The sequence below is a fragment of the Eschrichtius robustus genome, chromosome 4 (assembly GCF_028021215.1).
Source record: "Eschrichtius robustus isolate mEscRob2 chromosome 4, mEscRob2.pri, whole genome shotgun sequence".
Lineage (NCBI taxonomy): Eukaryota > Metazoa > Chordata > Mammalia > Artiodactyla > Eschrichtiidae > Eschrichtius > Eschrichtius robustus.
The window spans coordinates 78077761-78221939 of record NC_090827.1 but is presented as its reverse complement, the minus strand read 5'-3'; the positions used below and the strand labels follow the sequence as shown (position 1 = coordinate 78221939).

General features: G+C 44.0%; 2 protein-coding genes across 11 annotated transcripts; both read left to right on the top strand.

The window, feature by feature from the left end:
• The first annotated feature begins 3457 nt into the window (after positions 1 to 3457).
• Positions 3458 to 5071, top strand: GSX2 (GS homeobox 2). Its single transcript, XM_068542211.1, has 2 exons — positions 3458 to 4031; positions 4731 to 5071. Exons 1-2 carry the CDS (start codon positions 3458 to 3460, stop codon positions 5069 to 5071), a joined length of 915 nt encoding a protein of 304 aa, XP_068398312.1.
• An 84149-nt stretch (positions 5072 to 89220) lies between these two features.
• On the top strand, positions 89221 to 135871 carry PDGFRA (platelet derived growth factor receptor alpha). 10 transcript variants are annotated; one of them, XM_068542935.1, is made up of 26 exons: positions 92154 to 92247; positions 92830 to 93127; positions 94069 to 94234; positions 95170 to 95374; positions 98969 to 99029; positions 100481 to 100798; positions 104488 to 104748; positions 105756 to 105886; positions 108181 to 108352; positions 108446 to 108635; positions 112128 to 112243; positions 113176 to 113302; positions 114370 to 114563; positions 115346 to 115440; positions 115660 to 115792; positions 117489 to 117593; positions 117979 to 118089; positions 118334 to 118487; positions 119359 to 119525; positions 121769 to 121884; positions 122246 to 122368; positions 123296 to 123407; positions 124666 to 124765; positions 124881 to 124986; positions 126230 to 126471; positions 132835 to 135871. In XM_068542935.1, exons 4-26 carry the CDS (start codon positions 95297 to 95299, stop codon positions 132980 to 132982), a joined length of 3360 nt encoding a protein of 1119 aa, XP_068399036.1. In that variant the 5' UTR covers positions 92154 to 92247; positions 92830 to 93127; positions 94069 to 94234; positions 95170 to 95296; the 3' UTR covers positions 132983 to 135871. The 10 variants fall into 10 exon arrangements, with proteins under 10 accessions (XP_068399033.1, XP_068399039.1, XP_068399035.1 ...); XM_068542931.1 differs by lacking the exon at positions 94069 to 94234; XM_068542932.1 differs by lacking the exons at positions 92154 to 92247; positions 92830 to 93127; positions 94069 to 94234 and adding an exon at positions 89221 to 89385.
• The last annotated feature ends 8308 nt before the right edge of the window (positions 135872 to 144179 follow it).

Here is a 144179-nt window from a genome sequence, read left to right as displayed (position 1 = left end):
CCACGCCCTTTATTTCCCTGTTTTTGCCTGTGAAAAGAAACAGGAAGAGAGAGAAGGAAGAGGAAAATGTGGGGTTCAGATCCAGTGTGATCCCAGATGGGGGAAAGTACTGGGAGACTTTCTGAAAGGTATATCCAAGAATTCGAATCTCAAGGTTGGGCCGCGAGGAATCTGCTCATCCAGACTCAGGCTGGAGAGTCCAGAGGCAAGAAGGGGGTGCCTCTGAACTGCTTTGATTTTTTTTTCCTCCGTTGAGGGTAAGGGTGGGGTGTCCTGACTGGGCAGGGCTGGGGGATGGTGGGGACAATTTCTGTTACCTTCGCATTTGTGACATCATAAAAGACAAAGCAAAGCCATCCTCTGTCATCCCCAGCAAAAGGGGGAAAAAATCAAAGGATTCCCCCCCCCTTTAAAAGAACTAATTTTCTCCTTGAATTATGAAAGTAATGGCTTAGGTAACAGCCTGTACTCTGTACCCAACTGCTTAATACCGAATAAATCCTTCCACGTGGCTCCCTGAGTCGTGGCAATTAGAGCTCATTATAGGCTCATAAGAGCTCTCATTTCAGGGATTACTTAATGGACGATGAAATTTTATCGGACAGAATCACTGAGAAATAAAATTGGGTGTTAGTGGGGGCACCATGGGGGCACGCCGATGGTGTGCCCAGGGTCCCTTTCTGCTCCGAATGGGTTGGAGGTGCTGCAGTCCCGGTGGAGGGTAGGTCTGGGCAGGGCCAGCCGCAAAGCTGTCCACAGGGTCAATGGGCAGGGGAACGATGGCAAGGCACACGGGGTTGGGGAGCTTCTGAAGACGGGGCTGGAGTGGAGGAAAGGGGGCGGTGGCGGGGGGGGGGGAGAGACTGAGAGATCCAAAGAGAACTAAAGAGAAGAGTCTGAGAAAAGAGACTCCAATGTGGAACGTGACCCCAAAATACTTGCTCTTGGTGGGCTCAAGCAGTTAACCGAGTATCCTAATAGACAAACTTCTTGGTCATGGTCTGCTTTCAGCCTCAGTCTGGCCCCAAGCCGCTACTCCCCTCGCAGCCCTAAGCAACCCTATGGGCCTCTCACTTTTCTCAAAATTCACCAGCCCACCAACCGGAGGTTTCTGTAGGCAGACATAAATCGAGTTAGATGCTCAAGCATCATAATTAGGATTCTCTAAAATAAAATGATCCTCACATAAGCACAACTCCCAGCACATTAGCATAGAAGTTCTTCCCAAGAGCAGAACTAGAACCACTGCAGATCAAAGTGAATAAATACATATTAATATATATTATATAAAATTTTAAGTGAAATGTATATATACACTTGCAAAGTCAACAGGGAAATCATGTCACCTGTTTGGACAAGTTAGGCCTATACAAACATCCTGCCATTAAGCACCTCCCAATGGTTGAGCTCCCAGTTTTCTTTCTGAGGCTGGAATGATTTGGGAACTGCCCGGATTCTCCCATTGTGAGCGAGGGTGGGCTGTGCCAGGCAGGCTGGGCTGAGGCTGAGCGCCTGCGATGGCTGCAGCAGCAAACCTTGTGGTACAAAAGTAGTTACAGCTGAGCTGCCCTGAGTTAAGCCCTGAGACTCCTTAATTGTTGTCACAAGATGTTGGATTAGCACATTTCTGGAATAGCTGTCTGTTTACACTCCGGAGACCCACCGTCCACTAACCGCTTTCTAATTGAATTCTAATCACATTCAAATAGCTCAATAACCAGCCTCAGCTGCAATTCATAAAACTTTAATTGCCATCCATAAATCCTGGGCTCCCCAGAGCAGGGCGTCCCTACAACCCAATTACACTTCTCTAGCAGGCAAGAGAGACGGTCCCAGAGATGGAAAGGAGAGAGGACAGAGAGACAGCCATGTCACCAGCGGAGAAGCTGATGCTCCCCTAGGATCTGGGCCCTTGGTTCTCACAGGTGGAGGGAGTCCCGTCCCCAAGTTTCTTAGCACCGCTGTGATCTCAGGCCTGAAGTTAGCTGTCTGGGGGAAAGAATTGGACTTGTAGCTGTTGCTCACCCTCCCTGCTCCAGCCAGATTTTCCACAAGGGGAAAGAAGAGAAAGCTGTCGCTTCTGCAGCCTTGCTTCCCCGGTAAGATCAATAGCCCTTAGGTGGGCAGCCGCCCTCGCTCACCAGCCACTGGTGCACCCAGTCTTCCACCGCCGCTCAGAGAGGTTTCCTTTACCAAGCCACTTCTCCCATCCTGAGGCAGGATTCACTGAGTGACTCAATTCCCTTCAACCTTTATGGGCTTTAAAAGGCGTGCACAGGGGAGAGAGCTTCCTGGTTAGCCTCCTAGCTGCCTGAGATCTGTAAAATGCAAAGGGGCAGGAGATAGCAGGACCCAGAACGAAGGCTTCCCTCAACCCCTGCTCAGTCTCCAGAAGGGCCGGGATTTGGTCCTCTCCCCAAAGTCCTTGGGATGGAGTTTGTAGGATTGGTCTGGAAATGCAGCAGTGGGACCACTCGGAGAAAGACAAAAGCGTACCTTCAATGTCTCTCTTTGCCAAGAGGGGGGTGGTTTCAGGTTAGAAAGAGGCACAAGGAAGGGTCGTTGATCTGAGTGGCCCCAGAAGGCCCCAAGTGCAAAGGCATTTTAGAACTTCCCAAGCATCAGAATGAAAAGCTCCACTTCTTAGCTGGGAGGCCTCTCTGTTATGCCCCCCGGATCCCTCACTAGCCAACCACCTGAATGACCTTGGCCAGTTTCAAAAGCTAGGGGACTCTGTGTGTGTGTGTGTGTGTCCGTCCGTGTCCCAAGCTGCGCTCCGGGACTGGGTCCCTGCCAGTCCACCGCCACACAATCCTGTTCTAAACCGCAGGCTTCACACTATGCCGTGCCTTATCCACGGCGGCTGGCACAGAAGAGCAAGGAGCACTAGGCATTCCTACATGGAAAGGCCTCAAAGTCCCCACCTGGTGAGATCTGTGGCCGGAAGCGAGGAAGAGTTGGGCTGGGGCCCAGGCTAGGGAGAGGGGTGGGATGCAGGATGCAGCTCTGTGATTTCTCGGGAAAGCGTGGAGAAAGAAGGGGAGGAGGCCGGCCTCCCCGCGAAATTAACAAAACCTACACTTTGCAAAGTCTCCCCCATCCCCCTCCTCCGAATTCTTCCCCGCCGCGCACCCGCCCCTCCTCGCCGCTTCTGTTGTGACTCGGGCAGCCTATCCCGAGGGTGGGGAGCTGCCGAGGAGCCTGAGCCGAGCGGTACTCCGCAGCATCACGTGTCGGGGTGGGGGCTATAAAATCCCGGAGCCTGGGCGTCGGGCGGGGGACGTGAGGACCAGCCCTCTCCAGGGACCCCTTTGTTCGCAGCCCAGACGCCGACACCTCCGCGTCCCCAAGGGCTTGACCGCCTGCATCCGCGCCGCGCCCGGGGCAGAGCTCAGGACAAGAGAGGGGAGGGGGCGCCACGGCCGGCCGGGCCCTCCAGCCACCCACCCCTCGCGACATGTCGCGCTCCTTCTATGTCGACTCGCTCATCATCAAGGACTCCTCACGGCCCGCGCCCTCGCTTCCTGAGCCGCACCCCGGGCCAGATTTCTTCATCCCGCTGGGCATGCCATCCCCGTTGGTGATGTCCGTGTCCGGGACGGGCTGCCCGTCCCGCAAGAGCGGCGCGTTCTGCGTTTGCCCGCTCTGCGTTACTTCGCACCTGCACTCCCCTCGGGGGCCCGCGAGCTCCAGCGGCGGGAGCGCAGGGACCGGGAGTGCCGGGGCCGGGGGTGGCGGGGCGGCGGCAGCCGCCGGGGCGTTGCCCCTGCTCAAGAGTCAGTTTTCTTCGGGTCCTGGGGACGCACAATTTTGCCCGCGTGTGAGCCACGCGCACCATCACCACCACCCTCCGCAGCACCACCATCACCACCACCAGCCCCAGCAGCCCGGCTCGGCTGCAGCGGCGGCGGCTGCGGCTGCAGCGGCGGCGGCCGCGGCGGCCTTGGGGCACCCGCAGCACCACGCACCTGTCTGCACCGCCACCACCTACAACGTGGCGGACCCGCGGAGATTCCACTGCCTCACCATGGGTAGGGCCGGGTTTCTGGGCACCTGCGCGCGGTGCCTTGCCGGCTCCCGGGAGCAAACTTTCCGCCTTCAGTGGATGAAGTGGGAGCCTGGGGGAGGGGTAAGGAGGGAGGAGGGGCTTTTCAGTATAACTGTGGAGTCGTCCCCAGAAGTTCCACGAAGGTGGGAGTTAGCCTTCTCAGCCTCTCCAAGCAGCCTGATGCGCTTCACTCCCGGTATCTGGTGCCCGAGTCTTGCATAACATCGGGGCCTTTGGGACTTCGAAGTTGAAGGCTGAGAAATCGGAGGTTAACTGACTGAGGTCCGGGGTGGGTGTATTTGTACCTAAGTGTGGCATTCCGGCGTCGAGGCTGGCTAAAAGGGTTTCGTTGCTTTGGGCTAAGCCTGCCTGCCTTTCCACTAGGCTTGAAGGGAGACGACCGGACAATGTAACCCCTCCCCCGCCCCCCACTTTAATCCTCTGACTTTACGTCCCGAACATCAAAGGCCTTCACTTGCTTTGGGCGTCCCTGTCCTTCCCAGTTAAGTAACGATGTGTCTTGAAATGAGAAAGAGTGAGAGATGGATACAGGTATTTGGTTGAGCTTCACGGGTGAGTCCTTGCGAGGCATCCTTTCCAAGGGATGGCATGTGGGGTGGGAGCGCCTCCCCACACCCACCCCCGAGAATTACCTCTCTGCCCTCTCTTGGCCCGTCTGCAGGGGGTTCGGACGCCAGCCAGGTACCCAATGGCAAGAGGATGAGGACGGCGTTCACTAGCACGCAGCTCCTGGAGCTGGAGCGGGAATTCTCTTCCAATATGTACTTGTCTCGACTCCGGAGGATCGAGATCGCCACGTACCTGAACCTATCAGAGAAGCAGGTGAAAATCTGGTTTCAGAACCGCAGGGTGAAGCACAAGAAGGAAGGGAAGGGCACGCAGAGGAACAGTCACACGGGCTGCAAGTGCGTCGGCAGCCAGGCGCACTACGCGCGCTCAGAGGACGAGGACTCCTTGTCGCCGGTCTCGGCCAACGATGACAAGGAGATTTCCCCATTATGAGGGAGGGCTGCCCCACCTCTCCCTACACGCTCCCGTAATCCCCCCACCACAACGCGACGCGGCAGGCACCCAGGGGCCAAAATCCTTGGCCTTTCGGTGGTTCCACCTGGAGAAGGTGGAGACGAGTATTCCCAGGGGCTTACCTGCCGGGCCTGACACTTCTCCTGTCTCCTACTTGACCTATTTGTTTGGGACTCCACTCGCAGTTATAGATCATTTTTTTTTAAATGTAAATAATCTAGATTCAACTCAGTCTCATCATATAACAAAGAAAAAACAGGGTTGGTTTAAGTTTAAAACTGTATGTGGGTTTTTGAAAGCACATGTCATTTCCCTTTCCCTGTCTTTCAGAACCTGATAAGAACACGGGGTTTCTTGATTCTTTTTGTTTTGTTTTGTTTTTAATGAAAGTATTAAATTGCAAATAACTTAGAAAATTAAACCCTGTAGGTCTTGCTTTCTGAAAATTTGCCTGGGGTGAGTTTAAAATCCAAGTCACTGGAAGTCTCCTTGTGAATAGTTTTATATAAAATTTATATTTATATTTATTTAAATAAATGAAACAAAATCAAGGTTTTAAATTTGTGATGTTTGCTTTCTCCATCTTCCTCTGTCTCTCTCTCCCCCTTATGGACAGGGAATAAAAGTGTCTGAGAATTTAGAGCGAAGTAATGACTATAACTTGGTAATGTGGGTCTCTTGGTTGAGGGAGTTTGTGGCTCTATAGGATTTCTGTGTCACCGAAACTTCTGCCAAGAAGACACCTTCCATCATGATGTTGCCTACCAGGTAGTACTTCCCATTCTTAAAATAGTTCAATTCCTCACAATTGACAGGATACGTCACTCCATTTAGAGTGACACTGACAATTAATGACAGGCAAACCTTTAAATTTATTTAGCAGGAGAGGGTGAAAATCCCTTACCTAGTATTTATTTTCTGTATCAGTCCCTCCTCCCTTTCTTTCCTTCTTCATCTCTCTCAGTACTAAAACCTGAATTATGTAAAGGAATCTGAATAGTAGGAATTGTTTTAGGAAGGGCAACAATCCATCAAACAGGTTTGAAGCAAACACATGCAAAGTTACAAATGATGCTACAAGTGACTAGAAACAATACCGTATTTGCTGAGTTTGTCTAGCTAAGAAATTAGCTGGTTTCCACCACTGCTGAGAAAACAGAAGTTCAGGAATAGGGAATTATTTTGTCCAAAGACTTACATTCTCACTTTTCCAAAATAGCTCAGAGGTGCCTTCGGACTTTTGGGTTTTTTCTCTGGTCTCCCTAACTTTAACCTAAATTAGTTCCTTTTTAGTCCCTCTCTTCCCATCACCTTGCAGAGTTCATTCGCGCCATCCTGGCCCTGGAGAAGACTTACTTTGGCTTTGCCCTCAGCAAGGCAACCTGGCTCTCTCTTCAGCACAGCCAGGTTCTGTCCTTTAAGGGAGAGAGTGAAGCTGGAAACGTGGTAACTAGGAGATGTCATTCCCTGCAAGCTGAGTCCCACAAACACCTGCTGGGGTTATTTTTGATTATTTTCTCTAAAGATGCCACCTAAAAAGTCCAAGCCATAGGAACTGTTTACAACACACATACTCACGCTTCTTTAGGTCTGATTTACTTTAGGTCTGTAGGAACTGAAACCTCACCAGGTGGGGTTGGGCTCTAGTATGGGTTTCCCCGCCCAGACACTCCCTCTCTCTCTCTCTCACACACAGACACACACACACACACACACACGCCTGAGGCCCGTCATCATCTCTCATTCTGGTGCTGGCCAGGGCAGGCAGGGGAGAGGAGAGGCTGGACGGTGCGTACTGAAGAGGGAGCTGCCGCCGCTTTGTGCAGTGACCTGGGCCCGATCCTGCGCAGTGGTCACAGGCATCTGACTCGCCCCCGCCCACCGCGAAGGGGAAGGGGCGCTGACCCACTGGCTTTTCCAAAGATTCCGTCTCCCTCCTTCCCAATAAACAGGCGTCTCTGGGCACCGGTACAGGGGTGGGAGGAAGGGAGTTTCGTAGCGCAAAGAACTGGCGGCTAAGGAAGAATTCCTTCACAGGAAATAACAAGAAGGCCAAAGAGCCCCGGCCGCACCTCCTGCCCAAAGCAAAGCCTCATCTGAGAGGCGGACAGGCAACCCCGTCCCCTACCCCATCCACTCCCAGCCCGGCCACTCCGTCGTCCCGCGCTCGGGCCTGGCCCTCCCCAAGTCCCTGCCCAGTCGGGACCAGAGCATCTGCACTTCTCCTCACTACCCGCGCCCAGGCCCCGCGCCCAGACTGCTGAGCCACCCGCTTGCCACACCGATGCTGCACTTCGCCCAGCTCCACGGCCCGGCAACCGAGACGCGGGGCCAGCCCTCCGTGCCTGGTTTGGGGTTGGCTGCTCGGTACCTTTCCCTCCTGTCTTCAGCGAAATTCCTTAGGGAAGAGAAAAGAAACAGTAGATCCTGCACTGAGGCAAAAAGATTCAGGCAAAGACGCTGGACATTCTCCAAAGAAACGTTCTCCAGTGCATCTTCTTGTCACTTTCAGAGTGAACCATGAGGTCTCCTTGTCTCCTATTTTACACGTCCCCAACGCCCACCTCCCCCCCCCAAAAAAATTCAGTTGATGTTTTTGAAGATTGGGAATAAGGTTTTGGGAATCTGTCTGATTTTAAAGGCCTACAGTTTCATCTTAGGTTAAGAACACCTAAGCCAACACTCAGATGTACAAATACTCTGTTAAACAATCTTGATATCAAACACTCTAAGAGAAGTGTCCCCAGATTTATTAAAAGAGGAATGTTTAAGATGTGTGGAGTCACCCTTGACTATTTCTATCTGGGAAGCACTAGATGCTAGTTTTTCAATATGCCCCACTTGAAACACAGAACTCTGTTCCTCCAAAACATGGCCTCTTAGGGGCCTATAACCACATGATGGAAAGAGAGAAAGAGAATAAAAATGAGAATTAAAAATCAGGACCTTGCCGCATTAGGAGAAAAGAAGTGAGCATCAGGGACCATTAGCGTGGATGAATCCACCTCTTTAAACAGGAAAAGAGCTGGGGGTTGGGGAGGATGGACGGCAGGAAGAATAACCTCCTGCCGTTGTGTCCTGACCCAGTCCAGAATTCCCAGCAAAGAGGAGGAGCAGAGACCTTTCCCCTTCACCCTCCCACTCAGTGGCCAACTCAAGCCCAAGGCCAAGGGTCTAACCATGATGGCGGCACACAGCAAGGCTTCTTGATTGCAAACCATGCCCAGGGCAGAAGGGACCCAGCAGCCCATCCCTGGGGTGTTCATGGCCCCAGGTGATAGAGACACTGGTGATGGTAGATCCCACCTCCTCTCCTAATTCTGAACTGGCCATCATAGTTTACTGCCCCCTCCCAACCCCCCACAATATCCCCCCCCCCAAGGATATCCATAGGTATTTTAGGAGAGACAAAAAGTTGGGGCTGTGAAGTCTTTGACTTTCTGGCTTCCTCCTCCCTCCCCTCACCCCCACTCCTCACCAGTGCTGCCCAGTTATATCTAATCAGGATTAGAAATGCAGTTTGCTTGGCTCACCCTGACTGTGGTCAGAGAATTGCCAGAAAGGTGATTGTTCTAACTCAAAGTGGTCACAGAGGGCAACAGGGTCTGTGTGTGTATGTGCATGTACACACGTGTGTGTGTGTGTGAGTGGACTCTTGGTGGTGTTAATGTATGTGGGAAGAAAAGAGTTATTTTCACTAGAATTTTTTTTCTTTGTTTTTGCTTCGCACTTCTATCTTTCGTGCAGTTTCCACTCATTTTTCATGGCACTGCTTGGGAGATTTCTTTGAGGGAGGCAGGAAGAGGCTCAGAGTTGGGCTAGGGGAAGGAGCAAAAAGCTAAACCTCACGGAAGACTGTAGTGAGCTCTGGGTAAGATCTCAGGTCCAGGCTTAAGGGTGTAAGAGAGAGGGAGAATGACACTTCCAATAGAACCTATTTGCTAGAGGAAATTGGGTTTAAAGGAGCAATCACTGCTTTAAAAGGAGCTCCTCCCATCCTCTCCGAACACAGCCTAAAGCTGTCCTAGACAAGAATGCAGCTCAGTACATCAAAGCAATTGTTCCTATTTTCATTATTCACAGGGAATCTTTGAATGTACCTGTTAAGGTGACAGACCTCTTAAAAGGGAACATTTTTTCCCATGCAATTAAATGGTGCATTTACTAGGCTTCTATTAACATAATTTAATATAAATCTATTTTATAAATCTTTAGGCTCACATTACTGAAAACTGAGCATCTCTGAAAAAAAGAATACCTATGTCTCTTCCCTAAATTAGATGGAATAGAATCCAAAAACTTGCTATTCTAAGCCAGCTGGAAATATTAAAAGTAGAGGAATTTTTTGTATTGTCTTTTGTTAATGGTGGAGGTATGAAGAAAAGAGTCAGCTTGTCTCACAGAAGATGAGAAATTCCACAGGAAGGCAGGGCTTCTCACCCAAGGGCCTGGCACTTGGAGTGGTTAACACAGGCTAGAACTGGAACAGGAACTTAAAGAGATCTCTTAGGAACAGAGATGAATCAGAGCTCAGATGAAAAAACACCAACCAACCCTGACTCATATTTGGAAGCAAGTTTCTCCTGTTTGGGGAGAGAAAAATCCAAAGCCTGTGAGCTCTCACAGTCCCATAAGCTATTCTACATGGAGGTAGATATCCTTGTCTGTTCCCATAGCTGGACTCCTTGTTCTCAAGTGCACCCTCCAAAAGCTTGGGCATCCCATTGTCTCTGAAAAGGTGTTCTGTCTTCCCTTATATTGATGTCACTGCCTACCCTTCTGCACTAGGCATTGCATTTCTTCAAGCAGAGCCCTATGTTTTCCTGAACCCTTGTCCTACCTTTGTTGAGTCTTCCAAATCCTAAACCCAGGAAGGCCCCAGGGGCTCCTCTGAGTGAATCCTGACAGATCGGAAGTGTGTGCTGTGTGCTTAGGAAAGTAACTAGTTTCAGATTAATGAAGCAGTGACAATTTCAATCTGCTTAAAGGCGGAGGTTGGCACTGCCCAGGCCTGAGCGTGGGGAGCTCGCCAGGCTGGGCTTTATATTGTCCGCTTTTCTGAAGAGCAGACAAAGATGGATAGAGAGACATTGAAAAGCAGGGGGCGTATTTCAAACAGCCCCATAAAGAGGGCTGTCACTTTAAGACAAGAACCATAGTGCTTTGATGACTTTGTATTAGCTGCCCCATTTCAAATAAGGAACTCAAGTCTCTAGTGAGAGGGAGGAAAAAGAAGACTGGGAGAGGGAGAGGGAGAAGGAGGGGGGTGGAGGGAGGGAGAGAGAGAGAGAGAGAGAAACAGAGAATGTAGTGATATTTAGCCTGTGTGAGCACTGCAGCGGGACTAATTCTTAGGCAACTATTTGGTTTCTGAAGTTCAGGGAGAAACAACCCACAGCAGGTGCAGAGAAAAAAGGCAGGTGGGAGCTGCTCCTTATGGGAAAGAGCTCCCTGCCCCATGGGCAGCAGCCGGCTCCGAGGAGTTAAAGCCAGCTTGGCCTCAGTTGGCTGGGAAGGGCTGGAGAGGGATGCACAGCTCTACCGGCCCCAGACCGCTGAGGATTATAATGGAAATTTTTGAGAGCTTGAAAGAGAAATAATAGGAAGGAGGGGGGCGGCAGGCTTTTGGAGTCCACCTTCACAAAGCCTAATTTAAATTGTTTGGGGTCAAGCAGCAGCAAGCCACCTCCCCCCTTTCCTCCTTAATTAATTAATGACCACGATTAATTATTAGGGTCTTGCATCTCAAGACTTCAAAACACCTTCCCCCGGGGGCTGATGAGTTGCTTGAGCCAGGCACGTGGTTCTAACTTGAGAGAAGAAAGTTGAAAGTTGGCAGTGTAGTCTGTGTCTCTGTTATCTGCTTCCCTCTAGGTCTCTGCCTCTGCTTCTTTTCTGTCTCTCCTACTCTTCCTGCCTTGGTGTGTCTCTGTCTCTGTGTCTCTCATCTTTCCCCTCTTTGTTCTCCAGGCTGATCTCCCCATCCTCCTCCAATCTCCCTTGGCCCTGGCTCAACCCTCCCAACTCCAGGACCCCAGCTGTCCCGGGAGAGGGGAGGATGCCCGTGAGGCCCTTACCCAGGGCACCGGCAGCTCCGAATCTCACCGCGTCCTCAGTGGCGGGAAGTGAGTGCGCAGCAGTGTTCACCGGCTGGATCAGAAGTTACTGACAGTTTAGATTTTTTTTTCCTGCCAAAGAAATCTTTTTTGTTTTTTTTTTTTAAGGGACCGTAGGACCGGGAGCGGGAGAGCGCTTCGGCTTTGAAGGCCGGCGGAAGGGCTCCCCCGACGGTGGCGCTGGAGGGAGAAGCGTGTAGTCAGTTTCATTAGGCACTATTTGAACCTTGCAACGTGTGGTAATTTCTGGGGCAAGCTGAAGAGGGGGGATTATGTAGGAGGGACACAAGGAAATTAGCGAACGGTTAATTTAACTCGTTTTCTGCTAGACTTTTCGATACATTCCTAATTGACTGAGGGGCAGGTGAAGCTCCCGCCCCATGCAGGCTCATTCACGGTGGGAATAAATGGTTCTTTTTCAACTCACACTGCTCACAATATATCATCAGGGAAAAGACATGCAATGAATATGTTGATTTTTTTTATTATTATTAATGGAATTACACCCTGCCACGCAGGTGTGAGGGTAAAAACCTATACTGCAATGAGATAAGATTAACAATGAAATTAGAATTTTATTAGCTTTATATGTCACATAGACCTGGATCCAAACTGTCAAAACAAGCAACAAGAAAAGATATTCTGAAGGCAGCCCTGCCAATCAAGCAGGAGAAATGGAACAGCGTCGATCCAAACCACGATCAGCTCCAGTTCCTTCAGTACCTCCCTTGGGCCTTCTGCCGGAGGCAAGAGGGGGAGGCCCTCGCTTGGGTGACCGCCTGGGTTCCTGACCCGCAGGTAGTAGCTGAAAACACCACTTGAGCTCGGAGGCCCGGCCTAGAGCAGGCCCCAGCCGAGGGTAGAGGGGCCGTGATGACCCGAGGCTGCCGAGAGGTCAGCCGGAGGGGGCGGGCCACCGCGGCCTGCGGGCCGCAGGCTTCGCATCCTCTAAATCAGCTGCAGGCGCTGGCCGCGACCCGAGGGAATGGAGAAGAGTCGGAATGCGGGACTGGAGGTGGAGTGGGGCGTCCCTTGGAAACCGCACTGAGTTTTGTTACCCGGGGGCCACTGCTACCTGGGCCTCGCAGGCGCAGAGGTGCCCTATGCAAATGGTTCACTATTAGGCGAGAAAGAAATACTTCAAATGGCCCTTTGTAACCTTCTATAGAAAATCGAGGTACTCTGCATGACAAAGCACAATTAAGCTTTCTATTCAGGAGTTCTGCAGCTGGTAGCCCATTGGGAAAGTGGGAGGAAACGAGAATATATTAATAGTGTGGCAAAAGTTTTTTGTGTGCGTGTCCTTTTCTGGGTCGAGGCTGGGGAGGGGCGGTGGGTGGACCCAGAGGGGAAGGAAGCTCCGCCTTGGATCCTTGCCACCTGTACAACCTCGTCTCTGCCCACGTGGAGAGCCCTGCTTGTCTGGCAGCCCGGACATTCTGAATGGTCTCGGCGACCCCCGCGCGCAGACCAGGGCTGGGCAGACCCTGCGGGCACCAGCGCCTGGACGGGACGGGACGCCTGCCCCAGCCTAGCCTCCTCGTCCCCGGAAAGCTGGGCTGAGACACGGCGCCCGGCTGTTCTTGGTCCCCCGCGCAGGAGGGAGGCTCCCAGACCCGGTGCCTCGCCCAGACGCCAGGGCGGGTGATGCACCCGGGAGCACAGCAGGGGGATGTTGCACTGGGAAAGAGACATGGGAAGAGCAGAGCCGGATTTTCCGTTCAGCTCTAATTTTCTCCCATAGTTGAGGTTCGCTTCCTAATCGTTCACTTTTACAGACCTCGAGGAGAATTTCTTGCTTCTTAGTAAAGAAGGGCTCTTAACCAACTGTGCTGGTTATTCTCCATTTGCCGATCTAGATCCATCTCCACCTTCTTCTGGCCTGGTGGTTGCCGGAAGACACTGGCCACTGTGGATTGTACTACATCTTCTATTAACTGCATCACCTGCAGTCTCTTGCCTCTGGCTTCCATTTGGGTTTAGTGAATGAGTGGCACTGCAAATAACCGAACAACCTGATGAGAGAATCTGAGGTACATTGATTGTTTCTGGGGATGTTGCATTGTCCCAGTTCTGGCGGTTGCTGCTACTTTCCAGAAATTCCCTTTCTCTCTGAGAGCCTCTTTTCCAAGGCTCCAGCTCTCCGTCAGCCTCCTCCGGCACCTTCATGGAAAAAGGTGAAAATGCCTTCTGGCTTCTACTAGTCCCATCAAATTCTTGTTAGTTCTCTCAGCCCGGCACACATCTCTGCAAGTAGTCATTTTGTTGAAAACTTTCTTTAAAAATCCCCGCTCAGATCGGTTGCCGAGTGGCTGACCAGCCATGTTATGCTTGAGTCAGTCTCTTCTATAACAGTCAGGTCAATTGTCTCCTCACTTTTGCTGGGACGTCTCCCACGAGAGAAGTTGTCCCAGCCCATTCCATTTTCAACAGCTTTGACCACTAGGAATACTTACTTGTGTTGTATCTTCCTTCGTAATTTCCATCCGTGAGTTCTACCTAGTTCTTTCCTCATGGACTTCTAGGTGTCTGCCTTCTTCCCTATTCTCAACTGTGATGTCCTTGATGACAGCAACTGCATCTTTCATCTTTGCACCCTCAGCATTCATCACAATGCCTAGTACATAGTCGATGCCCAGTAAACAGTAGCTAGATCAATGCATCATTCTGCTTCCAAGACTCCACCAGTTGCCTCAAACATGGAGGCGAGAAACAACTATATTTCATTGTAGCTGTATATACATGTATGTAATAAACATATATGATATATATATACATAGGCTAAATATCCTATGTATAGAATAAATATCCTATATAGAGGATAATTATAGATAGGATATAGAGAAGGTTCTGGAATCAGTCTGCATGCTCTACCATTTACTAGCAGTGTGACCTTGAACAACTCACTTAACCTCTCTAACTTCTATTTTCCTCATTTGTAAAATGGGGATAATTAATAGTACTTCCCTCATAGGGTGATGAGGACTAAATAAGGAAACACACATGAAGATATACAGATATTTAGTTAACTTAGATAAGGTCTAACTGAAAAAGTAACTTTTAAATAAAGACCTGAAGAGAATATGAAGAACTGACCCTGTGGCTTGCTGGGGCAAGAGAATTCTAGCAGTAAAGAATTCCAAGCAAAGGCCAAGGTGGGAAGATGCCTGAAATAGTTGGGAAACAATGAAGAGGCAGAGTGACTAGAGTAGAGTGAGTGAGTGTGTGTGAGGGGGGAAGAGTGATGATGGGGTAGGGCTTGTAGGTCAGAGTAAGGGCTTTGGCTTTTATTTTTAGTTAACTGGGAAGCTCTTGTGGGATTTTGAGCAGAGAAGTGATATGCTGTAACTTATGACTAATCTGGATGAATTTGGCTGCTATGTTGAGAGAAGCCAGGAAGATAAGATACTATTAAATACAGCCAGGTAAGAGATGACGCTGGCCTGGACCAGGATGGAAGTAATGGGAGTGGGGAGAAGTGTTGAATTCTTGGGTTTGATTTGGTAGAGTTGCCAGGATTTGCTAACAAACTGAAACTGAGGAGTAAGAGAAAGAAAAGGGTCAAGGATGACACCAAGGTCTTTACCCCAAGCATTGAAAAGAAAAATGTTGCCATTAAGAAGACTATAGGGGACTTCCCTGGTGGCACAGTGGTTAAGAATCCACCTGCCAACGCAGGGGACACGGGTTCGAGCCCTGGTCCGGGAAGATCCCACATGCCGCAGAGCAACTAAGCCTGCGTGCCACAACTACTGAGCCCGTGAGCCACAACTACTGAGCCCACGTGCCACAACTACTGAAGCCTGTGCACTTAGAGCCCGTCCTCCGCAGCAAGAGAAGGCACCGCAATGAGAAGCCCGCGCACCGCAACGAAGAGTAGCCCCTGCTCGCCTCAGCTAGAGAAAGCCCGCGTGCAGCAACAAAGACCCAATGCAGCCAAAAATAAATAATAAATAAATAAATAAATTTATTTAAAAATAAAAGAAGACTGTAGGAGGAGCAATTTTAGTATATATTAAGTTTGAGATGACAATTACACATCAAAGTGAGGATATCATGAAGGCAATTGAAAAAATAATTCTGAAGCTCTGAAGTGAGAGCAAGCCTCGAGAAGTAAATAAAGGAGTCATGAATGTAACGATGGTATTAAAATCATGTGACCAGGTGAGCGCATAAGGGAGTGGTACATAGTAAAAGGGGAAGGAACCCAAGGACTTAGTACTGGAGAACTCTAAAATTTAAAAGCATTGAAAACAAGTCTTGGAGATGAGAAAGAATGAACGTAGAGGAAAACAATGAGGTGAGTAGTATGACTGACCCAGCATATGGCCTGGAGAGAATTTCCTGAACTCAGGAAGGGTAACCCAAGCAAAGGCCAGCAGTCTCCCTGAGTTGAGGAGACAGAATTGAGAAGTAGAGGAAACCAAGGTGCCTAGAATTCACAGGACACAGTACTTATTCAATAGCAAACTGCTCAGAAAGAAAGCTCTAGAAATCTACAGAGGTTTCCCCTCTAGTTTTCAGCTGAGTATTTATCAGTACTTACACATGAAGAACCTGCCTCGGGCTAGAGAAAGAACACCACAAAGAAGCAGGCTGAAAAATTTATGACCTCACACATGCCTGGTAAGACTCTGTGTCCTCTCTGGCCAGAAAGAAAAGACCTCCTAACATACACGGGGCTTTTCATTCAAATAGACTACTCAGAAAGGTATTGCCTCAGTAGTAGAGCAAAATTAGCTCTAAAGACTACTCAGGTCCCACCTAACAAAGCTTAAAAGCAAGCTTCAAAAGGATCAAACTGTTTCCAAGTAACCTAACTGCATCCAAAACAGCTCAAAAATATTTAAAGGAATTAAAAAAAAAGAAACCCTAGCATCCTAGAAGGTATAATTCATAATAATAAATTATGAGGTATGCAATCAAAACACACCAGGCATGAAAAGAAGCAGCAAAATATGACAATGGGAAGAAAAATCAATCAATATAAAGACACAGAAATGACACATATGGTAGAATTCTGACAAAGACTTTCAAACAATTATTATATTTTTAAATCCCTTCCATTTATTCATGAAGGCAGAGGAAAGTATGAACATAATAAGGAGAGATCTGCAAGTTATTTTTAAAAAAAAGATCTGAATCAATTAAGAAATACAGTGTGCGAGATGAAAAACACCAGATGTGATTAACGACAGTTAGACACTGCAAATAAAAGATTAGTGACCTTACATGATGCAGAGCAACTAAGCCCGTGAGCCACAACTACTGAGCCTGTGCTCTAGAGCCTGCGAGCCACAACTACTGAGCCCGCGTGCCACAACTACTGAAGCCCCGCGCCTAGAGCCCATGCTCCGCAACAAGAGAAGCCACCACAATGAGAAGCCCGTGCACCACAACGAAGAGTAGCCCCCGCTCGACACAACTAGAGAAAGCCCACGCACAGCAACGAAGACCCAACACAGCCAAAGATAAAAATTAAAAAAATTAAAAAAGCGTTTGCATGCCACAACTAAGACCCAGCGCAACCCAGTAAACAAATAAATAAATATTAAAAAAAGATTAGTGACCTTAAAGACATAGCCATAGAAACTATCCAAAACAAAATATAGTGAGATAAGAGACTGAAAAGAATAGAGCATCGGCGAGCTGTAACACAACACTGAGTGACCTATACACACATGTTCCTGGAGTTCCAGAAGGAGAAGAAAGACAGATGAAGGGACAGAGCAATCACTGCCAATTTTTTTTCAAATTTGATGTAAACTATAAACCTACATATCCAAGGAGTTCAACAAACTCCAAACAGCAGAAACATGTGCCCCAAGGCACATCATAATTATAATGATAAGAAGAAAATCTTAAAAACATCTAGAGAAAAGAGATACTATGTGCAAAGGAACAAAGATGAGGATGATAGTAGATTTGTCATCAGAAAGAATGCAAGCCAGGGACTTCCCTGGCGATCCACTGGTTAAGACTCCCTGCTTCCACTGCAGGGGGCACGGGTTCGCATGCCACAAGGCCAAAAAAAAAAAAAAAAAAAGCAAGCCAGAAGACAGTGACTTCTGTCTTTAAACTACTGAAAGAATAAAACAGTCAATCAGAATTCTAAACTCAGCAAAAATAATAATTTTTTTCTTTGGTTGCCTATGCTTTTGGCACTATATGCAAAAAATCATTGCCAAATCCAATGTTATGGAGCTTTCCTCCTATGTTTTTTTCTAAGAGTTTTACAGTTTAAGCTCCTATGTTTGGGTCTTTAATCCATTTTGAGTTTATTTTAAAAATAATTTTTAATTGAAAAAACACATCTCATAAAATGTACTATCTTAACTATTTTTAAGTATGCAGTTCAGTAGTGTAAAATATATTTGCATTATTGTGAAACAGATCTCCAGAATTTTTTGTCTTGCAGAACTTGGTAACCACCAATCTACTTTCTATTTCAGTGAATTTGACTACTTTAGATAACTCATGTGAGTGGAATCATATAGTATTTGTTGTTTTGTGTCTGGCTTATTTCACGGGGCATAATGATTTTAAGGTTCATCCATGTTGTAGCATGTGACCGCATTTCCTTTTTTTAAAGGTTGCATAGTATTTCATTGTGCTTATATACCACATTTTGTTTCATCCATTGATGGACACTTGGGTTGCTTCCACATCTTTGCTATTGTGAATAGTATTGCTATGAATGTGGGTGTAAAAATATCTCTTCGAGATCCTGCTTTCAATTATTTTGGATTATACTCAGGAGTGGGATTGCTGGATCATATGGTAGTTCTATTTTTAATTTTTTGAGGAACCACTGTACTGTTTTCTACAATGGTTGTACCATTTTACAGTCCCACCAACAATGCACAAGGTCCAACTTCTCCACATCCCTGCCAACACTTGTTAGTTTCTGTGGCTTTTTTTTTTTTTTTGGTAGTAGCTATCATAATAGTGTAAAGTAATATCTCAGTGTGGTTTTGATTTGCATTTCTCTGGTGATTAGTAATGTTGAACATCTTTTCATATTCTTTTTGGCCATTTGTATATCTTCTTTGGAGAAGTATCTACTCAAGTCCTTTGACCATTTATTTTCTAATTGGGCTATTTGATTTTTTTGTTGTTTAGTTGTAGGAGTTCTTTATATATTCTGGATATTAACCCCTTATCAGGTATGATTTGTAAATATTTTCTCCCATTCCTTAGGTTGCCTTTCACTCTGTTGATTCTGTCCTTTGATGCTCAAGTTTTAAAATTTGATTTGTCCCACCTGTATTTTTTTCTTTTGTTGCTTGTGCTTTTGGTGTCATATCCAAGAAATCATTGCCAAATTCAATGTCATGAAGATTTTTCCTCTATGGTTTCCTCTAGGTGTTTTATATTTTTAGGTCATACATTTAGGTCTTTAATCCATTTAGAGTTAATGTTTGTTTATGGTGTAAGGTAAGGGTCCAACTTTGTTCTTTTGCATATGAATATCCAGTTTTCTGAACTGGGTATCCTGTTGAAGAGACTATCCTTTCCCCATTGAATACTCCTGGCACCCTTGTTGAAAATCATTTGAAGTTTGTTTCTGGGTCATCGATTTTATTCCAGTGGTCTATATATCTCTCTGTATGCCACTACCACTCTTCTGATTACCGTAGCTTTGTAGTTGTTTTGCAATCAGGAAGTGTGAGACCTCCAACTTTATTTTTCACTTTCAATATTGTTTTCGCTATCTGGGTCTCTTGAGATTTATATGAATTTTAGGATAAATTTTCTGTTTCTGTAAGAACTGTCATTGGGATTTTGATAGGGGTCACACTGAATCTGTAGGTTGTTTTGATTAGTATAGACATCTTAACAATACTAAGTCTTCCAATCCAGGAACGTGGGATGTTACTACATTTATTTGTATTGTTAATTTTTTTCAGCAACATTTTGTAGTTTTCAGTACACAAGCTTTTTGGGAGGCTGTGTTAAACAGCAAAATCACCAATTCTGCTTGAATTTCCTGGAGGTTCAGTGGTTAGGACTCCACGCTTTCACTGTGGAGTCCCTGATGGGGGACTCAGTCCCTGGTGGGGAAACTAAGATCCCACAAGCCACATGTTACAGCCAAAAAAAAAAAAAAAAAAAAAGTTTTAAATAAATAAATAGATAAGGATTATGTTAGTAAATGTGAAAGTGCAGCTCAGAGTCCAAAAACGTATCTTTAAAGAAATCATATTTTTTTAAATGCCTGGAAATACAGTCACCCAAATATTGAGATAATGCTTACTGAGATGGAGTTTTAGAAATGTGAATTAATATGTGTAAAACTGCTTCCTAAAACAGTAAAGAACTACAAAAATAATCACAAAGAATAAGAATAATCACAAAATAATTTCGGCTCTTATGACCTGTTTGGAACGATTAGTCTAGAAGACACCAGAAGAAAAATTGTTCTTTTTTTAACCAAAGTATAGTTGATATACAATGTTGTGTTAACTTCTGCTGTAAAGCAAAGTGACTGTTACACATACATATACATTCTTTTTTATATTCTTTTCCATTATGGTTTATCACAGATATTGAATATAGTTCCCTGTGCTGTACAGTAGGACTTTGATGTTTATCCATTCTATATATAATAGTTTGCATCTGCTAATCCCCAAATCCCAGTCCATCCCTCCCCCACCCCCTTGACAACCACAAGTCTGTTCTCTGTGTCTGTGAGTCTGTTTCTGTTTCATAGATAAGTTCAATTGTGTCATATTTTAGATTCCACATGTAAGTGATATCATATGGTATTTGTCTTTCTCTTTCTGACTTACTTCACTTAGTGTGATAATCTCTAGGTCCATCCATGTTGCTGCAAATGGCATTATTTCATTCTTTTTTATGGCTGAGTAGTATTCCATTGTATATGTGTACCACATCTTCTTTATGCATTCATCTGTTGATGGACATTTAGGTTGTTTTCATGTCTTGGCTACTGTGAATAGTGCTGCTATGAACATAGGGGTGCACGTATCTTTTTGAATTATAGTTTTGTCCAGATGTATGCCCAGGAGTGGGATTGCTGGATCATATGGCAACTTCATTTTTAGTTTTTAGAGCAACCTCCATACTGTTTTCCACAGTGGCTGCACCAACTTACATTCCCACAAATACTGTAGGAGGGTTCCCTTTTCTCTACACCCTCTCCAGCACTTGTTATTTGTGGACTCTTTAATGATGGCCATTCTGACCAGTGTGAGGTGGTACCTCATTGTAGTTTTTGATTTGCATTTCTCTAATAATTAGTGATTTTGAGCATCTTTTCATGTGCCTGGTGGCCATCAGTATGTCTTCTTTGGAGAAATGTCTGTTTAGGTCTTCTGCCCATTTTCTGATTGGGTTGTTTGTTTTTTGAGTGTTAAGTTGTATGAGCTGTTTGTATATTTTGGAAATTAAGCCCTTGTCAGTCTCATCATTTGCAAATAGAAAAAATGTTATTTGATTAGGTTTTGAGTAGCATAAGAACTAGTTCACATTCAGAATGCATTCTTGGTCAGTGTCAGGATTACTTTTATAACTATTTTTGAGTTTAAGCTTCCTCCTCCAGGGCATATGGAGACATTCAAGACATGGATATATACAAAATGCTTGAATGTTTTTGTTTTTTAAAAACACTTTCCTCCATGTTTTAAGCTTCATAGCACCAAACAATTTCTTTTTAATTGTTTTGATTTCCTAGGCTTTCTTTATGAAGTTGAAGTTGGTAAAGCTCTTTCTCAATAGCCCAAAGCACACTGGATCAGGTCTGAACTTAGAAATAGCCATGTCTTAGCCAAAATTCCTTTCTAAACTTCTATACCTAATAAAAAATTTTTAGTATGCTAGAAACAGAAAGAAATAGTTTAAAATTAATAAACATTTGTCAGAAACTAATGGCAAATATCTTACTAATTTGTGAAACTGTCATACTATCCCCATTAAAATAGGGAACAAGAAAATCTGCCCACTCTAATCATTTTACTTAATGATCTTTTTGTTGGTTCTAGCAAGCTGTAAGGAAAGAAAGTGAATCAAGAGCTATCAATGTGGGACTTCCCTGGTGGTGCAGTGGTTAAGAATCTGCCTCCCAATGCAGGGAACACGGGATCGAGCCCTGGTCAGAGAAGATCCCACATGCCCGAGCAACTAAGCCCACGCGCCACAACTACTGAGCCTGCACTCTAGAGCCCGCGAACCACAACTGCTGAGCCCACGTGCCACAAGTTCTGGCCTGCCTGCTGCAACTACTGAAACCCGCGCACCTAGAGCCAGTGCTCCGCAACAAGAGAAGCCACTGCAATGAGAAGCCCACGCACCACAACGAAGAGTAACCCCCGCTTGCTGCAACTAGAGAAAGCCTGCGCGCAGCAACGAAAACCCAACATAGCCAAAAAAAAAAAAAAAAGAAAAAAGAAAATAGCTAATTGCATATTATAATTTATATTAGAATATAAATATACAACATAATACAATTATATTATTGATTTATATTTTATTAATTATATAATACAGTATAATTATATGTAATAATGATATATTTATTATATATGTGTGTATGTATATACACACACACACACATACACATAAAGAGCTAAATTGTTACTCAGAAACACAGGAAAGGTTTCTAAACTTTTGAACTTACGAAGTTCAGCAGCCCAATAGCGTTTCTCGAAAAAACCTATTCAATGCGCAGAGAGTGTGTACTTTCAGTCTACTGAGAAATTCACAAACCTGTAGGAAATTGTACACATGAAACCTAAATCACAGGAAGTACACAGTCACAATGTATAAAATGTGTAGCTTAAAAGATTATACATTTTATTTTAATTGTTCTTTGGGAAATAGTTCACTCTCAATAATGTATGAATTTTTGTTTTAATGTCAGCTTCTGAGGAAGGGAGTGTAAGAGGACAGTTTTTAAAGTGTATTATATAACCCCTAGAAATTTTTGATCAGAGGGCTTAAAAACAGAACATATTTATAGAACTGAAATGCAGAATTTAAAAAAATAAAAGTGGTTTATGTGGGCCTAAGTGGATTTTGAATTTACAGTCTATTTTGTTCTTTAATAGACCCTGAATTTAAAAATGAAGAAACAGAATAATATCTTTTTTCTTTGTATTGCTTTTGAAGCGATCAATGAAATTGCATCTTCCTCAGACCTCTCCTGAAGCTATATATACAATTTTATAGGCTATATTTGAAAATAAGCCTCACTTTCAATATTACCAAGAACTCCAAAGCTTTCCCCCTTCTTCGAGATGGAGCTGGTGCATGAAAAGAGCGCTGAACTAGAAAGATAAGGGCTTACCTGGGTTTTAGCTCTGACTCCTTTTTTCTATGAGCTGTGTGCCAATTGTTTAACCTCTCTGATCTGTAAAGAAATCTCTGTTTTCTTTATCTGTAAAGTTGAGAGTGGTGGAGATTAAATGAGATAACATATGTACAGTGTTTGCAAGCTATAAAACACTGCAAACATTGAATTATGAGGCAGTTTTTCCAAATCCCAATAGCTGTGAGAAGAATGAAAATAGAAGACAAAATTTTTACATTATCTGTTTTATGCAATGAACAGGAAGATGGCCAGGATGGTGAAGGATGTCGAGCCCTTAGTCTTCAGAGGTGTGGTTGAAGGAACTAAGGCTATATATCTGAAAAGCCAAATACTCAGGGTGTAGGGAAGAAGCATTAGTATTTATAGCCTGCCTCGTGGAAGTCCTGCTGTAGTATTTGCCTTTCAACAGCATCATATTTTTTTAATATTTGTTTCATCCAGACATGAGTTATTACCTCCCCTCCCCCATTTTCCTCTCATCATAACATTCCCTTAATCTAAAAATCAGAAAAGGCAAATGAGCTTCAGATGAGCTCTTCGCTGACTTCCCTGTGCTTATAGAATCCTTTCAATCCAGAAGAGGGGTAGGTAGCACTTGGACGTAGTCTCGAAACAAAAGTCAACACGCATATCGTGGGGGAAATCTGAAGAAAATGGAAATGCAACAGGAGGACAACAGACAGAAGTTTAACCTTTGAGGCACATGTGGACCGGAAGGTATTGAGTGGCAGGTCTGGATGTCCAGAAGACGAGGCCTCACCACAAGAGATACGGGAAGCTGATGTCTACTTAGAAAATTGCTCAGGAATGCACAAATTAAGATTGATGTTTGGAGCTCCAATTTCCATAATTCCTATTGTTTCTCTTTTCTCATAATAACCATTCTATCTTTCTGCCTCTTTTATTCAATCAAGTAAGACACAGAGAGTTTAATGAGTTTTGATTTTTCCCAGTCAGGAAGACCTGTCAATATTTCACAGGTAAGCAGAAAGAGGCAGTAAAAGAACTCTATTAACATGTTTTAGTCACTTCTGAAGATCCAAAGACAGGTTCTATTTTGCAAAGCTTTATTCTCTTTTTATGAATTCCTCTCTCTGCTGATTTGTTTTTTGTGATTACTCAGAGATCAAGCAGCTCATACAATGTATGTGAGTCAGATTTATTGAGACAGCAGGGTAGCCTGTTGGCTTGTCTTCATAGCTGCCAAGCTGCAATTAAATTGTCAAAAATTTTCAGCTGGCTACCTATTTAGAGGATAAACAAGTGGTTGCTGGTATCAAACTATTTGTGAATACAGGATTTTTGCACATTTCTTTGGCTAAAACGGCATCATTAAAAAAAGGAAACCTACAAAATAGTTGAGGTTTTATCAGAGACATGAAGATTTAATTTGAGTTGTGATTTTTTGGCATAATAAAGAGTGAAGCAAAGTTTCTGAGAGACTTGAGCTATTTCATTGTGTTAATCAACAGCTATGTATATGATTATAGTAACATCACCATCTCCATGGCCGTGGCTTACACTAAACGGAAAATACTACATTTACTTTGTATAATTAGGAGTTTGCTGTTCTGAGTGCTCCTTTTTAAAAAGAAATTATTTTTTTCAGCTTTATTAAAGTATAATTGACAAAACTGTGTATACTTAAAGTGTGCAACATGATGATTTTCTCCCTCTTTCATCTATTTATACTCACAAATGTACCAGGGAAAGGCTTTGCTCTGAATTCAGTGGGGTAGATGTGAACAACTGGGTGAGTGAATTGTTACCTTATCTACATGTTCTAAATTGAGTAACTATGGTTCCTAGTCCTCACAGCCAAGTGGTGAGAAAGCCATTCTCAGTTATGTTTTGGGGAATTTCCCCCTCTTCTTTGGGTCTTCTAAAAATCCAGGTTGGAGGAGTGGTCTTTTCCCTGTCTAGCAAATGGGGAGAGGCCAAGGCTTTAGCTGAAAGTGTTGGGCTTCACAGCTACAGCTGTTTTCTGCTCCATGATTCTGCTACCCAGACCAGTTCCTCCTGTCTGTTGGCCACAAATGCTTTGGGCAGGCTCAGAGACACCATTCCTGTGGGCCTCTCCACTGACCACTGCCTCAGCCACAGTGACCCTCACTGCTGTTCCCAAGGCTGGGATGGTCAAGGAACACCTTACTGAGATGTAGTCATTAAAGTATGTCCTGGGACTTCCCTGGTGCCACAGTGGTTAAGAATCCGCCTGCCAGTGCAGGGGACACGGGTTCGAGCCCTGGTCTGGGAAGATCCCACATGCCATGGAGCAACTAAGCCCGTGCGCCACAACTACTGAGCTGCACTCTAGAGCCTGCGATCCACAACTACTGAGCCTGCGAGCCACAACTACTGAAGCCCTCGCGCCTAGAGCCCATGCTCCGCAGCAAGAGAAGCCACCGCAATGAGAAGCCTGTGCACCGCAACGAAGAGTAGCCCCCGCTCACCACAACTAGAGAAATCCCGTGTGCAGCAACGAAGACCCAACGCAGCCATAAATTAATTAATTAATTAATTAAAGGTTTAAAAAAAAAAAAAAAAAGAATATGTCCTGAAGGAGGTCTGATAGAAGAGCATTCCAGGCAGGGGGTAGAGCCAGAGGCCATGAGGCAGGAGCTTGCCTGGTGTGTTTAAGGAGCAGCAAGGAGGCCAGAGTGGGCACAGCGAGAAGTGCTGGGGTGGCGGGAGTAGTAAAGGTGAGATCAGAGCAGTGTAGGGCCCTGGAGGCCACTGTAAGGACTTCAGTGTTTATTCTGAGTAAGATGGGGAACCACTGAAGTGTTCTGAGGATCAGCCCGGCCGTGTGGAGAACAGCTTGCTTGGCTTCCTAATGTCCACTTCCAATCTTGCCTCCACACACCTATTTGGGGACTGTACCACTTGTATTGTGCACAAAGGACTGTTTCCGTTGGATGCTGCTTCAGTTATATTCCTTGTAACTATGCCTCAAATGATGTGTCACTTGGAAAGTGAATGAAGATGGCACTACTGATTCACCTACCGGTCAGTCAAATAAACATATAGTTATAAACTCTGGAAAGTTTCTATCAAGAAAAACCTAATGACTGAGAGCCCAGAATTGCCAGCAACCATCAGGCTACCGGGAGCTGGGAGGGGCAACAAATGATTCTTCCCTCTAGACTTTAGAGGGAGCAAGATCCTGCCAGCACCTTTCAGATTTCTGGCCTCCAGAAGCGTGATTCTCTCTGTGTCTCTCTCACGCACATACACACACAGACACACACACAAAGTGTGATGCTTTGACAGTATACGATGGGAAAAGAGGCCTTGGGTTAATACTGTGTGGGGGTACCTTTGAACAAGATCTGAAAGATGCGAGGAGTTAAATAGTGTGAATGGGGACAGGAGAGTAGGTTTTGCAGATAGAACAGTATATACAAAGGCTCTAGAAAGGGAGAAGCAAGGTGTATTCCATTAAATGAAGGAAGGTCAGTGTGGGGAGCACCAGGGTGAGGAGAGTGACAGGAGCTGAGTAAGAAGAAGTACACCATGTAAGCAATTTTGGTTTCAAGATTTGGACTTAACTCTCTGAACACTATCTTAGTCTATTCAGGCTGCTATAACAAAAATACCACAGATGAGCTTATAAACAACCAAAATTTATTTCTCACAGTTCTGGAGGCTGGAAATCTGAGATCAGGGTTTTGGCATACTCATGTGAGGGTCCTCTTCTGGGTTGCAGACTTCTTGTATCCTCACAGGGCGGAAGGGGCCAGGGACTCTCTGGGGCCTCTTTCATAAGAGTATTAATTCCATTTATGAGAGTTTTGCTCTCATGACCTAACCACTTCCCAAAGATCCTACCTCCTAATTATCATCACCTTGGGAGTTAAGATTTCAACATATGAATTTTGGGGTTGGGGGGCACAAACATTCAGACAATAACAGTCACTAAATCTGTGAGCATGTTTCCTGATCAACTGACATAAACAAAGAGATTACTGATCAAACCATATTAGGGGGTATCTCATGGTTGGCTCATCAGCCAATAGATTTTGGGTTTTTTCTTATCCTGGCGGTACCTAGACTTTCCTTTGGGGAACTCACTCTTCCTCATTGGAGTAGTCAGTGCTTTGGGTAGTATGGACCCTACTTCTAGTTCTAAGGGTAGGCTTCGCTTGTCATAAGTCAATCAATGTTTTTTTGGAAACTTCAAGGAGGTCCCTGGTAAGTGTCATCTCTTCTCTGCCTTGGTTTTGAACTTGAAAAACAAAGCAAAGAGTAAATATGAAGGTCCCAAATAGCACTTTTATTGTCATAGAGGCATATGTTTCATGTCTGCTAACCAAGTGGACTTACTAATACTCAATCCCAAATGATGCAGCTCAGGCCATGATGGACTTTGACAGGTCCAGCAACATAGAATAACAAAAGAGAACTTCTGATTTTTGAGGGGAAGTCTACTCCCAAAAGGAAGGCAGAGCTGAGTAGAGTGTTCTCAGTCTTTATAAAATTACCATATCAGATGAGTGGATCCGTCTTCCCAGGAGCAGAGAGAGGCTGGAGTAACATTAATTGAAGCAACATCAGGAGTGGAAAAGAAGCATTCTCCATAACAAGCACCATTTCATCCCTCTTGCAACAGTGATTGTTTTAGGGAAGGATAGTAACCCAGGCTTAAGCCAATCAACCCACAGAAGTTCCATAGCTTCCAATGGCAGTTTTTACAGAAATAGGACAAACAATATTAAAATTTGTATGGAACTACAGAAGACCCTGAATAGCCAAAGCAATATTGAGAAAGAACAAAGCTGGAGGCATCACTGATTTCAAGCTATATTACAAAGCCATAGTAATCAAAACAATATGGTATTGGCATAAAAACAGACAGACAGATCAATGGAGCAGAACAGAGTGTCTAGAAATAAGCCATGCATATATGGTTAATTACTTTACGAAAAAGGAGCCAAGAATATACACTGGGGAAAGGACAGTCTCTTCAACAAATGGTGTTGGGAAAACTGGACAGCCACATGCAAAAGAATGAAACTGGACCACTATCTTAAACTATACACAAAAGTTAACTCAAAATGGGTTAAAGGCTTGCATGTCAGACCTGAAACTATAACACTCTTAGAAAAAACACAGTGGATAAGCTCCTTGACATTAGTCTTTGCACTGATTTTTTGGATTTGATACCAAAGCAAAAGCAACAAAAGCAAAAATAAACAAGTAGTACCACATCAAGCTAAAAAGCTCTGCACAGCAAAGGAAACAATCAACAAAATGCAAAGATAACCTACCAAATGTGAGAAAATATTTGCAAATCATATAACTGATAAGAGGTTAATATCCAAAATATATAAAGAACTCATACAACACAATAGCATAAAACTAAACAATCCACTTTAAAAATGGGCAGAGGATCTGAATAGATGTTTTTTCCAAAGAAGACAAACAGATGACCAACAGGTACATTGTAAAAGGTACACTGAAATTATACCTTTTAATTGGACCAACAGGTACATTAAAAAGGTGCTCAAATCACCAGTCATCAGGGAAATGCAAATCAGAATCACAATAAGATATCACCTCACACCTTTAGAATGGCTATTATCAAAAAGAGAAGAAATAACAAGCATTGGACAGGATGTGGAGAAAAGGAGAACTTCGTGTACTGTTGGTGGGAATGGAAATTGGTGCAGCCACTATGGAAAATAATATGGCGATCCCTCAAAAAATTAAAAATGGAACTACCATATGATCTAGCAATTCCCCTCCTGGGTATTTCTCTGAAAAAAAACTGAGAACACTAACTTGAAAAGATATTTGCACTCCCATGTACATTGCTGCATTATTTACAAGAGCCAAGGTATGGAAGGAAACAAGCTAACTGTCCATGGATGGATGTGTGGATACAAGTTGATAGACATACACACACACACACACACACACATGCACACACACACACACAGGAATATTCTTCAGCCATGAAGAAGAAGGAAATCCAACCAGTTGGGACCACATGGATGGACCTTGAGGGCATTATGCTAACTGAAATAAGTCAGACAGAGAAAGAAAAATACCTATGATCTCACTTACAAGTAGAATCTAAAATAAACAAACAACCAAGACACAACAATAACAATTGAGCTCCAAGATAAAAGAACACATTGGTGGTTGCTAGAGGTGAGGAATGGGGCGGTGAGCAAAATGGGTAAAGGGGGTCAAAATGTATAAACTTCCAGTTATAAAATAAATATAAACTTGGGAATGTAATGTACAGCATGGTGACTATAGTTAATAATATTGTATTGCATATTTGAAAGTTGCTAAGACAGTAAATCTTTAAAAAGTTCTCATCACAACAAATTTTGTAACTATATATGGTGACAGGTGTTGACTTATGGTTACTATTTTGCAATATATACAAATATCAAATCATTCTGCTGTATACCTGTAACTAATATAATGTTAAATGTCAAATATACCTCTATTTTTAAAAAAAAGAAGAAAGAAATTATTTAGCCTCATAGATTGGTCAGGATTGCACCAATCAGAGGAACGTGCAAGGGTCTGCTACTGAAGAGGGGCCTTTAGAGAGAAGACCTCTGTAATCACTTTGCTTCCATGAGGGATGTAAGCCTGAGAATGAACGTGGAAGAGACCAGAGCTGTGAAAATCAGAGAAATACAAAGTTAGAACCCTGATCAAAATTAGTCTGAAATGTTCCCTGGGCTTCTTCAGTTACATAAGTCAATAAATTATCTTTTATCATTTAAGTCAGTTTGAATTAGATTTTCTGTTGCTACAATACAACCCAAATAAATTATCCTATTCAATACACATATATCTCATGTCTTTTTTCAAAGACTCAAATCTCATCACCTCTAAGAAGTTTTCTATAATTGACCCTCTTGTTGACACTTGTTTTCTGACAGTTCAGCATTACCTAGTGTATACTATAATTTTTGCACTTACTTATAACATTATTAGTGTTTTCATCATATATTCTTTTATTCTTTTTTTCTTTCAATCTATTTGCATCCTTATATTTAAAGTGTGTTTCTTATAAACAGCATATAGTTGGGTCTTTTCTTTGTTAAAATCTAGTCTGACAATTTCTACTGCAGTGTTAGGCCATTTATATTGAATTAGCAACTGGTATGATTAGTTCAATCGTTGCTATTTTTTTAAAAAAATCTCATCTGTGGAGTTCCCTGGTGGCCTAGTGCAGGGGTCCCCAAGCCCCGGGCTGAGGACCGGTACTGGTCCACGGCCTGTTAAGAACCGGGCCGCGCAGTAGGAGGTGAGCGGCGGGCGAGTGAGCGAAGCTTCATCTGCTGCTCCCCATCCGCTCGCATTACCACCTGAACCATCCCTCCCCATCCCCCCAGTCCGTGGAAAAACTGTCTTCCACGAAACCGGTCCCTCGTGCCAAAAATGTTGGGGACTATCAGCCTAGTGGTTAGGATTTGGCACTTTCACTGCCATGGCCTGGGTTCAGACCCTGGTCAAGGAACTGAGATCCACGCAGCATGGCCAAAAAAACCAAAAACCAAAAACCAACACCCCCCCCAAATAAACCCAAAAAAAACAACCCTCCTTGTTCTTTGTTCTTCTTTTCCTACCTTTTAAAAAATAATTATTTCATTTTATTTCCCCTATTGGTTTTCTAGTAATACCTCTTGGCATTTTTTTTTTAGTGGTTACTAAAGTTTGTAATACTCATCCTTAACTTATCCTTATTACATTATTTCATAAGCAATGTAAGAAAGTTACTATAGTATAGTTCCACTTCTTACCCTTTTGCCATTGTGCTATTGTTTTTATGTATTTTTCTCACCTATTATAACATGTTTCATTATATTTGCTTTTAACAGTCAATAGTCTTCTAAAGAAAAAAATTTTAAATATATTTTATATTTGTTCACATCTGTGCCCTTTCTGATGGCCTTCATTGTTTCCTACAGATCCAGGCTTCTATCTGGAGTCATTTCCCTTCAGCATGAAAAACTTTCTTTAGTGTTTCTCCATAATGCAGGTTTTCAAGGGACAAATTCTGTTTCTGTTTTTATTTTGCTCTCAGTTTAAAAGGATTTTTCACTGGGTACAGAATTCTAGCTTGACAGGTTTTTGGGTTTGTTGTTGTTGTTTTCCAGATGTCATTCTATTGTTTTCTGGCTTCCATTTTTTTCTGATCAGAAGTCAACCAACATTCATAGTTTTGTCTTCATAAACATCGTTGTTCCTTTTGCCCAATCTGGCTGCTTTTAATATGTATCTAGGTATAATTTTCTTTTTATTTATCTAGCTTAGTGTTTACTAAGATTCTTGGATATACAGGTTGATTTATTTCACCAATTTTGGAAAATTCTTGGCCACTATCTCTTCAAATATTTCTTTTGCCCCAGTCTCTCCTCAATTCTTAGATTCCAGCTACATATATGCTGGATTACTAAATATTGTCCCATAGGTTTCTGACTCTTTGTTCTGTTTTTCTTTTTCCCTCAATATTTTATTCTTTATTCAGTTTGTATAATTTCTAATGACCTATCTTGGGGTTCACTAATTCCTTTCTCCTGTGATATATGTCTGTCATTAAGCTCATCCAATGAATTCTGCATTTTAGATACTGTATTTTTTCTTTTTAGAGTTTTCATTTTTCTGCTGAAATTCTCCATCTATTTGCTCATTTTGTCTATCTTTTATCTAAACACTCTAACATATTTTTAATAGTTATTTTAAAATTCCTGTCTGCTAATTCTAACACCTGGGTTATCTGTGGGTCTGCTTTTAATATTTTTCTCTTGATTATGAGTCATATTTTCTTACTTTTTCACATACCTTGTCACTTTTTAGACACTTTGTGTGTATTTGTTTACAACTAATATTTGCCCCCAGAAAAGGCAATCCCCTTTCCTCTATCAGGAAGCTAGGTTAAGAGGCTGATTTCTTCAGTCTAATCAAAGTTTGGGGTTGCCTCTTTAGTTAGTTTCAGTTCAACTCACCTCTGATATTAAATACCTTTTTTAAAATTGAGGTATACTGACATACAACATATCAGCTTCAGGCATACAACATAATGATTTGATATTTGCATATACTGCAAAATGATCACTACAATAAGTCTAGTTAACATCTGTCACCATACATAGTTACAGGTTTTTTTTTCTCTTGTGGTATTAAATATCTTGAGCATGATCAGTCCTTCCCGGCAGCAGGGCTTTGAAATCTAAGCACCATGAAACTATGAGATCTCTATGCTTTCCAGTCCAGTCATCAGTTTCTTGTGCCACAGGAGTCAAGCCAGTAATTTAAACATATGAAGTTATCCAGATGGGGACTACTGTGGTCTGGAGGGCAGGGCGAGCCATAAATCAAGTCTATCCTGTTGATACCATGCAAAAATTTGAGTCTAAGTTGTCAGATCCTCTCCTTGTTCTCCTTCTTCTTCCTCCTCCTCTTCTTCTTCTTCTTCTCCTTCTTCTTTTTCTTCTTCTTCTTTTCTCCTTCTCCTTTTCCTAAAAGAATCCTGAAATTCAGATCCTTCTATAAAATTTCCCAATATTTCATTTTAGCAAATAATTTGAAATTCTTTTAAAGTGTAGTACAGCCCTAACAAGATATGTTAGGTTAATTCAGCCCATGGGCCACCAGTTCTCAGTCTCCAATGAGGTCCAACTTCCCCATATTAGATAAAAAAGCTAAGGTCCAAAGCACTTAACCTTAGATCAGCAAAGACGACTTTCTGAAGTAAAAATTAAAAATTTTTTTTTAATTCTTAGAAGTTAAAATCTTAAAAATTTGGTTGCCGGTTTATTATGAGGCCTTTTCATCAGAGATTTTGCAGATATAAAATATAAAAACTATTCATCCAATCACATGGGGCACAGTGGATTAGCTTTGCAGGGGAGTTATTTTAAGTGTAGATTTTCCAGTGTGAAGACAGTATTTTAATAATAGTTCCAGATAGTTAAGTAGAGACAAATAAAAAAAACTCAAATATACCGGTTTTTATCCCACAGCCATATATCCATTTTGTCTTGTATTCCCTGAGAAACATAACTATTTTGCCCCTACAACTGACATCTGTGGGCATGGGATCTGCCAGAGAATAAGATTATTAGTATATATTCCTAGAAAAAATTTGTTGTATTTCAAATGGACTTAAGAAAAATCTCTTCAGGACTTCCCCTGGTGGAGCAGTGGTTAAGAATCCGCCTGCCAATGCAGGGGACATGGGTTCGGTCCCTGGTCCGGGAAGATCCCACATGTCCCAACAAAGAGTGGCCCCCGCTCGCCACAACTAGAGAGAGCCCGCACTCAGCAAGGAAGACCCGATGCAGCCAAAAATAAATAAATTAAATTTAAAAAAGACTTTGATATGAAAAGATTTTTTTTTAAATTTAATTTATTTATTTTTGGCTGCATCGGGTCTTCCTTGCTGAGCAACGGGTTGCTGCGAGCGGGGGCCACTCTTCGTTGCGGTGCGCAGGCTTCTCATTGCGGTGGCTTCTCTTGTTGCAGAGCACGGGCTCTAGGTGCGCGAGCTTCAGTAGTTGTGGAGCGTGGGCTGAGCTGCTCCGCGGCATGTGGGATCTTCCCGGACCAGGGCTTGAACCTGTGTCCCCTGCATTGGCAGGCAGATTCACAAGGGAAGTCCTCAAAGTCTTATTTGCTATTTAGAGACGTATTTGTTCAGCTGCCTACCTGGATGGGATGGCAAAGAAAGGACAATCAGTATCTCTCCCTGCAAACCGTTTTAAAATTCCTGTTTCTCTAGACGAACTTTCTCTAAGTGAACATGATTATGCATGCTGGGGGGCTGTAATTTGTAAGTCTAATATTCCCTACGTGTATTCCTTATATTTCTCTACACACACGTATGTACACTCATCCCTTCCTTACATCCCACATGCGCAGAACCACAATTATGTTACTGACCGAAATGAATGTATTTTATGATGTATTTATTTCTCTCGCCAAGCTCTGAGAGAAAAACTAGAAGCCAGTGGCCACTAAGAACTCATTTCTTGCCAAGCAGCTACTGGCATTTGTTCAAAACATATTCATAGAATTGCCACGATATCAACTTGGAAAGTAGATTAAAATCAGTACCATCTTTTTCATACCCCAGCAACTTTACATTTCAATGCCTCCACTGAACTCTTCAGGAATAATCCACAGGACTCAGATTTTTCAAATTTAACTTGCAGGCTAGAAGTTCGAATGTTAGGGGTGTCAAACTATTGGAAAGTTTGACTAAACCCCTTTTCCTTCAGGCATTCCCTAAGATTCTGTCCTTTTCTTGTTCTTCACTCTTCCTCAGAGCTCTCACTTCTCCCATGGGATCAGTCATCCCTTTTACAAGGACAATTTGCAGATCTAACGTCTCTTTTTGTGTGTGGTAAAATATACACAACATAAATTTACCATGTTAACCATTGTTTCAGTGTTTCATTAAGTGGTATTACACACATCCAAACTGTTGCGCAACCATCACCGCCATTCATCTCCAGAACTTTTTTGTCTTCCCAAATTAAAACTCTTTACCCATTAAATAGTCATTCTTTATTCTCCCCCCCCACCAGCCCCTGGCAACTACCATTCTACTTTCCACCTCTATGACTTTGATTGCTCTAGGAACCTCATGTATATGGAATCATACGGTATTTGTCCTTTTGTGACTAGCTTATTTCACTTAGCATAATGTCTCCAAGGTTCACTCATGTTGTAATATGTATCAGACTTTTATTCCTTTTTAAGGCTGAATAATATATACATATATATATGTTTGGCTGCTCCACGCGGCATACAAGATCTTAGCTCCCCGACCAGGGATCGAACCCGTGTCCCCTGCAGTAGTCCTAACTCCCCTGCACGGAGTCCTAACCACTGGACCAGGGAATTCCCAACTTTTCATCCATTTTTAGCATTACTACCTAAACTTAGGCCCTTAATATTTCTAATTATATAGTAATATCTTTAATTAAATAATCAATTAGCAAACTCCATTAAATATGCTATAGTGTTTTCCTGCCCCAATGTCTTAACTCTGCCATTGTCTATGCTTGGGGAACCCTTCTTTCCTCTGCATCTCTCACCATCTGCTCTAGACACCTTCTGTGCAACCCCAGCACACACTAACTTCTCCCTTTCCTGGATCCTCTTAGCAATTATTAGAAAGCTCTCTTTTAGTCCTTAGCAAATAACTGTTTTGGAACTATTTGTCCATCTTGGAGATTGTACATCTTGGAGGGCAAGGACTACATTGTTACTTATCCATTCTATAGTGACCGAGTATCTATTATATTTTCGGCTCTGGGCAAGGGTTACAAACTAGCATGCAGCATGTTCCCTGCTTTCAAGATGCTCACATTTTAGTGGAGATGTAACACAAAAGCACATCATTATAATTCAACATGAAAAAGGCTTTAGAAAAACCATGGGCAGGAAAGGAATGGCTAACTTTACCTAGAGGAACTAAAGAAGGCTTATATTTCTTGACATTTCCACAACGACAAATGACCCGCTAAAACTCACAGAAGTTCCTCATAGGTGATAGATAATTCATGATTTTCACAACTGATTTTTGTGTCTCTCTAGACTCCATTAGCCTTTTCATACATTTGCCTACAGGGTCTAGATGTGTATGTTTTAAACTACTAACTGTTAGGGAAAACAGTCTGGGCCTAAGGAATTGGAATGGTAACTCTCACTCACAATTCCACTTTATGATGGATACAAATAACTGCCCCCCCATTGAAAACAGTGCTCCAGGGGGCAGGGAAGTATCAGAATACAGGGTCTTCCTCTCAGAAGCCTGGATGGTTGACGGGAGAGGGGTGATTTGGAGAGTAACACAGGTGGCAGCACTCAGTTCTCAAGAGAAGGCAGGGTAAAAATTTGAAAGATTGTCTTTTTTTTTTTTTTTTTTTTTTCCTTCAGGAATTCCAAGAACATTTTCTGGAGACAAAGACGTAATAATAGCAGATAACCTTATCCACTTGCTGACTGTTTTTTTGTTTGTTTGTTTGTTTTTTCCTTAGCATCTATCAGGCATCTGGCACATAACAGACGCTCAAATGCTGCTGTAGAAATTCCAAAAATCATACCGCTTGAGTTCACTACAAATTCAGGGAATCTAACCCAATCTTTTAGATCTGCTGTTTATTATCTTTTTCCATTTTCCTAAGTTACCTAATTAAGTGCTGTTGAGTTCAAATTCTCAACTATAATATATGCCATATAAAATTATAAAGTACTGATCTAACTTTGCCCTGATTCCAGGGCATTCTTTAGCTGTGATGGATTATGTCATTTCTGATGGGGGTAGGAAACTGATAAAGAGCTATCGTCACCTCACTTCTCATGAGGCTCATACCCCAAAGCCTACTCAATACAGCTGGTTTCATGGGTTAAAGAAAGAAAAACCCTTTCCTGCCTTTGAGGGAAAAAGTAGGCTTGAAAATCTGCCCCTATTGGGATGCCATCCCAGCTCATTAATGCTGTGCCTCCTGATGGTCCTCACCTATAAGTTCTATTAAATGTGAGGTTGTTCATGTCTTCATCCATCTATCCATCCAACAATCACTTGCTGAAAGTCTACATGAGGGGCTCTGGATAAATCACACAAATGGTGTTTACCTTTATGGAGCTGATAATCCAGTGGAGGACACAGACAAAATGAAGTCACAAACAAAAATAAATTAGAAACTGGGATAAGTTCTATGAAGAAAGCACAGATGTCAGTGATAGAGAAAATTTTTTAAAAAGGATCCTCTCAGTTTGCTCAAAGAAGGGCTTTCCAAGGAGGTGACTTTTCAGTTGATAGAAAAATGAGACATTTAAGTTGATGGAAAGATTGAAGTTGATAGAAGATGGAAATCTTCCTTCGAGTAGAGGGAAGATTGTCCCAGGGAAGACAGACCCGTGTGTGTGAGGGTCCTGGGGTGGAGGGGCTGATAGAGAGGGGAGCTACAGAGCACAAACTCCATCTAAGGGGCAGTCTGCCATGGTAGTTAAAGAGTACAGACTCTAGTACCAAACAGCCTGGGTTCAAGTTCCAATTTGGCCTCTGACTAATGTTGTGACCTCATGTAAGTTGCAAGTTCCATGCCTCAGTTTCCTTATCTCTAAGATGGAGATTTAAAATAATATCTATATTGCAGGATTTCAAGAGAAGTCATACATGCAGATTTTTATATAAAACTTCCCAAGTTTTAAATTTTGTCCGTCATTTCAGGCAGCTTTGTCATCCCAGCTTCCCTTCAACCTGGAACTCAGGGTTTGTGATGGGCCCACTTTGTTGCCTTCTCTTCCTTTTCCCCACTGTCTCTCCAATAGACAGTCTGGGTACTGAGTTCCTTTACATTTACTTATGGGATTATTCAGATTGAAGTCTGTCTTCCTTGCTTACCATAAACTGTGCAAAGTCAGGGTCCAAAACTGGTTTTGCATAGCATTATATCCCGGACTCTAACACAATGCCAGGCACCCAGCAGGTTCTCAACATATATTTATTGGATAAATGGATGATACTGAGATGCTTTTTCTATTCTGCCTTGCCCTATTTTGTCTCTTCTCCTTTCCATTTTTCTCCCAGTTCCTCTTCTTTCTTGTCTTCCTCAAATTCTTAATCTAATCTCTTTACCTGGCAAGAGATATTTTCCCTTTCCTTGTTAATGTATTTTGAAGCAAAGGACTACTAGTTTTCCCCTCTAAATTTTTGTCCTCATTTTCAAATGTGTGGTCATATAATGCTGTTCCCCCCCCCCCAAAAAAAAAACAGCTTCAGCAAATGGAATCATGAGGTAGATATATAATACTTTGAAACACAGTAATATTGAAAAAAATTATCAGAGGAGAAAGAGAAGAACTCTACTTTCATCTGGAAAAAAGATAGTGGGAAATATTTTTCAAATGTCTTGATATTTTGTCTCTCAATAGTTGATAAATATATTTTCCTTTGGAGACTGTTTGCCTGTGAAATATTTTCATGTTTCAAATTTGTTTTGGTTGTTCAGCTTATGTAACCTACTGAAGCAGAAATTAAGTTAGAAAATTCTTGTCAGGGTTAGATATGGCAATAAGAATACCAAGAAGTAAAGTGACCTGACAACATTCGTTAGAGGAACAAAAAACAAATGAAACTATGGAGAACTCTAGAAAAGCCCAGATTTCCCTTCTGGGGATCATTAACCCTGAGGAATTAACGAAAGTGAAAGCTTGCTTTGTCCCACATCGCCAAGTTTTTTAACATTTTACCCTACTTATAATACTGGACTACTCCCCACTCCTTTATACTACTATGGCATACATTTAAAGCAGTTTGCTGGCATTTTCTGTCTGTCAAAATATGGAGAAAGCAGAGTGTAGCAGAAGCAGTAGTCATCTGAGTTCCCTTGAGCTCTGGCCCTGCCAACAACTAGTGTGTGCCGTTGGGCATGTCATTCACTGCTCCAGCCTCAGCTCCTCAACCAGCAAGAAGAGGTGGAACAAATGATCATGAAGCCATTGTTCAGTTGTAATAGTCAACACCATGATTCTCTTCCTTTATTTCCTTTTCAGTTTTGTTCTTTATGATGGGCTTACAAAAGACACCGCAAAAGAGAAGATGTGAAGTCACAGCTGATAAACACGACTTTCTCCTTTCTGGTTTTGTTGGGCATCTAATGATTCCTTGGTTCTAAAAAAATTCTCTGCTTTTTGTGTTTCCTCACAACAAAAGAGCAGTTAACAACCAGGCTGGGTCATAAAAGTGCCCATCCTGCTCAGCGGAGGGAAATCCTTTTGTGCAGCAGGGACAGAATTGCTGGCTGACAGGTAAAGGCACGGCAGGGGATGCCTGGACATTGCTGCCCATATCAACCAACTGCCTAGACCTTTACTGCATACTACATGGGCAGCAAGTGGCTGCCTTTCACTCTGCTTTGCTGTTAAATCATATCAATGTATGTATACCAAACTTCTAGAAAATAGTTTGTACAGTATGGGGAATATAGTGACGTCAAAGGCACTGTCCCTACCCTAGTGAGATTTGGATGGGCATAGAGAAATGTGCTCTTTCTCTTTGGGGTGTGCAGCTTGTCCTCCTTTTATTTTCTCTTCTTTGTTTCTTTTTTGGTTGGACCCCTAGAAAACTCTAACTAAAATTGCCCTTAGCAAAATGGGGAACTCCATTGGTTTTTAACACTGAAGAGTACAGGCATAGCTGGATTTCAGGTCCCAAATGATATCATCAGAGTCTAGTCCTTCTCTTGGCTAGACTTTTCCCTATGTTGACCTTGCTGTCAAACAGGCCCTTATTGGAAAGGTGGAGGCCAGCAGAGCAGCCAGCCTAATCTTCACAGCTTGCATTTAGCAGCACAGAGAGAGAGAGTACCCATTGGTTGGTCCCTTCAACAAAAGTTGTGGGATTGGCTCAGAGTCAAGCTGATGGGTGGAGGGCCAACCCTGAACCAGTCACTGTGGCTGGGGAGCGAGGCGGAGGGCAGGGTTGCTTTGGTTGGCCGGGTCTTTCTTAAACGTCAACCCCATCCATCTCAGCTGTAGGGACTGAGAGTAGTGGGGGAAAGATAGTATGTCCAGAGAGAAAGAAGGGACACTGTCACTCCAAGAAGAGTGAAATAATGCTGGACAGGCTAAGAGAACCAATATTCACATTATCCCACAATATGAACCTCTTCATTGAGAATAATAAATGAGGGAATTCCCTGGCCGTTCAGTGGTTAGGACTCTACGCTCTCAATGCCTAGGGCCCAGGTTCACTCCCTGGTGGGTGAACTAAGATCCCACAAGCTATGTAGCACGGCCAATAAAAAAATAAAAAATCTTAAAAAAAAAAATAATAGTAAGCGAAGGAGGACTAGGCAAGCAGAGGGGACTAGGAGGTCAACCAGGTATAGGTTGGATACTCAACTAACCCAGGACTGTCTTGTTCTAAGTATTGGTCGGACCAAGTACTACATCTACTGTCCACTTCTCTCGTTACTGTCGTCATATCACAAGTTAGAATTCTTACAAATCCTTAGGAAAGCTGCTCCTTACATGAGTACACAGAGTTTTAGTACACTATTGTTTAAATGTTGAAAAGGGTTTCTGTTTTTCTTCTTTCATTGCATTTTGGCTTTTCATAGTGTGCAATTTTGTTGCATTTATAATCATTATGTGCTTTGTTTTGGGAGAATGCATTTTGTCCTAAAAGCTTTTCATACAACTAGAGGAATGATCAGCTTCACTATCAATATTCCAGCACAACCTGTTTTTTTTCCCCCTGGGAATATTTAAAATAAGTTGCAAAACTCAGATGTACAGCAATTGAAAAAGAAAACTGAATCCAATTTGATTCTCTTAATTGAGAAATAATTAATTTCTGCATGACAATATTAGATTCTATAAAAGGGACTCCATGTATTCCTCTCCCTTTTCCTTTCACAAAGTTATCATTTAACTCTAGCTTTGTTGGTGATATAATAACGTAGAGCTTGCGCACAAAGTGAGACTAACCTAACACAGAGGCTTCTCTTATAAATAGAAAAAAACGAACGTTTTTTTTAATTTAAAGGAAACTGTATTTAAAATGCAATTTTTGGAAAATATAATAAAGTCAAATATAAATATTGTGAACAGATGTTTCTTAAGAAGCTTCTGAAATGAATAGTCACCATCTGGAACCATTTACAATGAGAAGAAGGTAAGCATGCACCTGTTCCTTCTTTAAAAAGATGTAATCTGTGTACCAAATTATAAACAAGTATGGCAGTCTCTGTAAAAAGGCAATATTCAATTTGCCAAACTGTTTAGAAAAATACTGATAAGAATGTAGATGGTTTAGAAAAGTGTGCTTCTAAAAAGCTTAGTCTGTTTTCAGATTTCTTTGCTTACTTGTAATTTTTAAAAGATAAAACTCTTCAAAAGTGGGTGCATGTTCTACATTTTTAAAGACATGCACAAAACCTGAATGGACACTGCTACTGTCGCTACCACCACCATCACTCAAGATGTCTATTTGCCCCAGACCACAGTTTAGATATTCCACAACATGAATTGAACCTATAATCCTTGCAGCCTTGATAGACTGATTGCATTAGTGGCTTCCTTAATGGTTTTCTATATCCACATCCTTCACAATGTGCTATTGCAGCAACTTGCACTAAGAGGTGGAGTCTTTTCCCCCATCCTCTGAAGCAGGGCTGAACTTGTGACTAGCTTTGGCCAACAGAACGCAGGAGAAGGGACAGCATACTAGTTCCAAGCCTAGACCTCCAGAGCCTTTGTATAATTTGATCTTCTCTCCCAGAGCCCTGCCACAGCCTTGTGAATAAGCCTGAGTTAGCCTGTTGGAGGACGAGAGACCACATGGAGGAGAGTCCAGTTATCCCTGTGAAGGCCATTCTAGAACAGTTTTCAGCCAACCAACTCCCCAACATGTGAGAAAGCCAGCCAAGATCAGCAGAGTTGCCTATGTCACATGTTCTTCGCCTTTTGCCTATGTGAGAGTTTTGATTTCTCCGTGACTAATGAATGACAGGGGGTGATGCGAGTTGCTAAAGGATTTTAAGAGCTTTGGCTGCTGTCCTTTTATCTCCTTGAACTACAGGGAGGTGGGTACAAGTTGCAGGGATATAGCTCAAAAAAGAAGATGCTGGAATTTACAGGTAGATTTTGATATGCAGATTGGAGGCTCCAAATAAATGAAATAGGAAAAACACACTGAGTGAATGTAAGAATATGGTTAACTTACCGAAGAGAATAATCTACTTTTAATAATTTCAGCATATTTTTGAATATAATTATAAATGAAGCTAATCTCTGTTGAAATCCATTCTTCCTACAAGTGAATTCTTCTTATTTCAGCAGTTGGTTTCACATGCTGTATGTTCTCTTAAAATATTTAATTAATGTGAATTCCCTGGCAGGCCTGTGGTTGGGACTCGGCACTTTCACTGCTGTGGGCCTGGGTTTGATCCCTGGTCGGGGAACTAAGATCCCACAGCCAAAAAACCTCCCCTCAAAAATTCAATTAATTCATTTATAAATTAATTCTACTTGTTTCCTAGCTAATTAATCTTAGTTTTACTGTAATTAATTGGGTTGTATTAACTCCATTATCAGACTGACCTGATAGCTATTGAAGCTGAATTTCCAAGAATAAAGCAATCAAAGGTTACTTTTTGTATTTGTGATGATTATTTATTGGTTACTTCCCTGGCATTCATTTTCCACTTCTCCTCTAACCTTACTCCAAAATTTCATTCTCCCAGTCATGTGATTTAGGTGGGAATAACCTCAATACAAATTCCAGAAAGCGGCTGATTATCCTATGTCCCATGGCCACTTGTGTGGGTTCTGGGGTGAAGAACACAGTCAAAGCCAATAAAATGCAAGGACTTCTGATGTGGAGAAGCTTCCCTATTTCCCTGCTTGGTGTGAGATCTGGAATTATGGAAATTATTTTTCTATAAGGAGAGGAATTCTAGAGTTGCGGGCCACAAAGTGGAGCCTAAGCATGAAGCAACACCATAGGAAGCAGATAAGAGAGACAGAGAGGAAAAAGTGGGTCCCTGGAAGCATCGTTCGAGGGGCTCGACACAGCTGTGCCTGAAGTTAACATTGCCTCTGGAGTTCTGTCCCTGGCAAAGCCCGTTAACAATTCCCAGGGAATAAAAATAGAATCTGAGTAAAAAAGTCGAACCGTTTTCCTCTTTGCACCTTGCCTAGTTTCACTTACGCACAGGGGGCCACACGCAGAGGCTTCGCACATGGCACTTTAGACCAGAGTTCTTAGTGTGAAACAGCTGCACCAGACACCTCAGCTTGGGGACTGGGTACAGAAGCACCACCGGAAACCTTGATTAAAGATGGCAGCGGCCGGCCATGTGCAGAGACACTGCGCCCGATCTGGAGCCTGAGCTGCACAGCTGCGCCTGCCCTACAAGAACTCTGCCCCCTCCCCTCCCCGCTAATGAGATCCCCATAAAGCAGCCCTGCCAGCAGCCTGCTGGGGAGCATGGACTCTAGAGTTCAAGCTCGCACCTCTTCATCCTCTGATCAAAGAATAAAGCTTTCCTTTGCTTGTGAACCACAACTGCCACCACCGCACCAGGGCTTTTGCCCTCCTCACAACCTCCTGGGGTCAACAGTAGCCTTCTCCATCGTCACTTCTGGTTTGGTAAAGGAGAGTGGGCAGCCCCGTAAGCCTACAGGCGAGACTGGGAAAAGGTCCAGGTAATGAGGCCGCCTGACAAAGGGAACGAGGACACTCATTCAGCAAGTTCAGGAAAGGACACCGGGGACGCCTGAGTGCAGAACTGTCCTAAGGCAGGTAAGTGACCAGTGACCGAATTTCTCTTCCAGTTAGCACTATTCTATCTGAAGTGAGTTAGGGAGCCCTGTGAGCCACTTGTGAGACCAGGAATCCCTGCTGTCAGGAAGCCCCCTGAGCTGCTGGCAAGAAGAGGAAACACCATACTGCCCGACTCCTATTCTTAATCCTCCAAGCTCCTTCCCCCTCTGCTTGTGAGGTGAACCTTGGGCAATTCTCCATCCACCTAAGTCCCCCAGGCTCTCCTCCCAGTGTCGGCACAAAACATCAACTGCTCCAGCAATCTGGTGACTACCCCGTGGGAATCCCTCATATTCTTGCCCTCACCCTGTGGGAGATCTGAAAATTCCCCCTTTTGGTCAAAAGGAGGAGAGAGAGGCCCCTGCCTTAAATAGCTGTGCCACTCCATAACAGACCAAATGGGCAAGGAACCACAGTGGCTCAGCTGCTCTGGCCCTAAGGCATCCATCTAACCTCCTGTGGGACATCCTGACTGAGGAAGGACTAACTATCTCAAGCACGGGCCATAGAAATTCAAAGGGGGACCCCAGTTATATCAGAGTCCACACCACTTGGACACCTCTGATTTGGATCTTTTGAGGAATCCATGAACAGTTTGGTGCTGGTTCCAAATTTCCCGAACTGGAAATCTTATTTGGGTCAAGTCTTGTGGCATTTGCATGCCAACAAGTCACTACAACTGCTCCCCTTGGTAGTGGAAAACAAATCCAAAACAGAACATCTAAGGTATGGGGCACCCATTAGGGTGTGTCCTGTAGAATTGGAAGTTTTTCAGGTATCATTCCCTGACCCCAAAACATTTAATCTTCCTATGTAATGCAGCCTGGCCCCAATACCAGCTGGGAGATGGGGGAAGTTGGCCCATCAGTTGGTCTCTAAATTGCACCATTTTACAATCGGACCCGCTATGCCAGAGACAAAAGAAATGGGATGAAATTCCCTATGCCCAGCTTTTTATGGCCTTATATCCAAACAAAGGCCTTCATAAGTGATGTGGGCTCTCTTCCACTGAGGTGATACTAGTCCCTGACCCTCCCCCTGAGGACACTGATCTCTTCCCTAACCTTCCTCTTACTGCTCCCTCCTTACCCTTTTCCTTCATTTGTCCAGATTTGGGCCACAGGCCAGAGGGACCCCCTCCATACCAGGCCCCTCCCCCAGAACCCAGTCCAGCATGTACAGGAAGCAGGACTAATAACCAGCCAAGGTCCAACACCTGCTCTAAAAAGTACTCCCTTTGAGTCAGGTTCCCAATGGAGGAGAGCTCATCCAAGTACATGGCCCATTTACCACTTTTGATCTGTATAACTGGAAAAATCATAGTAAGGGGCTGAGGGAAGATCCAGAAGCGTTCCTGAATCTGGTTAGGGGAATCTTTCAGACCCATGACCCCACCTGGAATGACATCCAGAGTCTCCTCAATGTAGTCCTAACAGGGGAAGAAAAGGCAAAAGAGAACAGAACAATGCAGGTCATGCTATTTTCAAACCAGGGAATCAAGCAGTCTCAGATAATGAACCCAACTGAGACCACTGAGACAATGGAGAATGGGGTGGAAGACAAAGGCTGACCCATTATAAAAATATGATCCTAAACGGAATCCAGGTAGAAGGAAAGAAACCTGTCAATTAGGATAAGAGAAAGGAAGTCAATCAGATGCCAACGGAAAACCCTCCAGCATTCCAAGAGCACTTCAGGGACTGCCCCAGAATCTATATAACCACAGACCCTGAGACATTGGAAGGGAATGCAATCCTGAGGTCACAGTTCATTTCCCAAAGTGCCCCTGACATTAGGTATAAACTTCAGAAACTGGAAATAGAACTGTTGTTGAACCCAAGTTTGTGTGCCCCATGCACAGTGAGACCAAACTATCTGAAACATCAGAGTTTGGAGCAGAGAGAGGTTTATTACAAGGGGCAAGCAAGGAGAACGGGTGACTCATGCTCAAAAAGCCTGAACTCCCTGATGGTTTTGGAGGAGGAGTTTTTATAGGCAAATTGGGGGTAAGGGGGGAGGCTACAGGGGGTGTGACCTTCCTCTGACTTGTTGGTGGTGAGATAATAGGGTGGTGCTCCAGGAATCTCAATCATCAGGCTTCTAGTTCCGACCAGTCTGGGGTCCATGTGCTTATGCTTAGCCTGAAGTTACCTTCCTCCACCTGGGTGGGGGGGGGGGGGTCTTAGTTCCTGAAGAACATATCCCTTGAGGAGGAACCAGGACCCTGCCCCATCACTGCACTATCGTTTCTTGACTGCCTTTCCTTTGTTTCTGTATTCTTTCACTCCTCTAATTAGTACACTGCTTGAATCTGCCCTTTGGAACTCAGGGAAGGAAGCCTTTTTCCACCATAAGGAATGGGGGACACAGAAAGGCTTTTGTACCTGGGAGGCCCCCACAGGGTCCTGCTTGGTTTCAGAAACAGATACCCCTAACTCTCACCTGCCTACTAGGTGTTTAATAACTGAGATATAAAGGAGGAAATGTCAGAGGATAAAAGGGTCTGAAGGCAAGCCCTCCTACTGGCTGTTGCCCTCCAATGTCAACTGGTTGTTACGGGAATCTGGATTAACTGTCTGTCCACAGAGACTCAACTCTGGTGAGTGATCCCCAGCACCCACCAAGGGATAACAAGCCAAGGAAACTAGGACTCAATCAGTGCACCATATGTAAATAAGAGGGACACTAGAAGAGAGAATGCCCTTGTACGTAGCACCTGTCATGAGAAAGGAAATGGCAGATCTTGGCCATTAGCCTTGAAGGAAGATGGTTCAAATAGATGAAGAATGACAGGGCCAGAGGGCTCCTAAGCTGGCACTCCAGTTGACCCCTGAGGAGCCCTGGCTGACACTGGATATAAGGGAAAAGCCTGTCAAATTCTTAGTTGACACCCCTGCCACCTACTGGGTTCTGAACACCAGATCAGACAAACTTGGTCACAAGAGTTGTAAAATTATGAGGGTATCAGCAAAGGCCCAAGAACAGGCATTCACAGAGCCATTAGAATGCAAACTGGATGAACACACTCTCACCCATTCCTTCCTATACAGTCCTGAATGCACTATGCCCCTGCCAAGGAGGGATATCTTACATAAATTGAGATCTACTATCCACCTAATGGGAGACAAACTGGAGATTGGTGCCCCCCTAGACAAAGGGCACGAGAAGATGATGCTGACCTCCCCAGACAGAGCAAATCAACCTCTCTGGAGTCAATTCCAAGGTTTGGGCCCGGAGACAGGTGGGATGAGCAATAGGAGCCAGTTCTGTGATAGTCCCTCTAAAACCCTGACATACATGGCCCAATAGAAAATAGTACCCTCGGGGACTTCCCTGGTGGTGCAGTGGTTAAGAATCCGCCTGCCAATGCAGGGAACACGGGTTCGAGCCCTGGTCCGGGAAGATCTCACATGCTGCGGAGCAACTAAGCCTGTGCGCCACAGCTACTGAGCCTGCACTCTAGAGCCCATGAGCCACAACTACTGAGCCCATGTGCCACAACTACTGAAGTCCCTGCGCCTAGAGCCTGTGCTTCGCAACAAGAGAAGGCACCGCAATGAGAAGCCTGTGCACCGCAATGAAGAGTAGCCCCCGCTGACCGCAACTAGAGAAAGCCGCGTGCAGCAACAAAGACCCAACACAGCCAATAAATAAATAAATAAATAAATAAATAAATAAATAAATTTATTTATTTATTTAAAAAGAAAATAGTACCCTCTCCACTGGGAGACCTTATTGGGCATTGCCCCTGTTATACAGGGCCTAATCGACCAGGGTCTTATTAGACCATGCCAATCAGCCTGTAATACCCCATTCTCCTCATAAACCCAATGGAGAATATCAGATAGTACAGGACCTTAGGGCAGTCAATGAAGCTGTTAGGGAACTGTTGACCGAAACCGCCTGCCTTGGCCAGGCACATGATAACCACTTGCATGAGTTGTCTCACAACAGGAGGTCCTGTTAAGGAACATGGTGCTGCCGCTGAAAACTAACCAGGAGAATTCGGGAGGGGCCAGAAAGAGGGAGGAGACGCCAGACCATAATATGTCCTACCAACCTCCCAGAATCATTTGCGCTGGAATCCATCTTGGCTGAGAGATGCACGCGCCACCAGGAAGGACACTGAGTCAGACCAAATACGGGCCAAGCAAGATGACTGCCAGAGACAACCTGGAAACTAGCCCCATTACCATAAAACCTGAGACTGCGAGCCATGTGGCAGAGCAGTTCTCCTGGGTTCCCTTACCCTACTACTCTCTGCCCGGGCACCCCTTCCCAATAAAGTCTTTTGCTTTGTCAGTACGTGTGTCTCCCTGGACAATTCATTTCCAATTGTTAGACAAGCGCCTGCTCTAGGGCCCTGGAAGGGGCCCCCTCCCTGCAAAATAGCCACCAAGGATATACATTCAGTGGTTTCTAATCCCTACACCCTGCTGGCCACTCTACTGTCTACCAGGACCTGGTATTCTGTATTAAATTTAAAAGATGCCTTCTTCTGTATTCCATCAGCCCCAGAGTCACAGGAAATTTTTGCTTTTGAGTGGCAGGATCCAAACACGCAATAAAAACAACAAAAATTCCTGCCCCAAGTGTTCAAAAATTCCTTCACCATCTTTGGGGAAACTTCAGCTTAATACCTGAAAGATCTGTATCTGAGGGAGAGAACCTTCCTCCATTATGTAGACAACATTCTGATTGCCAGCCCTACTAAGGTGGCCTCTGACAAAAATACTGTAGCCACCCTGAACCTCTTAGCTGATAAAGGATATAAGGTGTCCAAGAAAAAAAGGCTCGAATATCACAAACTAGGGTGATCTACCTAGGCTTCATTCTCACAGAAGGTCGGAGAAGCCTACCTCAGGAAAGGAAAGAAGGGAGGCTGGCTCATCAAGGAACTCACTATGGGAAGGAAGCCCTATATAACTGGTTAGTTGAGGTCATGGTAACTCCTAGCATGAAAAGTATAATCAGCTGGATAGTTGAGACCTGCCCCATCTGCAATGAATGACCCCAAGACCAAATCCCCCAGAGGTCCCCAAATAAGGCCCATTCAGACCAGAGGGACATACCCTGGTGAAGATTAACTAATTGATTTCACTGTCACACTGAGCGTACCAGGCAATTTCAGATACCTCTTGGTGCCAGTGGACACATTTTCAGGGTAGGTAGACGCGTTCCCTGCTAGAACTGAAACGGCAGCTGAAACGGCTGGAGTACTACTAAAAGAGATAATCCCCAGGTTTAGGCTTTCAGGATTCTACAAAGTGATCATGCATTCATGTCTCAAGTGAATAAAAGGGATAACAAGTGCACTGGGCATAAAATGGACCTTGCACTCAGCCTGTAGATTCCTATCACTGGGGGAAAGTAGAGAGATTCAATAAGAACTTAGCCAAGCTACGCCTGGAGACTCAAGAAAATTGGATAAGGTTACTCCTTGCTCAGCAGTTAGCCCCAAGGGATAAGTCAAAGTTAAGTGCGTTTGAACTTCTGCATGGTAGACCCATCCCCCAAGCCTGAGAAAAGGAACACCTCTGCCCCCTTGAAATGGAACAACTCAAACATCCCCTCCAGGTAGGAGAAACCGTGAAGGCTCTTATGGAGTATGGTGACCAGGTGCTGCCACCCCTTCCAGCCAGGAGATTGGGTGAACCCACAACCTGGAAAACCAGCAGCTGACAAGATAGGCTCACTCCTAAGTGGAACGGAGCTCACTTGCTGACCCTAACCACACGCTCTGCCCTGAAGTTGCAGGGGATCACTCCGTGGGTAGATCACATTCGAGTGAGGAGGCCCCTCGAGCCCCAAACTCTGGAAAGACAACCTGGGGCAACAGACCCCCTTGACTACTTGTGTGAACCTCTCTCTGACCTAAAGCTTCTCTTCTGAAAAAGCAAGAAAAGTTGGTCCCAGAAGACCAATTGCAGGAATCATTGCACTCAAAGGGGTGCTAGTAACCTTGGCTGGGGGATCAGTGTCACCATAAAAAAAGGTAACAGCCACCATGATGACGGCGGCCAATGTGACCAGTCTCAACTTGAAGCTATGACAAAAGTCCATTGACTCACTGACCAGTAAGGTCCTGGATAACCGAATTGCCCTAGATTATCCGTTAGCTCAGGGGTCCCCAACCCCCGGGGCCTCAGACCAGCACCACTCTGCGGCACAGCAGGAGGTGAGCGGCGGAAGAGCAAGCTTCATCTGCTCCCCGTCGCTCGCATTACCGCCTGAACCATCCCTCCCACCCCCATCAGTGGAAAAACTGTCTTCCATGAAACCGGTCCCTGGGGCCAGAAAAGTTGGGGACCGCTGCGTTAGCTGACAGGGAGGGGCCTGTGCACTGGCCAAAACTTCGGGCTGTTCTAAAGTTGGTGCACGTGGCCTGCTTGGCGAAAGCGCAGACAGACTACCGGGAAAAGCAACTCGGCTGCAGAAACTAGGCAGCCCAATCTGGCCGAACAAATGTGGAGCGAGATAAAACAGGCCCTCCCCAGCGTCACTCGGTTTCTCCCTTTCCTGGACCCCTTAACGACCATTATTCTCTTGCTAGTATGTGGGCCATGCAGCCTAAATTGTCTGGTGTCCTTTGCCGACAAAGGTTAGGCAAATGGTGGCTCAGGGATACAGAACGGTCAGGGCTGAGACCTGGCGACAACCAAACATATCAAAGGCAACGGGGGAGAAGTTCTGCTCCTCCATCCAGGTTATGACGGCGCCCCAAATCAGCAGGAAGCAATTACAGAAGACAGACCTGCGCCCCTCAGCGCCCCTCCGGAATGAGGAGCAGGACAAAAGACAGAGGGGATTTGTCACCGGCAAAGCCCGCTAACAATTCCCGGGAAGTACAAATAGAACGCGGATCATAAAATAAAGTCTAACCTTTTTATCCTTCCCTTTGTGCTTAGCCTAGTTTCACTTGCCCACAGGGTGCCGTGTATAGAAGCCTCGTACCTGGCACTTCGGACCAGAGTTCCTAGTGCGAAACGCTACACCCACACCTCAGCTTCACGGGTCTTGCGCAGCTGCACTCGACACCTTGATTCAAGATGGCGGCGGGGGGGGGGGAAACCGTGCGCAGAGGCGCTGCGCCTGCGCAGAGATGCTGGTCTCGAGAACTCGGACCCCTCCTCCTCCCCGCCGACAAGATCCCTATAAAGCAGCCACACCGGTGCCTGTTGGGGGAGAGTGTGGACTCCAGAGCGGGAGCTCGCACTCCTCCATTCTTTGATCCAAGAATAAAACTTTTCTTTGCTTCTGAAGCAAACTTGGTCTCATTCTATTGGTGCCAGCAACACGGGGCAGGAGGATCCTTGTTGGGGTCCAATTCGGGAGGCCCAATAACGTTTTCACTTATGTGACGAATAAATCCCTGTTCTTATTGAAGCCAAAATGAGTGTTCTCTTCACTTGCAGCTGAAAGATCATTGACTGATACAACCTTTATCTCTTATTTTCTAGCTTTGCTTCAAGCTCCCTAATTCAGAATCTTTCTTCATTCTTAGACTATTACAGTAGCCTCTTAACTACCCTCCCCACTTCCAGTCTGTGTCCCTGTGATCTATATATTTTGTTACCGGGTTAATTAATATCTTTTAGGCATAGCTATAATTATATCCTCTTGGCCCCAAATTGCAATGATTCCCCAGTGTCTACTGCATTAAAAACAAACATCTTTTAACATTCTAGGCCTAGTTAGTGTGTGCCGGCTGTACTCCTTAAGGCTTCCTGTGACCTCCCCTTCATGTTGGTAAGTACAGATGACATTTGTTATTCTTTTTCTTATTTGACAGCTCAGTAGTGTTTAGCATTGTTTACTGCTCTCTCCTAACACATTTCTTTTTCCCTGTTTCTGTGTTACAGCACTGTCCTCTTTTGGTCTTCTCCAACTACTCGATCTTTAACTGTTGGAGTTTTTCCAGGTTGTATTGTAGGATTATTGCTCTTCTCAGTACATACACATTTGCTAGTCATCTCATCAACTTCCATGACTTAAAATTCCTTTTAAATCCAATGACTCCTAAATCTAAGCCTTCAGCCAGACTTCACAGTTTCAGACCCCAGCATCCACTTGCCCCTTGGAATCGTCATCTCAGACCTGCCACTTTCTCCTCAAACCTGCACCTCCTGCAGGGCTCCTACCCCCATGAATAGTCATCACCTTTGATCTAGGGGCTCAAGCCAGAAATTTGGCAGTTATGCTTGGCTCTTCCATCTCCTTAATCCTTCAAATGTAATCAAACACCAGATCCTGCCAATTCTAACTGCTAAACATCTCTCTCTGTTCCCTACTCTCATCCTCTAGTACAAGCCAAAATTACCAGTCCCCTGGACTGCTAAACTTGTCTCCTAACTGGTTTCCCTTCTTTTACTCTGGGTGCTTTCTTCTCTCTCTCCACTTGAGTTGTCTTTTAAAAATACAGAACATGATCATGCCACTTCCATGCATATAACCTCTCACTGACTTCCCAATGTCCTGAGACTCAAGTCCAAATTCATACCATGGCCCGCAAGGCTCTGATGAGCCAGCCCCTGCCTACCTCTCCAACCTCATCTTGGGGCCATTCTCCTTTTCTTTCCCTCTGCTCACCCCACTTTTCTTTGTCCTTAGGCTCCACTGAGGCTGCTTTCTGTACCAGCGATATCCTCATCCTTCTTTCTGCTGCCTCAACACAAGGGCCCCAGCACACGCATCCTTCTCTAATGACCCCAAATTGTCGGCAAACCTCTTCCTATCCCAAATTGCACTCACTGCACCTCTCTTTTTCTAAGGATCATCACAGTTGTAAAGACCTGTTCAATGTCTGTCTACTGTCCTGGGCCTTAAGCTCCATTAGAGGGGTGACTGTGTCTGTTTTGTAACCTTTGCCTCTAAAACTTTATTTTCCATTGAAAAGAAAATGAAATAAAAAAATAAACATGAATAATTTCTTTTTACAATTTTCATGTTTACATAAACATAAAGAATTAGAAATAAGCTTAAAAGGAAGGTAAATGTTTTGCATAAAATAAATTTCTTAAAATATATACCTACCTTGTAAAATAAAGAAGTGTATACAGATGCCCTTTTTAAAAGAATATTTAAAACCCATTATTTAAATAAGTCTCTTACAAGGCAGTAAATTTGGGAAAGCAAAGAAGTAAAAACTCTCAAACCTCTCAAACATATTTCTATTTTTGCGCCTATTTGTTACAGTGGAGGGAATTGCAGACAAAAAAAGTTAGATAGGTGATGTAAATAGAGAGGCAATTGCTAACTACAGTGAGACAAGTTAAAAATTTGAATTATAAACGTTGACTAATTGTCATTACCTGTGGTTTCTTTTGATAAGACCTTTTTAAATGTAGTCTAAATTTTAGTTTAATGCACTTAAAAATAAAATCTATGCCACTTAGCAAAAGAAAATGTAGGCTGATTGTTAGTGCAGCCTTTGTATTTGGGGTAAATGAATTAGAATCTTTCAGCACCTAAGCTTTCCTTAGGTGGTAAACTAAGATTCTTGGAAATCTTTAACTCTTTTTAGCCACATGAGCATTGTTCAAAAAGCTGTGGTTTGAAAGCTGTGCTGTAGAGAGAATGGGAGAGATCAGAACACAAGCTGATTTTCATTCTCCTGATTGACTTGGTAAACAGTTATTCACCACGTCAGTCGGTTATCAGAGCTTTGGAATCTGTGTCAAATACAGATGATCATTTTTTAAATTAGTATATTATAACTGCATTTAAAGCCAAAAATATGCTAAACATAATTTTAGGTATTTTGTCAACTTAATGATAATAATTGAGACTATTCATAACACTATGTTAAGTGCCCTGCATACATTACATGGTTTAAGCCTCACAACAATCCTAGGTGATAGGTATTATTATTCACCATTCCCTTTTTACAGTGGAGGCATTTGAGTTTCAGAGAGGTTAAGTAACTTGCCCACAGTCACACAGCTAGGGGGAGCTAGAATCACAAGCCATGTTTTCTGACTTTAAAGACAGTAGATTTAGCCACAGTGGTGTATTGACACTCGTCAGATTATGACTTTGAATGTTACTATTGTGGTAGGCATGGCAATGATGATACCAATTTCTGATTATGCAATAATGAAAAGTTTAATTAGATACCATATTTAATTTTTTAAATTTCCCACAGCATATTTTTTTTTCTCATAAAGAAAAAGTTTCTGCAATCAAAAAAACATTTCTTTCTTCCAGGAAAGGAGAGGACTTATCTCAGGATAATTGATGGCTATCAGTTTGATTTCCAAACACTTCTGTTCTAAAATAATTTGAATTCTATTTATGTAGGTAAGCCCTACCCATCTATCTCCCTATCAGTTATCTTCCTATCAGATATTCTGTCCAGATATCCTGGAAGTCAGGGTGTCAGTCTGATGGGAAGAGCTCCACAGAGCACAGCGGAGATCTGCCCTGGGGAAGATAAACTAGACAATTTAAGCATAGAATTGAGAAGCCAAGAGTCCAACTGACTGCAACAGTTGTTGAGTACCTATCATGTGCCAGCCACTGTGCTCCCTACTTTTATCCGGTTTTCCATCTTCTTGCTGCCCTTTCCTGCAACCCCTAGCCTCTTGTGCTAGAGTCTAGGGTTCTGCTGAAACACATGTGAATGTCACTTTTTCCCTACCTATACCCAAAGACACATCATTAGGCTCCTACTGGCAGTGGAAAGGGAGGCAGACAGGCCAGTTTCTAGGCCCAGCTCTCAGTAGAAGGGGCATTAAATGGGTTTCCATTACCCTACTCCGCCTCTACACCTTGCCCCAGGCCTGTGATCACCCTGGATTACACCTCAGGACAGAAGTAGATAGTGTGAGCGAGGGAAGAGGTATTCACAGGTTACAGAGATCCAGAGAGAAAATTCCTAAGCAGCAGCTAGGAGAAATACTAAAAGTAGTGAGTGCTTGGAAATTTGTGACCTGCCATACTCTACCTTTGTAACCACCAGCCCAAGCAAGGTAGTATTACTGCATTTAACAGAGAAGGAAACTGAGACTCAGACAGGTTGTCACATCCACTGTCTCGCAAGTACCGCAGAACTGGGATTTAGGACCTAAAGTGTGTCTGACTTGGATCCCACACTCGACTGCAGATCTGTGAAGGTGCATGAAGGCTGTCATCCAGGAACTCCTTGCTTGTTAGAGACCCAGGATTAAGTAGCTGCAAGCCCAACCCTGAGTGCTGAGACAAACATGGCACCTGACCCTCTGCCTTTCAGGAAAATATAGTCTCAATTCCTCTGGGATTCAGTCCAACAAGTTTTCCTTCTCTTGGTTGCATTTCTAAATCTCTTCTTTCCACTTATTCACAGATTTGTTTTCTTTTTTTTTTAATTAATTTATTTTATTTTTGGCTGTGTTGGGTCTTTGTTGCTGCATGCAGGCTTTCTCTAGTTGTGGCGAGCAGGGGCTACTCTTCATTGCGGCGCATGGGCTTCTCATTGTGGTAGCTTCTCTTGTTGCGGAGCACGGGCTCTAGGCACATGGGCTTCAGTAGTTGTGGCTCATGGGCTCTAGAGCTTAGGCTCAGTAGTTGTGGTGCGCAGGCTTAGTTGCTCCGTGGCATGTGGGATCTTCCTGCACCAGGGATCGAACCCGTGTCCCCTGCATTGGCAGGCGGATTCTTAACCACTGCGCCGCCAGGGAAGCCCAGATTTGTTTTCTTCATCTTGAAATAAAAAACAAAAATCTTTCCTTGACCTTGCTCCTCCTTGAAGCATACACCTTATCTTTCTGTTCTTTATTGCCCAACCTCTTAAAAGTGGTCTACACCAGGGAAGGGGGAGTAAGAAGTTATTGTTTAATGGGTATAGAGTTTCAGTTTTACAAGATGAAAAGAGTTATGAAGGGCTTCCCTGGTGGTGCAGTGGTTGAGAATCTGCCTGCCAATGCAGGGGACACGGGTTCGAGCCCTGGTCTGGGAGGATCCCACATGCCGTGGAGCGACTAGGCCCGTGAGCCGCAATTGCTGAGCCTGCGCGTCTGGAGCCTGTGCTCCGCAACAAGAGAGGCCGCGATAGTGAGAGGCCCGCGCACCGCGATGAAGAGTGGCCCCCACTTGCCGCAACTGGAGAAAGCCCTCGCACAGAAACGAAGACCCAACACAGCCATAAATAAATAAATAAATAAAATAAAATTTAAAAAAAGTCATGAAGATGAGTGGTGGTGATGGCTGACAGTGTGAATATATTTAATATCACTGGACTGTGCACTTTACAATGGTTAAGATGATAAATTTTATGTGTGTTTTCCCACAAAAAGAAAAAAGTGGAAAAAGTGGTCTGCACCACCTGCTACTGCCAAGATGAACAGCTGAGGTTTCCTGGGAGATAGGACTTTCAGTGCTAAAACTGGGAGAGTCCTAGGCAACCAGGACAGTTAGTGACCCTGTGCTGGCACCACCCTCATTCATTCCTCACTCTGGGCTTTGTTCACATTTAACCTTGGGAATCTGCTTTTCTCCTTCTCCATCCACTGAAATGGACACTAACAGCTTAACCCAGTAGTCTTTTTTTTTTTTTTTTTAAATTCTGCAGCTTTTGACTGGTTAATTTCTCCTTGAAATTCCTTCTTTTTTCTTTCTTTAATCTCAGTAGCCCACTGCTTATGATTTTCTTTCTCCTAATAGCTCCTCTCCGTCTCTTTCATTGACTCTTTCTTCTACTATCAAATTCAGGTCTCAGACCACGTGAGGTCAGGCAGGTCTGGGTTCAAGTTCTAGTCTTTATCTGGGAGCTCCATGAGCACAAGTTGCTTTATCCTCCTGAATCTCAGCTTTCTGTTCTGTAACATAGACCAGACCTGCCTACTAATTCTTACAATGTAGGGGAAGGATTGGGAAAGGAATATTCAGAACGTTTAAGGAAGTTCTTGGCAGAAAGTAAGCTCTCAATAAAAGGAAGTATTGTTATTACTTCATTGTCTTTTGGAGCTTTGACTTTCATTTCTACGCAGCTCACTAAACTGCAGCTTCAGTTACTCTTTCTAGTTCTAGGACCATATTCCAGCCTTTACCAGGCTGTCTTCCAGGTCTATCAATTCAAAATATTTAAGACCAAAGCCAACATTTTCCCCTCAAACCAACTGTGAGATACAGTGTCTCTTCCTGCTTCCAGGATTCCCAGGGATCCAGGTTCAAACACCCCTGGCTGTTTTTGACTCATTCTTCTCCCTCCTCACCCACATCTGTCAGTTCCAAAGCTGATTAATTCTATCTGAGACACATTTCACAAGTGTTTCTCCTTTTGATTCCCAGTGTCATCGTTGGGCCCCTACCTCCCATCTTAGTACTGCATTAGCTTTTAGCTGGACTGTTTCGGCAACCTTTTAACTGACTCCTCAACCTACCAAGATACTTTGTGCCAGTTTCTGCCTGAATAATTTTCCTAATGCAAAACTCTAAAAGACCTTCAGACTCAAAGAAAGTATAACCCAAGACTAAAGTTTCAGGCCTTTCCAAAATGGCAGAAGAAAAAGAGTATGAAATGACCAAAATCTACAGATGGCCATGGGAGTGAGTGACTGAAGTAGGAGAGAGACAAAATTATTACAGATGAAGAGATTAAGAAAATGAGAGGCCAGGATATTGGCAGGAAGATTGTAGATATTGAAACCAGAAAGTATCAGTATTATGACAGTACTACATGAAACCCTCAATATGTGTATAGTCAATTAAATTGGGGAGGAAGCACTTTGCAGAGACACCCTGAGAGGAATGTTTAGACTAGAGCATTACTCTTAGAATATGTTTCCCTGTTGTATAGTCTAGATCAGAGGTCAGCAAAGTTTTGCTGTAAAGGACTGAGTAGTAAATACCTTAGCCTTTTGGTTCACACAGTCTCTGTTGCGACTGCTCAACTCTGCCATTGCCGCCATAGACAATACAGATATGACTGAGCATGGCTGTGTTCCAATAAAACATTGTTTATAAAAACAGGCTGAGGGACTTCCCTGGTGGCACAGTGGTTAAGAATCCGCCTGCCAATGCAGGGGACACGGGTTCGAGCCCTGGTCCGTGAAGATCCCATATGCCGTGGAGCACCTAAGCCTGTGCACCACAATTACCGAGCCTGCACTGTAGAGCCCGCGAGCCACAACTACTGAGCCCGCGAGCCACAACTACTGAAGCCCGCACGCCTGGAGCCCGTGCTCTGCAACAAGACAAGCCGCCGCTATGAAAAGCCTGCGCACCTCAACAAAGAGTAGCCCCCGCTCGCCGCAACTAGAGAAAGCCCGCTCGCAGCAACAAAGACCCAATGCAGCCAAAAATAAATAAATGTATTAAAAAAAAAGTTATGTTAAGTCAAAGAAAATGTAAGAATCATGCAAGGTTAATTTTAATAATATATTTTATTTAACCCAATATATCCAAAGTATCATTATTTGCATAATGAACACTAAAAAGTCTTGAGTAATTTTACATTCTTGTTTTCAGACTGACTCTTCTAAATCTCATGTATTTGTAGCACATCTCAATTCCCCTAAGCCATGTTCCAAGAGCTCAATTGTTACATGTGGCTAGTGGCTACTGTACTGGACAACACAGATCTGGATTTTTTCTAGCTTACTTAAGATCTCAAACTAAATGAGAACTGGGGAGATGGCATGCAGGATCTTAGTTCCCTGACGGGGGACCAAACTCATGCCCCCTGCAATGGGAGCTCGGAGGCTTAACCACTGGACGGCCAGGAAAGTCCCAAGACTTTACTAAATTGGTATTGAACAGTTTGCTTTCAGTCTCTAAAGCCTGTTCTTTTTTGGTAGTAAGATATTATTTGTTTTTAACAAAGTTGAGTTGGCTTTAGTGGAGTATCAGTTAAGATAGGCTATGTCATGCTATGGTAACAAGCAGTTCCAGTGGCTTAAAATAAGTGAGCAAGGTGGATTATAACACAACTTAACCAAGCATTTAAGCAAAGTGTCCAATGTGGGTCAGTCATACCACGAGTCAGCCTCATGGAGCCTCCACCTTGACACTTGATTCAAGGTCTCAGGGGCAGGAAAGGAGCTTGACTTTTAAATTTATCTGTTTGGAAGTGTAACGTATTACTCTTGCTCACATTTCATTCACCCAAGCAAGTCACATGGCCACTTCTAACTTCAAGGATGGTAGGAAAGTGAAATCTTACCTTGTGCTTAAAGACTGGGAACTTGTGTGATTAGCTCTAATGTCTATCACAAGCTGGCAATCTGCAGACTTCCTCAAGTGTGAAGAATTGAGAAATAATCAACATGCAATAGGTGACAACTCTGTGCCAGGCACAGATGCTTCAGCATTTATGACTTTGGAAGCGGAGCGGGAGGTCATTTGACTAAACAACTCATAATCAGTTTGAAGGAAATGTGGGAAGTTTGTGCCGTATTGCCGGAGTATTCATCATGTTCCACTAGGATGGAACATTCTGGAAAGATTTCCTTTAAAGTTGCAGTGCTGGGAGCCAGTAAGATGGCAAGGGAATCCAAAACAGAAGGCAATTTAACTCTCGTTCCCACACCTGATATGTGAAACTCACACATTGGAAAACTAGGGTCAGGAACTTTTCAATAAATAATGCTGGGATAATTGGTTATTCAAATGTGGGGGGGAGGGGAAGTAGATTCCTATATCACCCCATATTCAAATGTCAGTTCTGGCTAGATTAAAGACCAAAGCAAAATGCTAAAACTTTTATAAGAAAATATTTTAAAAAATCTTTATGAGTCCAGGGTTGGGAAGGATGTATTAAGATACAAAATGCACACACCATTTATCCATTAATTAATTTATTCATTCATTTAACAACTATTTACTGAGACTCTATCATATGCCAGGCGCTGATCTAGGCACTGAGAACAAGAAGAGGATAAGACAGACAATTCTTCATCCCAGAGAACTTAGATTCCAATGGGACCATAGAGGCAGAGAATAATACATTAAATCACATGAAAATGGAAGTGCTTCTAAAGGACAAAAGATGTCACCAACAAAATGACAATGCTAGGAGAAGATACTTGCAATGCACATAACCAAAAAGGATTAGTATCTGGAATATATAGAAACCCTTCCTCATCAAAAAGAAAAAGACAGACAACCCAAAGGAAGAATGAGCAAATGATATAGAAAAAGAAAGCTGAATAGTCAATAAACATGAAGAGATTTTCAGCATAATTTATAACAACAGAAATGCAAATTACCCAATCACAAGATACCATTTAATGCATAGAAGATTAGCAAAAATCACGTCTGACAATACTTATGTGTTAGCCAGGTTTGGACCAGTAGGACTGCTTATGAGAGGCTGGAGAGAGTGCAAATAAATATGACTGTTTTGGAGAGCAATTTGGCAATTTATATGAAGGCTAAAAATATTCCTACCCTCCCACCCATTAATTCTACTTCTTGGTACATACCCCAGTGAAGTTTTGCACATGGGCTCAAGGGAACAAGCAATGTTTATTGCAGTACAGTTTATGATTGCAAAGAAACAAAGACAGATGAAATATCCACCAATAGGAAATTAAATAAAGAAATCCACTGTGAGATGTTCAAGCTGTGGAATAGCATTCAGCAGTGAAAATGAATGACCTTGGGCTGCCATCAAAATGGATAAATTTCAAAAACACCATTTTGAGTAAAAAAAACCCAAACTGAAAATGAAACCAAACACCATGATACTGTGATTTAAGATAAGACTATGTTATAAAGTTCTAAAGTTGTCAGAACAGTACTAAATCTTGTTTATGAATATAAATTCAGATTAGAAAAGGATGAAAACATACACATGCATGAAAATATTAAATCTCAGTGTAGGGGAGGGGAGACAAAGGAAATGGGAGAGAAGAGGGATCTGCAGTTAATTACAGCTGTTTCAAAACAATCAGAATGTTACGGAAAAATACTGAAATCATAATACAAACATTTTAAAATGTGAATCATTTAAGAATAAGTGGTTGATCTTGAATCTACTTTCCATGAGCCCAAGTGAGGGAGCAGGCACAGGGGAATATTTGGGGGTGATGTAAAAGTTCCACAGCTCAGTTGCGGTGGCGGCATAACTGTATAACTTTACTAAAAATCTTTGGACTGTCCACTTACAATGGACGACTTTTGTGGGATGCATATTATATACCTCAAGAAAACTGTTAGAATCTACATATCTGAAAGGACTCTTTCCAGCGTGGTTCTAAGGCTGATTCTTGTTGGAATGACTTTCAATAGCTTGTTTTTCTGGCTGTGTTTCATGTAGGCTTATGCCCAAGAACGCCTTTGGAAATTCAGCTTACACTAGTTAATCATATGTATATGTGCATGCTATTAGCATTTAACAGTAACTGACATGTTTGGATTTCCATGGATATTTTGTAATAATTTCATAAAGTGAGAATTTATGGGATAGTGAGTTTCAGATCACACTTTTATTACAGTTAGTGTAAAACTTAAGAAGAGGGATGATTAAGCTTCATTGAAACTAGGACTATTAGATTATTAGCCTTTCAACCAGTAAAATCTCCATATTAATGAAAAAAATTTTACCCCGATTGAAACTTACTAAAATCTTTGAGATTTGGGAAGCCAATAAAAATCCATTTGAAAGTTTCTTTAAAAGAAAAAAAAGGGCTTCCCTGGTGGCGCAGTGGTTGAGAATCTGCCTGCCAATGCAGGGGACACAGGTTCGGGCCCTGGTCTGGGAAGATCCCACATGCCGCGGAGCAACTGGGCCCGTGAGCCACAATTACTGAGCCTGCGCGTCTGGGCCTGTGCTCCGCAACAAGAGAGGTCGCGACAGTGAGAGGCCCGCGCACCGCGATGAAGAGTGGCCCCCGCTTGCCACAACTGGAGAAGGCCCTCGCACAGAAGCAAGGACCCAACACAGCCATAAATAAATAAAAATAAATAAATTTTAAAAAAAAAAAAAAGAAAAAAAAAGTGGCTGATGACTTCTAACCCATCAGACGCATATACTTCAGAGTGTACTTTCTATAAACAAGAACATTTTCTCAATAACCACAATACAATCATCAAAATGAGGAAATTAATATTAACATTGCTACTATCTCATTCATCTTCAGACCCCATTCAGGTTTTGCAACTTATATCAAAAGGATTTGTTTCAGAATCTAGCATTGCATTTAGTTGTTGTGTCTCTTTACTCAAATTCCTCAGTCTTTTGTTGACTTTTTTTTTTTTTTTTTTTTTTTATTTATGGCTGTGTTGGATCTTCGTTTCTGTGCGAGGGCTTTCTCTAGTTGCGGCGAGCGGGGGCCGCTCTTCATCGCGGTGCGCAGGCCTCTCACTGTCGCGACCTCTCTTGTTGCGGAGCACAGGCTCCAGACGCGCAGGCTCAGTAATTGTGGCTCACGGGCCCAGTTGCTCCGCGGCATGTGGGATCTTCCCAGACCAGGGCCCGAACCTGTGTCCCCTGCATTGGCAGGCAGATTCTCAACCACTGCGCCACCAGGGAAGCCCCTCTTTTGTTGACTTTTATGACTCTTTTGCTTTTGAAGATTTCAGGTCAGTTATATTGTAAAGTGTCCTTTAATTTAAATTTTTCTGATATTTCCTGTGATTAGATTGTACATCTTTGGCAGGAATATCACAAAAGTGATGCTGTGTTCTTCTCATTGTATATCAGATAGTGACAATTTCAATTGGTCCCATTACTAATGATGTTCATTTTGATCACATGATTACAGTGGTGTCTGCCAGGCTTCTCCACTGTAAAGGTACTCTCTTCTTTATAATTAATAGCTATGTAAATATCCCATTTCTCTTCAAACTCTTTTTTTTTTTTTCTTTTATAAATTTATTTATTTATTTTTACTTTTGGCTGTTTGGGTCTTCGTTGCTGCTCGCGCGCTTTTCTCTGGTTGCCGCGAGCGGGGGCTACTTTTCATTGCGGTGCGCGGGCTTCTCATTGAAGTGGGTTCTCTTGTTGCGGAGCACAGGCTCTAGGTGCGTAGGCTTCAGTAGTTGTGGCACGTGGGCTGAGTAGTTGTGGCTCGTGGGATGTAGAGCACAGGCTCAGTAGTTGTGGCACACGGGCTTAGTTGCTCCGCGGCATGTGGGATCTTCCCGGACCAGGGATTGAACCCGTGTCCCCTGCATTGGCAGGCGGATTCTTAACCACTGCGCCACCAGGGAAGCCCTCTTCAAACTCTTGTTATTCATTTATTTATTTATATCTATATGGGTTCATGATTCCTGTTTCAGTAAATAGATTATAATTTATTACTGTTATTATTTAATTTTATATTCAAATCATGCTCGCACTGACCACTGGGAGCCCATTCAAGCTCACATCTGGTCTTTTAACAGGTTCGCATCACTGTTTATGCACTTTCTTAGTTTCTGGCCCAAGATATCCCAGGCTCATCTTGTGCTGTCTTCCTTAGTCCTAGCTCTGGAATCAGCCAGTTCTCCAGGGAGCCTCCATGCTTTTTAGTGGAGAGTAGTATTTAGAAGTCAAGATCTGAGCACTAGATGTACTCATCGTTATTGAAGTCGGACTGTTCCCAGCGGACAGAGCTGGGGAATATACATATATACATGTATATACACACATTTATATCTGTATTTATTTTTTTTGTTGATCTATGCATATGGAAAAACATATGTTCTCACCAACACAACTAATTCCAGGCCAACACCACAGAATTTATTCTAGTTTTCTCCCTTTCCATAGAAACCTGGCTCCTATCATGCTTATTATATTTGTTCCTTTGATCATTTCCTTGGAATATAGCTCATCTCCCATTTCTTCCATTACCCTTTCCCCCCGTGCAGAAGCCTTCCTCTCCTGTTTGGGCTCTGACTTCCCATGCCAGAGGCTGCCCCTCTGCATGAATACCCTCCTCACCCCTCCTAGGTCCTGACATTCCATACCCATCCCTTCCTGTGGGCATCCCGTGTATCTATCGTGCTCAGGCTTTGCTTCTCCGTGCTGGGTCACTGTGACTCCCTCTCTCCCAGTCGTGGTCTGTCAACTTAAAAGGAGAGAGAGGAGAGGAGAAGGGAGGGAGCGGGTAGCAAGGATGGGAAGAGGAAGGAAGAGGGAGAAAAAAAGAAGGAAGGGAAGATAGAGGGGAGGGGAGAAAAGAAAAGGAAAGGAAAAGAAAAAGGAAGAGCGATGTGTAATGTTTTATCTCTTTAAAAAAGCAAAGGCAAATGTGGTGAAATGTTCAAATTTGACAAACCCTGGTTAATTAATGTGTATATGAGTATTTTCTACAGTATCCTCTGTGGTTTGCTTTTCAAACAGTATGTGGTAAAGTTTTTTTCTTTTTAAATTTCCAATCCCTTACAGGTGTCTTTGTAAATATAATAAAAATTAATATCTAGAAAAATGAAACAAAAAAACAAAGACATATAAAATACAGGCCCCCTAATCTTTATTATTAGATTCAACGGACATAAAGTGACTGTGAAATTGCTCCGAGAGTTTCTAAATGCATTCTCTCAATTTCTGCACGCTTCTCACTGTTGACCAGACAACAGTTGTGTGAACCAGCAGGCATTACTACCCAGGGTTTGAGTAGCACCGAACACCAGACTTTTTTCATGCTTGACATGAAACATTTAAAAATAAGATGAAAAAAAATAATAAAGCCGAGGGCCCGGCTTCTACCTTGAAAAGTCTCAGGTGTGCTCTTGAATTTGTGGGTGTCAAGGTGAGGGCTCCAGAATGCCTTTTGCAGGCATTTATTCCACGACCAAAACATCTTGCCAAAAAATAATGGTGTCTGGGGACTGGTACGGCTGCCCTGACCTTGACGTCCTGAAATCTCGAGAGGAAAGCAGAGAGAAGACCGGAATGAAATGGCAGAAGGGCGGCAGACAGAGCCACTAGAAAGCCTCCTACAAAACAGGAGAACTTCTGTGTGGGGAGGAAGAGTGCAAGTGCTTGGATTCCAGTAGAAAAACTGCATGTGTGTTTCTGGAGCTTCCCCAAAGCAGGCCGGCTCCTTTCCAGTCCCGGTCGCAGTTCCTGAGCCTGAGCGGCTGCTCCAAAAACCCCGCCTTTGGCCCCTCAGGGTGCAGACCCCGCCAACTCCCTGGGAGTCCTGTCTTCTGTCATCCGTGTGGATATTCGACAGTCCCTGGGACCCTTGTAAACTAAATCACGGTGGAAGAGGAAAGATAAGGAACAGATGTGATCATCGCAATCTGAAAAACAAAACAAAGCAAAACAAACAGTTTTCTCCACTGGCCAATACGAACAGGGCTGAAGCCAGCTTTCTATATCGAGTCTGACTTCCCGGCACAAGCATTCGGAGTGCGCAGGGAGCGTCCTTAGCACAGAAAAGACCAGGCTCTCTTCCGTGTTTCCTTTGAAGGTATATGTTTTTAGAGCAGCCCTTTTGATTTGAAAATGTGTCAGGTTGATGCCCTCTCCCCAGGAGCCTCAAAGACCGTTTCTTTAAAAATGTGAATTTCCCAGCAATATATTTACCAGTTTTTTTTTTAAGTACATTTAACTTGGAATTTTCCATAATAGCTGCAAGTGTTTTGTTTTGTTTTTTTAACGAACTTTTTAGTACAGCCATGTGGAAAATATTATTCTTTACATTTCCTCTGCTAGAAGACTTCAGATTGCATTTTCCTTTAGGCTAATGGTGTTGCTTGCTATTGGTGGCTGGCAAGCCACCTTGAGTGGTGGCCTTGAGAATTTTCTAGAGGCCAGGGTGAGGCCTGGACACCACTCCCAGGTGGTCTGAGAACAGGGTGTTCAGAAGCCAACTCTCAGCCTTTGGGTCTGGAATCATTTCTCAGCGCAGTGCAGCTTGTTACACGGGACTGTTTTCCTTCCAATGTATGAACTGGGATTTTTGGCTGCATGTGCTCATTAAGAAAACCCACGTCACTTGTCACAAGTGTAAAAATAATGTTTCAAATGTTCCTGGAAAACTTTCAGCTGGTTCATGTCCATTCCTAGGTCCTCCCTGCAATTTTCCCTATTCCTCCCCTCCCAAGATGTGGAGCAGAGTTAGATCTGATGCAGAATGATTGCAGTGTTTCAGCCAGGTGATGGATGAAGTCATTGATGTGGATGGCTAGCTGACTGTGTAAAGTTCTACAGCAATGCGTTGAGGGGGGTTCCTGGGCTGGGTTTCTGTTCGTGTGGCCAAGAAATAAGATTTATAACAACCCCTCAAGGACTTAATACCCTTTTGCAGACATGTTCCCAATGGAGTTTATTAAGTATAGAGGCTTATTCTAAAGCAAAGAACTCGATGGGTATAAAAGTACCCATCGAACGTACGAGGTTTTTTGGGGGAAAAAAACCTAGTCTTTATTTCCAAACATTTATTCAGGGCAGGATTTTACCTAATAAAACTCCATTCAAATGTAATTTTTCTGATGCTGTTTGAGCCTATTCATTTTAATTTCCAATTACAACAGAAAATATCTAGTGAGATCCTTCTCCATATAGCCAACATTGCTTATGAACACCCCCAATTGAGGACTTTGAAACTGTTCCATGTTCCTTAAGATATTTTCATCTGTTTTTGTCTCTTCTATATTTATTTTGTGAAAGAATCTAACACTGGTATTAAAACAATGGCACAATGACATACTAACCCTTGGGGATCAAGGAGAGTATTAACTTGCATTCAAAATAATATGACTCCTAAGAGAGTAAAAAGACAAGCCACAGATTGGGAGAAATGCTTTGCAAAACACATATTTGGTAAAGGACTTGTATCCAAAATATACAGAGAAATTTTAAAACTCAGCAATAAAAAAAAACAAACAATCCAATTAAAAAATTGGCAAGATCTGGACAGCAACCAAAGAAGATAAGCAGATGGAATAAACATATGAAAAGGTGCTTAACATCTATGCCATTAGGGAATTAATAATGAGATATCACTATATAATTCTTAGAGTGGTGAAAATGCAAAATACTGAAAACACCAAATGCTAGCAAGGGTGTGGCACAACAGGAGCTCTCATTCATTGCTGGTGGGAATGCAAAATGGTACAGCCACTTGAAGACAGCTTGGCAGTCTCTTACGAAGCTGAACATAGTCTTACCATAAGATCCAGCAATCATGTTCCTAGGTATTTATCCAAATGAAAACTTATGTCCACACAAAACCTGAACATAAATGTTTATAGCAGCTTTATTCATAATTGTTTGGAAACAACCAAGGTATCTTTTGACAGGCAAATGAATAAACAAACTGTGGTATATCACACAATGGAATATTTTTCAGTGATAAAAATTAGCTATCAACTCATGAAAAGACATGGAAGAAACTCAAATGTGTATTTCTAAGTGAAAGTAGCCAGTCTGTAAAGGCTACTCTATCATTTCAACTATATGATATTCTGGAAGAAGCAAAACAATAAAAAGAACAATGGCTGCCATGGGTTGGGGTGCAGGGGTAGGGAGGAATGAATAGGTGAGGCAAAAAAAGAGGATTTTTAGGCTGGTGAAACTATTCTGAATGATACTATAATGGATACTATAATGATACTAAATGCACACATGGCACTGTGCATTTGTCAAAACCCGTAGAATTGTATAACACAGAGAGTGAATAGTAATATAAACTTTGGCCTTTATTAATAATGATATATAAATATTGGTTCATCAATCGTAACAAATGTACCATGCTAATGCAAGATGTTAACGATAGGAGAAACTGTGTGTGTGTGAGAGGGGTATATGGGAACTCTGTATTATCTGCTCAATTTTTCTGTAAACCTAAAACTTCTAAAAAGTAGTCTGTTAATTAAAAACAAAAACAACAATAATATGACTAGAAATGATCAGTTTTCATCATAAAGGAAAACTTTGTCTTCTGCTATATCTTATTTCTGTGCTGGTTACTTGAGGGCCCTTGTCTATCTTGTTTACCACTGAATCCCCATGGCACATAGTAGGTGCTCAGTAAAGACTGTTGAATGAATATGCTCAGAGAGGTTTGGCTAATAAAACTCTACTCTCATGTCTTTATGCTCTGTTTGAACAGATAAACCTTGACCAAATGTAAACCATTGTAATAATATGTATGGAACATCCAATGTGTGCTAACATTTTTCTAGACCCCTAACATGTAGTAATTAATTTATTCCTAATAACAACCTTATGAAATAGGTACTTGTTTTTACAGATGAGGAAACTGGAACACAGAGAGTTTAAGTAATTTGTCCAAAGTTATAGGAGCAGTAAGTGATAGAATCAGGATTTGAACTCTGAAAGTAGCTCTGAAGGCCACACTCTTCTGACAACTCTGCTAAAATAGGAGCTGTGGGAATAAGATGTAGCAGCAAATAATCTCCTCCCTTAAGGAGATTTCAATCCATTAGGACAGCCAGGCATGAAGACTACAAACAATAACAGAGGGCTGACCTCTTTCTTTCAGAATGCTCACTCAGGCCAAGCCCTACTGGCACATCAGGCTGATGGTTTCTTGATCTATGTCCTGGGCTCAGTTTTCTTATTACACTTCATCACAGTCAACATTGAAGAACTATCGACATTACTTACTAATTGTTTCCTCTGTGTTTGTCTCCCCACACTTACACTCAAACTCCTTGAGGTCAGGAATAACTTCTTATACTTTGCTCTCTACCTGCACAGTAGGTGATTAATAAACACTTTCAGATGGATTAACTGTTGGGAGAATGCTCAGTGAGTGAGGGAAGAAATTTTAAGTCCAAGTTTCAGTAAAAATAGAGCTCAAAAGTTATTGTGTATATGCCGTGCGCCACAACTACTGAGCCTGTGCTCTAGAGCCCGCAAGCCACAGCTACTGTGCCCACGTGCCACAACTACTGAAGCCCGCGTGCCTACAGCCCGTGCTCTGCAACAAGAGAAGTCATCGCAATCAGAAGCCTGCGCACCGCAATGAAGAGTAGCCCCTGCTGGCCGCAACTAGAGAAAGCCCCGCACGCAGCAACGAAGACCAATGCAGCCATAAATAAATAAATAAATAAATAAATTTATTTTTAAAAAAAGTTATTGTGTGTGTGTGTTTGCTTGTTTTCCAGGACTTCTGGTGGCAAATTTCTACTTCATTTACATTTGATTAAGTGTTATGGTCATAGTGTTTGATATTAGCCATATCTTTGATGGCCCATTAGAGGGCAAAGTGCTTCAGTAAACCATCAACATAGAGATAGAGAGGAACTCACCTTGGATCCCCAGAATTGGAGATTTTGCATTTTAGCCTGATACGGTCCCAGACTGTGTGACTGGGGCAGATCATTGAACATCTCTGAGCCTCAGTTTTCCATCCACTACATGAAGCTACTTCTACTTACCCTGCCTACTTCTCATGGTTTTTGTATCAGATGAGGCTTTGGTGAATGAAAGAGCAGGGTATTACATAACTTGAAAGAGAGAAGGTGGTGGGAAAGAATAGTGATGAAATATTTTTGTAATTCATTTTATTATAGTCTGCATCAGAGGCCTATTGTTTGAAATAGGGCAGCATAAAAACACTTCCACTTGCTGTTTTAGAATATATGAAAACTTCTAGAAGAGGGTTTTGATCATCTGGGTCAAGCTGAAGGACATCAAGTACATACCCTTTTTTTCTTTCTTAATAAATTACCCTCTAATGGGCTTGATGTATTCACCATCATTCCGCTGTTGTGGGATTATACCATTGTAGTGAGAATTCAGTGTATGCTTGCCACTAATGGCTGTAATTTTAGTAGGATGTCTCCTACTAGGGGAAAATGTTTACACAAGGACTGAACCATCATTCCTACCAAATGTCCTACCAGTTGGTCAGTGGCCAGGTAAAGACCAACAGCAAACCAGTGTTGATTAGTCATCCGCATTCTATTTCATGTTTGTTGACAGCCATCAGAGCACCTTACAGTCATAGGTAGGTGACAGAAACAATTACCAGGTTACACAAAAAGTTTTTTCCAAGGAGGTTCAGAGCATCTCTTAAAGAACTTTAAAGATACACTGTGATGGCATCCTGATTGCACTTATCTTTGGAACCAGAAATCAGCATACAACAAAAGGCTCTGAGAGCTAGATGCAGGATTAATTAGAAGGTACGGGAATGGTTGAAACAAGGATAGAGCCCCCTGCCACCTTATGTTCTCCTCCTCCATCACCTTCCATGAATACTGCTACTGGACCCTATCTGAAGGTGTGAAGGCAGCCGGGCAGAGGGCTCATCCACTGTCCAACCATCACCATTTCTTCTGTCCACGTCCAGGGAATAGGAAGCAGATCAGCCTTGGCAGACGCGCCATAGGCAAGATCCACCAGCACGTAGATTGTTGAGAATAGCCAGGTTCGAGGGACACTTGGCCAGTCCCTTCCCTCTGTCTCCTCAGCAAGGAGAAGGAAGCCTCATACTTAGGAACCATTCTGATGTTTAAATATGCTTGCTATCATGAAATATTTTGGAGCAAAGCCCAGGTGGAGATTGAGCCTGTGTGTGTGTGTGTGTGTGTGTGTGTGTGTGTGTGTGTGTGTTCCCAGGCTAAGGAGAGAGGCTTCAGAAAACCCCTTTGCAGTTTGGGAGAGACACTTTGGCCCTTGGGAGACAGTTTGGCAGACAATTTAATTGTCTGAGGGTTTGGATTCAAAGCAAGCTATGGGAGCGGGGAGAGTAGGAGGGGAGAAGAAAATGTGTGCGGGGAAGGATGTGTTTCTGTGAGCTTGCAACTGCCAGAAGCACACTGACACTAAGCTCTGGGCTCATTATGCAGGTGGGACTATAGAGAGAAAGAACTGCAGTGGGGACAGTGCCCAGGAGAGAAGCTGGAATAGCAGACTCGTCTGGGACCAAGTTCTAGGCCCCTCACCCAGGCAAGGTGCCATTTCAGATTGGGTCCCATCCATTTTTGAGCCTTTGGTTAGTTCCTTCAAGGCAGCCCAGATGTCCTCCTGGACATTTACAGCCTCAAGAGACATTTAAGGGGCAGGGGTTGCGGAGGGGGGCCGTTGGAGACTAGGTTACTTTATCTTTCCTGGTCTCATTTTCATTATTTGAAAAAAAATTTTTTCTACTTAATAATCTGTTGGGGGCTTCCCTGGTGGCGCAGTGGTTAAGAATCCGCTTGCCAATGCAGGCGGCACGGGTTCGAGCCCTGGTCTGGGAAGATCCCACATGCCGCGGAGCAACTAAGCCCGTGCACCACAGCTACTGAGCCTGCGCTCTAGAGCCCACGAGCCACAACTACTGAGCCCGTGTGCCACAACTACTGAAGCCCACACGCCGAGAGCCCGTGCTCCGCAACAAGAGAAGCCACTGCAATGAGAAGCCCACGCACCGCAACGAAGAGTAGCCCCCGCTCGCTGCAACTAGAGAAAGCTCGCATGCAGCAATGAAGACCCAATGTAGCCAAAAATAAATAAATAAATTAATTAATTAATTTTTAAAATTAAAAAAAAAAACTGTTTGGGGGGGTTAAATAAAATAACATGTGTAAAGCATCTAGCATAGTGACTAACATGTAGTAAGAGTTCCGTAATTGCCAGGTTTTTATTGTTTCACATGATACTTCTAGTAGAGTAGTTTGCATATAAGCAAGTCACTCCCATTTGATTATAAGTCCCTTGGGGGCAGACTCTGAGTGTATATATCTTTGTCTTTTTTTTAGGAACTAAGAGCTCCTTGAAAGCAGGGACCTTTTCTTATTCTTGTAGATATCTGTTCCTTAGCAAAGGGCCTGGCACATGGTAAACAATGTAGAAACAATGTTTTTGAGTGAATGAGTGAATGAATGAATGCATGAGTGAGTGAATGAATGAATGAACAAAAAACACAGTAAAGTGAAGAGAATGGAAATCTGAGAGTGGGGTGTGATTCCGTGTGTGTTATTTTTGCTTGAAATTAATTCTCAGATCTTCTCTGCTGGGATCCCGGCTGACATACATTTGCTGGGGTTGACTGGATTATATAATTGCCATTTTCTGTCTCTAACTACTGTGATTATGACTCAAGTAGTGGATATGTTTATGGTGCTACGTAAATAATAATTATTTTAATTATGGTTTGACCTGTACAATATATTCTAACAACATAGCTGACTGTGCATTTGTGTATGTGAACTCTTGAGAGTGGTGGAAAAATCTCCTATTATGAAAGTACAAAGGAATCTCCCCTCTATGCGCATGGTAATTTTAGAATTATAACATGGAGATGTACAATACCACTGTAATTATAGCAAGTTTGCAGAAAGAAATGGCTTTGAAATAGTATATAATTTGTGTTGTATTTAGATAATATAAAATTTAATGTTATTGACAATATTTTATTTTTGATGCCAGGAAAAATTAGTAATGGTGATTTTTCAGCCTCCCTATAAGAGTAGGAAAGTGCCTTGTAGATTTAAGTGTGATTTAAGCAACATAATTTGTGTACAATGCTTAGCCAAGTGCCTGGCATGTAGTAAGTGCTCAGTATTAGGTATCCACTTGGCAAAAGCATACATCTAAGTAAGCATTCTATGTAAATGCTGAGCTGTATGCAGTTTTTTTTTTTTTGGCCATGCCACACAGCATGCAGGATCTTAGTTCCCTGACCAGGGGTCGAACCCATGCCCCCACTGCAGTCAAAGCACGGAGTCCTAACCACTAGACCACCAGGGAAGTCCTGTATGCATTTTTAAAATGACCTACACAAAGAACTCAGGTTTTATCCACATGGCACCTGGGAGAACTTTATCAATTGCAGCAACATTATTTTTTGCATTTGAAATGCACAAAGGACCATCTTAGACACTGGAGGGGGTGGAGGATGGTTGGAACCCATGGGTAGGATACAAAGACGAACAGCAGAGTATTTGCTTCTGAGGAACATACAATGAAATGAAAGAGACAAGACACTCATGGAATAATAATAGAACTCTTACTGAGCCCTTACTACATGCCGGGCACTGTTCTAGATGCTCTGCTCATACTATTCCATTTAATCTTCACACAGAAGAGGAAACTGAGGCACAGGAAAATTAAGTAAGGTGTCACAGATAGCAAGCAGCAGCTGATTTCATTCTAAGCCGTCTGACCCCAGAGTCAGACCCTACACTAAATTGCCCCCTCTAAGGGCATGCAAATAGCAGTAATACAAGTATAACCTTTAGGGAGGGGTAAGAAAACCCACTGTGGGAAAATTCCAGCCAAGAGATTGGGAATGTTTCTCCAAGGACTGGCATTTGAGCTGAATTTTGGAAGACTGGGGGAAAGGAATGTCAAAAGAGAGAACAGCTTCCTAGAGGCTTTGACAGCGACCCCCATTCTGGGGTAAACTGTTGTAACCCTTAGTATCTTTTATTGCAATAGCCTGTTTAGCTGTCTTCTCCCTTGTTAAATATAAGCTCTTTGAGGACAGAGACCTGTCTGGACATCTTTTTATCCTGAGCACCTTGGAGACCCTCAGGTTTTACTGATATGATCTCCCACCAAGTTTTTTTTCCCCCTGAAATTAGATATTTTACACAACAAAATGACTACATTTAATTTAAAATACCATATGCCCTACAGAAATGCCTGTTTACACAGTGCTAAGATATGTTGAACAGCAGCTCATTATTTGAAACATACTTTTGTGGGTAAATCAGTAGGATTACTGGAGCCAAAGCAAACCTTTTAAATGTACATGCCATGGAGGATGAATGCCTTCCAATTACCTGGCAAGTTAATTTTAAATGAAACTGACAATAAATCCTTCACTTGTTCTCATTTGAATACTCTGTACTTTCTATTCTACTCATATCCGGAGGGTGCTTAGCCTCTCCCGTCCAGTAGGAAATCTATAGTAGTGGTTGTCAGATGGGTGTTATTTGATGGAATAGACAATAGAGGGAAATCAGGTTAGCACAAGAGAGACCGAACATACTTAAGAAATGCACAAAATTACCAACTTATAGTAATTAACGTATTCTCAAAATTCTTGCCAGGAATACTATTTTTCACAATACCAAATTCTGTCCCCATCGTTATTGAAATGTTATTGAAATATTTGGAGGATATTCTTTCTTACACTAAAGTTACTGGCTTTAGGATCTGAGCCAGCTGATCCCTAATGCTTGCACCACTCGCTAGGAATAACCGAAGCCCTTAAGAAAAGGGCATTCCCTCTTGGAAGACATTAAGATGCTTCCTGGGGATAGGGAGGACTATTTGATTCTTTTAAAAATTTCACTTACTGGGGGACTTCCCTGGTGGCGCAGGGGTTAAGAATCCGCCTGCCAATGCAGGGGACACGGGCTCGAGCCCTGGTCCGGGAAGATCCCACATGCCGCGGAGCAACTAAGCCCGTGCGCCACAACTACTGAGCCTGCGCTCTGGAGCCCGCGAGCCACAACTACTGAAGGCCACGCGCTTAGAGCCCGTGCTACACAACAAGAGAAGCCACTGCAATGAGAAGCCCGCGCACCACAACGAAGAGTAGCCCCCGCTCGCTGCAACTAGAGGAAGCCTGCGCGCAGCAACGAAGACCCAAAGCAGCCAAAAATAAATAAATTCATTACAAAAAAAAATTCACTTACTGGAATACCCACACCTTCTCCCAAGGACTAAGTCTTTTACCCTCCTTTAGGTAAACTCTGTCTTTTTCTGTAGACTCCTCACTCGTGGACAAGCTCTGGGCTGCTTGTCTAAGTGTTGTTGGTTCATCCCTCAAACCCTCTCCCTATCCACATCTGGCCATGTTTTTGCCACGCACCCAGGAAAATATTCCTTCCTTTAGTGGATGTCAAAACTCCACACCCAAAGACGATATTAAACATTATTTTGCTTATAGTCTAAAATAGACTGGAGTCATTCACTCGTTTTTTTCAGTTAACATTTGATGAGTGCCCGGTCTGCCAGGCATAGGGGCTAGAGTGGTTTATGAAGCAGACAGACTCACAGTCTTCATGGACTTTACAATCTAATGGGAGAGACAAGAAAAAGGGGGTGGGGGAGAGATAAATATGTAACTACAAACGGCTTTAAGCACTATGCGATTAGTTCTGTGAAGGGAAGAACAGGAGGGAGGGGTCGGGGACCTCCTAAGGACAGACTTTAAATCTGAGATATGAAGGGTTGGAAGGAAGGCTTGTGAAGAGGGCAGGATGGAGTGAAATTCTGAAGGTTGAGGGAGCTGTATGCAGGTCTAGAGTGGGAAGCAGCTTAATAGATTTTAAGAAGGAAAAGACTAGTGTAAAAAGAGAGAAAGAGAGCGACATGCAGTGACATTGGAGGGGTACACAGGGCCATATTTAGGAGTCTGGGTTTTGTTTTAAATTCAGTGAGAAGCCAGGGACTTCCCTGGTGGTCTAGTGGTTAGGACTCCACGTTTCCACTGCAGGGGGCACAGGTTCGATCCCTGGTTGGGGAACTAAGATCCCACATGCCATGTGGCACAGCCAAAAAAAAAAAAGAAAAAGAAAATTCAATGAGAAGCCATGGAAGGCCATTAAGTAGGAAGTGACACTGGTCAGATTTATGAAAGGGCACACTGTCCATGGCTAAAATTAAAAAGACAGGTAAACATCAGGAGTTGGCAAGGATACAAGGCAAATGGAATGCTCACATCTTGCTAGTGAGAGCATAAACTGATACAACTACTTGGAAAATCGGCAGCATCTACTAAACGGCTCGAACCCCACCACCCAGGAATTCCACTTCTAGGTATATTCCTGACAGAAATGCATACATAGGCTCACCAAGAATCAGGCATGAGAACGTTTGTAGCAGTTTTATTCTTGATAGCTAAAAACTGGAAACTACTCAAGTATCCATCAACAGTAGAACGGGTAAATAAATCGTGGTGAATTCATAAAATGGAATACTTCCCAGAAATGAGAATAAACAAACTACGACTGCAAGCAACAACATGGATGAATTTCATTAACAAAATGTTGAGTGAAAGAAGCCAGACACGGAAGAGAACACACTGTATGATTCTATTTATATAAAGTTTTAAAGCAGGCAGAACCAATCTATGATGTTGGCAGCTAGGACATGGGTACATTTGGAAGGCGGGTAGCATGGAAAGTGTGTGAAGGGATTTCTGAGATACTGATCATAAATGTGTTTGTTTTATGTAAAATCACTGTCACACATTTTATGTAGAATCACTGAGTTATACAGTATGGTTTGTGTTCTTTTTGTATGTATATTTCAACAATGTATTTTTCATTTGCATAAAAAAGAATTTACATTTCAAAAGGAACACCCTGACTGCTATGTGGGGAATGAATTGACAGTAGGCAAGAGTAAGTGTAGAGAAGCAGTTGGAAGGTGATTACTGGTGGGAAGAATCTCATGGGACTAGATGGATACGGTGGAGATAGAGAGGAATGAACAGGTTTGAGACACTCCTGGAAGGAAAAATCAATAAAACCTGCTAATGGCCTGAATATGGGGGATAAGGGAGAAGAAAGAACAAAGTAAACGCCTAGATTTGGGACTTGGGCAACTGAATGGCTGGTGGTGTCATTACCTGAGATGGGAAAGACTAGGGGAGAATCAAGTTTGGGTGAAAATCTATAGTTTGTGAATCAGGACTTCCCACCACCTCTGTTGGTGCGAGGCTGATCCCCAGGGAAATGGAGAAGGTCAAAATGACTCAGAACACCTACACCCTTGCCAGTCCTGAACTCTCGGGAAAGAAAAAGGAGGAACATTCCCATTCGGAATGAGATACTCTCTTCCTAGGAGTCCATAGCCTCTCCAATTTCTTCCCACCCCCGTAGCTCTGGATCAACAAGCAAGCTCCTGCCACCAGGAAGGCCGCAAGGATATCCTTAACATTATTCTCTCTTGGCCGGAAAGTAGAAAATTTCCATCTCTTCCCCTTAGGTCATAGATAGTTGAAATCAAAGAAAAAACTTTTAGTTGGAAAAAAGGGAAAGGAACCCAAATACCAACCAGACAACACAAGAGGGAAGAAAAAGTAAAAGAGTGTTTTCTGAGTTGTCCAGGTTTGACCCAAACAACAGGATGTTGAAAGCAGCTGGGTGCAGGCAGGGGTGTCCAGGGCAGGGCTGGGAATGTGATCAGGGGCTCTATGGTGGGCTTCGTAGGCAGTGCCAAGGATTCTGGAACTGGATCTTATAGTATTGGAGGACTATTGAAAAGCTTTGCGGGGGGTACAGTCAGATTTGCATTGTAAGTGGTTGTGAAGGGCATCAAATAAGCTAGCATATTCAGAAACACTTTTGGAAGATGTAAAATGGCATTTAAAATGGAATAGAGAGAGTTCCCTGGCGGTCCAGTGGTTGAGACTTTGCTTTCCAATGCAGGGGGTGTGGGTTCGATCCCTGGTCAGGAAGCTAAGATCCCACATGCCTCGCTGCCAAAAGAACATAAAACAGAAGCAATATTGTAACAAATTCAATAAAGACTTTAAAAATGGTCCATATCAGGTTTCCCTGGTAGCGCAGTGGTTGAGAATCTGCCTGCCAACAGGGGACACGGGTTCGAGCCCTGGTCTGGGAGGATCCCACATGCCGCAGAGCAACTGGGCCCGTGAGCCACAACTACTGAGCCTCTGCGTCTGGAGCCTGTGCTCCGCAACAAGAGAGGCTGTGACAGTGAGAGGCCTGCGCACCGCGATGAAGAGGGGCCCCCGCTTGCTGCAACTAGAGAAAGCCCTCGCACAGAAACGAAGCCCCAACACAGCCAAAAATAAATATTAAAAAAAAAAAAAAAGGTCCACATCAAAAAAAAAAAAAACTTAAAAAAAATGGAACTGAAAAACTGAAATTAAAGAAAAGTGACCCATATTTCCAGTGGTTTGTCAGGATTTTGAAAGTTTAGGATAACTGAAATATTTATTTTTCATCCAACCTTCAGGTATTACGTAGACTTGGGGCATTTATCCTCTGAATGGTATGTGTGATTGTAATAAGTTTGAGCTTTAGAATGAGACTTGTATGGTCACGGAGAAGGCTGTGCATTTTAACCAGTCATCTTGGCAGGTCACTGTGCTCAAAGACCAAGGATTATGCAGCACCCAATCAGACAAGCTCTTTCTCTGTCTTCCAGGTATGGTAGGGGCAGGGAATTCTCGAGTGGCCAATTCTACTTTCTCAAGTTTTATTGGTGGCTTAGGGGAAAGCAAACAGTACTCATGCAGATAAGATAACCACTATTTGAAGTGTAAGCCTGCAGTTTTAAATTGTCTTTTATTTGGAAATACATTCAATCTCATTTGAAGGCCAGGGTAAAACTTAAATACTCAAGCATCTAGCTATAGACAATTCCTTCATTAAGTGTGCAGAATAAATGTTTGATATACATTTCTACCTGCGATAATAGACTAGTTTAGTACGCTAGGTATTAGGTTAAACCATGTTAATTGCTGATGTCCAACCATTTTTAGACCTATAGAAACAGCAGCTACAAGTGGTAGAGTTGTCAGCCTAATCCAGATTCTGTCACTGGCAAATTTAGGTGACCCACAGGAAACTTCAATGAAATTTATATTAGCCATTCCTTTTTTGTGTGTGTATGTGATAGTCTTGTGTGTCTCTAATTATCTCAAGGAGTGTTGAAATACGTCTTAAAACAAACTTACTTTCATGTGTTTTTACAAATAAAATCATGTCACTGCACCCTTATGTAGTAGAAGATGGGTTAGTGGTAGAGAATTAAATTCAAAGATTGGAAGTCGGGTGTGGGGAGTGGTGGTGGTGGGGTGGGATGACTTGGGAGATTAGGATTGACATGTATACACTAGTATGTATAAAATAGGTAACTAATAAGAACCTGCTGTATAAAAAAATAAAATAAAATAAAATTCAAAAAAAAAGAAAGATTGGAAGTCATCACAACCATGCCTGAATTTGACTAGAATGGAAATAGGTATGGGATCTGAATTATCAAGATTCTTCTTAAAGATGTGTGCATGTGTCAGTCAAGTGTTATTTGTGTCTGTGGTAACATGACAACATAAAAACATGAGTCTCTTAGCTGGATATATCACTGTGGTTCAATTGACCTTAATGCTCCCAAGTTACATAATGGGGCTAAACTACAGTAATAACATCAGGTTTTTCACAGGGCTACCATGAAAAATTATTTGATAAGAAATATTTCCCATGTTGCCTGCTGATTTTAGAGTACTATGTCCATGGGAGAGCCTCAGAAAGTTAAATCTTGTAGCTCCACGATGCAGGACGGTCTGTCAAAATACTGTACTGTTTTTGTGGAGATAAATGCAGAACTTACTATGACATTCCTTGCCAGCAGCTAAGGTTTTTGTTTCAGTGTTTGAGAATTCTAGCAATCGATGCAGATGAGAATTCTAGCAATCGATGCAGACTCAACATTACGAGGCAGTGATATTTGTTACAGGAGCCCATTTGGGACATTTTAATTTGAGTTGAACTTAAGTTCAGGTCCTGAGTTGTCTCTTTGAAGTCCCTGGGGGCTGTCAGATTTCAAATCTGCTAGAGTTGCTCATAAAGGCAAGGGGTGCCCATCCCTGCCACTGATGGGGTACATGGCCTCCCTTCTCCCCAGCCTCTATGCCTGTGCTTAAGCCATTCCCTCTGCAAAAAACACATCTCCCGCCTTTCTTCCTGGGTTATTTCTACTTACTCTTCAAGACTTAGCTCAGGAAAAAAAAAAAAAAAAAGACTTAGCTCAGACACAGCCAGGGGAAGTCTTCCCTATCCTCTGGTTTGGTAAAGCGCCCCGATTCTGTGCTTTCATGGCTTTATATTTGTACCTCTATGTTATCCCTGACCTTTTTATAGAAATTACCTGTCTACGTAGCACAGAGCCTCACACTTGGTTGGGGATGGAAACTGGCTGTAGTTTTAATTGCATCATCTTCCCCTCCCCCTTGTACTGACACACAAACCTTAGTGTTCTAGGGATGACTCCAGACAGGGTCAGTCCTTCCGGTGGAACCTTAGCTTGTTGAGGGCTGGACTGGAACTGAAGCGTCTTCTAGGGGTGACTGGGGAGTCTTGGGGAAGAGAGAGGCCCTGACCTGGTTTCTCTTCAGAACATTTGGGAACACTTGGCTTGGTTTCAGGCACTAATTATGAACTCACCCAGAGTGGACTGAGGTTCTGAGCTGGCCTCTTGCGCCCTCTGGTGGTATCAAATCACAGCTGAGCAGAGCTAGAACTCAACCAGCTGGTTGGGTTTTCTCCAAGGAGGAATCATTAACCATTCAGACATCTACCACGCAGTGAAGTCATTTCATAAATACGCTTAGAGAGCAATAAAATAATTAACCAAATGCACACACGATCAGGAATTTGGAACCTCTTGTGGGATCCTTGAAGGGCCTTGGGTTTTTATTTTGTAGCGCAAACTCTAACAGGCTGTACGCACCCAGGGGATAATCGAAAATGTGCCTTAATCAAAGGCAATCACTCTGTCATTGTCAGCCTGTGAAACATTAGCTAAGGGGGCTGGATGACAGTATATGTGTCTCATCTCCCTAAGACAACTCCACCCCCAGGATGACCGAAGAACCAGCTTTGGGGCTGTCATGAGATCACGAGAGTCTCGATTACATTCAAATATCATGATAACCAATCCCAGGGGAAACAAATTCTCTCTCTCTCTCTCTCTCTCTCTCTTTCTCTCTCTCTCTCTGGCTGCACGGTACGGCTTGCGGGATCTTAGTTCCCAGGCCAGGGATGGAACCCATGCCCCCCGCAGTGGAAGCTCGGAGCCCTAACCACCGAAACGCCAGGGAATTCTCCAAATTGTCTCTGTTGAACAAGGACAGTTCCTCAGTTGCGTGTGTTCAATCATTTTGTGATTCAATCTCAGAATATTACAGTTCCTTTGGGGGCACTCAAAACTCATTTCTAGAAACAGGAGAGTGTGCTTTGCTGTCTTCGTAACTGCCCCAAACATACACTTCTTGTGGGACCTAACTTTCTGAATGACTTAAAAATAATAGCAGAATATAGCTATTTTCTTCAGAATTGCTCGCAGCTTTATTTATTTTATTTTAGGCTGCATTGGGTCTTCGTTGCTGCATGCAGGCTTTCTCTAGTTGTGGCGAGCGGCGGCTACTGTTCCTTGCGGTGCGCAGGTTTCTCATTGCTGTGGCTTCTCTTGTTGCAGAGCATGGGCTCTAGGTCACAGGCTTCAGTAGTTGTGGCTCGCAGGCTCAGTAGTTGTGGCGCACGGGCTTAGTTGCTCCGAGGCATGTGGGATCTTCCCGGACCAGGGCTCGAACCCGTGTCCCCTGCATTGGCACGTGGATTCTTAACCACTGTGCCACCAGGGAAGCCCTTGCATGAAGTTTTTTGTTTTTGTTTTTGAATTTTTGAATTTTATTTTATTTATTTATACAGCAGGTTCTTATTAGTTATCTATTTTATACATATTAGTGTATATGTGTCAATCCCAATCTCCCAATTCATCCCACCACCACCACCCACCCCCACTTGCCCCCCTTGGTGTCCATACGTTTGTTCTCTACATCTGTGTCTCTATTTCTGCCCTGCAAACCGGTTCATCTGTACCATTTTTCTAAGTTCCACACATATGGCATGCAGCTTTAAATAGCACCTTCTCAGGGAAGATCCTTTGAGGCACTGGACCAGCTGAGGCTTCCTAGGATAGCCTCACGCAGCCCCAGATGACAGCAGAGCACTTTAATCAGGGCCTGGGTTGGTTTTGGTCTGTCTCCCCCCCAACAAAAGCTAAGCCCCGCAGTGCAGAGGTCTTGTTTGTTTCTCCACCATGGTCCCCCAGAGTCTAGCACAGTGCCTGGCACAGGTGGTGCTGAATGAACATTTGTCAGCTGACTGATACAATCCAGTGGGGTAAATGCTGAGGAGACAGGCCACAGAGGAAAGCTGATTTTGATTCTTATTTTAAGGCTATGAGGGGCTCCCTTCCCTCAAATTTTGAGCAGAAAAAGTATATGATTCAAGACTCAGTGATAGCTGTATTGGAGGCTTGAGTTAGCACCCAGAGGTCGATGTACATCTGTAGCTGTGTTAGGGCAGGAAGAGGAGAAACTCAGGCTTCTCTCATTCAGTTCCTGAGTCAGTCAGGAATCGTCATCTCCTTGCCTCGTGGGGCTGCATTTCTCTGCCAAGAGCCTGGTGGAAGTTGGCCTAAACTCTGTGGATGGTTTACCTGCAGGATCGTTTTATGACCGCGAAATGTGGGCATGATGTTTACCCTGAAGGCATATTTTTAAAGCATGAAAAATCAAACGAGGATGTAAATATGCTGAGGATCTGAAAGTGGCAAAGAGAGGAGGCCAGAGATGTGCAGACTGTAAGAATATATGCAAGGTAAGAACAAGGATATCACGAAAAATGAAACTATGAGACCAGAAGAAAGAATTTGGAAAGAGAGCTAATGTGTCCTTCCTTTTGTCTTCTTTGCATTTCCTTTTAAGTTGAACAAGCAGCGCTTCTGAATGAGTGTTTTAAAACACACACACACACACACACACACTAAGAATTCCACAGGAACATCGTAAATGTGAGCACGTCGCAGGGAGACATCCAGTCTTGGTAGGCTTAATGGGGATGTCATGCAGCTGTGTGTGTGTTTTCAGCCCTTCTCGCCCCAGACAGCTTTCATTTTTGAGTGAGCGTAGTTGTATTTGTAGTTAGAACGAGTAAACCCTTTCGGACTTCATTAGTTAGGATCAAGCTTGGCTGCAAGTCACAGAAAAATTCAAAATAAGAGACTTAACAAGATAGAATTGTATTTCTCCTACATTTTCCAGAAGACAATAGGTAGTTTATAAGGGGTTGTTTGGAGCTTCTTGGGTCAGGGACCTTCCATTTTACTGCATTACAGGGTGTAGTTTCCATTTTGAAGGTTGCTTCATAGTCTAAAATGGCTGCTGAAGCTCCAGTCATCACCTGTTTTCCATCCAGCAAAAAGATCAGATTGAAAATGATATGCTCTTTATTATTAAGGACACTTCTTGACAGTTGCACCCACAACTTCTGCTTACATCTAATTGGCCAGAACTTTTCTTCATGACAACATCTAGCTGCAAGAGAGACTGTGAAAGGAAGATTTTGTCCCAAGAAGCAAAACAAAACAAAAAACAAGAAAACCAAAATAACAACAACAGCGGCCCAGAGACTCAATTACTGAGTAGGAGGGGAGAATGATTACTGGAGGAAAATATGCAATCTTGGTCACTGGAATCATACATATTTCTTTTGTCTCTGAAAGTGAGCTCTGCCTTAAGTTTCCCAGTGCCTGCCAAAGACTGCAAGTGGGGGGTACAGAGCTAGCACTGAGTATCCTTAGGAAAAGAATCTGGCTTCAACCTCACTCCGTGATCTGAAATCCTAATGTGGATACAAATATGGATACAAATATTTAAGAGTATGAAGAAAACAAAGGTTAGTTATTGCCTAAATGGAAAAGCATCTCTTCAGTTTGGGGGTAGTTTTTGCAGTTAATTTACATAATTCTGTTTATTACTATTAAAATGTTCTGCCTCTTTATTCATGTTAGAAAACCTTGTAAAATAATGATTATTATTGATTTGTATTCCAAAAATTTCAATTGCAAATAAATTCTCATACCTGTCTAAAAAAAAAAAAGTATGAGTGAGGGAAAAAATAATCTAGTATTGCCACTCATATAACAATTAAAGCTCTCATGTTTTCATAGAATGTTTATAATCACTCACAAATATAAAATCACCTGATATGTCTGGCCACATTTTATAATGTTGAACTTAGATGCTAAGCATAGATAGCTCTTTAAATTCCACCGAAGCCCATCATATGGATTCAGAGACAAGAGCTGAATATTCGGGAGATAAAGTTTCCTAGCTGTTTCTCAGCATCTTCTTTGCACACTGGAAAATGCTAGAGTTACTCAAGATTCTGTTCTGGATTTTTTCCTCATTTTAATCCTTCCCTGCCTGAGTTTTTTCAAATGTATCAGGTTGAAGAGTGGACTCCATTTTCCTTCCCAAATTTGTGTTCCTTTTGTCCCCCAACTGTGTCAACAGCACCAGCTATGGCCTAAGGTAAGGACTCCACTCTCTCCCACAGCTCACATTCAACTTCCCTCTCTCCCATTCACTTTCTCCAAATTCCCTGCCCTCAGCCCCAGGCCAGGGAAGCACCCGCTCCTGCTAGATTACAGTGGTAGGCTCCCTGCCTCTTGGCATCTTCCAGGCTAATCTTGCCTAAAATTCAACTCTGTTCCCGTCCTGCCCCTCCTTAAATCAATTCTAGTATCTCCATAGAATTCAGTCCAGATTCTTAACATGGCCTGGAAGGCCTCCAGGATCTGACTTCTTTCTTGCTCCTCCCCATCTGAACCTTTACAAGTTCCAGTCATTCCAAACTTCTTTCACTGCTGATGGCCTCCTGCTGTCTCTCATCTCCAAGCCCATGCCTGGAGACTCACAAGAGTCTTCCTGAACTAGATTCTTATTCCTTTTAGGTTCACAGAGAAGATGTCCCTTCCCTCTAAGAAGTCTTCTCCAACCTCCAAATTGGGGTTAGGCTCCTCCTATGTGCTCTGACATCACTGTACACCCTAACATTCGCTTACAGCACTATAGTCCAACTTTATGTTTTATCGATTGTTTGCTCAACTAACTCTATGCAGGCAGGGCTGTATCCTGAACACTTGACATGGAGTCTTGGGCATTTCTGGCTCTGTAAGTATTTATTATATTGAATTGGATAAAGATAAGCTCCTCTCCAGCCAGGCTGGAGATCCCAGTTGTACACATTCTGGAGAGTTCGGAGGAGGGGTGTGTGTGTGCGTTCTGTGGCCCATGATTCAAGAGGTCTGCCTTCTCTAGCCATCTTCTTCATTACAGTCTCATGAAAAAATGAGTGTTATTCTAATGGGGGCTCTCTCATTGCAGCAGTGAGTCTGCAATGGGGAGGGGCACTGGTGGCTAGACAAGAAAGTTGTAGCAAGTCCCTCAAGGCAAGGACCATATCCATTCTGTTTACTACTGTAACCCTAATGCCTAATATAGAGCCAGACACAAGGCATATGCTCAATAAATGTTTCTTGACTCAATCAACTCTCTCTCTCTCTCTTTTTTTTTTTTTTTTTGGCTGCACGGCTTGGATTTTAGTTCCCTGAGCAGGGATTGAACCTGGGCCCACGGCAGTGAAAGTGCTGAGTCCTAACCACTGGACCACCAAGGAATTCCCTGAATCAATTCTCTCTAGCTGAGAGGAAACTCTGATTGGCACATGCCATAAGTTTTTTTTTTAACTCACTTTTTAAAAAAATTTAATTTTTATTTTATATTATAGTTTATTTACAATGTTGTGTTAGTTTCAGGTGTGCCATAAGTTTTTGATGAATTGAAAAATGGGAAAAGAAACTCTTCCAAAACCAAGGTTGGGGGAAGTCTGGTGGGGGAGGGTGCTGTCTGGGAGATGCATGCATGGGACACCTTGCCCTACCAAGTGCATCCTCTCAAAGTCCGGGCATCTGGTGCACAAGACACCCCAGAGGCTCCCTCACAGGTGCTCACCCTGAGGCTAAGGCCTCAACTTCTCTTTTTCCTGACTTTCTTACAGACCCTCTTGTTGGTGATGCCAGGCCTGTCTTCTCATTTCAGTTGCTTTTTCTACTCCTTCCTGGCTCGCCCCTGCCTTCCTGCCTAGGCCCCATATTTTGAGAGGGCCTGAAACATTGGGGGTTAATAGTTGGGAAAAAAGATGCCCCTGACCCACCCTTAATTGAGAATATGAACTAGAAAACTAGACTGGCCTTCACCCAGCTCTGGAGGGCAATCCAGGGGAAGCAGAGAACTGGAGATGACTGTGACAGTGACTGTGCCTGTGGAAAAGCCTGAAGAAAGACGAGAAAGAGAAAATTTATCTAGTGCCTTCCTGGGCTTCTTCTACCTCATTTCATTTAACCTTCACAACAATCTGGCGGTGTAATGCAGACATTATGTCCATTCATACAGATGAGGAGACTGAGGCTCAGAGACGTGACCTGTCTTCACCAGATCACACTGTAACTGGAATCAGTTAGACAGATCCTGGCACTGCTGTATACAGATTGCTTAACCCCTCTGACTTCGTTTGCGCCTCTGTTAAACAGGTGTAATCATGCACAACCCACAGGGTTGTCTCGGGGATTAAATAATAACCCTGATTAAATTAATGTGGCTCATATTCAAACTTATGTACTATAATTAATGTAGTTGTGGAACCCAGTTTCCACTGGCCTTCCCCTGAACAACGTTTCAGCTGGAAGCTTTTTGCTTTGCTTTTCTTTTTTTTTAAAATAACATCACTGGGCCTTGCTGTACTCCTGGGACTTCCAGAGGACAAGGCCCTTTCTTCAGTCAAGCTGACCTAAACAGAGCCAGCCCTCCTTCCCCTCCCAAGCCACAGCTGTGTGTTGGAAAGCTGGATGCCGAGGCCCCTAATAAAGAGCAGACCTCCCAATCTCCTCGTTCCTTCCCTCTCCTCTCACACGGTTTTCAAATTAAAAGTAACTAAAAGCTAAGGCCTAAGAGAAGGAGAGGGGAGTAGGGGTACAGAAACATTCCTAGATTGAGGAAGTGGGGCTCTCTCCCTAGGAAAAGCGTATCCAAAAATCCAGATCCAGAGGGGTCTAGTCCTACCACATCTTTCCCAACTCCACAGTCTGTGGTCCTCAGGTCAGTAAGCAGGCTGAATTGTTAGGGACCCTAGCAGAGGGTGCCTGTGGTCTCCAGCCACGGGGAACTGCTTTCTACGTCTCTCTGGAGACAAATCTCTGGAGAGAGAGCAACAAGGAACCCAGAAGAGACGCTGCGCCCTTAGCCAGCCACTGGGAGGAAGAGGAGGTGTGCCGGGGGCCCCAGAGAGAACTGTCACCCCAAGTTACACAGGCCAGTCTGGACCCTCTTTTCTCCTCCTTTTCTAAGACTTGGGCCTCTCTGTGTTCTGAGCGTGCAGAGGCTCGCAGCAAGCTTCCAAGCCTCAGCCAGGGCAGACCCGAGGCAAGGGCGGGGTCCCCGGCGCTCTGCGGGGACTCCACACATCTGTGCACCACGTCCACAGGCCTCCTCCGAGCCTTCCCGACGAAGGTCCCTTCGGTGGGCCCACGGAGGCGTCTCTTCCAGGCCCAATCAAGAATTGAAGGGGGTGGGAAAAGGGACAGTTAGAGCCTTTTTTCCCTCCCAACCAGCAAGCGGCCCTTCATTTTCAATTCAGAAAGCTAGAAATGTGCCCCCCTCCATCAATTTCATTTGAAAAACCAGTTGCAGGTTGGTGTAAATGTGATTTTCGTTAACTAACGGCTTTGATAACTGCTGCAACCAAAGGTCTCCTAAAGCCGAAGGACCTTCTAAATTCTCCGAGGAAAGTAGAATTGGGGGGTGGAGCTGGAGAGGAGGGGAGGAGTAAAGGAGAAACAAAAAGCCAACTCAGCGGGAAACGCCCACGAAAGCCGAAGGTGTGACGCCCTGAGCTGCGGCAGCGGTCTCCCAGGGGTGGGGTGGGGACGGAAAGCGCGAGCCCGGGAAGCAGGGCAGGGGGAGATTTTGTTTTTGTTCTCAGGAACCATTGCGATTTGGTTGTAAAAACTTTGTGGAGTCCTCTTTTTGATGGCTGGCTCTGCCACATCTTTTGCCTCCACTTTCCTAGTCGATTGAGCGCCTAGATGCGCAAGGTCACGCCAGAAACACCGCACTCCCCAAACTTCCCACATGGCTCAACTCCCGAGTTGGGCCTCCTTCCCAGAGGGTCGCAGCTGCCCAGACTCCGGGTTTGGGGAGAAACCCTCATTCTTAACCCCATGATGATCCCTCAAGGGAAAAGCACAAGAGGTTGAAAATCAAAATCCGGGTGCAGGCTGAGACCTTCGCTCAGCTGCCCAAGCCGGCGAGGGTCACTCCTCGGGGCGCACAGGGTGGCCTGGTCACCCGCGATGCCCCAGGCAGAAGCCGACGAGAAGAGACCCCTCAGTCCGCCTCGGCCGGGAGGCGCTTCTTGCCCGCTGCAGCTCCAGGACCACCCAGGACACCGGGCATCGGGGGAGCAATCTGGAGGACCTTAGAACAACACGGGGAGAGCGAAACTCGGCTCGCCCCACCTCCCAGCGACGCCCAGGCTGACTGACGGGCGCAGCCCCGACCTCTCCAAGCCTCTGGCCAGCGGCGGGGGGCGGACAGCAAGATTCAAACCCGCCTATGAGCAGTGGGAGGGGCAGCTGGGCAGGACTCGTCTTAAGGAACGAACCGCCTCTTTCCGAGGACCTCCAGCCCCGAGGTTGCTCCTGACCACTGGGTTTATTTTGCTTTTGCTGGAGAGGCAGATGTTGCCCTCTCTCCATCTTTGCTCGGCCCAGACTCGGCGAAAACTTCTCCCAACCATTTGCTTCTCTGCGCCACCCCCCACCGGTGTTCTATGCCGGGAGTCTGCTCCCCAGGCCTTTAAACCGTCTGGAATGTCACACATGGAAACCTTTAGCAAATGTTTGTTAATGATCATAACAAAGGCATCATTCAAATTAGGCAGGTAATTACTACCAGAAGGACAACTGAGTGCTTACTTGCTCATCCATTCTCTCTGCTTTAAACTCGCGAGGAGTTATGGCCCGAAGACACCCTCCGCCCAGTCCGTTTTTCGGGCCCCTTTAAGCTTCTCTGAAATGAACTGTGAAGTTACCATTTGTGGGCGGGGAGTGCTGGGGCCCTGCGTTCGGGAGATCCCGGCGTGACCGGTCTGGCAATTTCTTAGCAGCAAAGCAGGCCTTCCTGGGTAGGCCCTGCTCCCTGCCTCGCTTCCTACCCTCTTGGGTACCTGGTATTAAAACTTAGATCTCAGCTTGACTTTTTTAATTGCATGAAAGCCAGCACCCGCTTTCCCTCTAGTATTCCGCACTCCGATTTTTTTGGGGGGGTGCCTTTAGTCCCCGTTCATTATCTACAAACATTACGGTATCCTGTTAGCATTCCGAACAAGAGGCTGTTCATATATTCGCCTTCAATGATTTCCTGAAGGAACATGTGGAAGTAATAGTGAGCAGGGCAGTCACCCGAACTGAAGATGCACGAGAGGCGGTTGAGCAGAAGGGCTGGGGGTATAGGGCCCCTAGCCCAGCCTCAGGCGTCTTCCCCTGCCTGACGTCCCAGGAACCGGTCCCAGTTCAATACAGCACCGCTTGGAGTACTTCTCTGTGACCATCCCCTGCAGGCTGTCCCGCGTCCATCCTCTGGATGAGGGGAAAGGTGATGCCTGTCCCACGTTCCAGCCTAAACCAGGCCGCGCTGGCGGTTCTCAGGAGTGTGTGTGTTGTGTGTGGGGAGTGAGGGTGGGGGAGGGATGAGCCCCTCCACCCAGCAAGAGAATTCAAAATTAGAGAAGGCGGGGAAGGTGAACGCGCTCCCCTCCCCCGCCCTCGCTCGGCAGCCCCACTCCGCCCAGGTCTGGTTCCTGGAGCGTCAGCGCCCCCTTTCCTTCGCGAGCAGGATCGCTTTCTCCCGGCGCTGTCTCTTGCCTCGCGCCCCCCGCAAAGGGTTTGGGGCTCCGTTCTCAACCCCCCGGGCACAGGTAGGGTCCGACCTAGGCGGCGGGAGGGAGCGCAGGGAGAGTCAAATTGCACACACACCCACACACCCACACACCTCCCCCCCGAGCGCGGAGGTGACAGGCTGGTTGTAGAGGATTCCCCAGACGCTCAAGCCTGAGCCTTTTTGTGTGCGTGATAGAAGCCAGGACAACCTCGCCCAGATAACCATGAAAACAAAGACATGACAAGATAAGTGCTCCAAGGGAGTAAAGGTCGTTCTGTCGATGAATGTTCCAAACCTATGCAGACCCTCGACTCTTTGTACCCTCCTTCAAACCCGTTTTCAAACAAAACCAAACAAAACCAAAGCAAACCAAAAAACACCCATCATCTTCTTATTAGACTCAACAGTTTGCCTAATCCCATTAAAGGATTAGCAACTGCACGGCACTTTCCCTAAAAGACCCCAGGTTCAAAACGACGCAACCGCTCGGAGACCTCTCCCGACGGCCCCAATTATAGTCGGGCTAGGAATTCCTACAGAAGGGACCCTTCTCGATTCCAGATTTATATTCTCTCTGGGCATTAACTGCAATTTAACGTGTTCTTTTTCTTCCTTTCAAAGAAAATACAAAGCAACATAGCTGGCATAGGAAAGTGTCCCCCAGATCAGGAGGCAAACTCATTCTGGTAATGATGGGCCGTTTGTATTTTCGCGAACCTCTTTCCCGGCAGAGCATCCACACCTCCCCCTTCCACCCACCCCACCCCATCTGGTCTGCTTCTCCCCGCCCCCCAGTTGTTGTCGAAGTCTGGAGGTTGGGGCTGGACCCCCTGATTGCGTAAGAGCGAAAAGCGAAGGCGCAATCTGGAGGCTGGAAGATTCAGAGCGCACGGAGTTCGAGGGAAACTCTTATTTTGAAGAGGCCAAGGGGAGGGGGGGCCTTCATTTCCTGACAGCTATTTACTTAGAGCAAATGATTAGTTTTAGAAGGATGGACTATAACATTGAATCAATTACAAAACGCGGTTTTTGAGCCTATTACGGTTGGACCTAGAGTGAGAGAAACAGAGGAGGGGACTACAGGAGAGGACTGAAGGCCGTGGACACATTTTTTGCTCCATATGTAGGATTTTCATTGCGAATTGACATAGAAGGAGAAGGTAAGGGAGGAGAAAAAGAATTTTTGTTTCTAAGAGAAGTCCCTAAATCAGGCCCTTTGGGCTACAAGAAGTGAAGTAACTTCACTTAAAGTTTGGGCGATCAGAAAAAAAAAAAAAAATTGGAGTTGAGTTCTAGTTGTGTGTCCAGAGAGTAATTTATTTTGAATAAACTTCACTTGGAGGAAAGATAACTATAGAGTTCGAAAGTCTAGGCATTTAAAAAAAAACACATTTTCCAGACCTATTTTTAAAAGCAGTGTTTTTCTAACAACTCTATGGCCTCCCAAAGAAATTGTTTAGGGTTACATTTTTGAGGTTTCTTTTGGGATTGGGGGTGGTATTCCTGTATACTGGGACTAGCACCTAGTAATGCTGGGAGTTGGGGCAGAGGTGTTTGCCCTCTTCCTGGCATTGGGTCCTGGAAGGCGACAGGTTTTTAACGAGTGTTTTCATTCCTCGCCCGCGGTTTGGCGCGACAGCGCTGTAGCGGGTGGTGTGGAGCGCGGCCGGTGGACCGAGGGAGGTGGGGAGAGAAGAGCGCGGAGTGGGGGCGCGGAAGGGGTTGAGGGGAGGGGAGGCGTGAAAGGCTCGGCTGGAGAGGGCCGGACCTTGGGTGCCCGCCGGGTGCATATGGCGCTGACCCAGGGCGCGTAATTACTGGACGGCGCTGCGCCCGGTGCGAGCCGGGGCCAGACTCAGCACAGCCTTGGCGGCTGCGAGACAAGCAGAGGGGGCGCGGATTTGGGCGAGGGTTTGGGGAGCTCCTAGGAGGTTTGTGGGATCAGTGAAGTGCGAGGGAGAGCGGGCGCCAGCCCCGCAGTGCGCTCTGGTTGTGCGCTCTAGCGCGGGGGCGACGGCGGCCAGGGCAGGCAGGCAGGCGGTCTGGAGTAATGACAAACACATTTGGCCCCGAGTGAAGAAGTCATCGTCGCCTCGCATTCCAGCAACTGGGATTTGAGGAATTTCGAACTGCGCTCCAAGGGGCCCTCATTGTGCGCGGTGGTCCCCACCCCCACCAATCTCTGCGCGCCCCCTTCCTCGGTCGAACCGTTTATGCAAAGCCCGGGGCTCTGCTCCTGCCCAGTCCCGGCCGCAGGAAGGAAAGAAGGAAGGTCGCCAAGAAAGTGGAGAACTTCTTGTGGGGGAAGTTAGGGACAACTCGTAACGGAGAGACTTGGTTCCCAGGTAAGACAGGAAGATGGGAGGCGAACGACCTCCCTCGGGGCACCCGGACCCTGCACCCCCCTCGCATGCCCCTTTCCGCGCGGGGATGCGTGGCACTCGCCGCCCGTGCTTCACCCTCTCCAGTGTCCCTGTTTCTATTCCACTCCCTGCGCCGGCCAGAGTCTCTGCCCGCCTCGGAGCTCTCTCCTCGCGCCCCTCCTTCTTCCACCGTCTATCCCCATGGAAATCGGCTTTTATACGTGAGATTAACTTCTCCAGGCAGCGCCAGGGGAGCGGGCGGCGTCCACTTGGCTCGGAAACAACTGGGATCAGCGGTTCAGGTCGGAAAGGGTCTCGGCCAGCTCAGAGTGAGAGGGAATGTGGCTTGACCGGAGTACCGCTGTCTGATGGGGCCAGGAACCCCGGCCGCCTGGCCAGGTGTGAAGGAGCTGCCAGTAGCCTGGCCAAGCGTCTCAGCCGTGGAGGAAGCGAGGGGCTGTCGGTTCGCTGTCTCTCCCGCCGCCAGAGCGCCTCCCCCGCACTTTGCTCCCCCAGCCCTGCTAGGACCCCAGGATGTATAGAAAGAGTGCCTGGAAGAACTTGCCACTTAAATCCATCTCCAAGGGTGAGAGGCAAACTGGGGCTGGAGAGGGAGCGTGAATGACCCTTATCAGGTCCGGACTGCCCCACGCCCGGCCCGGCCGCCTGGAAAAGCCCCTGGCTTCGCTGTGTGGGAAATGGCTTTTTGGCTCCGCAACCGACTTGCTCAACGTTTTGGACCGCCTCGCCTCGCCGCGGTCGCTCTCGAACAGAACTAGGCAGCTTTTTAGAGCAGGGAGAGACATCCGGGGCAAACGGGGCACGACAACCAGCCGCACAGCTCACCGGACTAACACCCCAGAGACCGGCGAGCCCCGGGGCCGCTGGAGGGGAGGAAGGGGCCCCCGGGACGTGAGCACCTCATTTGTTGCCGCTCTGACTCTGGTTTTAACATTCCCTCCCATCCCCAATCTCCACCTCCATCTGACCGACCCAGGCCCTGGTGCTGCTGCTTTGCTCCCCTCTCTTCCTTCTCTCTTGCCTTTCTCCTCTCCACAGTCCTTACGGTAAAGGGGGCCCTTCTTCCACTCCCCGACTGGCGAGGGCCCGGCCAGCCTCACTGACACCCTAGTGAGTCCCTGCTTCGGGCTCTTGGACAGTCTTGCTTTTGGTTTGACCCAAGTGTAGCTGGACTCCAGGATTGGAGTCCCAGGAGCGAGGGGTGGTGGCGAGTTCCCGGGAGATAGACGAGGTGGGAGAAGGCACCAGGAAGGAGCCCTCAGCTGCCCCTCGGCCCTTGCACCAGCCTTTAGACCGAGAGGGACTCGAAACGGAGCCTTGGCTCCCGGCCCCAGGTCCGCTTTCCTCCGGGGACACGGACTGGGGAGGGGTGTAGGGGGAGGGGCATCGGGCCGGGCTCTCCAGCTGCAAACGCGTCTGGCGCCGAGGCGGGCCAGTTTTGTGCCTCCTGGGGACCGGCCGTGGGCGGCGCGCAGTGCCGGGACGCATCCTGGGGACGTGGTGACCGGCGCCTTCCTGCAGACCCCGGTGGGTGGGACTCCCTCTGGCCTCCGGGGAGCTGCGATAGGGTTACATGTTGTTGATGGAAAAGTGGCAATTCAGAGGGGGAGAGCTAAAAGCTTGCTCGGTCGCCGAAAGGTACGGCTCTCAGCCTCCCTTGCGTCTGTTCTTACGGGGTCCGCGCGCAGCATCAGCCAGCAGGGTACGCGAGGCGGGGGTGGGGGGGTAAGGTTTGTGGTCTTGCCTCGAGCGCGGGAGGTAGAGTCGGGGCAAATTGCTTTTCCCCACAACACTCTAGTCCAGGCTCTGCCGGTGCTTGTCTTTTGCTGTAGTGGTTCGGTGGCATTTCCTTTTGTTATAAACTGAACAGTGAGGCAGGGATCCGTTGGAAAAGTAGATTGTAGGGGATGGACGACCTCGGAATCAGGGTGCTTCCTTCCCCGCCTATTGCAGTCTTCCCCTTCCCCGCCAAAGGGGAGCGAGAGGCGCAGGCGGCGCTTGTGTGCTCAGGGCAGCCTCGGCTGAGCAAGCGTCGGGCAAGGGGGACACTGGGGAAAGGCTGGGTTCTTAAAAGCGCAGGAGGCGCAGCCACGGCGGCCTTCTCTGCGAGCAGCTGTCCGCGGCCGTGGCGCTTTCCGGCCCATAGGAGGCGCTAGCGCGCGACTGTAACCCTAAACCCACCCGGTCCTTCTCCCTCCACCCCGTCCGGCCCCCTCTCAGGTCTCAGCCGAAAACAATGCGAACGCCTAGCGTCGTGCCTGGGGCGCAGCGGCGGACGCGGGCTCTAAACCTGGGAGCGAGCGGTCGTTGCCCCCAGCCCCGGGGTGACTGAGCTGCCGAGGACGTGGACCAGCGGGAGGGGGAGCGGCCCTCTCGGTGTTCGTGTGGGCGTGGCGGGGCCGGAGGCCGGACGGTGCCAGCGCGGAACCACCCCGGTGAAGGTGGGCGAGCAGCGGTCCCCGCTGCGCTGTCGGGGACCCGGAGCCAGAGCGGCCGGCGGGAGCGAGGAGCTAGCCGGGTAAGATTCTCGGGGCTACTGCGCCCTCTAGCGGGCGTCCGGCTCGCAGTCCGGCTCTCCGCCAGCCTCCGGCGGTCCGCGCAGCCGCCGGGTCGGAGCGCAGCGCTGAGACCCAGGGGAGATTAACCTCGGTCACCTTGCCCCCTCCTGGAGGCCTCAGATTGACGCCTCGCAGGCACTTTGTGTGCCCGAATGGCGCTGGGTGGGCGAGAGGGGCGGAGGTCTACGGGTTTGGGTATAAGGGTAGGGACGTCATAGTAATTAAATGTGGGAGAAGCGGAGGATGTAAAGTCCTGGGCGCTCTTGCGGGGGCGGTGTCAAGCCCCTCGAAAGTTCTCCTGCCGCGCAGGCGGCCTCTTGCTGTTTGTTTTACGACCCTGCGTTATTGTGCAATGGGAACAGTCGTTTCCAATCAGCCCGCAGTTCCCGGGCTGCGCGGCCGTCGCGGCCCCCGCCGGGGGGTTTACGAGGGGTGACAGTGGCATGCGAACAGATTGGGCAGCGCGGGCCCGGCCACGGCGTCGGGACCCCCACCTAGCGCTGCCCAGGTGGTCTCCCTCCCCTGAGCGGGCGGAAACTGCAAGGTGGGGAGAGCGTTGGCGAAACAAAACCCTGAACCGCCCGACCTCCTCCCGAGTGGCTTTTCCTGCTGAACTTTCTAAACCTTTGAGACCTGGGATGGCAGCGCCATTTTCCTGGCTCCCGAAGCTCAGTCTCCTCGGCCGACCCTCTGGCAGGGGTGATGGTGATGGTGGTGGTGGTGATGTCTGGCCTTCAGCGAATTCTCCTGGGGCCCCGCGGAACTTTAAGCCATTTCGCAGACAGTTACCCTATTCCTGTTTCTATTCTGCGGGCTTTGAGCTGAGGTCACCACGACACCTAAATGTACAACCCAATAAAATAAGAGATTGGAAGTTAAGATTTGGGACATTTTGGCACAGAACTTGTAGCAGCATCTGAGTCCTGGCGAAAGCCGGACTGCCTGTCCGTTGGACCAATACTGCCACCTGCTGGTTTTACTTGAGAACTCCAACGACCCTTTGCGAGAATGGGCTTCGCGGATATTCTAAGCGAGTCGTGGCACCAGGAAGATGCATTTTCCACCCGGTAGGACCAAGTTTTCTTTTTCTGTGAAGTTGCAAGAATCATTGGGCTGACAACATTTATTTTATGGACTTCTGGGACGTCTTTCGCCTTAGTTGTTAATCCTTTGTATTTACCTAATGAGCAAAGTGCTGACCTACCACATCTGATTATCAGAGCAGACCTGTGAAGAAGATAGGTGGGTTATTTGCATTTCCTTTTACAGTGAAGCCCTAGTGTTGGAGACTTGGTGAGATCAAGTATACTACAAGCTGCTACACCTAAGGTTGTCCCATTAGGTGTCACACCAGTTTGGTGACAATCAAAAGGAAGTGACATTGTAGTCTCCCGTGGTTAAATATCTGGTGCAGGAGAGCAGAAAAGTTTATGAGCTCAGATGGTCCCATAAAATGTTCCCATGTAAAAATACTCCAGCCCCCGCCCATCACTGGAATGTCTAATGGAACTCAAGGAGATAAAAACAGTAAAACAGGCTCTGGTGAGGTGCAGATCCCAGTAAACACACCCTCGCTGAAGTTGCCACCAGGGTAGACCAGCATTTGGATTGCCTGGGCTGAGGTTACAAGAACATTTGTCGCAGGGAAAAAGCAGCACATGTAATTTTCACAGTTAGAATTAACTGAAGAGAGCTGAAATTAACTGAACCTCGGAAATCTGAATCTTGAAGTCATCAGTGGCTTTTGGGACTGTGAGAAAGTCTTCTGTGGCCTCTAATCATGCCAGGGTGGGGTGAAATTCAGTATTCAGTGGCTCTGCAGCGGGATGCATTGAGCAGCTGGTGATCCGGAAGCCAGCTCTCTGGCTTTGTGAGAAGAATGCCATGCTCTCTCTTCTGGAAATAGTGCCCTTGCATTGCTTGCCCTCTGTTTACTCTCTAGCTTAGCATGTTGTTTTTGACTGTAGAGTCATAGTTAATGTCTCTTTGCTTCTGTTTGCAGGGACAGAGATGACAACCTGTTAAAGAGAAAGAATAGTGGCTGCAAACAGATTTGTTTCTCTGTTTACATGACTGTATTTGTTGGTTCAACTTGAAACGGTCTTGGTAACTACACCAGGCTTCACCACATGCGAGTTCAGATCCGATTCTCCACTGCGCAGGTGGTACAGGGCCAGTCAAGTGGCCTCTGGGGCCTGACTGTCTCAGTAAGTAGAAGCTGCAGTAGCCCCTCTGATGTCCCTCTCATCTAAAACATTTTTGGAGCCTGCAGAAAAAGAGGCAGTATGAAAACTAACAGCTGCAGTTTCTGAAGCCCTTTCAATTAAACTATAGAATTTAGTCTTTATAATAATGCAGTAAGGCAAGCCAGCAAGTCAGGTGTTCTTAGTCCTGGTTTACAGAAGAGACTGAGATTCAGAGAGGTGGCCTAGGTGTCAGATGTGGGATCAGAGCCTGCTTTAATGCCATTTCTATCGTATCTTCTGAGAGAAGGAATGAAGGACCAGAGAATGGGGGGTGGGAGGAGAGACCACACTCATTTGTCTGAGAGTGAACACGGAAGAGATCTCTTTTCTCCAGTCGTTTCTCTAACCTGTGGCAACAAGTTGTGAGTATAGAGGACTGAGACTGAAGTCCAGCACACGGCTGGCATGAGAGAAATGATTATGATTAAAAAAAATGTTTTTTGGATGAAATCCATTCTTCCTCCTTGCAAAGTGATTTATTCTTGCTGACTCATAACATGCTGTGTCTCTCTGAATCTGTAACCTCAGTTACTTATATTTGCATGTACGACTTTTGGATGAGCTCTAGGATAGGGGTTACCGATTAAGGATGAACATTTACTCCCAGGGTAGAAAAGCCCTGGAAATAGCAACATGACTCCTAGAGATTCTCACTCCAGGGCCAATAGGAAGGGAAGCCTCCGTTCTTTCCAGTTGTTTTCCATTACCTCCCTGTAGGGCTAACAGTCTGCAATTATTCAGGAGTAAGTTGTCTGAGTTACAGACGAGTAATGACACGAAACTTCACAAATATGCCTAGATTTCTAGCCAGGGGACCACTCTTATCAGAGAAGGGAGGTTGATATCATAAGTAAACACATGTTGATTTTCAGTATTTGTATCATTATCGCTTGCTCTGAGGCCCTGTTTTCATTGCCCACTTTGTATGTCAGTAAGTAATCTCCCCTGGCATCGGGTCCCCCATATCTGGATGCACAGAAGGAAGCATGGTGGGGCCTGGCCAGGGCAAAACGCTCCTCAGAGCCTGCGCTGTAAAAGCAGTGAGCCCCTCTCTTAAGCTCGGGAATGCTTTAAAGATGCATCATTGGCAAGCCCAGCTAAAGGAATGCAGGATATAAATGTGATAAAACCCAAGACATCAAGCTGGCTCTGGAGGGCTCCTTTGAAGTTTGCTAAGTGGATTATCAGTGGGAGGCTGATATTTATATGTACAAACACACAGGCCGTTACTGCTAATTGTGGTAAATCAGTCTGGCCAGCCTGGCTCTGGGGCCCGCTGTGCCCGTCACCGCAGCAGTGAGGAGACCCTGCATCCCTGGGCACACGCCAGGATCCTTGGAAGCCATCAGCCAGCTAGCATTGTGCAAATTGCATTTGGGTTCACAACACATTGTGCTGCTCTCACTGCGGCAGTGAGCAGAGGAGGAAAGCAGGGCCCCAGTTTGCATTAGGAAATAGTTGGGGGTGGAGGGAGCACAGAGGGTTGAAACACTGACCTTCCCTTGAGAGAGAACATATGGTGGATTGCAGAGAGCGTGTTTTTTCATTACACAGACGTGGTGTTAGAATCCTGGCTTCACCACCAACAGTGTGATTTGGGGTCATTTGCTAAACCTCTCTGAGCCTCAAGCGGCACTTTTTAAAATCAGATATTTCACAGGGTTATTATTAACAAACATGGCATACACATGACAACTTTGGCTCAATAAATATTGGTTTCTCGTTCCTGCTTTGGAGAAAACAGAATTATCATTTTTTTCCTGTCCAGCCCACTCACTGTTACCAGCATTCCATCTTTCACTCTGTCTTTCTTCCTCCTCCATTTAACTGGTAGAATTGAATAGGGCAGAAATCTGATGTCTGCAGGTAGGCCAGTTGCCACTTCCAAGCAAGAATACATGATGAAGCTCTCAGGCTCCACCAAAAACTACTAGGCTATTATCAACTGGATCCTCTGCAACCAAAAAAAAAAAAAAAAGAAGAAAACAAGGGCTAAACACGGGCATACATGAATTTCTTCTCTTGTTTTGTTTTTTAGACAGCTTACTCAGGAATCATGTACACACATCAAAGTCAGTGATGGAACAAATTAAGTCCCATGAACTCATTTCCATTGCATGAGTTGGGGTTTTGAGCAACTCAGAGACCCAGTACCTCCCAGGCCAAGGCTTAGGTGATTTTTATGGGTCACCTTAAAGCTTGCGCCCCTGCCCAGGCCCCTCAGTGGAGCCTCTTTAATTGAAACTTGGGTGCTCAGCAGCCCCAATACCTGCAAGCTCATCGTGGTCGACTTCAGGAAGATCACTTTCTCAGTGACTTCATGTGGGAAGTGAAGGGGGAGATAATAAAATTTGGGGGGGTGTGCATGGAAAGAAAAGGATAAAGGAGAGGGGCCTTTTCAGAGGGTGGACCAAAATGGATTTTTCAGTGGTTTTACTGCCGGGCAATATGGGTCCTTCTTTTCATTTTTCCCTCCGTTAATTTTCCTTATCCCCCCTTTCTTGCCCACTGCTTTTCCCTGTTTTGTCTTAGGGACATTCAGTTTCAGTGTCTCTCTCTCTCTACTCCTCTTCCATTCCCTAGAATTTGTTGCAGGAAATCAGGGTGGAGAACTTTGCTTTTGCAGGTACAGGTACCTGTGTGAAAACGAATCATCCATTGAATTTTATCCTGTGGTTTACTGCATCCCTGAAACACAAGAATTTAGCCACACTTTTCTCTCACACTTCCTCTCCCTTTTTCACTTCCTTTACTGATCCTCCTTCCATGCCTGTGCCCTCGGCTTTTCTGTGCCTTGTTTAGCTTGACTGTGAATGTAACAGGTCCTGGGAGAACTTGGGCTGGGGGCCCAGGCCTGAGCCTGGTACAGGCCTGCCTATGACATCCTCTAAGTGACATTGGGTTAGTGCAACTTGTAAAACGTCTATACCAGAATGGCTCTTAAGTATTAAGGTACTTGTTGGCAGCCCAAGCATCTTTTACAAAAGTTACCGAGGATGTGACCAAGTATTTTCTGTTAGCGAAACACGAAGCAAATGACAACGCATTTTGAGTGAAAACAGCTCAAGTTTAGAAGTTGAGTAAATACATGTGTTTATTTGTTTTTCGCAATCTTTATTTAAATGGTTTAAGAGGAACCATTCTTCTGTACGTTTGGACATATTCCAAGACAATAAAGTGAGACGTTTTGGAACTTGAAAGCTGCAGGCAATCAAAAAGGGTTTTGGCTTCAGATGGCTCCTGTCATGATCTTGGGGCCGCACAAGGCCATCTGATTTCTGCTTCTTAGGCATCTTACTGTTTTAACTGTGAATCTTAAACCAGGATGTTGTTGACTAAAATGGTGCTGTTAACATAAAATTGATGACTAATAAGAACCTGCTGTATAAAAAAATAAATAAAATAAAATTCAAAAAAATAAATAAATAAAAAGGCAATTTAATAACTATAAAAAGAAAAAAACACATTTTCCATAGTGCGAAGCGCAAAGAGAACTAGGCTCACGGATTGTTTTATTGACTAATATTGTTTCTGTTTGACTTTTGACTTTTTCAGTTTTCCAGAACTATGGGGACTTCCCATGGGGCACTCCTGGTCTTAGGCTGTCTCCTCACAGGTATGGATCCCAGGCCTATCTGAGCTCATTGTCCTAGGGGAAATCTTTTTTTTCCCTAAGTTCTGTGCTCTGTGGGTATATGACCTATACTGTGCATACTGCAAACAGTCCAAAAGAGTAAAGAGAAGTAGAAACCTATGGGACATTATCTAGAATGACCACAAACCTTCAGTTCCCTCTGCTGTATTGCACTAATTCCAATTCAAAAAGAATGTTCTTTATATGTGTAATCATGGCGTTGAAATATTGTTAGGAAGAATAGTCTAAATTTGCCCACCGCCCTCTTCCATTTCCTGGGACATGGGTTTCCAGTAGAGGTGGATCAGGGAAATTCAAGAATGCTCAAAGGAAACAAATAATGGAAAATTCTCATCTAGAAAATCATACCTGTCTAAAGTTATACCTGTCTTAAGTGGAAGATGCTTTAATTGCTACAAAATCTTAGAATCACCTTTGGCCTTGAAATCGAATTAATAGACTATTTGACTCTTGGGGAAGCTTACTAACTCTTCTCCAACAGGAGGATGCCATTGGGGCCATTTGTTGAAATATTTATTGGACTTTCTTAGTTTTCATCCAGATATTTATAAATTGCAGATGTTCAGCATGACGCCAGTGTTTTTCTAGTCTGAGGAGTTAACTTAAGCCTATTAGTCTCTTTAGGTCTTACCTAGATGGATATGGTAGAACTGAGCATTATCAGTGATTTAGGAGTTCTGAAGTCCACTCAGTATTCCCCATCTGCAGGATAGTGACCCAGGTGTACTTACCACTTCCCTGTTAACAAAGCTGATCAATCACAGTGGACACATACTGAAGTTGGGTGGGATTCCCACACCAGGCTCAGAGGGAGGTTAGAGAACATTAATGAATAATTAATTAAGTCATAATATCTCTTCTACCAGTTTTATAGACAGAGGAAGCTAAACTGACATTTTAGTTCTAAGATGAACTTAAGAGTTTTTGCTCTTGGGCTTGACTATTCTTTTTGAATTGAAATCCACATCCTCCTGCTTTGGTTTCTGGAAGTCATTAGAGAGGAGGCACGCCAGAGGTTTGAGAGGAACGGAAGATGCATACTTCTTGAGCACGAATCTGCCTTGTGTCTTTACTACTGTCTGCGTTCCCTGTCCACAGTAAAGAACGCATGTGTGCTTGAGCTTATGCTATCTTGGGATATTTCATGGTCACACATAAGAGTCTAAAATATGGAGTTGGAGTCAGACGTCCTCTATCCATTGGAGTGTTTGGAGGGGTGAATCCAGGGGCTATTGAGGCCTTAGGAGCATTTGCTGCTCTCAGCAGATGCGGTGCTGTTATAATGGGGGGCCTTTCACGGGCATCCAGGCTAACGGATTTTTGCGTAGAAATGGTCATTGTTCATAGAAGCTGCTCTGGGTGAGACCGTCCTTTTGGACTGCATCCTATTCAGAGCATGTTTCCTTTTACAGGGCCGAGCCTCATCCTCTGCCAGCTTTCATTACCCTCCATCCTGCCCAATGAAAACGAGAGGGTTGTGCAGCTGAATTCATCCTTTTCTCTGAGATGCTTTGGGGAGAGTGAAGTGAGCTGGCAGTACCCCATGTCTGAAGAAGAGAACCCCAATGTGGAAATCAGAAACGAGGAGAACAACAGTGGCCTTTTTGTGACGGTGCTGGAAGTGGTCAGTGCCTCGGCGGCCCACACAGGGCTGTACACTTGCTATTACAACCACACGCAGTTGGAAGAAAGCGAGATCGAGGGCAGACGCATTTACATCTATGTGCCAGGTGAGTTGCCTGGGTCCCCTGGACCAAGCTTATCGTCGTCCCGTCTCTCCTGTTAATTGTATGAGAGCTTTAAAAAGTATAAAAATAATAAATTTTCATTGGAGAAAATTTGAAAACTATAGGCAAACACACAAACTTAAATCAAGATCATTTGTCATGCTGTCATCTAGAAATATTCACTGTTAATATTTTGGAACTGTATTAAGTTTTGAAAATCATTGTCATTGTGGCATCTTTTATTGGCATTGTGCAGAATGTCTGAAATGCACTCATTTCTTTTTTTTTTTTTTCTTACCTGCCTGAATGAGATCAACTCATTAATAACTGACTACATATGTTTTGCTACGTTCAGTATTTTTTTTTTCCACACACACTGTATTTTATTTTTACAAGACACAAATAAACTGGCACCAAGCATTGTAAATGGACGACCACAACAAAAGCAACAATGATTGCAATTACCAAACACGAAACACACTCATACTATGTCATAATATTGACATTCAGTCGAGTAATCCTCCACTCTAACAGCTCCTTTACTTTGCAGTGATAATTGATTTGTATATTTTTTGCCTCTGAGTCCTTGTGGGATTTTTTTTTTTTATTCAAACAGAAAGTCACAAAAATTATAATCATCCTCATCAGTTCACTCAGTCCCACGTAATTAATTTTTTTTTTTCATCTTGATCTTTTGTTAGCACTTTTATGAATTCATCAGTTTTCCATTAGAGTTCTGAAAATGCTTATTCATTCAGTTCAGCAGTATAGTCAGTTACCAGAAACCTGTACTTGTCAGAGTTTTTTCCATGAATTCCTTGAAGATGAAACCCTTTTATAGGAACATTTTTGCAAAAGCATCAGAGTATACCCAGAACTGTCTGTAAATGACAAAAGACTTAAAAATGACCACGGTTAAAGATTTGATGAAAATTCATAATAATGCAATTGACAAGGAAATTTAGTTATTTTTGAGATATATGAAATGTACTCATTTCTATTCAGTTTGATCAAGTTCAACAAATATTTACTGTGTATGCTTTGTGTGACAGGCACTGCTAAGTGCTGGGGCCAGAAAGTAATTAGGTAGGCCTTACGTTGGACTTGCTCATAGATCATTATAATAGTTTCCAAATAACCATGCTATTTCTTAAATTCAATAAAACATATACAGGCATACCTTGGAGATGTTACAGGTTTGGTTCCTGACCCCCACATTAAAGCCAATATCACAATAAAGCGAGTCACACAAATCTTTTTTGGTTTTCCAGTGGATATAAAAGTTACGTTTGAATTATACTGTAGCCTATTAGGTGTGCAATAGCATTATGTCTTAAAAAAACAATGTACATACCGTAAGTTTAAAATATTTTATTGCTAGAAATACCATCATCTGAGCCTTCAGTGAGTTGTAATCTTTTTGCAATAGTAACATCAAATATCGCTGATCACAGATCACTGTAACAAAGATAATAACAATGAGAAAGTTTGAAATACTGCAAGAATTACTAATATGCGACACAGAGACACAGACTGAGTGAAATGCTGTTGGAAAAAATGGCACTGAGAGATTTTCTTGATGCAGTGTTGCCACAAACCTTCAATTTGTAAAAAAATTCAGTATCTGCGAAGCGCAATAAAGCAAAGTGCAATACACCGAGGTGCGCCTGTATTTACTCTTGATGAGTTGGAATAGATTTTTTTCTTTTTAATAAACATTCAGGTTGATGTTGTCTCTTGTCCTCCAAGAAGCACATGCCAGGATAGGAGTAAGGTGGGATTAAGTATGTAAGGGTTTTACTAGGAGAGAGGCTTATGAGAGAAAATGGGGAGGGATCCAGCAGAGGCTGGGAGAACTGTCTGCCTGCATTGTAAGTGTGACCCTGAATGAAGGAGAGTGGGAAGGAAGGTGGGGTAGATGAGTACTAGACCTCTGGGCAAAGAAAGCTGGGGAGTCCTCCAGGCTAAGGAACCCCTGTTCCACACACTCATTGTCTGGAAGCATCTCTGGAGGGCATGGCCTAGGGTTGTGATGGATTTCAGAGCCAGGCCCCGTTGCTGGAGGAAGGTGTGGTGCTTTCCCACAGCACCCTAATTAACTAGCCTTAGCCGTGAGCTTGAGATGCATTTGGTCTACCACCCTCCTAGCATTGCCTGGGTACTCCTTTGTAATGATCTATGTCTATATCTGTACCTGTATCTATATCTGTACCTGTATCTGTATATATTGGCTTCTTCCAAGGACAGTTGTTAAAAGAAGGACCACCATGTTATTTAAACATTGCATAGGTAACACATGATGGTAGCGGAGACTTGCATTTTAAAGGAAGCTCTGGCTGATGTGTAATGGATATCAAACTGTATATTTTAACCTGAAATTAACTTGCAGCTTTGTTTGCTGGAATCTTTGCTAACAGAGTGCAAGAATTTGCAACTCTAAACACAAATTCAAGTCATGGCAATTTTAATATATGGATGGGTGAATTAAAGAGTACTTGGTTTCAAATAAACCAACATATAAACCATTTACAGCTCTTGCCATCCGTGTCATTTTAGCAGAGGTAGAGTAAGGGGCTTTCAGAAGTGTATCTTCATACCTTTCTGTCTTCTCAAGTTTTTAAAATTGGCTCCTCTTCCTGCCTTCTGTAACAGTGGGTGCTCCATGGATCTAGACCCTCTTCACTTCTGTTCTGACACTCTTATCTATATCAGCCTTCCCTCCTAGCAATCAAAAAAAAAAATGTTTCAAAAAGGGTAGGTATTTAGAATGTTACCCGTCATTCCCACCATAAATACCGCCCCCCTCTTCTGTTGTGAAGACAATGGTAGGAAGGTGGGTTTGTTAAAGGTCCCTGGGTCTTGGAGTTTTGATCTGCCTAAGATTGCCCAAAGATTCTTCTTTTTTTTTTTTGGCTGTGCTGTGCAGCTTGCGGGATTTTAGTTCCCCGACCAGGGATCGAACCCTGGGCCCTTGGCAGTGAGAGTGAGGAGTTCTAACCACTGGACTGCTGGGGAATAACCAGTCCAAAGGTTCTTCTTGTTCCTCCCTTGCCCCAGCACAGACATCATCTGGCTAGGCCCTGCATTGTCAGAGATCTTGTTTGCAGTTATGAAGAGTTGCACATCCTTTGCGAAACTGATGCTTGAGACTCTCAGTACTTCTTACCATAGTAGCTTAAGTAGCTGGTTTTCTTTTGAAAAGGAAATTCTCAAGCTATGGGATTATACATTTTATTTATTATTTGAGAGTCATTTTTTTTAATAGGTAGGTTTCTGTACTCCTTTTCAGTAATACTGACTATAGGCCATAAGCATTGTCAAAAGCATTGCATAATTTAAAAATTATAAGTATTTTCTCATGTTTTGAACAGACCTGATTATTTTGTTGTCCATTTTTTGTTGTTTTTAGTAGTTGTTTAAATTTTTACCTCAATTCCTGACTAATATTTATATTTATCATCAGTATTTTTTATGAGGGTATAGGCAATTTGGTATTGTTCATACTTTAAAAAGTATGAACCTTCTAGCTTTTATGATGATTAATGTCAGTGGGGTGACACTTCTATATATATGTGTGAAGGTAAAATTCATACCTTTGAATTTGATTAATGGCAAAGGAATAATTTTTCTGCATGTATGTGTAAAGATGAAATTAATCCCTAACATGTTTTTCTTTCTTTTTCAAACCTCAGACCCAGATGTCGCCTTCGTACCTCTAGGAATGACAGATTACTTGGTCATCGTGGAGGACGATGATTCTGCCATCATTCCTTGTCGAACGACTGATCCTGAGACACCAGTGATCTTACTCAGCAGTGACGGGGTGGTGCACGCCTCCTATGACAGCAGACAAGGCTTTAATGGAACCTTCACTGTCGGACCCTATATCTGCGAGGCCACCGTCAGGGGGAAGAAGTTCCAGACCATCCCATTCAATGTTTATGCTTTAAAAGGTACTTGTGCCCTCTCCCTCCTTCTTAAAATAAGAGTTACAGGCAAAACAGTCAGATGCATGTAGGTTTTTTTTTTTTTTTAATCTTAGTCCCTGGTGATGGGAGACCCCAAATTCTGATATGGGAACTTAGGATCCCACCCTTACCGTACAATGTTAAGCTGACTTCTGTGGCTGTAACAGTACGAAGCTTAGCAATACCAAAGGCAAAAGCTTTCCTACCCCTGTAAGATTTTGTGTTTCATCAGTTGACTTCAAAACACTCTAAGGAATTCTTTTCTTGCATAAGCCTCTTACTGTTTAGTCACATTCCTGACTACAAAGGCCCTAACAACAAACACACACCTGTGGGGGTTGGACCCCTAGGTTAATTTTAGTAACTTAAGAAAAGTGATTTTGATTTTGAGAAAAGCTGGTGGTTGTCGACTTCATCCCTTTGATGCGAGTGGTTAATGCAAATGGGAAAGTATAAACCATGCTTGGGGCAACAGATTTATCGAACACTTACGTGTAGGTGTGGCGTTAGCGAGAATGTGCCATTTAACTTTTGTGAAGGGCTTATTTTATGCCTGGCTCTGTGCTAGGTTCTCGAAGTGCTGAGAATACCTGGGGAGCAGAGTGGGAGAGAAGAGGAGAATAAGCGATGGGGTGGGAACTAGTGCCTATAGGGGAGTGCAGGTCAGTAAAGGCTGAGTACATCCATCAATAAAGGTGGCTGCAGTTGTAATTAACCCAAATGCTTGCCGGTTCAAATGTGGTCTTCTGTTTAATTGGAGTTTATTTTTACTATTGTTATTGTTCTGCGTGTGTATGTGTGTGTGTGTCTTATTTTGTGCCAAATTATGTATGTCAACGCAAATCAAGGCTTCTGAGATTTTCAATATTTTGTCTTGATCAAGGTGATTTGCAAATTATTTTTCAGGGTCATCTTAAAAAAGCCCAAACCTTATAAGATCCTAACTATACTGTGGATATTTAGGTCCTTGTGTTTGTTCTTTTTTGAAATAGCAACATCAGAACTTGATCTGGAAATGGAAGCTCTTAAAACTGTATATAAGGCAGGGGAATCGATTGTGGTCACCTGCGCCGTCTTTAACAATGAGGTTGTGGACCTTCAGTGGACTTACCCTGGACAAGTGGTAGGTACCCTCACGGCCCCTGGTGGCATGGAATGGAGTACAGGAGGGGTCCAAAGACCCATCGCTGATGGGGCATGGCACTGACCTCCTCTAGACCTCAGCTTCCCATCTCTAAGCTGCTCACTGACCAGATGACTTCATGGCTCTTGGAGCAATGGGAGAGTCTGAGATGATGACAGCTGGACAGAATGCATAGATATTTCACACTGACCCCTTTTTCTCATAAGTATGAAAGAAACCGGAAGGTTCTATGGCTACAAGATAACAACCAAAAAAATTAAAAAATGAATGGATTTTAAAATTTGCTGATTGCTGAGAGAGTCATGAATTCTCCTTTTCTTGGCTCTCATGCCTTTGGGTTTTGAGGCATTTGATAATGTTGATTGCCTGCCCCCTTCTATTTCTGCTTTATGGACACCCATGATACTTCTGCCTCCTGCCTGCCTGGTCTTTCTTTGCATGGTTTTCTTCAGTGAACAGGCATAACTTGAGTCATTCAACAAAGATTTAATGATGTTTGCCAAATCCCAAGCACTCTGTTAAAAGCTGGCCCATGTACAGAAAGAGGGAGAAGGAGGGAGGAGTGGAGATGGAAGTGGGGAAGGGGAGCCACCGTGCCATCTCTGATCCCTGGCGATTTACACATAGGGTCTCATTCATTCTGTTTTTTTTTTTTTAATTGAAGTATAGTTAATTTACAGTGTGGTGTTAGTTTCGTGTACAGTAAACGGATTCAGTTATACATACATATATTCTTTTTCAGATTCTTTTCCATTATAGGTTATTATAAGATTTTGAGTATAGTTCCCTGTGCTATACAGTAGGTCCTTGTTGTTTTCCTGTTTTATATATAGCGGTGCGTATATGTTAATCCTGGGTCTCATTCATTCTAATGCATTGTGGTAAATGTATATGAACCATTGTGAAAGGCTGTGATGGTCCCACGCAGAAACAATTAACAGTGTTTAATGCAGGGTCCTCATGGAGAACAAAAAACATATATGTATATACATGCTTTTTTTCCCCCTTCACTCCTAGTTTGCAAATTTCGGCTCCTTGCTCTTTTTTTGGCATTTTATAGTATCTCTTCTTTTTTTTAATAAATTTATTTATTTTTATTTTTGTCTACGTTGGGTCTTCGTTGCTGCGCACGGGCTTTCTCTGGTTGTGGCGAACGCAGTCTACTCTTTGTTGTGGTGCGCAGGTTTCTCCTTGTGGTGACCTCCCCCGCTGAGGAGCACGGGCTCCAGGCGCACGGGCCTCAGCAGTTGTGGCTCACGGGCTCTAGAGCGCAGGCTCAGTAGTTGTGCTGCACGGGCCTAGTTGCTCCGCGGCATGTGGGATCTTCCCAGACCAGGGCTCGAACCCGTGTCCCCTGCATTGACAGGCGGACTCTTAACCACTGCGCCACCAGGGAAGTCCCTAGTATCTCTTCTTTTATCCATTTCTCTCCCCCATGCTTTTGCTGCCCCTTTCCTTTCTCTCCAGGGCATCTGATTGGAAGTTGGGCATTTTTACATATTGCCTTATAAACCTCATGTATTGAAGAGACATTCACAGACCTATATATATATATATATATATATATATATCTTCGCTGAAATGTAAAGCTATCTGATTTTTCTGTTCATACCTGATTGCCTTTAACCCTTAAAACAGAAACATTTCATTTATTGGAGATAAATTTTTTTTCCCCTTGAAACCAAACTATGTGCTGTTTGGCCCCAAAATATATAATCAAAGTATTGGTTTATAAATCATATTTTTGTTTGATATTAAAAGTAATGTAGGCTTATTGTTGTAACTTCATAAAATTTAGAGAAACAGGAAAAGTCACTTCCCAGAACACCCCCATTAAAATTTTAGGGAGATAAATCCTTTAAATACTTTATAAATGTAATAATTAATAGCTACTATACTTTAAATAGTACTTTGTTACGTATTTTTCCTGTGGCAGTATAGCACAAACACCTTTCTATGTCATTAAATATCTTTTTAAACAGGATTTTCAAAGGAGTGAGCTTAAAAAAAACCCTTTTTTTAATTAGACTTTATTTTTTAGGGCAGTTTTAAGTTCACAGCAAAATTGAGGCGAAAGTACTGAGATTTCTTGCATAGCTCCTGGGCTCACACGAGAGCAACCTCCCCCATCACATCCCCACAGGGCGGTACACTTGTTACAATCCGTGAACCCATATCGGTGCATCATTATCACCCAGAGTCCGTAGCTTACGTGAGGGTTCACTCTTAGGAGCTAGCTTGCTAAAGTCGGTTTTCCTCCCCTTTTTCTGTAGAAAGGCAAAGGCATCACAATGCTGGAGGAAACCAAGGTCCCGTCCATCAAATTGGTGTACACTCTGATGGTCCCCGAGGCCACGGTGAAAGATAGCGGAGATTACGAATGTGCTGCCCGCCAGGCCACCAAGGAGGTCAAAGAAATGAAGAAAGTCACCATTTCTGTGCATGGTATGTTCTGCTTTCTAAAATGTCCATCGGCTGTGCTGCTCGGGGATCCACTATGCGGTAATCATTGTTTAATGGAAACTTTTCCCCGTACAGAGAAAGGGTTTATTGAAATCAAACCCAACTTCAGCCCGTCGGAAGCTGTCAACCTGCATGAAGTCAAACATTTTGTGGTGGACGTGCAGGCCTACCCCCCTCCCAGGATAGCCTGGCTGAAGGACAACCTGACTCTGATTGAGAATCTCACGGAGATCACCACTGACATAGAAAAGATTCAGGAAATAAGGTAAAGAAACACCCTTCCTGAGTATGCCTTTTCTTTTTATTGTGTATTCCTAGATAGACTGAGGTTTGTGCGTGTCTTACAACCCAAACCAAGAGTCCATATAGAAAATTTAGCAGTCAGAAATAGGAGATAGTGGAAATCAAGTACCTTTCCTGATAACATTGCAATGCAGTAATAATATGTTGGTAAGTTTATGATCAAATGAGAAAAAGAAGAACTGAAAATCTCTGCTCCCAATGAAAGATACGTTGCTGGATTCAGCAAGGGATGGAGGAAAGAAAGTAAAATTGGACCCACTTGTATGGTGATTACAGTTCCAGGGCAATTAGCACATAAACCTACATGAAACAAAACATTGCTGGCTTCATTTGAAACGCATTTGCCCCAGTGAGGCCTCCATGGGAAATAAGAGTAGTGTCTGGTTAAATGTGGTTAGGAGAAGACATACAGTGAATAGTTTGGATCCCTGCCCTCTGAGGAGTCGGGAGACTGCTGTCATCTCTTAACCAGTGGTGGAGTTTTGGGTAAGTCACCCTTCAGCCTCAGTTTTCCCATCTATAATGTAGGGTTAATAATACCTTGTGTCCTTCAAGGCGAGGAACTGGACCAGATGATATTTTGAGGTCTCTTGCAGTTTTAAGCTCTGATTAGAATTTAGGAGTAGAAGGTACCTCTTGAAGGGCTCAGCTAATCCAGCCCTGCACCTTTGTCAGAAACCATCCCAGGGAGACACAGTCCTCTATTTCAAGCCTTCAGGGAAGAAGAGAAGACAGAACCCCTCTCTCATCAGTTTGCTTAACCTCAGGATTCGCTTTCTTCTTTCTGAACTAAATTCCATGTGTAATTGAGAAGTGACATCTGGGAAAATGGTCGTGGAAACCTCTGTGGAACAGTGATGGAAAAAGAAGTGGGATACTGAATCTGGAAGGCTTTCTGATGACACGAAATGGAGGTGCACAAAGAGGTGGGCAGTGCCCAACTTTCCACTAGGCTGTGAGGCCAGAGAGGAATAGGGTGATCCTGGCACAGCCAACACTTGAGACACCCGTCTGAGGGCTGTCTGCAAGCTACAGTAAATAGCGATGGCCAGACAGCGGTCGTCAGCTTAGTGGTCCAGGAGAGTGGCCTGTTCAGGTGCTTCGAGAGTTCCTGCAGCACATCTGGTCCCCATGATGGGCAAGGGAACATAGGATGCATATGATGGAGGGGTGTCTGGCTTAACTTAAAACTAGTGAATCCGGGCTTCCCTGGTGGCACAGTGGTTAAGAATCCGCCTGCCAATGCAGGGATACGGGTTCAAGCCCTGGTCCGGGAAGATCCCACATGCTGCGGAGCAACTAAGCCCGTGCGCCACAACTACTGAGCCTGCGCTCTAGAGCCCGCAAGCCACAACTACTGAACCCGTGTGCCTAGAGCCCGTGCTCTGCAACAAGAGAAGCCACCACAATGAGAAGCCTGCGCACCGCAACGAAGAGTAGCCCCCGCTCACCGCAACTAGAGAAAGCCCACGCGTAGCAACGGAAACCCAACAGAGCCAAAAATAAATAAATAAAATAAATAAATTTAAAAAAAACCCCAAAAACTAGTGGATCCACCAGCTTCCTTGGCTGAACAAGTGCAGGAAATGAACGACAAAAGACTGTCTGGTCATTGGCAGCCAGGGGTGCTAAGGGGACTCTAAAGAAGTCTATTCCAGAGTGTGTCCAGTGTGGTGTGGCAGAGGGAAAGCCAGCCCAGCATGCTCTCGTCACAGGTCCCAGCACCTGGCGTCTTGGGCTAGAAGACTCTACATTAGCAGGGTATTTTGGAGCCTCTGAAATGCTTTCCTATAGATGATTTCATGTAATTAATTCTCAAAATGACACTTGCATACAGCTTTCCAATGCTACACATAAGGAACCTGAGGCATGGAGAGGTTCAGTCATGCCCCAGGTCTCCTCCCTTCATGACCAGTGCTCTTCCTCTCACTCCACCTTCTTTTCACTCACAGTTCCACACTGTACTGTTTTTTTTAAATTTTTTTTTATTTTTTAATTTTTATTTATTTATTTATTTTTAATTAATTAATTAATTTATTTTTGGCTGTGTTGGGTCTTCGTTCCTGTGTGAGGGCTTTCTCTAGTTGTGGCAAGCAGGGGCCACTCTTCATCGCGGTGCGCGGGCCTCTCACTATCGCGGCCTCTCTTGTTGCAGAGCACAGGCTCCAGACGGGCAGGCTCAGTAGTTGTGGCTCACGGGCCTAGTTGCTCCACGGCACGTGGGGTCCTCCCAGACCAGGGCTCAAACCCGTGTCACCTGCATTAGCAGGCGGATTCTCAACCACTGCGCCACCAGGGAAGCCCCTGTTTTTTTTTTAAATTATAAATTTGTTTATTTATTTATTTTTATTTTTGGCTGTGTTGGGTCTTTGTTGCTGTGCATGGGCTTTCTCTAGTTGCGGCGAGCGGGGGCTACTCTTCGTTGCGGAGCACGGGCTCTAGGCGCGAGGGCTCAGTAGTTGTGGCTCGTGGGCTCTAGAGCGCAGACTTAGTAGTTGTGGCACACAGGCTTAGTTGCTCTGTGGCATGTGGGATCTTCCCGGACCAGGGCTCAAACCCATGTCCCCTGCCTTGGCAGGCAGATTCTTAACCATTGCGCCACCAGGGAAGCCTATCACACTGTACTGTTTTGTTAATGACAGTCAAATGGGCAATTACTTTATAGATGCACACACACACGTGCACACACACACATACTCATGGCCAAATGTCATTTATTATATGTGTAAGAAACCTTTTGGAGAAGCTTCCCATTAATGAAGTATGAAGGACTATGTTTCTCTAATTTATTTAGTTTTTAAGATGAGTCCTGTGTTTTAAAATCATTCAAGCCTAAAGACAGTGCATTGTAAGAAACCTTATTCCACTCCTGTCCTCATGTTCCTCGGTACCCCCTCCTCTCCACCCCCAGGGGAATACTTTTGTTAGTTATGTTAGGTTCTTATGAAACCTTCCAGAGTTTCTTAAAGCAAATACAAGCAAGCAGGAATTTTAAACCCTAGTGACCTCTTCGGATCGATACAGAGACGGTGTCCTCCTTCTTTCTTCCAAGGATGTTCCATTGTTTGGCTAATCACTCAAATGGTGATTATTTAGGGGAAGCAAGTATTTTTTTAAAAGGTAAAAATCAAGGGTTAAAAAAAAAAAAGGAAAGTTGGTGGGTTTATTCCCATTCAGAAGTCTGGCCTTAGCAGAGCTGACTGCTCTTGTAGCCACATAAGCCATTGCTCATCTCAGGTTTTCCCGTCTTATGTTTAAGAATTAAGCGTCTATGACTCAGACCTTCAGTGCGTAGAAAGTGTATCAGAAATCCCAGAGAGCGATGATATGGACAAGAAAACAAGGTGTTTTTACTTTTTTACAAAAAACAAAATTCGAATTGAATGTGGTTATTACTTAACGATTAGAATTTATTTGGCTACAACTTGCTGAAACAAAGTCCTTTTCTTTTAAGGTATCGAAGCAAATTAAAGCTGATCCGAGCTAAGGAAGAAGACAGCGGCCATTATACTATTGTAGTTCAAAATGAAGACGATGTGAAGAGCTATACTTTTGAACTCTTAACTCAAGGTATGTAAGGGCTGTATAAAGATAATGCCAGCTCAGTGGATGCGTGACTGAGAGTCTCCCGAGGAGAGCCTGGCGCTTCTCCCCCAGGTCGTGGAGGGAAAAGCAGCCCTTTTAGGGGAGAAGCAGGGACTGTAGATGTCACATGTCAGGGATAGCTTTGCTGGACTTATAAATCCACATAATTCTGGGAGGTTCCAGGCTAGCCTGGAATACTTTGGGAATTCCTAGGCTCCACTAGCTTCCTCACCATCTGCTTCTCAATGTGGTCTGGGAAGAGTGACATGATGCTTTTTGGTCTGGATGACCTTAGATTGTTCCAGAGTGTTTGGCCTTTTTGCTTTGCTTTACTTGTAGACCTTGTACAGTGGCCCTTCCCAGAAAGGATTGCCCAAGTCTTTACATTCTGGTTCAGAACATACTCACCTACCTTGGGCCACATATTGTCTTAGGTGGGCTCATTTGACCCTCAAAGTCAATCTGTGATACAAGTATCAGCATATTTCTAAATTATTTGATCCCAGGTTAAAAAAAATCTTTAAAACCTAATAATATCCCATAGATGCACTTTGGTAAATGCTGCTTTAGATTATACCATTTAGATGAATCCATTAGATGATTCCCAAGCTATAATATAATTTTAAGAGCCTTCTTGCCTTTCAAGCCAAATAACCACAGGGGCTTTTTGCTTTCTTCACTGCAGATTTAAAACACCACAGGGCACAAATGCCAAATCACTGAAAATGTGACCATGCTCTTACCCAAGTGGGTCTGTCCAAACTGGAGTGTTACTGTGCACATGACTCAGTGGCTGCTTGATTTGTAGGTTTGAATGTCACGCGGACAAGTTCTGAACTCGTGGAATTCCACTTCATAATTCCCAGAACTTCTGGGACACGAACCATTCAATTCTGATTTCTTTTCACCTCTTGCAGTTCCGTCATCCATTCTGGACTTGGTCGACGACCACCATGGCTCTAATGGGGGCCAGACAGTGAGATGCACAGCTGAAGGAACCCCTCTTCCTGATATTGAGTGGATGATTTGCAAAGATATTAAGAAGTATGGAAATCACACATTCCTTTTCCATTTGTGGTCAAAATGTTTCTTCCTCGGGACAAAGGACTTCAAGTGCATTTTACTTCTTTCGCTGGCCCTTTTTTTTGTGTTTGTGATTCTTATTTGGCCTAAGTCTCATAAACTACAAGATAGGGTTCCGAACATGGACCTCGTGTGTGTGTGTGCATGCAGGCATGCATGCACCCAGGTGCACTTCTGTGTTCCTGAGTAGCTATAAGAAGGTCGACAGCTTTCAGCAGATTCTCAAAGGGTCTCTAATCTGAAGAGTGCATGAATCTAAAGAACTGCTGTAAGAGGATTTTTACTACCCTGGCCCACAGTTTCACCTCACGTTTCATCTGTGGTGAATGTTACTTGGTGGCTAGACTGGCATGTGAAAATAAATGAAGGTGCTGCCCAGGTGTCTTCTCACTCCCTGCTGTGTGGCGGGAGTTAAGGTACCCGTCCCTCCTTCAGCCCCCATCCCTCACCCTTCCCCGGCGGGCACGTGAGCAGCACATTTGCACTCCCACCTGTAGTGACTGCTGTGCTCAGAAGCCTCATTGCTTCTCCTGGAGACGGAGAGTCCTAGACCCACGCCCCCCCCCCCCCAGGCCACAAGGCAGCAGACTTGGATCCAGACTGGAGCTGGAATCGAGGTCTAACCCTAGTGACACCTGAGGGGGTCCTCACGGTGTGGATGGAGAGAAGGGAGGGCAGCAGGCCTCTTCGGAGGGGTGGGACGTTGGGATAGTTAAACATTCTTGAAGTCCAGGTTGCTCATGGGTTCAAGGCTTGGGATGGGTAGTTCTATTGGATTGAACTTGTTTATCTCTGCCTTGTCTTCATAACCAGTTAACTTTTAAATACCCACATGTAGCTTATTCTCTCTTGGAGAACAAGGTGTTGAATGTCAATCTGCACATAAAATAAGAAAATCAACCTGTAGCCCCCCCAAATGCAGACAAAGTCAGGGCTGCTTGCCGTCTTAGATGATTCTCACTGCTCCACCCACCCCCACGACTCCCCGTAACTGGCTCTATACCTATACCCTTTTTCTCCGTCTCCAGATGTAATAACGAAACTTCATGGACGATTTTGGCCAACAATGTCTCAAACATCATCACGGAGGTCCACCCCCGAGACAGGAGCATGGTGGAGGGCCAAGTGACATTCGCCAAAGTGGAGGAGACCATTGCAGTCCGATGCCTGGCTAAGAATCTCCTCGGGGTGGAGAGCCGAGAGCTGAAGTTGGTGGCTCCCAGTGAGTAGCTCGTGGCTCAGGACAACGCTGAGTCAGCAGCCGAGCCCTTCCTCTCTCAAGCAGAACTTTGAATCCCAGATGGGGTCCTGTAGGAATGCAGGTCCCTCGGTGGAAATGCAGCTCCGGATGCTGTTAACGGGCCTTCTCTGGGCATCTGTGTGGGAGCCCTTTCTTTCAGATTCAAATCCCAAACCGCATTGTGCAGAGGCCCCTCGGCATTTTGCTTGTCTAACCGTATCGCTACCCAGTCTCTTTGGTCTGAGCGTGTGGGGATGGAGGATGGGGAAGAAGGATCTTCCGCCTTGTTGCTCTTTATAACAGTTGAGACAGGTTGAATTCTTTAAAAAGAAAAATCAATGAAGCCAAAAGCAATATAAGTAAACTGCAACCTTTCAAAATAACTGAACTTAATTTTCTGAACTTATGTTCTAAACTTATGCTACTAATGGTAGCTCTCAATCTCACTTATTAATATTTATATGCCAATTCATATTTTGTCCAGAAGGTTAATGTTGGAGCACCTTTGGAGAAAGTATTTTGTTCCCAGCTGAATTTTGTCCCTTTCCCTTCTAACGGAAGAGCTGGAGTAGTTTCATGCATGTAGATAACTGAGAGATGGTCTTGCCCATCCCCCAGATAAGACTGGCAGCTCTCATGCTTCTCCACCAGTAGTGAAAGATTTCTGGCCCAGAAACAGCCACCCTGCCTTCCTGCCCTCCCGCGTGTTTGTGCAAATTCTCCACCGTGCCTCTCTCTCTCTGTCTCTCTCTCTCGTCCTCTAGCTCTGCGTTCTGAACTCACGGTGGCGGCCGCAGTCTTGGTGTTGCTGGTGATCGTGATCATCTCACTCATTGTCCTGGTTGTCATTTGGAAACAGGTAGATATTTCTTTTAAAGAACTAAAAATATTTGAAACCAATAAGAACAAGAAGAAGAGCAACCTAATTCAGGGCTTGGCACAAAGAAGGAGCTCAGTAACAACATGATGAGTGAACGTTGTTGAATCCTACTGTGTCCAGTCATTTTGCTGCTGCGGTTAAGCTTTGGTACATTCGGACGTTGGTAATTCACCAGTTACCTGTCCTGGTCATTTATAGAAACCAAGGTATGAAATTCGTTGGAGGGTCATTGAATCAATCAGCCCCGATGGACATGAATATATTTATGTGGACCCGATGCAACTGCCTTATGACTCGAGATGGGAGTTTCCAAGAGATGGACTAGTGCTTGGTAAGCTCCTACTGGGGTGATCTCCCAAGACTCCCTTTGATTTGTACGCAACTTTACTCTTTACAGGCCTGTGGAGGAATCAAGGATCTGAGCTTGTGCTTAGTAAAAGCTAAGCATTAGAAATTGGCTTTCAGAAATATTTTTCTCTCTTGAAAATGAGTTAATTGAATCATGGCAATGATTTGTTTTTACCTCCTTCCCTAGCAAATTACAGTTAAAGAAAATTTTACAAAGGGAGAAGAGAATATGAGGAGGCCTGCCAAAGATACCCATCAAAGTGGCTTTGCTTTGGAAATGACACCAATTGAAAATGAGACGAATTTCTACGACGAAAAAGGAACAGATGAGAAATGAATGAGGACAATCGGAAAATATATTTTGACTCAGTACATTCTGAGGATTATTAGATACTTCTTTAAAATATAGAATATAAAAATATAGGTTGCTTTTAAAACGAACATGAAAAAAATCATCAAGCCAGCTTCTCACAAACTTTTCAAATATTTCAATCTTGGGCTGAGACCAAGAACATGAAGCTTTAGTCCAAGGGATTTTTTTGTTTGTTTTTTTAAAATCACATTCTGAATGAACGAAAACAGGACAAAGACAAATGAAAGTTAGAGCTAGAGGTTGTGTCATCATGACTATTCTAACAGTATGTACTTCAGAGGATGCCAAAGGCATTTTAAAATTATCCACTTGTCTCATTCCAAAATACAGCCAAGTTAGGTCTTCTTAGAGAGTTACTTAAGCTGAAATCAAACAAGACACCCTATTCACAGACCTATACCTGGGAACTAAGCTTTCTTTATTATATTTTCTCCCCTGTTTTACAAAAATGGATGAGGAGCTTAAGGAAGTTAAAAAGTAATAAAATATGGAGAAAAAGGGCAACATCCCTAACGTACCAAGAAGCATCCCTGTGTCTCTCTGCTTCTGTGTATTGTCAAGTTGCTAGGGAAGCAGTACCTTTCCAGGAACAGTTTCCAGCCATGCAAACACGCAGTCACAGGCAGTGCTGGCTGTTAGTGCCCTTTCATGAGCCGAGTCTTTCCCTGGCTTGGCAGAAACATCTGTTTTAGACTGAGCTCTTTAAGAGTGGGACCAGAGCTTCCATTTCATTTTGTATCTCCCAGCGTGTGGCAAAGTGTTGTGCTCCTAGGGCAAGTTTGGCCTTTGCTCTTCCTAGTCTTCCTAACAAACAGGCAGCAAGGGAGCCAGCCCGAAGTTGTCTTCATCACTGCTTAGAATCCATGATGTCTTGAATACTGAAGTATTTCCAGTGGATAAAGGCTTATTGATGCAAAAGATGGCCCTGTTTGTGTGCGGAAAACAGAAGGGTAGAGAACCAGGAGGTTTGGGCCAGAGCCACAGAAAGCAAGTGCCGCAGAGCCCACGATTTGGCCCGGTTCTCCAGCTGGTAGACAGAGTACTCACACCAGGGAGGGCTACACCCTCCTTCTTCCCGCCTGTGTTTTCCTTTCCTTTGCAAATGTTATTTGACAAAAGCAGTGATACTAATTTCCTGCCCTGTGGGCTCAATTCTGGTTTTGACATGATGACTTGGAGGAATCATTATGCTTCCGCCATGTGGGAGAAACTCCACCCAGCTGTGTACCCATGAGCGCTGGCCGTGGTAAATGAAGCTGATGAGATGCCTGATTCTGCATGTGTTGATGGTGCTGGTTGCCCACAGGTCGTATCCTGGGCTCTGGCGCATTTGGGAAAGTGGTTGAAGGAACTGCCTATGGATTAAGTCGGTCCCAACCTGTCATGAAAGTAGCAGTGAAGATGCTAAAACGTAAGTGCCCCTTTCTGGGGATTTTTTGAACATGGAGATATTAAGTAAATTGCTCAAAATCACACAGCCAGTAAATGCCGAATTTAGGACTAGATCTTGGTTCTTTTGACTCTAGGTTTTATGCGTATTTAGACTCTTTTGTCAGTTAGGTTTATTTAGATTGTTCTTGTTGCCTATATGTTGGAAAATCAAGAGTTATTTTTAGTGGCTTCTTTTTACCCTGAAGACTAGGAATTAGTTATTAGCATCTAGACTGAGTCACTGTTTCTCTTTTAGACTGTTGTTAAATAAAATGATGTCCAATCATAGAATTAGCCATGTTTTTGGCTTTTTCTGGGTAGTAAATAGTTTAGTTGAACCAATACATGATTTATTTCTTCAATAGCCACAGCCAGATCCAGTGAAAAACAAGCTCTCATGTCTGAACTGAAGATAATGACCCACCTGGGGCCGCATTTAAACATTGTGAACTTGCTGGGAGCCTGCACCAAGTCAGGTAGGCTTGCTCACCTGAGAGTGAGGATTTTCATAGAACACTATGGTTGTGAAGACTGTCTAGGCTTTTTAATTCCCAAACATGCCAGCAAATATAAGTCCCTTGAATGGAGTTGTTGACTGGATTCTATTGAGGGACGCTCACTGTTCTCGAGCAGCATCTCTTACCAGTGTAGACACAGTAATTCATGGCTCTTCTGTTCTTCATTTTCATGCTCATCTCCAACTGGTTTTGGACCCCACAGGCCCCATTTACATCATCACTGAGTACTGCTTCTATGGGGATTTGGTCAACTATTTGCATAAGAATAGGGACAGCTTCTTGAGCCGCCACCCAGAGAAGCCAAAGAAAGAGCTGGACATTTTTGGATTGAGCCCGGCTGACGAAAGCACACGAAGGTAGGTGCAAAGAGAGACGCCGTTGTGAATCGTTGTCTTATGAGCTTCACCAGTGGAGAGAACCCATGTCCTGATAGAGGCCATGTCTGCAGATTCAGTGCCAGGAGGTAGCAAGACTTAGAGTCAACTACCCTGCTGCATCATCCTGTAACATGGTGCTGAGAGATACCTGATGTCTGCAGGTGTTTTGAACCAGGGTGTCATCTTGGGGATAGGTTTGCTGTTAGGTTTGAATGAGAGTGAGAGTTGGAATAGTTCTGGGGACCAGTTTGCTGTTTATGTGTGTTCTACTTAAGACCTCTAAATGCATCTCTGGCCAGGGATGCCCCAGTGCTCGTATCTTGTGAGAAACTCTCTGAGGATTTCTAAGTTTGAGATACCGGTCCTTGCTGAACCTGTGCCTATTAGTCAAGCCAGTGAAGTGATGATCCCCACTGTAGAAGTCTAAAGTGGCTAAAAAGATCTCTGTAGATACGAAGTTCTGTAAGATCAGAAAGGACGTGAGTTCACTTCATATTAATTTACTCAACGGACACCAAATTGGTGCTAAATTTATTGAGTAGCAGGATTTGTCTGCCCAAGCCACTTGGTCACGTGGTACAGGTTTGTGGCCCGTGAACTGGAAAACAGAATAAAGACGGACACAGCTGAGTTGAGATGGTCCATGTGTTTGTGTGATCATTGACTGATGCTCATCTCCCCGACTAGACCACCCTGGTGAAGGGTATGGGTGGTTACGCCTTTGTTCCCCGTGCCGCCCCCATGCCCACCACTGCCTCGCATGTGGTGGGTACCTAGTTGTCATCTACTGAATGTCGGACGATCACTCCAGAGGACACCCTGGTTAAGGTTTCTTTTTCTGTTTTTACAGTTACGTTATTTTATCTTTTGAAAATAACGGTGACTACATGGACATGAAGCAAGCTGACACTACACAGTATGTCCCCATGCTGGAAAGGAAAGAGGTTTCTAAGTACTCAGACATCCAGAGAGCGCTGTACGATCGCCCAGCCTCATATAAGAAGAAATCCATGTTAGGTAAAGGTGTCTTTGCTTATGCTTTGGGTGTTGTGATCTTCCAGTGGTTTAATATGATACCTAAAATACTCAGAAGATGGTGAGCAGGCCTGGTAAGTAGGACCGCCGGGCCACATGGTCCCTAACTGCAGATCTGCACAACTGAGTCTATGACGTGTTTTTGAAGGTCTGTGGTCTGTGAATTGAAAAGAGAAAAAGAATAAAGATAGACCTAATGTAATAAATTTTTCAGACTTTAAATGTAATTATTTTATTTTATTAATTTAGTTTAATTTTATTTTTTTGTCCAGTTTTATTGAGATATAATTGATATACAGGACTGTGTAAGTTTAAGTTGCACAGCGTAATGATTTGACTTACAAACATCATGAAATGATCACCACAGTAAGTGTAGTGAACACCCATTATCTCACACAGATGCAAAATAAAAGAAAAAGAAAAAAATTGTTTTCCTTGTGATGAGAATTCTTAGTATTTACTTACTTAACTTTCATATATAATATATAGCAGTGTTAATTATATTGATCATGTTGTACCTTATATCCCTGTAATGTACGTTTTAAAATGTAGTCATTTTAAAGAATTGTTCATAATGGTATTCATTTTTTGGTGTTAACATGACTTTCTTTTTTTTTTCTTCTTTAAATGAAAGTATGGTGGCAGTTGATGTTTCTTCTCAGTACCCTTACTTGGAAAAATTACAAGCTGGCAATCTTATATTGGTTCCTAATATTATTTTTTTTAATTTAATTATATAAACCTCTAATATCTGTGAGTTCAATAGCCCTTGTTTTTAGCTTTGCTAATATCCAGTTTGTGATAGAAACTGGAAAGTGGACAATTTGAGGTTATATTTTCTGACAAGGGTGTTGGGTGCTTCTACTGAATGTTGTTTGAAGGAAGATCCGTTGGTTTTCAAAGCAGATGAGCATGTGGCAGGGTTGAATTGATTTGTAAACTCCAGGGAGCCTAGCTGATGCCCATAGCAGATGGACCACCCCACATCTGCTGGGGGGTGGTCCTTCCAGGCTTCTACTCTCATCACAGGCTTGGAGTGGGGAGGAGGCTGCTAGATAGATCTGACGATGCCTTGTTCCATAATCTTGTATCATTGGGTCTGAGACCTCCCGTTGGTCCCTGCAAAAAGGTGTTGAGCTGTCATGGAAATTGTTTTGAAAATCATTAATGTACTCCGGATGCTTTCAGTGTTCTTCAGTGAAAGGTACAGTCATTAAAAAAAAAGAATGTGCTTGTTTTGCAAAGCGCAGTACAGAATAATATTTTCCACTCCTGCAGCTCCAAGGTCCATTCACATCTCATTGCCGACTGGGTAAACTTCCAAGACCTTTTAAAAGATTAGCCAGTGAGACTTGTCGGAACCAGTCCTTCCTCTTCCCTCCTGTATTGTTAAAAATAGTTTACGTTGCTTCCCAGGCTGGACGTGGCTCTAGATGTCAGGGGAACCTGATTCATGCTCAACCCAGGCCCAGTTGGCAGGCAGACCATTGCTTTCTGGCTGGAAAAATGTGAAGGGCTGCAGCTACTCTTCACATGCCTGAACTTTTTCAAAAAGTGCTGAGAACTGCTGGCCTAGATTGCCTCCTTCCTCGAAAACCCTGGGACCCTTCCAGAGGGGACCAACTGGGGAAAGTGGACAAATTACAAAGAAAGGGAACTACGCGCAAAGTCTTTGGCACTGACCTTTAAGATCGCTACCTCTAGTTGGACTGGTGGCTAATTTTATTCACAAAGTAAGCCAAGTACTGTGAAGGTGGCTTTAAAAGGAAAAAAAAAGCAATTCCTAGAAGCTGCTTTTTCAAAGAGCCCTCATGTACATTCATCACGGAAGATTTGTGTGTGTGTGTGTGTGTGTGTGTGTGTGTGTGTGTGTTTAAAGTGGCTGAGGTGATTTGCTAACGAAGATTGAAAAAAGAAATTTGGGAGGCAAACAACAAAATATGTGTGAGAACGCATGATACTGGTCCTTATGGAATCATATATACTTATATATATATTTAAACCAGGTATATGTTTCTACAGATGTATTTCTTTTTAAAGAGAGCACGTTTGCATATTTTACACACCCACCTGTGAGGTTCAGAAACTATAACAAAATGATCTTAAGTATGTTCTTTGGACAAGCCTCCGCAGTCTGCCGAGTGGCCCAGCCCTTCGGGAGTGTCGAGGTGGGTAATGTTTCATGCTGTCCACCAGCACCAACACACTTAATTCCTTTCCTGCAGACTCAGAAGTCAAAAACCTCCTTTCAGATGATAACTCAGAAGGCCTTACTTTGTTGGATTTGTTGAGCTTTACGTATCAAGTTGCCCGAGGAATGGAGTTTTTGGCTTCGAAAAATGTAAGTGTATTCAGGGGACAGAGACTTCTTTAGACCCAGGCCACAGATCTGAGCAAGGTGAGCGTGGAAGGGAGATCGTGGAGAAGCCTGTAGCAATGGCTGCTTCTCTCTTCCTCATCCCCAAAGCAGAGCGGGGCATCCAGCAGGATCAGGTGTCTACTTTTCTGCAGAGCTTTGTCCCTCTCGGGAGGGACTGGGATGAGAGCCTGCGAGAGGGGAGCTCTTTATGCCAGGACAGCCTCCCTGAGGCTGTGTGCCAGGCAGCTCCAAGCGCCCCCATGAAGTGGCCAGTCTTTCAGGGGTGATGCTGTCTAGTGCAGGTGGATTGACACCCCCCGTCATTTCTTCCCTTTCTGCACAGTGTGTCCACCGGGACCTGGCCGCTCGCAACGTCCTCCTGGCGCAAGGGAAAATCGTGAAGATCTGTGACTTTGGCCTGGCCAGAGACATCATGCATGATTCGAACTACGTGTCAAAAGGCAGCGTACGTGCTCTCACCTTGTTTGGCGTGCTCGCCCTCCCTCACTTGCATCTCTGAAAGCGGGTGTTGCTTCCAGCCATTCAGTGCCCAGATTTTTAACACAGAGTCCATGACATTCATCAGTGGGCTCCAGGGGTCAGTATGAAAAGCACAGGCTCTACAGACAGACTGCCTGGGTGTGAGCACCATCTCCAGCACCTACTAGTGTGGGGCCTTGGCCATTCCGTACCTCGGTTTCCCTATCTGTATCAGGGAAGTGACATTAGTACCTATCTCCTGAGTTGCCGCAGAGTATTAGATCACTGGATTCATGTAAAATGCTTAGGACAGTGCCTGGCACATACAAAGCAGCCCGTAAGTGTTAGTTATTAATACGTAAGTTGTGCATTTATTTCCAAGGAGAGCACCTCTTTTATCAAATTTTCAAACGGTGTCTATGACCCCTAAAATGTTAAAACCATTTGAGTTAATACATCTTAGAGGCACAGTTTCCTTAAAGATAGTCATTCTGTCCTACACTTGAACCTTCTCCCCACTATTTCTTATAGTTCAAAAATGTAATTGGCTCTCAGGTCACTAGGTCTGTTCTTAATTTTGTTCCTAGGAAGACCTGAAAATAGGGGACAGGTCCATTCAGGGCTCACGCTTTTGGGGTAAAAATTCAGGATTAAATATCTTGGCATGTTCTTCCTTGGAAGGGTGTAAGAGGCAGCAGTGACCACCCGTCTTTCATTAAATATGTATTGAGCACCCACTAGGTGCCAGGCACTCTTCTGAGTGCCGAGAGTACAGAAGTGAACTAAAGAGACACTCCTGTGGGGCACGGTTGCCAGTGCAAGCTATTAGCCCAGAGAGAACCCCTTTCTATTCCTGCTGCTGTAGATCATAGCTGCATATGCTGGGTTTAACGTCCTCCCCGCTTCCCTGCAGACCTTTCTCCCGGTGAAGTGGATGGCTCCCGAGAGCATCTTCGACAACCTCTACACCACACTGAGCGACGTCTGGTCTTACGGCATTCTGCTCTGGGAGATCTTTTCCCTCGGTATGGGCCTGACATCTCTGCTTGTTTGGGGTTGTTCTGGAACAACACTGAAAGGGAGATGCTGTGTTTTCCAAGCTCCAGGATGTAAACAATGTTAAGATACCTCGTGTGGGTCAAGTGCACTGCAGCCGATTCACATGTTGTGCACTTATGATGGCTAGTGTGTGTCCGAGCAGACCGAGAAGGGGTCCTGGGGAGCTGTGCCCTCACCCCTGGCCTTTGCCCCCCTTCTCCTTTGAGCTACATCAGAGGGACTGTCTCCTACTGGAAATGCTCCTGACGACATCCACTCACCCGCTGCTTCTTCACCTTGGACTTTGGGTTAAGTGGGTTCACCAGAGGGGATTTGCCCTCCCTCACCTCATGGTGATGGACACTCAGTGAAAGTAGTGCAGTGAGGGAAGGGGAATGGTGACTCCCTTCCTGGTCATCATTCTGGAGGAGAGAGAACTTCTAGTCATTCAGTAAGTCAGGCACCGGTTACTGAAGAACACAGGTGCCCCGAGCTACCAGGTGAGGGCCCTGCGAGGGGGTGATTCACGACCCTGACTTCCAGACAGTTCACCTGGGGCGATAAAACTTACACATTTAATGATAAGCTGTGTGGTCCCAATTTAAACTTGTAATGGAAACCCAGAGAACAGAGGAGTCCTGGAGTAGTTTTGGAAGGAAACTAAACTTGACCTGGCCTTGGCCACAAAAATGTGAAATGTTTCATGAATCCACTATTGTCCTGATGTGACAGTAAAGGGCTTTCCCTGCCTGTTCTCCTTTTTCGACCCTAGTTCATCCCTCCATAGATGTCACTGTGGATCATCCAAGTGGGTGGCTTACCTGAGTCTCGTATTCTGTTACAAACAGAGAATTATCTAGACATTTCAAGACTTCTGCCTTAATTATTTGAACATTTCTGATGAAAACGACTTTTTTGGCCTCAGTGATTCAGAATTTCTCTGGCTTTTCTATTTTGCTTTGTATTCATAGATCCAGTAGTCAGAAACATTGAAAAACACCTCTGCGCTTTTTCTAGACATGGAGAACTTTTGCCTAGGGTGTCTGGACTTGATCAACCTAGAAGTCCTGGTTAAATTTAAGATTTGGGCAAGGCTGTGAAATCAAACAGATGATAACACTTAATTTCTTTGGAAGAACCGATACTTCAAGGCGGGGATCCCCAAACATTTTCTAAAGGTGCCAAGTGTTTCAACAGTGGACCACACACTCGTCAGTCCTGGTCATTTTCTTCTTGGGTCCTCAGGTGGCACACCCTACCCTGGCATGATGGTGGATTCTACTTTCTACAATAAGATCAAGAGTGGGTACCGGATGGCCAAGCCTGACCACGCCACCAGTGAAGTGTGAGCCCCCTCGCTATCCCGTGGGCCTGTGTTCATGCCCAGTAGTGGGTCTATGGGGGTAGGGGGTGCCCTGACGTTCCTCCCTGTGCCCACTGTGAGTCCTGTGCTTCTCCAGCTACGAGATCATGGTGAAGTGCTGGAACAGTGAGCCAGAGAAGAGACCCTCCTTTTACCACCTGAGTGAGATTGTGGAGAATCTGCTGCCTGGACAATATAAAAAGGTTTGTCTGAGCCTCTTAAGATGGGTGAGTGGAAAGGAATGGGCAAAGGGAGGAGACAACAGCTGGTCATTACACAGGAGAGCAGTACTGTTCAACACTATTTTAAAGGAGCATTTTCAAAGGAGGAAAAAGATTGTGTGATCCAGTGGCCGGGGCTTCAGGGAGTGCTCCCCGGGCCCTTGGTAGCAATGATGAGTAGAAACCCTCCTCTTCCTGCACGGCTCCCTTTCATCCTAAGTGTGCAACACCTGTAAGCACTTCATTCTCCAGATGTTTGAGTATCTGAAGCTACTGTGCACTTAGAAGTCTCAGAGCATCCACAGCCATTAAATCGCTAATTTGAATGCACTTAAATCCATGCGAAATTGGCTTTTACCAGCTGACTGGAAGGAACAACCTCAGCTGTTATCTGTGGCTCCAGCTGGTTTTTTGTGGAATAGGAAGCATTGTTCAGAGGAACAAATGTAATTTCATGGAACCAAGCAGGATACGGTAATGAATGAAACAAATTTTTGCTGAGATGCTGAGAAGGAAACCCAGACACACTTGTATAATAAACTCAGTTTCTTAGATTCAGTCACCATGTAGGTTTTCCATACTTATTGCTTCTCTTCCTTCTTCTCAAGGAAGAGCAGTTGTTAGCTGAACTGGAAGTTAAATACTTTTGTTTATCGATTATCTCACTGCCCATTACAACTGCCATAAGTGAGGCAGAAGGAAGGAAGGAAATTAACGATAGGACAGTCAGAGACACTCTGGTTGGTGAAATTGTGTTGATGGGAACAGACTGGAACTATTGTTGAAAATGGGGTCTTTTTTAGATCAATGGTCCCTAAGTTTTGAATTAAATTTCTCCAGTGTTTGGGGATCAGGAAGACTTCTGGTATGGTGCTCCCAGTGGAAGCCCTGTTCACCTCTTATTGGGACCCATCCAAGCCCTGGAGAGACTATGTGATGGGGACCAGAAGGGTCCATGCTAGTCCCAGAGAAGGGAGTGTGTGCGTATGGGGGCACAGTTGTAGCTACTGACTGAGAAGGGGTTCTTGGTATCTCAAGACCTACCAGCAGGAGATCTCTGCCACTTGTGGCCCTTTCTTCGTGTTACACATCTCTGGGGAACAGTTAACACCTGACTCTCCTTCAGTTGTCAACAGTTAAAAAATAGTAAGTTCTGAGCATCTGTGTCCTTTTTTGCAGTTCTGTCAGTAACCCTTGAGTAACTATGTGAAATGAACATTTGCAGAGTTATGAAAAGATCCACCTGGACTTCCTGAAGAGTGACCATCCCGCCGTGGCACGCATGCGTGTCGACTCCGACAATGCCTACATTGGCGTCACCTACAAGAACGAGGAGGACAAGCTGAAGGACTGGGAGGGTGGCCTCGACGAGCAGAGGCTGAGCGCGGACAGTGGCTACATCATCCCTCTGCCTGACATCGACCCTGTTCCTGAGGAGGAAGACCTGGGCAAAAGGAACAGACACAGGTAGACACGAGACCTCAGCTTCCCGCCGAGCTCTCTCCCCTCCCCTCCCCCAGTGCAGCTGAAGGGGAGGAGCCATTGCCCCATTGTGAGGCCCTCCTGGTGCTGAATCTGTCCTGGGGGAGCCAGTGGCAGAACCCCCAGGGGTCTGTTTAGTTTTGAAAATGCTTCCCAGATGATTCTTTAAATTTTTTTTTTTTTTTTTTTTTTTAGTTTACTCAAATATAGTTGGCTTACAATATTATATTAGTGTCAAGTGTACAACATAGTGATTTGATATTTTTATAGATTATACACCATATAAAGTTATGATAAATTATAGATTATTTCCCTATATGTGCTGTATATTACATCCCTGTGATCTATTTATTTTATAACTGGTAGTTTGTACCTTTTAATCCCATTCACCTATTTTGCCCCTCTCCCCTCTGGTAACCACTAGCTTGTTCTCTGTATCTGTGAGTCTGTTTGTGTTTTGTTTGTTAATTTGTTTTGTTCTTTTAGATTCCACATATACGTGAAAACATACAGTATTTGTCTCTGACTCATTTCACTAAGTATAACACCCTCCAGGTCCATTCACGTTGTCGCAAATGGCAAGATTTCGTTCTTTTTTATGGCTGAGTATTTCATTGTCCATTCGTCGGTTGATGGGCACTTAGGTTCCTTATCCATTCGTCGGTTGATGGGCACTTAGGTTGCTTCCATATCATGGCTACTGTAAATAATGCTGTTAAGAACACTGGGGTGCATGTATCTTTCCGAATTAGTGTTTTCATCTTCTTTGGATAAATACCGAGAAGTGGAATTGCTGCATCGTATGGTAGTTCTATTTTTAATTTTTTGAGGAACCTCCATATTGTTTTCCATAGTGGTTGCACCAATTTACATTCCCACTAACAATGTACTAGGGTTTTCTTTTTTCCACATCCTCACCACCACTTATTATTTCTTGTCTTTTTGATGATAGCCATTCTGACAGGCATGAGATGATATCTCATTGTGGTTTTGATTTGCATTTCCCTGATGATTAGTGATGTTGAGCGTCTTTTCATGTGCCTGTTGACCATCTGTATGCCTTCTTTGGAAAAATGCCTGTTCAGGTCCTCTGCCCAATTTTTAATTGGATTGTTTGGGGTTTTTTGATATTGAGTTGTATGAGTTCTTTATGTATTTTGGTTATTAATCCCTTATCAGACATATTGTTTGCAAATATCTTCTCTCATTCAGTAGGTTCCCTTTTCATTTTGTTATTGGTTTCCTTTGCTGTGCAAAAGGTTTGATCAGGTCCCATTTGTTTATTTTTGTTGTTGTTGCTCCTGGCTGAGGAGACAGATCCAAAAAAATATTGGTGAGACCAATGTCAAAGAGTGTACTGCCTATATTTGCTCCCTGGAGCTGGTGGAGGTCTAGGGCAGGAAGGGACATGTGTCCCTGATGGAGAACCTTTGACCTAAGTCCTCAAGTAATTTGATCAAACTGATACAGCAACTATGGTTACTGAAATAATATAAGCCTCTCTTGCTGGTTTTTTTCTTTTTTCTTTTCTTTTTTGGCCCCGCAGCATGTGGGTGGGATCTTGTGGGATCTTAGTTCCCCAACCAGGGATCTAACCCACATCCCCTGCAGTGGAAGCTTGGAGTCTTAACCACTGGACTACCAGAGAAATCCTTCTTGCTGTTTTCTTATTTAGTTTCTTAATTCAAACCGAGGAGAAAGTTGAGAGGCTGGCTGTACTGGGCTATTTGACTCTACATCAGCGGTTTCATTTATTCATTCATTCATTCATTCATTCATTCATGCTACATTGGGTCTTTGTTGCTGCGCCTGGGATTTCTCTAATTGTGGAGAGCAGGGGCTACTCTTCATTGTGGTGCGTGGGCTTCTCATTGCGGTGGCTTCTCTTGTTGTGGAGCACGGGCTCTAGGCATGCGGGCTTCAGTAGTTGTGGCGCACGGGCTTAGTTGCTCCGCAGCATGTGGGATCTTCCCCACCCAGGGCTCAAACCCGTGTTCCCAGCATTGGCAGGTGGATTCTTAACCACTGCACCACCAGGGAGGTCCCCATCAGCGGTTCTTAACCCTAGCTGCAAGTTGGAACCACCTGGGGAGATTTGATAACTACTGCTATACAAGCCTCACCCAGACCAACAAATGATAATCTCTGGGAGTGAGACTCAAGCACTCTCCGGCTGATTTGTTCTTTCTTTCTTCCTAACTTTGTATTATGGAAGGTTTCTAACGTGCATAATTCAAACAGTATAGTGAACTGTCAGGTACCCACCACTCAACTTCAGTGTTGATGAACCCATGACCTGTCTGCTTGCATAGCCATATCTACTCCTCCTCTACCACTTCCCTCTGGATTATTTTGAAGCAGATCCTAGACATCATATCATTTCATCCATAATATTTCAGCATACATCTCAAAAAGATAAGGGCTCTATTTTAAAAAATAACTATAGTTATTAAAAATAACTATGGTACCATTATTTCACCCCCCAAATTGACAATAAATAGTTAAAAGCATCAGATATCCAGTCAGTGTTCAAATTTCCTTGATTCTCTCATAAATATTATTTTACATTTAGTTTGTTCTGTTCAAGACCCAAATAAGAGTCACACATTGACTTTGGTTGATAGAGCTCTATAAGTTCGTTCTGCCTCTTTTAGCCCCCTTGCATATTGTTTGTGTAAAAACCAGAGCATTTGCCTGTAGAGTTCCCACATTCGGAATTTTGCTGCTTGCATTACTGTTGTGAGTTTTATCATATGCTTCTGTCTCCTATATTTGTTGGAAATTGGTAGTTAGTCTAGAGGCTTGATCTGACTCAGTAGATTTTTGGTAAGTGTGCTTCAAAGATGATGCTGTGTACAGGAGGTACATGCTGTACCATTGTCTCTTTTTGTGACAATAGCAGCCACTGGTGGTCATACCTAGACCCATTAATTTATTACCAACGTGATGCTAATGCACAGCCAGCACTAGAACCGTTGGTTTGTATGGTCCAGGTGGAGGGGCCATGCCCCACTTCCTTGCTCTCTTTGCATAACCCTTGGACAGAGGCAGGAGAAGGTAGGTGGTGATAGTGGCCCCTGGTTCAAGGTCCAAGTTGCTTATGAGTTTCTCTCTCTCTCTCTTCATTCAGGATATTGCTGTCTCTTTCTCATTCAGTTGAATACATATAAATATTTAGGCAGAAGCACATGACATTATTATTTTGGAGGCTTATAACTGTGACCTCTCTCAACCAATTTAGTTATAAGATATAGACAACCCTTGTTTATGTGTATGCACCAGGTAATTTTAAAAGTATAGTTTTTGTTTGTTTGTTTTTGTGATGAGATTTGGAGATGGGGAAAAGTGGGCTGTCTGACTTACCTTTCTATTTATCCTCTGCTCAGAACAATTTTTAAATGTGTTTATGTTCCTTTAGCAAACAGTGTTTCTCCAAGTTTTGGGTAGTTTTTGTAGTACTTCTTGGGGGTGGGAAGAAGGTTGAACAGTGGGTCTTGGAGCGCTATACCCCAGATCTGTCATCCATTTGGTTACTTTGTGTTTGAGGGCCCTGAATATTTCAACTGTAAAAAAGGGTTCTGCTTCTAAATAAAGTTAGAAAATCACTTTGGGATAAATAACATAAGAAAGGTGCCAAGAACTGTTCTAGGGGTACACAAGGCTGGACTTCAGAATTTGACATGTATTCCACAGAGAGAGCAATTCTAGTTGGTAGGTGGTTGTTGTATTAGAAAACTGGAACTTCTGTAAGGGTGATACATTTGGTCTTCTCTGAATCACACAAAGTATGTCCCAAATGACTACACTAGGTCAGTGAGACTGTGGCCCTGACAGGTGGGCTGAGATGGTGAGTGTCTTAGCTTGTGCTGCCATAACACAGTACCACAGACGAAGGGGCTTGAACAACAGGAATTTCTCACAGTTCTGGAAGCTGGAAATTCAAGATCAAGGTGTTGGCAGGTTTGGTTTCTCCCGAGGCCTCTCTCCTTGGCTTGCACATGGCCACCTTCTTGCTGTGTCCTCACAAGGGCTTTTTCTGTGTGTGCATCTCTGGTGTCTCTTCTTATAAGGACACCAATCCTACTGGGCTAGGGCCCCATCCTTATGACTTAATTTAACCTTAATTACCTCCTTAAAGGCCCTGTCTCCACATTTGTCACATTGGGGGTTGGGGCTTCAACATATGAATTTGGTGGGATACAATTCAGCCCATAAAAGATGGGGGATCCCAGATCTGGGATGCTCTGGGTGTAGGCAGGCAGGAGTGAGCATGGTGGTCTTGTGGAACACCCTCCTCAGGCTCAGGATGCTTGGCCTTGGGAGGCGAGTGGGCCTGAGGAAGAAAGGGCCTTGCTGTAGAGGACCTGGGGGTGCTAGGTCAGAGCCCATCAGGAGTCGGGTCCTGGGCTGCAGGATGAGCACTGTGGCTTGGGAACCAGAAATAAGCCCAGTCATCAGCATTAGGAACCACCGTCCGTGAAGCCTGATGAGCAGCAAGGATGATGTGGTGCTGAGTCTTGGTGGAAGCTAGCTTCTTCTGTGCCCACAGTCCAGCCATTGGCCAAAGTCCCAGGAACTGGGTTTGGCCTCCTGGGGAGAGAGGCTGCCAGGACTGCATGGTTATTAAGACCAGCCAAGTGGACTAGGGTTCACAGGGAGGCTGTAGGACCAGGGTATAAGTGGGGAGGGAAGGTGGGGTACAGACTAGGAACTGAGCAAAAGCTCAGTCTTAAGGAAGGGCCCAATCTGGAGGGTTATGAAGGGGAACTCAGTCCAGTAGCCCCATAGGTTCTAAGAGCTCTCTGGGCCACAGGGGCCCCACGGTGGAGGGTAGCAGACTGCTTCCCGTGGGCTTCTATTGGCCAGGCTTGGTTCTCTGCTTGGAAACTGATGTGGAAAGGAGGGGAGAGAGGCAGGAAAGGGCTGAGAGCCTCTTTTTTGGTATGCATGTGTGAGACTCCGTCATGTGGCCGCCCAGCTGATGGTATGGTTTCCATGCCGTGTGTGTAGCACGGTGCTGCAGCCTCGCCACGAGGAGGTGAAGCCATGGTCCTGCCTATCAGCAGGTGATAATCTGCTTGGAGCTAAAAGAGGTACATAAAAATTTAGCAACACAGGGCAGGATAACAGTAAGACAGTAAGAGTTCAGAGAAGGGAAGACAGGCAATAGTGACAGTCTGGAGACTCTAGAGAATATTTTCTAAAAATTTTTGTGAAAAATTTTAAGTGTCCAGAAGAATTGTAAGAATATATCTACCACTTAGATTTAGCTGTTGTTAACACTGTATCACATTTGCTTTATCTATATATTATATATATAATATACATATATATGGTAGGTGTTGTGTGTATCACACAACATACTTTTTTTTCTTGCTAAAGTCACTTGAAACAAAATCATTTGAAATTCCAGCACACATCTCCTAAGAATAAGGAGACTCTCCTACATAACCATAATAGCATGACCACACATGAGAAAATTGACAACTATTCCTTGATATCATCTAATATCCAGGCCCTATTCAAATTCAGAGCTTGGATAACAGCAACAATAATCATAACTAACATTTATCGAGCACTTATTATGTGCTAGGCACTCTGCTGTACGGTTATTGCCTTACTGCTGTATTTAATCTCCCTAACAAACAGGAATATTGTCAGCCACTGTTGTCATCTCATTTTATAGGCAAGGGAACAAGTTCAGGAGGTTAAGGGACTTGTGTGAAGTCCCACAGCTGGTAAGTGGTGGACCATTCCAGATCTAAGGCTTTCTGACTCTAGAACTCCCTTCTCAGACGCTACTCTAGTAAGTAAAGAGCCTTCACCTGGGCCTTTAGGACTCAAGGGGGGATTGGATGTAAGAGGAGGGGAAGGAGGGCATTCCTGGGGTGTGGGGTGAAATCCTGAGATCACAGTTTGGACGTTCAGGAGCTTTCAGGGCTAGCAAGTGACTGACCCGGCTGCACTTTGCCCCAGTTTCATCCCTCTGCTTTTTCTTCCCCAGGCCTTTTGATCGGGCATTGCTTCTTTTCTCTTTCACTGGGGCTGAGTAGGGAAAATAGAAATTGTCACAGCTTGTTAGCAACTTTGGTGGAAGACCTGGCAGAAGAGAAGGGAAGCTGAAGTGTGGAGATGACCTGTGAACCTGGGTTTTCCATGTGGTCCACTGCAGTGTGATGGGCGCTGCCTCTGGCTTGGTGGCAAAATCTTGCCCGGCTCGGTAGCCTGGGTTTGAATGCCAAAGGATGTTGCAGGAAGAGCTCCTTTGCCTTTGGGGGGCCACCTTGGAAGTGCCCCCATGGTCTAGTTGGTCTGACTGTGATCTTTCCTCTTCTTTCCCTTCTCCAGCTCGCAGACCTCTGAAGAGAGTGCCATTGAGACAGGTTCCAGCAGTTCTACCTTCATCAAGAGAGAGGATGAGACCATCGAGGACATCGACATGATGGACGACATTGGCATAGACTCCTCGGACCTGGTGGAAGACAGTTTCCTGTAACTGGCAGATTCGGGGGGGTACCTTCCACTCCTGGAACCAACTTGGATCCTTTTAAGAAAACCACTTTACTGCAATGCAAAGTTTGAGGGGAGAACTTGGATGATGTGTAAAGAGAAGTTCCCAGCCAAGGGCCTCAGGGAGCCTTCTAAATACGAATGAATGGGATATTCTGAAATGAACTTTTTTGTTGTGGCCTCTGGCAGTGCTTCAGTAGCATCTCATTGGCATGTGAAGTTTGGAGGTAGATGGACAAGGAAATAACAGGCCACAGAAAACAAACTTTGCGATTCAGGGGCATTGGTGAGATTCCAACGTACACAACTTTTACCGCAACAAAACTCCAGCGTTGTAATTATGTAAATAACTCTAACCAAGGATGTGTTTTGATTTGTATTAACTATCTTCCCTGGACTTCTGGAGAGACCACTCAGTCCACCCATGTACTTCATGCTTGAAACCTGGTATCAGCTGCTGTTGAACTTTCTTATGAAGTACATGCAAAACCACTTTTGAACCTTAAAAGGTACTGGTACTATAGCATTTTACTTTTTTTTTTTTAGTGTTGAGGAGATAAAAGATAATAATTAACCAACTTTGTTTATTAGATTTGGGTCATTTATAAGCCCAACAACTCATTTTCATATTGTAATCTACGTTTATAATACTACTGTTATCAGTAACGCTAAATGTGTAATATGTAACACGTTTTCCCTACAGAAAAAGCACAATTTAAAAAAAATCCTTACTAAGTAGGTGACAAGTTTGACAGTTTTGACATTTATATTAAATAACATGTTTCTGTATAAAATATGGTTATAGCTTTAGTGGATTAAATTTAGTTGGACATAGAGAACAAAGTAAGAGTAGTGTCTTCCAGCAAGTCAGAGTTTTTAACTATGTACTGAATAGTTCCCTAATCCATCGTACTAAAAGCAATTAACTGCCCTTTGAAGTAATGCGATTTGGAATAAATAAACAAAACCCCTAAATCCTAAATGTTCTCAATATTAAGGCATGAGTCTCTGCCTAACATGAGTTCTCATATTATTACCCAGTGGAAAAAGTAATCGTCAGCAAAAAGACTGGATTTGCAGAGATTTTTTTCATGCCTGGTGATAATTCTGGTGGATCTCAACACATATATATTTTTAATTCTGCGAACCCTGAAAAAGTCAGAAGGATGCCCTGAACAGGAGCCCCATTCCTTCATTTCTTACCCCCAGGAGAAATAGTTTGGAACGCTGAGACAATAAAGGCATTGTTTAGTGAAGGCTGTGTGTGCCTTAGCCTGGATCCTTGGTCCCCATATGTAACTGGCAACCAGAATCATGAGATTCTATGTCCCCATCCAAGAGATTCTGAATTAATTAGGTCTGGGGGAGCAGAGACCTGTAGTTTTATAAACATCCCGGCTGTTCTGATCAGCCAGATTTGGGGAACACCGGTGTAGATGACAGGAAGTTGCCATGGGAAAAAAATAATTTGAAATAGAAATCAACCACGTAGGAAGCCTGCTATTTAAATCTTTGGCTTTGGGTCAGTGACATTTAATGCCTTATATCTGGCAATTGCTACCCTTTATTTAATTTTACAGTCTTAGCTGAGACTGAGCAAGCCAAATCTTGGTTTGGTAGATCTTCTCACTGCATGGGGAACTGAACTCCCTCCCCACCAGTTTCCCGCCAAAAGGCATGTACAAAAATGATGCAATTCAGTGTACCAAGTCTCTGTATGACCAGGTCACTATTTTGGTGAAAAAAAATTTTTAAGTTTTACTGATATTTTGGGGTTAGATGGGAGGACAGATCGTCACATCCATCCAGATTGTGAAACCGGTTGCTGTGGGTTCATTGGCATTCTGTGCGATACCACTTAATTGCTGACACCATATGAATGAAACATGGGCTGTGATTACTGCAATCACTGTGCGTACTCGTGGCAGGTGATGCTTTGGAAGATGTAGAAGCAATAACAAGGTACTTGACTACCTACTGGTGTAATCTCAATGCAAGCCCCACCTTTTTCATGGTAAGTGTGAAGACTGAGCCAGATTGGCCAATTAAAAAAGAAAACCTGACTAGGTTCTGTAGAGCCAATTAGACTTGAAATACATTTGTGTTTCTAGAATCACAGCTCAAGCACTCTGTTTATCGCTCCCTGTCCCTCGTACAGCCTCCTTTTGTTGGTGCTTTGCATTTTGATGTCCTTTGAGTCTTGCATGACATCATGAGGCTGGATGAAAATTCTCAGACCAGCAGGATCTAGTCCTGACGAATGCTGTCACCTGAGTTTGTATGTGGCTGTATTTTTTTTTTTTTTCTCTCTTAAATAGTGTTTTCAGTGTATGACAGATTTGTTTCCTTTCTGGCCTACTGCGAAGACCCCAGATGAAAATTTGTCAATCCTTCCTGCTTTCTATTTTTATGAAGACAATCAAAGTTGGCCTGAGAAACACAATTTGTGACTTTTTAAATGATTGATGATGTCCTTAAAATGTGGTCTGCCAATCTGTACAAAATGGTCCTATTTTTGTGAAGAGGGACGTGAGATAAAATGATGTTATACATCAATATGTATATATGTATTTCTATATAGACTTGGAGAATACTGCCAAAACATTTATGACAAGCTGTATCACTGCCTTTGTTTATATTTTTTTAACTGTGATATTCCCCACAGGCACATTAACTGTTGCACTTTTGAATGTCCAAAATTTATATTTTAGAAATAATAAAGAGAAAAATACGTAAATGTTCCCAAAACAGTGGTGTGGTGAATGTTGGAGAACTAATTCGATAGGAAGAGTCTACCGATACAATTGTATTACAAATTGCCCCATTCATGTTTTTGTTTTAAAACGTGTAAATGAAGATCTTTATATTTCAATAAATGAGATATATATATATAATTTTAAATTATGCTAAGGTTTTAGCATTTTTGTCTTTAGCTTAACCATAAATTAAACCAATCCTGTTTAATTTACTTTAGTGACATTCTAGTAGGACTCTGTATTATGGTTTTAATGAAACCCATAGAAAATTCTAGTTTAAAACATTATTTGAGGTCGTTAGTTCTCAGAACCAGCATTTGACTTAAAGATGACTGGCACCTAGCTCATCTTTAATCCTGTCTATTGTTTGTTATGGTAGCATTTTGTGCATTTTCCCCTGCACAAGGAATACAAGACTGCATTTACTCTGGAGCCGGTTCAAACATTGTTCAAGTGCGTAAAATAAAAGGTTAAAAGTCTTTTTTCACCATATCTTCTTCCCTGTCCCTGTCCCATTTCCCAGAGGAAGAACTGCATCTTTTTTGTGTGTTCTTTTATCCTTTCAGCCCCCTTTTTGTTCATCTGCTTATATACATATATACACATCTCTACTTTGCTTTATATTTTACCTAAATGGGATTGTACTTTATCTAATGCTTTGTAATGTGCTTTGTTCTTTCTTTTTAATAGACTTAATTTTTTTTAGAGCAGTTTTAAGTTCATAGCAAAATCGAGCAAAGGTACAGAGATTTCCCTCATACGCCCCCGTACATGCACCACCTCTCCCATTATCACCATCCCCCACAGAGTGGTACCTTTGTTAAGACTGAGGAACCTACATTGACACATCATTATCACCAGAGTCCACAATGTTTTTTCTCTTTAAGTGCTATATTTTAGAGATCTCTGTCACAAGTATATACAGGTAAACCTTCCTCATTTTTTATCAGCTGCATAGTATCCCATTGTGTAAATATACCATAATTTATGCAATCTCATTCCTATAGATAGATTTATAGTTTCCAATCCTTTGCTATTAAAATGACTTCATGGACTTCCCTGGTGGCGCAGTGGTTAAGAATCCGCCTGCCAATGCAGGGGACACGGATTCGAGCCCTGGTCCGGGAAGATCCCACATGCCGCAGAGCAACTAAGCCCATGCACCACAACTACTGAGCCTGCGCTCTAGAGCCCGTGAGCACAGCTACTGAGCCTGTATGCCACAACTCCTGAAGCCTGCGTGCCTAGAGCCTGTGCTCCACAACAAGAGAAGCCCCGTGCACCACAACGAAGAGTAGCCCCCGCTCACTGCAACTGGAGAAAGCCCGCGCACAGCAACAAAAGCCCAACGCAGCCAAAAATAAATAAAATAGAGGGAGGAGCTTCAAGATGGCGGAGGAGTAAGACATGGAGATCATCTTGCTCCTCACAAATACATCAGAAATCCATCTACATGTGGAACAACTCTTACAGAACACCTACTGAACGCTGGCAGAAGACCTCAGACTTCCCAAAAGGCAAGAAACTCCCCACGTACCTGGGTAGGGCAAAAGAAAAAACAGAGACAAAAGAATAGGGACGGGACCGGCACCAGGGGGAGGGAGCTGTGAAGGAGGAAAGGTTTGCACACACTAGGAAGCCCCTTCGCAGGCAGAGACTGCAGGTGGCGGAGGGGGGAAGCTTCGGAGCCACGGAGCCACGGAGGAGAGCGCAGCCACAGTGGTGCGGAGGGCAAAGCGGAGAGATTCCCGCACAGAGGCTCGGCGCCGAGCAGCGCTCACCAGCCCGAGAGGCTTGTCTGCTCACCCGCCGGGGCGGGCGGGGGCTGGGAGCCGAGGCTCGGGCTTCGGGCTTTGGTCGCATCGCAGGGAGAGGACTGGGGTTGGCGGCGTGAACACAGCCTGAAGGGGTTAGCGCACCACGGCTAGCTGGGAGGGAGTCTGGGAAAAGGTCTGGAGCTGCCGAACAGGCGAGAGACTTTTTCTTGCCTCTTTGTTTCGCGGTGCGCGAGGAGAGGGGATTCAGAGCGCCGCCTAAACGAGCTCCAGAGACGGGCGCGAGCCGCGGCGATCAGCGCGGACCCCAGAGACGGGCGTGAGACGCTAAGGCTGCTGCTGCCGCCACCAAGAAGCCTGTGTGCGAGCACAGGTCACTCTCCACACCGCCCTTCCTGGGAACCTGTGCAGCCCGCCACTGCCAGGGTCCCGGGATCCAGGGACAACTTCCCTGGAAGAACGCACGGCGCACCTCGGGCTGGTGCAACGTCACGTCGGCCTCTGCCGCCGCAGGCTCGCCCCGCCTCCTCCGTACCCCACCCTCCCCCCGGCCTGAGTGAGCCAGAGCCCCCGAAGCAGCTGCTCCTTTAAGCCCGTCCTGTGTGAGCGAAGAACAGACGCCCTCAGGCGACCTACACGCAGAGGCGGGTCCAAATCCAAAGCTGAAACCCGGGAACTGTGCGAACAAAGAAGAGAAAGGGAAATTTCTCCCAGCAGCCTCAGAAGCAGCGGATTAAAGCTCCACAAACAACTTGATGTACCTGCATCTGTTGAATACCTGAATAGACAACAAATCATCCCAAATTGAGGAGGTGGACTTTGGGAGCAACGATATATATATATTTTTCCCTTTTTCTCTTTTTGTGAGTGTATGTGTATGCTTCTGTGTGTGACTTTGTATAGCTTTGCTTTTACCATTTGTCCTAAGGTTCTGTCTGTCCGTTTTTTTTGTTTGTTTGTTTGTTTTAGTCTAGTTTTTAGCACTTGTTATCATGGGTGGATTTGTTTTTTGGTTTGGTTGCTCTCTTCTTTCTTTCTTTTTTATAATTACTTAAAAAAATTTTTTTAATAATAATTTTTTATTTTAATAACTTTATTTTATTTTATTTTATCTTCTTCTTCCTTTCCTTCTTTTTTTTCTCCCTTTTATTCTGAGCCGTGTGGATGACAGGCCCTTGGTGCTCCAGCCAGGCATCAGACCTGTGCCTCTGAGGTGGGAGAGCCAAGTTCAGGACATTGGTCCACAAGACACCTCCCAGCTCCACGAAAATATTACAAGCAACAAGGGAAAAACAGCAAATAACATACAAGGGAAAAACAACAAATAACACACAAGGGAATCCCCATAAGGTTAACAGCTGATCTTTCAGCAGAAACTCTGCAAGCCAGAAGGGAGTGGCAGGACATATATAAAGTGCTGATGGAGAAAAACCTACAACCAAGATTACTCTACCCAGCAAGGATCTCATTCAGATTTGACAGAGAAATTAAAAACCTTACAGACAAGCAAAAGCGAAGAGAATTCAGCACCACCAAACCAGCTTTACAACAAATGCTAAAGGAACTTCTCTAGGCAGGAAAGACAAGAGAAGGAAAAGACCTACAATAACAAACCCAAAACAATTAAGAAAATGGTAATAGGAACTTACATATCGATAATTACCTTAAATGTAAATGCATTAAATGCTCCAACCAAGAGACATAGACTGGCTGAATGGATACAAAAACAGAACCCATATATATGCTGTCCACAAGAGACCCACTTCAGACCTAGGGACACATACAAACTGAAAGTGAAGGGATGGAAAAAGATATTCCATGCAAATGGAAATCAAAAGAAAGCTGGAGTAGCAATTCTCATATCAGATAAAATAGACTTTAAAACAAAGACTATTACAAGAGACAAAGAAGGACACTACATAATGATCAAGGGATCAATCCAAGAAGAAGATATAACAATTGTAAATATTTATGCACCCAACATAGGAGCACCTCAATACATAAGGCAAATACTAACAGCCATAAAAGGGGAAATCGACAGTAACACAATCATAGTAGGGGACTTTAACACCCCACTTTCACCAATGGACAGATCATCCAAAATGAAAATAAATAAGGAAACACAAGCTTTAAATGACACATTAAACAAGATGGACTTAATTGATATTTATAGGACAGTCCATCCAAAAACAACAGGATACACATTCTTCTCAAGTGCTCATGGAACATTCTCCAGGATAGATCATATCTTGGGTCACAAATCAAGCCTTGGAAAATTTAAGAAAATTGAAATCATATCAAGTATCTTTTCTGACCATAACGCTATGAGACTAGATACCAATTACAGGAAAAAATCTGTAAAAAATACAAAAACATGGAGGCTAAACAATACACTACTTAATAACCAAGAGATCACTGAAGAAATCAAAGAAGAAATCAAAAAATACCTAGAAACAAATGACAATGAAAACACGACGACCCCAAACCTATGGGATGCAGCAAAAGCAGTTCTAAGAGGGAAGTTTTTAGTAATACAATCCTACCTCAAGAAACAAGAAACACCTCAAATAAACAACCTAACCTTACACCTAAAGCAATTAGAGAAAGAAGAACAAAAAAAACCCAAAGTTAGCAGAAGGAAAGAAATCATAAAGATCAGATCAGAAATAAATGAAAAAGAAATGAAGGAAACGATAGCAAAGATCAATAAAACTAAAAGCTTGTTGTTTGAGAAGATAAACAAAATTGATAAACCATTAGCCAGACTCATCAAGAAAAAAAGGGAGAAGACTCAAATCAATAGAATTAGAAATGAAAAAGAAGTAACAACTGACACTGCAGAAATACAAAGGATCATGAGAGATTACTACAAGCAACTCTATGCCAATAAAATGGACAACCTGGAAGAAATGGACGCATTCTTAGAAATGCACAACCTTCCGTGACTGAACCAGGAAGAAATAGAAAATATGAACAGACCAATCACAAGCACTGAAATTGAAACTGTGATTAAAAATCTTCCAACAAACAAAAGCCCAGGACCAGGAGAATTCTATCAAACATTTAGAGAAGAGCTAACACCTATCCTTCTCAAACTCTTCCAAAATATAGCAGAGGGAGGAACACTCCCAAACTCATTCTACGAGGCCACCATCACCCTGATACCAAAACCAGACAAAGATGTCACAAAGAAAGAAAACCACAGGCCAATATCACTGATGAACACAGATGCAAAAATCCTCAACAAAATACTAGCAAACAGAATCTAATAGCACATTAAAAGGATCATACACCATGAACAAGTGGGGTTTATCCCAGGAATGCAAGGATTCTTCAATATACGCAAGTCAATCAATGTGATATACCATATTAACAAATTGAAGGAGAAAAACCATATGATCATCTCAGTAGACGCAGAGAAAGCTTTTGACAAAATTCAACACCCATTTATGCTAAAAACCCTCCAGAAAGTAGGCATAGAGGGAACTTTCCTCAACATAATAAAGGCCATATATGACAAACCCACAGCCAACACCATCCTCAATGGTGAAAAACAAACCATTTCCACTAAGATCAGGAACAAGACAAGGTTGCCCACTCTCACCACTATTCAACATAGTTTTGGAAGTTTTAGCCACAGCAATCAGAGAAGAAAAAGAAATAAAAGGAATCCAAATCGGAAAAGAAGAAGTAAAGCTGTCACTGTTTGCAGATGACATGATACTATACATAGAGAATCCTAAAGATGCTACCAGAAAACTACTAGAGCTAATCAATGAATTTGGTAAAGTAGCAGGATACAAAATTAATGCACAGAAATCTCCTGCATTCCTATACACTAACGATGAAAAATCTGAAGGAGAAATTAAGGAAACACTCCCATTTACCATTGCAACAAAAAGAATAAAATACCTAGGAATAAACCTACCTAAGGAGACAAAAGACCTGTATGCCGAAAACTACAAGACATTGATGAAAGAAATTAAAGATGATACAAAGAGATGGAGAGTTATACCATGTTCTTGGATTGGAAGAATCAATATTGTGGAAATGACTCTACTACCCAAAGCAATCTACAGATCCAGTGCAATCCCTATCAAATTACCAATGGCACTTTTCACAGAACTAGAACAAAAAATTTCACAATTCGTATGGAAACATGAAAGACCCTGAATAGCCAAAGCAATCTTGAGAAACAAAAACAGAGCTGGAGGAATCAGGCTCCCTGACTTCAGACAAAGCTACAGTAATCAAGACAGTATGGTACTGGCACAAAAACAGAAATATAGATCAATGGAACAGGATAGAAAGCCCAGAGATTAACCCACGCACATATGGTCACTTATTTTTGATAAAGGAGGGAAGAATATACAATGGAGAAAAGACAGCCTCTTCAATAAGTGGTGCTGGGTGAATGAATAAGCATTTTCAGAACTCTAATGGAAAACTGATGAACTCATAAAAGATCAAGATAAAAAAAATTAATTACATGGGACTGAGTGAACTGATGAGGATGATTATAATTTTTGTGACTTTCTGTTTGAATTTAAAAAAATGTATTTGTAACATAAAAAAGTAAAGATATGATATTAAGTGAAAAAAAAAAAAAAAACGGCTTTGTTGAAAGCCTTCAGAGAGTTCAGGGTTTTACTGGGGCATGGCCACCCATCTCCTTGCATGGCCATGCAATAAACCTTTCTCAGCTCCAAAAAAAAAAAAAAATAAGTGGTGCTGGGAAAACTGGACTACATGTAAAAGAATGAAATTAGAACACTCCCTAACACCATACACAAAATAAACTCAAAATGGATTAAAGACCTAAATGTAAGGCCAGAGACTATAAAACTCTTTAGAGGAAAACATAGGCAGAAAACTCTATGACATAAATCACAGCAAGATCCTTTTTGACCCACCTCCTAGAGAAATGGAAAGAAGAACAAAAATAAACAAATGGGACCTAATGAAACTTAAAAGCTTTTGCACAGCAAAGGAAAACATAAAGAAGACGAAAAGACAACCCTCAGAATGGGAGAAATTATTTACAAATGAAGCAACTGACAAAGGATTAACCTCCAAAATTTACAAGCAGCTCATGCAGCTCAATATCAAAAAAAGACAAATAACCCAATCCAAAAATAGGCAGAAGACCTAAATAGACATTTCTCCAAAGAAGATATACAGATTGCCAACAAACACATGAAAGGATGCTCAACATCACTAATCATTAGAGAAATGCAAATCAAAACTACAATGAGGTGTCACCTCACACTAGTCAGAATGGCCTTCATCAAAAAATCTACAAACAATACATGCTGGAGTGGGTGTGGAGAAAAGGGAACCCTCTTGCACTGTTGGTGGGAATGTAAATTGATACAGCCACTATGGAGAACAGTATGGAGGTTCCTTAAAGAACTAAAAATAGAACTACCATATGACCCAGCAATCCCACTACTAGGCATATACCCTGAGGAAACCATAATTCAAAAAGAGTCATGAACCAAAATGTTCATTGCAGCTCTATTTACAATAGCCAGGACATGGAAGCAACCTATGTGTCCATCAACAGATGAATGGATAAAGAAGATGTGGCACATATATACAATGGAATATTACTCAGCCATAAAAAGAAACGAAAGTGAGTTATTTGTAGTGAGGTGGATGGACCTACAGTCTGTCATACAGAGTGAAGTAAGTCAGAAAGAGAAAAACAAATACCATATGCTAACACATATATATGGAATCTAAAAAAAAAAAAAAAAAAGGTCATGAAAAACCTAGGGGCAAGACGGTAATAAAGACACAGACCTACTAGAGAATGGACTTGAGGATACGGGGAGGGGGAAGGGTAAGCTGGGACAAAGTGAGAGAGTGGCATGGACATATATACACTACCAAATGTAAAATAGATAGCTGGTGGGAAGCAGCCGCATAGCACAGGGAGATCAGCTCGGTGCTTTGTGATCACCTAGAGGGGTGGGATAGGGAGGGTGGGAGGGAGGGAGACGCAAGAGGGAAGAGATATGGGGACATATGTATATGTATAACTGATTCACTTTGTGATAAAGCAGAAACTAACACACCATTGTAAAGCAATTATACTCCAATAAAGATGTTAAAAATGAATAAATAAATAAAATAAAATAAATTTAAAAAAAAGTAAAATGACTTCCTGAACGTCCTTGCACATACATCCTTGTGCACATACAGAAGTGTTTTGTTAGGACAGATTCCTAGAAATAAATTGCTAGGCCAAAAGGTGTGCAGAAGTAAACTGATATTGAGCCCATGTCTTCAGATATGATTGTCACGGTAAATTCTTGAACGTCTGCGTGTGACTCACCTGCTTTGCTAATTACCTGCAGTTTTACAGGGTTTCCTCTGCCTCACATTGCTCACTGATGGGAGGATGTGGGTTTTTGTGCTCTGAAGCATGCCAAATCAAAAGACTTCAGGAATTAAAAAAAAGATACAATTCATCTTATTTTCAATTCATGGATAATGCAGATTGATTATGTTGTTTATTGGAATATAGCCTCCTATTCCAACGTAACTCCTTATTGCCTATGTTCAGGTAGGCTGCAGATTAAAGCACACCTCCTTGGAGTTGAAGCTGAAAGGAGTTTGGCTGCAGGTTGGATATTGGCTCAGCCTC

Coding starts and splice junctions, on each gene's coding strand:
- PDGFRA (XM_068542932.1), top strand. CDS start 95,297: ATGCGAGTTCAGATCCGATTCTCCACTGCGCAGGTGGTACAGGGCCAG. Junction 99,030..100,480: donor CTTAGGCTGTCTCCTCACAG/GTATGGATCCCA, acceptor TTCCTTTTACAG/GGCCGAGCCTCATCCTCTGC. Junction 108,636..112,127: donor GAAAAGATTCAGGAAATAAG/GTAAAGAAACAC, acceptor TTTTCTTTTAAG/GTATCGAAGCAAATTAAAGC.
- GSX2 (XM_068542211.1), top strand. CDS start 3,458: ATGTCGCGCTCCTTCTATGTCGACTCGCTCATCATCAAGGACTCCTCA. Junction 4,032..4,730: donor ATTCCACTGCCTCACCATGG/GTAGGGCCGGGT, acceptor GCCCGTCTGCAG/GGGGTTCGGACGCCAGCCAG.